At 36.6% G+C, this 144,179-nt stretch overlaps 1 protein-coding gene across 1 annotated transcript; it reads right to left on the minus strand.

Moving 5' to 3' along the window:
• Positions 1-1,431: 1,431 nt before the first annotated feature.
• On the minus strand, positions 1,432-60,391 carry LOC129743060 (endophilin-A-like). The gene is made up of 6 exons (XM_055735001.1): positions 59,601-60,391; positions 5,648-5,716; positions 5,347-5,449; positions 5,233-5,295; positions 3,581-3,714; positions 1,432-1,551 (listed from the first exon to the last, which is right to left on the minus strand). Exons 1-6 carry the CDS (start codon positions 59,643-59,645, stop codon positions 1,432-1,434), a joined length of 534 nt encoding a protein of 177 aa, XP_055590976.1. The 5' UTR covers positions 59,646-60,391.
• Positions 60,392-144,179: the final 83,788 nt, after the last annotated feature.

Genomic DNA, 144,179 nt, shown 5'->3' on the forward strand with positions numbered 1-144,179 from the left:
ATCTACAAGTCAAAACCTTTCATTAGAGGGGTCGCAAGTCTAAATCGGAGCTTAACTAATTTCTCGCGGTACTAATCCTAGTAGCTTGTACTAGCAAAGTCGCGACACTATTTTTCGTCATCTACAAGTCAAAACCTTTCATTAGAGGGGTCGCATGTAGAAATCGGAGCTAAACTTGTTTCTCGCGGTACTAATTCTAGTAGCTTGTCTCTGGTCTCAGGTCCAAAGTCTCATGTCTCAGGTCTCAGGTCTCATGTTTCATGGCCCTTGTCTCTTGCCTCAGGTCTCATGTCTTATGTCTCATGCCTCATGTCTCATGTCCCATGTCTCAGGTCTAAAGTCTCATGTTTCATGGCTCTTGTCTCATGCCTCAGGTCTCAGGTCTCAGGTCTCTTGTCTCATGCTGAGGTCTCAAGTCTAATATCCCTTGTTTCAGCTTCCAGGTCTCAGGTCTCATGTCTAATTTCTAATGTTTCATGTCTCAGGTCTCATGTCTCATGTCTCATGTCTCAGGTCTCAGGTCTCAGGTCTCAGGTCTCAGGTCTCAGGTCTCAAGTCTCAGGTTTCAGGTCTCAGGTCCCAGGTCTTTGGTCTCATGTATCATGTTCTTAGTCTAAGAGATCAGATTTTCTCAACTTCAAAAAGATTCTAAGTGTTTTCCTTTGAAAAGGACTTAGAATATTTTCTCTCAAAAACCGTGTTAATTCGCGAAAACCGTGTAAAAAAAACCGTGATAATTCCCGAAAACCGTGTAAAAAAAGCCGTGTAAAAAAAAACCGCGTAAAAAAAACCGTGTAAAAAAAAACCTAGGTGTATTCCGATCGCTCGCCGTGGTTCATAGCCAAACATTTTGCTCGATTGGAGCGAAAAATTCGCATCAACTGGTCTGCCTTCAAAGGGGCCATAATTAAGATAACATCTTCGAATGCCACGTGGCCATCCACCCACACAGCTTTCAAACACCAACGCTCCGGTGAAAAGGACGATGTCTATCGGAATTTGCTTCCAGTTTTTGTTTTTTTTTTCTTGTTTCGAAAACAAAATGGAAGCAATTGCCAAAAATGGAATGGAATGGTAGCTGGGCTGCTGTACGTCTTAAAGCATTCGACCGAAAAATACGAGGATACTTCAATCGACACCTAATCTCAAAATATGGATCAGGGATATCAGTCAGGGATATTTTTCCATCAGTTTTACTGTTGAAGTTAAAAAAATAATTTGAAACTTCGAAGCATTAAACAGTACAATAAAACATTTTTTTAAAACATTATTCAAAGCAACACTTTTATTAAAAAATTAAAAAAAAGAAAAGAAAGGAAAACAGTCAAAATTTTGAAGGAATGGCTAAAGAGCATTTTTCCTATTCTTGGGAAAAAGGAAAGCTAAAGATCAGATGGAGGAATAGGCAGGGAATAAGGTGCTTTTGAATATTTAAACGAACCATCTTTCTATGCAACCCGAAAGGAAGAAAAACTGCTGCTTACCTTTTGCCTGGCGTCGTTTTTTGCAGTCAAAATCAAGACGTCGTCCTTGCAATTTTTTACGATGATGCTATATTTTCACACCGGGGTTGTGAAAATGGGTTGAAGTTTTTTCGTTTTTACATGGAATCGAGAAGAAAAAGGGTAAAAGAGAAAAATTCAATTAAATTTACTGGCAATCTATTTTTTTGCTGGAAACGATGAGGGAACAAAATCCCCAAAATGAGAGTTCAATTTTATTCAACTTTCAACTTTCTGTGGTTTCTTGCCTTTCAGTCATTTCTCGTCTTGAGATTGTTTCTCATTTTCGGATCATTTCGTATTTCGATAATGTCAAATGAATTTATCGTCTTTCGTCTGTCGTCTGTCGTCTGTCGTCTGTCGTCTGTCGTCTGTCGTCTGTCGTCTGTCGTCTGTCGTCTGTTGTCTGTCGTCTGTCGTCTGTCGTCTGTCGTCTGTCGTCTGTCGTCTGTCGTCTGTCGTCTGTCGTCTGTCGTCTGTCGTCTGTCGTCTGTCGTCTGTCGTCTGTCGTCTGACGTGTGACGTCTGACGTCTGACGTCTGTCGTCTGTCGTCTATCGTCTGTCGTCTATCGTCTGTCGTCTGTCGTCTGTCGTCTGTCGTCTGTCGTCTGTCGTCTGTCGTCTGTCGTCTGTCGTCTGTCGTCTGTCGTCTGTCGTCTGTCGTCTGTCGTCTGTCGTCTGTCGTCTGTCGTCTGTCGTCTGTCGTCTGACGTCTGACGTCTGACGTCTGACGTCTGACGTCTGTCGTCTGTCGTCTATCGTCTGTCGTCTGTCGTCTGTCGTCTGTCGTCTGTCGTCTGTCGTCTGTCGTCTGTCGTCTGGCGTCTGGCGTCTGTCGTCTGTCGTCTGTCGTCTGTCGTCTGTCGTCTGTCGTCTGTCGTCTGTCGTCTGTCGTCCTGTCGTCCTGTCGTCTGTCGTCCTGTCGTCTGTCGTCCTGTCGTCTGTCGTCTGTCGTCTGTCGTCTGTCGTCTGTCGTCTGTCGTCTGTCGTCTGTCGTCTGTCGTCTGTCGTCTGTCGTCTGTCGTCTGTCGTCTGTCGTCTGTCGTCTGTCGTCTGTCGTCTGTCGTCTGTCGTCTGTCGTCTGTCGTCTGTCGTCTGTCGTCTGTCGTCTGTCGTCTGTCGTCTGTCGTCTGTCGTCTGTCGTCTGTCGTCTGTCGTCTGTCGTCTGTCGTCTGTCGTCTGTCGTCTGTCGTCTGTCGTCTGTCGTCTGTCGTCTGTCGTCTGTCGTCTGTCGTCTGTCGTCTGTCGTCTGTCGTCTGTCGTCTGTCGTCTGTCGTCTTTCGTCTTTCGTCTTTCGTCTGTCGTCTGTCGTCTGTCGTCTGTCGTCTTTCGTCTTTCGTCTTTCGTCTTTCGTCTTTCGTCTTTCGTCTTTCGTCTTTCGTCTTTCGTCTTTCGTCTTTCGTCTTTCGTCTTTCGTCTTTCGTCTTTCGTCTTTCGTCTTTCGTCTTTCGTCTTTCGTCTTTCGTCTTTCGTCTTTCGTCTTTCGTCTTTCGTCTTTCGTCTTTCGTCTTTCGTCTTTCGTCTTTCGTCTTTCGTCTTTCGTCTTTCGTCTTTCGTCTTTCGTCTTTCGTCTTTCGTCTTTCGTCTTTCGTCTTTCGTCTTTCGTCTTTCGTCTTTCGTCTTTCGTCTTTCGTCTTTCGTCTTTCGTCTTTCGTCTTTCGTCTTTCGTCTTTCGTCTTTCGTCTTTCGTCTTTCGTCTTTCGTCTTTCGTCTTTCGTCTTTCGTCTTTCGTCTTTCGTCTTTCGTCTTTCGTCTTTCGTCTTTCGTCTTTCGTCTTTCGTCTTTCGTCTTTCGTCTTTCGTCTTTCGTCTTTCGTCTTTCGTCTTTCGTCTTTCGTCTTTCGTCTTTCGTCTTTCGTCTTTCGTTTTTCGTCTTTCGTCTTTCGTCTTTCGTCTTTCGTCTTTCGTCTTTCGTCTTTCGTCTTTCGTCTTTCGTCTTTCGTCTTTCGTCTTTCGTCTTTCGTCTTTCGTCTTTCGTCTTTCGTCTTTCGTCTTTCGTCTTTCGTCTTTCGTCTTTTGTCTTTCGTCTTTCGTCTTTTAATTTATTCTAAATCAAATTAAAAAATAAGTATACTCACCATAACCTCCTTCAGGTCCTTGGTCTGCAGCTGATGCAGTGGCTCCAGGACGTTCTGCTTGATGTTATCATCGAGCGAGTACTTGACGTCTGCCATCTGCTTGAGCGAATCGCCCATCTCTACGAGAGACAAGGCTGCATAGGTTGGAAGACGGAGCGGTTTAAATGGAGGGTTGCCAGTTTGTGAAGGTTTTCCGACAAGTTTAATTTTGCATAATACGTAATTTAGGGTTCCACGTTTTGTTTTTGGTGATTGTTTGTTGTTGGTTATGAAAAAGAGAAAGTGTGATTAGTTATTTGTGACATTGAGAGCAGATATCCTTCAGCAAGGATGAGATATGAAACAAATATGTTCACGACCGTTTAGTGAGTTGATATACATCGAACATTATTGAAAGAAATAAATAGAAATTAAAGAAAACCAGAACGTTCGTGAAAAACCAAATTAAAAAGCTACATATGATGCAATGAGTTTTGAGGATTGATTGCGATTGTTTAGGGGTTAGGCAGAAAGCATAATTGTGAAAAAGAAGCACACGAGAACTTAATACACTAATAGATGATACCGATTGACTTGCTAGGTGTTGGCTATATGGAATGTTTTTGAATTGAAAACAAATCTCCTAAGATTGAATTTTCTGCGCAAAGTTTCAAATTTTGGAAGGATTTTTTTTTAATATCAAGTTCTAATGATCAGTTAAAACAAAAAAAAAGAATAATTGTTAACAAAAGCAGAATCTAAAAATAGAAAGCAATACAAGCAAACATGTTCGAGATTGAATGAATTTTGATAAAAAATAATCAAACTGCAACAAAATGAAACACATTATCAATAGGGAAAATTAATAAAAGAAATATATTCATCAGTAGAGGATATTGTAACAAATTGAAAATGAGCAAAAAAAAATTAAAAATAGACTGAATCCAATCATCTCAAAGCACCGAGAGGGTAGAGAGCGAAATGTTGAGAGCATTGAATATAGATGAAATCTAAAGCCAAAATAAGTATAAGAAAGTAAGGAAACCAAGAACATTTACTCGTTTTGTCAATACTTTTGACAACCTGTCAATACGCCCTGCAGGGAAGTAAATAGAACAATTGGTTTATGATTATATTAATCTTCCACTGATTCAATTGAGATTGAGAACCTGTACGAAAAAAGCTAACGCGAAAAATTGAGATCAGGATAAAATTTGAAAACAAACCCCTAAATTTAAAATTAAAAAAAATTGAAATTAATAAAAATTAAAATGGGATTGAAAATGAATGCCCTCCCCGTGGAAAAAATGAAATAAATCAAAAATAGATATTTCAAGAAATAAACAAAAAGTAAAAAAACACGAACATTTGTTGAACAATAATCAATCAAAAAACACCTACATCGCAACAACTTAAGAACATTTTAGCCCGGAACTTTGTACATTCGGTTTGCTAATTAGTAGCAATAATGGTGAACGGTTAGTTTTCTGTTAATATTTATATCCTCTTCTTTTTTTTTGGATTATTTTACAATACAGAGAGACCATTCATATCGGATAAGTATGTACGCACAAAAGTGTAAAAGCTAGTCACGATTACAAAATTGGCACAGAGGAGAGTAATATGCGGCTATATATATTGACAAATGCTTTCCAAATTAGAAAAAAACTTACCGAAAATACTGTCTTCGCCGAGCTTTTTACCGTACGTCAGCATGCAGTCGGCCAATATACCTTCTGGTTGTGGATAAGTATTACTTTTAGCTTGACCTGATAATTTAGAAATACCTTTGACCGCTGCCATCTTGGCTCTGGCCGTCGGGTTCGGTTGCAAGTATTCTTTCGTTTTTGCTTGCAACTCTTCGACCAGCTCCACGGTGACGTCTGTTTTCTATAATGGAGAACAATTTGGGGTGATACAGTTCCAGGGGCATGATTTCCGTTTGTTTTTTTTTTTTTTCATTGTGTTATTGCAGTTTAAATGGATTGAAAATAAATTTTCGGAGGAGACAACGCCGTTTTTGGAGCGTGATCAAAAACAGAATAAAATCGATACTACTAGAGAAAAACATTACGCTAACAAACTCACTCTTTCCATTTCCATGAAGTCCAGGTCCAGTTTGGTGCCTTCCGCACCGCCCATTTTCTCTGTGACATACTGAAATGAGAAAAAGAGAGAAATATTCGTAAGTAAAAGTTTTGTGTTTTTTGGCAAAAATTATCTATCTTGTATTTAGTAAGGTATCTTGCTGATTTCATTTTACATTCAAAGCGCGGTATGAATTTATATTTTTTAAGGCTCACAGCTTAGTTCAGCTTGATTGATTCTCACATCCACCTTCAATCGTAAAATCGAAAATCCTTTTCTAAGATAAAGATATTTGTATAATATTTTGTTTTTAAGATTTCTCGAACTTTGGTGTTTTAGTTGTGTATAACAATGAGGGCTTAAAGGATTTTTCAAGGAACAAAAATTAAAGCATTTCTTATTCCACATTGCTATTGATTGATAGGTACTCTATCAATTTTGTGCAAAGCTCAAAAGAGTTATGCTTGGGAATAGAAATTCCTATTTTTAAAGCTAATATTAAAATCTAGATTAAAAAGTTCACTTAGGTATGTCATGGTGGCCAGCGAGTTTTCATTCTCAAATTCCGGGTTTCCCTATTGAAATTTTGTAATATTTTCGCTCTAAAAATTCACGAGAAAATTTGTTTTTAGGTTTTTTTTTTGCAAAATAGTTGGTATTTTTTATTAGAACTAAACTTGTTGTTTTCTTTTTTCACGGATTTCCATCCTCGTAGATGATTCTGAACGAACTGAACGCAAAAAAGTGATGACATGACATTTTTAGTAATCCACCTTGAAGTTCAAATAACTTTCAGATTTAAATGATGTTAGTTGGGAATTCTTAGGATGAAATTTTCTTTCAAACTTCTAATTCTTAATTTATGTGACTCCGAAATTTTAAACGTAATGCTGAAACTCTTACACTTATGTTCTGATTTTATTTTACAATTTCTATCTAATGAATAATGCGCTGAATTAATAACAGACTTGCACAAAAAGTTTTTTTCACATTCCGTGCATTACCCAATGAACCATAATATGGTGGCTACTCAATTTTCCCACATGATCTAATGAATTCCCGGTTCTCTAAGGTTAAAAATTAAGATTCATTACTAAAAATAAGTTTCTCGATTGGCTTGGCAACGGTTTTCGAAATCTAGAAAAATCTGGGCCTTTGATTTTGTTTTTTTTTACACAAAATCAGAACAAATCAGGCAGAATCTATGTATTAAGCTAAAAAAAATCAATTAAAAAGTGACCAACACCAAACACCTAAAATTTTCATTTTTTTTTTCGAAATTTGTCAAAAACGTTCGAATCGTTTTTAAAACTACCAATAAAACAGTTTAGATAAAGATAGTTAAAGAAAATTTGGACCAATTTGAGTTTTCTGTTTACTATACTTGCCCAATTTGTCTAAATTGTAAATAATCTGTTTTTTTTTTTTTAATTTAAAACGCATTGCACGAAAACATTTTTCATTTGTTTTTTAAAGATATGAAATAGAAATAAAAAACATTTTGATTTATATTATGAATTTTTCAATTCCAGCTTTGACTTTGATTGCATCTTTGTTTCTGAACTTTGAATTAGAAATTCATTTGTTATCTGTTTCTCAAATCTTGATTCGAAATTATGAATTAAATTTGAGAAAATGAATTGTGATTCTGTATGAAATGCGATTTAAGATTTCGAATTTTACTCTTGAACTCTTACATCTGTATCTCTATGGAATTTGAATTTATTTCTATTTTTTTTTTAAATTCTAAGTCTAAGTGATTTCCAAGTCGTCATAATGGAATTATTTATTTTGCTTACGTTCTTTATCGAGAATTTTGTACTCAATCAGAGTTTCAAGAAAGATAAAGTTTTATGCAACATTTGCACGTGATTTATTAACAATTATTGTTTGAAGACGCCAGACATAATTGTTATTTCAATGCAATATACAGGGTGGCAACTCAATTTAAATTTTTGATTTTCCCGCATTTTCCCGACTTTTTCCCATATGTTCTCACAACTTTCCCGATGCTCAAAAACAGAACAATCAGTCACAAAAGTTGTATTTAAAGATTGTGCCGTTTGATGAGTAATTTAATTGTAATTTTTTAAATTAAACTAAAAAATAATAACATATTTAAGAAGGTTTCAGTTTTTAAAAACTTCATTATCATACCTCGCTAGCAAGAAAACCAACTGGAAAATCAGAAACAACATTTGAAAAAGCCAAATCAAAATAGAAAAAATGCCCGAATTGCCCTAACTAAACAGAAATGGTACCGTTTTGGGTAATTTATGGAAATATTTTAAGGTAGTGATTAGAGAAAATTTCCCTAAACATTTCTTGAGTTTTTTTTATACTGGTGTACAAATGGATGGAATTCGACCAGACCGTATATAATTATTTATTAACTTCGTTCGAGGACCAGAATCAGTAGTTTTCAATCGCAGAATCGACCCGGTTGCCCGGTTGCCCGGATTTCATTGAAAAAAGCCCAGATTTTTTCACTTTTTTGGCAAATCAAACAAAAAAAAATTGTATTGTAATTTTTTTATATTTATGCCTCCAAAACTATTTTTATAAAAACTATCATGAAACTATTTTTGAAAGCGTTAAAGATGTTCTAAAGTCTTCGATGAGTTTTGATGAAAAACAGTTTTTATCCTGATTTTTGTAGAGTTATTCCTGGGTTTTGACTAAATTTGGCCGGATGTTGCCCGGATTTTTTTGGTCGTTAATTTTGAAATCAAATGCCCGGATTTGGCCAGGATTTGATTTAAAATTGCTCGGATACGTGCTGAAAAAATTCTGACAACCTTTATTTAAAAGTGTTTAAAAATTGCACTCTTTGATTTCTAGTGCTTTCAATAATTTCATAATATTCTTGTCAAGGTTATATAAATCATACTCATTAGCTATGTAAAGCAGTTTTTTGTGATTTTTTGTTTTCATCTTACAGTTAAATAGCTTTCCAATTAGCAGTCAAAAAAACTAAAATTTAAAAAAAATTAATTTTCGAAAACTTTTTTTTTTTTTTGTATACTATCGAATATCTTTTCTAGGGTACATTATAGGTTTGTGGGTTGATTACATGAAGTGTTATGCAAGAATCATGAAATATTAATCATCCAAAGTTGTATTTTTACAAACTTCCAGTACACCTCTGGTGATTTTTGAATGAAAAATTTAAATTTTATTTTCAATACAAAATTCAAACTCGTTGCGCTTATCCAGGACTCAATGAATCGCTTTTAAAATTTTATGGCTGATTTTTTTCAATAATCAAAGCAACCAAAAAAAGTCATAAGAGGTGCAAAAATGTAAACATTTAAAATTCCATAACAAAGCTTACAGCGGTCTAATGTGCAAATATGTACATATGCACTAAGCAGCTGAGCGAAAAATTCTCGATTTGTGCTCGCTTTTTCCCGATGGATTTTAAATCTTGACTTTTTCTCGCATTTCCCGACTTCCCCGAATGAGTAGTCACCCTGAATATACTAAGGAGTGTATTCGAAAAAAATGCAACACTTTGTTTTGTGAATAACTTTTGTATGCATGAATGAAAATTGATGGCATTTTCAGTGAAGCTACCTAGTAGTGTTATGTATACGTGTTGAAAATTTGGTGACAATCGGTCAAGTGGTTTTTGAACTACAGAGACTTGCATAGTGAGTTAGTTGTATATTCGGCCATAACTTCTCGAGACCAGTCTATCCTAACCCTTCGGATATCGTAAGTTACTCTACTTACGAATCCATTCCCTTGAACGTCTCATTCAGCTGGTTTCAACTGGATATATGTATGGTGACATACGATGATTTGTTGATGAAGCCTTAGCCACAACTGCGGAACGACCGTGCACCCAAGGTTGCTACCATACATACATACATACATACATACATACATACATACATACATACATACATACATACATACATACATACATACATACACGACGTAGTTCCACCTCCCCGTGGTGCAGAGTGGAAACGTGTCTGCTTTATGCAGATGTACGGCCGAGAGAACTACACCCCCCCCCCCCTTATGAAGACCCTCGCTAACGAATTTGGATTACGACAATGGAATTTCTATCGGAAACCGACTCCATTGGTGAAGGTGTGAAGCTAACCGTGCCGATGTACCTGGAAGGCTGGCGGGTCGTTAAGTCACGCCAGTCTCTAACGGTTGCCTGTGGGGCACCGGGACACACCCCACAGTATCCCAGTCCTTGCTGCGCTAAGCAGGTCACTGGCGCAGTGGACCGTCTGTTACCTAGCTACTCGTGGGATTCAAAATGAGCAAAAATCCAAATAAAACAAAAAGGGACGGAACGGATAAAGGCGAAAGCCCGAATCCGTTCGGCGGGAGTGGCCTTAGGCGTTCACCGGTTAGGCAATCTGCCAACCCGGTGGACCCGACGGCAACGTCGGTGGAAACACCGAGCGATGTGCGAGCGGACCCGTACGATCAAGTACAGGAAGCGCTGGAAGACCTACTGAGCTCCCCGGAACTCCAAGATCCGGGAGCTCCAGTAGAGTTGGTCACGGCCATGGCTGGCATCGCTGACCTTGTGGAATGTGTGAAGGGGAAGTCCAACATCCACAAGGAAATACGCGAGAAGCTAGCCAGGGTGATGCAGCTCTTCATCGCAGCCAACAAAGCTGTGGTGGAACGGCTTGCGGAGCCCGAGGCCGCCAGACCAAAAGAGCGAGGGCCGGCAGAGACCCCTCTAAGGGCGGACACCACCCGCCCAAAGAAGGTCAATGCCTTTGCCCAAACAGAGGGTAGCCTTGCGTTTGCTGGCAACAGCAAGCGTAAGAGAGGGTCTCCCGGGGAACTCAGACCCGGGGACCCTAAGAAAAGAGCGGAGGATCCGTCTGTCCGGCAGGATCCTGCGGCCAGCGCTTCCAAGCGGGCGGAAGGCCCTGCCGAAAAGGCAGATGAGCCGACGAGCGCAAATACCGGATGGCGGACGGTATCGCGTAAAAGGGGAAGGCCCAAAGGTACGGAGACGGGAAAAGCCAAACCCCAACCCCAACGACGCAAACGTCGCGTCAGGGAGAGGGGCGAGGCGATTGTCGTCAAAGCACCTGAGGGCACGTACGCAGATGTCTTGCGACAGATGCGTACGAACGAAGATCTCGCCGATTTAGGCGAGAAAGTTCGGAGGATCCGTCGGACACGCACCGGCGAGATGATCCTCGAACTGAAGCGTGGTGCTGGAAACTCCAGCGGGACCCTTACGGCTAAGGCCGCCGAAGCCCTTGGTGACAAGGCTGAGGTGCGTGCCCTCTGTAAGGAAGTGACCATCCGGGTTAAAAACCTGGATGAAGTCACGACGGAAGACGAACTGCGGGTGGCACTGGTCGAGCAGTGCAAAATCTGCTCTGACCAGATGACGGTTCGTCTGCGGAATGGCCCTCCCAAATCTGGTATGCAGATTGGGCTGGTCAAACTTCCGGTTGCAGCAGCAAACGCCGCACTTAAGTGTGGGCGGCTAAAGGTGGGATGGTCTATCTGTCAGATATCCATCCCCCAGCAACCGGACCGGTGCTTCAAGTGCCTGTTGAACGGTCACAAGTCGTTCGACTGCACTGGGCCAGACAGAAGTGGCATATGCTGGCGCTGCAGCGAAACCGGCCACAAGTCGGCTAACTGCAAAAAGCCTGCTAAATGCCCTGTCTGCGCTGGAGACCACGCTGTTGGCAACCCTAGGTGCCCCGCCTACACAAAGGCGCAGGCGGTACCACCCCGGGCGCCAAGAGCATAGAGGTCGTCCAACTTAACCTCAACCACTGCTACACAGCACACCAGCTGTTGCGGCAGATGACAGTTGAGGAAAAGTTGGACATCGCGCTAGTGGCAGACCCATATCGCAGAGCTGCGAATGGCATTAATTGGGCGACTGATGATGCCAAACTGGCTGCGATATGGGTTACAGGTAGTTTCCCCATACAAGAAGTTGTGGCGACGGAATACGAAGGCATGGTGGTGGCCAAAGTTAACGGGATCTACTTCTGTAGCTGCTATGCTCCCCCAAGGTGGTCCTTGGAGAGGTTTGGCACTATGGTTGACAAGATGGTGGATGTGCTAATGGGGAAAAGCCCCATCGTTATTGCTGGCGACTTTAACGCGTGGGCCGTTGAATGGGGTAGCCGCCTCACAAACCCCAGAGGTCAAACTCTTTTAGAAGCCCTGGCGAGGCTTAATGTGGATCTGGCCAACGTAGGGAATACCAGTACCTACCAAAGTTGGAACGGGAGCGAGTCAACCATAGATGTCACCTTCGGTAGCCCGGGGTTGGTAAGCGATTGGATGGTGAGCGAGGCCTACACGAATAGCGATCACTTCGCGATTCGCTATCGGCTAGGCTCAAGTACGCGGACAGGTAGACGCGAGTCTCGTACAGGAGAACGCCTCTGGAAGACAACGCAGTTCGACCAGAACGTCTTTGTCGAAGCGTTGCACTGGGAGAGGAACCTGGACAACCTGTCCGCGGAAGAACTGACGAGGGTTCTAGCTCGCGCTTGCGATGCTGCGATGCCGAGAAGGGCCAAGCATAAAAGCACTAGGCCACCCGTCTACTGGTGGACGGAGGAAATTGCGGGTCTGCGCGCCGACTGCCATAGGGCAAGGCGCAGGATGCAGAACGCAAGGACCCAAGAAGAGCGAACGGAGCGTAGGCCACTCTTCACAAGCGCGAGATCGGCCCTCCGCAGGGCCATCAACGCAAGCAAGAGGGCACGTTTCAAACAGTTATGCCGTGACGCCAACGACTGTCCATGGGGTGATGCCTATCGGATAGTCATGGGCAGAACTAAAAGTGGGGGCGCACCACCTGAAACGTGCCCCGATAAACTGAGAGTCATCATCAATGAGCTGTTCCCACAGCACGATGTTACCCGCTGGCCAACAGTCCCGTATGACTGGGACACCAGCGCCGAAGAGAGGATAACGGTGGAAGAACTTCGCGAGATCGCCAAGTCTCTCCAACCGAGGAAGGCCCCCGGACCGGACGGCATTCCGAACGTCGCGGTGAAGGCCGCGATTAGGGAATTCCCCGATATGTTCCGAACATCGTTGCAACGATACGTGACGGAACGGGTGTTTCCTGACACGTGGAAACGGCAGAAACTTGTTCTTCTGCCAAAGCCGGGTAAGCGTCCAGGAGACCCATCGGCATATCGGCCGATCTGTCTACTGGATACAGCGGGTAAGGTCCTGGAGAAGGTGATTCAGAACCGACTTCAGAGATACACGGAAAGTGAGGGCGGACTCTCGGGGAAACAGTTTGGTTTCCGTCGAGGTCGCAGCACCGTAGATGCCATCCGCTCGGTCATCGAGGTAGCGGACAGAGCCAGGCTGACCAAGAGGAGAGGGCTCCGCTTTTGTGCGGTTGTCACTCTGGATGTGAAGAACGCCTTCAACAGTGTCAGTTGGACAGCGATTGCGTCGTCGCTCATCCAAATGAGGATCCCGGCATATCTGTATAGGCTTGTGGAAAGTTACTTCCACAATCGCCAACTGCAGTATATGACCGGCGAGGGTTTGCGAACACAAGAGGTTTCGGCGGGTGTTCCACAGGGGTCAATTCTCGGCCCGGTTCTGTGGAACATTACCTACGACGAACTCCTACGAACGAGCCTCCCATCGGGAGCCGAACTCGTAGGATTTGCAGATGATGTAGTCCTCTTGGCGAGGGGCTCCTCAACAGCGGAGGTTGAGCTACTGGCCACGGTAGCTATCCAGGAAGTGGAACGCTGGATGCACTCCAAGTGCCTGCGTCTAGCCCACCACAAAACCGAGATGGTGCTTATCACCAACCTGAAATCACCCCAAACAGGTACCATTGCCGTTGGACCGTGCAACATCGTGTCTAAACGCGCAATTAAGTACCTAGGGGTGATGATTGACGACAGGCTCAGCTTCACGAGCCATGTCGAACACGTGTGCAAGAGAGCGGCAATGGCCACGGCCGCACTCACACGAATGATGCCGAACTCCTCGGCTATCCAAAGCAGCAAAAGGCGGATCATTGCAAGTGTGACCACTTCGATCTTGCGGTACGGAGCAGCGGCCTGGAGGCAGGCCCTGGGAGGAAGCTGTAACCTGCAGCGACTTAGCAGCGTTCAGCGGCTGATGAACCTGCGGGTTATCAGCGGATACCGGACCATGTCGTCCGAAGCCGCCTGTGTTGTAGCGGGTGTTATGCCCATCTCGGTTTTGCTAGAGGAGGATGTCTATTGCTACGACAACAGAGACACGCCCAACGTTCGAGATCTCGCCAATGAGGACTCGATGTCCAACTGGCAGCAGCTGTGGGACAGCTCAACGAGAGGAAGGTGGACCCATCGTCTGATCCCGCACATCGGGAGCTGGATCGGAAGAAGGCACGGTGAAGTGGACTTCTATATGACGCAATTCCTGACTGGTCATGGATGCTTCATGAAGTACCACTACCGGTTTGGACATGTGGCTTCGCCATATTGCCCAGATTGTGGTGACGTAGAGGAAACACCCGAACATGTGGTGTTTGTCTGTCCGAGGTTTGCGGCGGTACGTACTTCCATATTTGCCGCCTGCGGGCCTGACACGACAGCAGACAACGTTGTACAGAGGATGTGTGCGGATTCCAACACTTGGCACGCGGTCAGCGATGGGTTCACCCGGATCATGACTGCCCTGCAGAGGAGCTGGAACCAACGGCAGTCCGCGAACGGTGTAGGATGACTCCATCGGCGGGGAGCATCTGAGTAGTGTGCGTCCGATCCCTTGATCGAAGCTACAAAGATAAGGCATCATCTTCTGCGTAGCGGAGGTCAGGGGTGCGCCGCGAACGTGTGTAGGATACCCCAATGTCGGGGGGTATCCGAGTAGTTCCGCTTCCTAAGAGGGAAACTGCGGGGATAAGACTTTACCTTCCTCGTAGCGGATCTCGAAGGAAGAGGGTTAACCACTGTCGGGGGATACCCACGGGTAGAGAGGCTCTCGACGCCGGGCGAGCCTCTCGAGTCGGTGTAGGATGTCGTCACCGTCGGGAAACATCCGAGTCGTAGCGTTCCAAGTCCCGAATGTGTGCCGTGACAGGCGCGAGTCTAGGATAAGCTGCTCTCGATTTGGCACACAACGGGCAGGAAAATCCGCGGGCCAAAAATCCTAGGGTTGCCAACCAAGGGGGATAAAGAAGACCGGACAACGGTCGGAGTAGACTGACCCCATCGACGGGGGGCTGTCGAGTAGAGTGCGTCCGACCCCACGGTTTGAAGTTACAAAGATAAGACAATACCTTCTGCGTAGCGGATGCCGTGGGTGCGCCGCGTTCGTGTGTAGGATGCTCCACCTTCGGGGAGTATCCGAGTAGAGCGGTTCTCAACGACAGAAGCTGCGGGGATAAGACTTGACCTTCTTCGCAGTGGAAATCGTTGGGAAAGGGTTATTCCACGTTCGGGGAATACCCACGGGTAGAGTGGCTCTCGACGCCGGGCGAGCCATTCGAGTCGGTGTAGGATGACGTCTTCGTCGGGAATCATCCGAGTAGTTGCGTTAAGTCCCGCGCGTGTGCCGTGACAGGCGCGAGTCCAGGATAAGCTGCTCTCGATCTGGCACACGACGGGCAAGGTGGCAAACTTCGAACCCTGAAGATAAGAGGTCGGGCTTCGAGTCGTTAGAGGAGAGGTCAGGCCTCAAACCTTCAGGCGGAGAGGTTTGTGTGGTCAACCCCGAGTCTTTATGATAGGAGGTCGGGTCCCGAGTCGTAAGAGGAGGGATCTGGCCCCTTACCAACAAGAGGAGGGGTACAAGTGGTCACCTCGAGTCATTACGAGGAGAGGTCAGATTTCAAGTCGTTAGAGGAGAGATCGGGCCTTGAATCGTGCAGAGGAGAGGTAAACCTCGAGTCGATGCGAGGAGGGGTCGGATCTCAAGTCGTCAGAGGAGAGATCAGGCCTCAAGTCGCGAAGAGGAGAGGTTTGTGTGGGAATCTCGAGTCATTGCGAGGAGATGTCGGTTCTCAAGTCGTTAGAGGAGAGTTCAGGCGTCGAGTCGTAAGGATGAGAGGTTTTGCTGAAAGTGGTCTCGTTAATGAGTATTGCCTTTGAGCGCATTAGCGCGAATAGACCTCCCACTATTGAAGCATAGTGTACTAAACAGTTCGAGGTGGGAACCAGGTCTGCGGCCCCAGGTGGAGTTTAGGGAGTAGGGGGTATACACGGAGTATATCATGAGTCTGCCCATTGTACCCATGGACCCAGAGTAGCAAACTGGGGGGACGCGGTGGCTCGCCGTGCCTTGGAATACAATCCGTAAACCGGGATTTACCACCTGTGGTTACCAACTAAAAAAAAAAAAAAAAAAACATACATACATACATACATACATACATACATACATACATACATACATACATACATACATACATACATACATACATACATACATACATACATACATACATACATACAACCAACTAAAAAAAAAAAAAAACATAGATACATACATTGCGGAAGTGACATGGCCGAGGGTCCCATACGACTGGGATACGAGCGACGAGGAGAGGATTTCACTGGAGGAACTGCGCGACATCGCTAAGTCCCTTCAGCTGAACAAAGCTCCGGGTCCGGATGGCATCCCTAACGTTGCAGTGAAGGCCGCGCTTATGGAACATCCCGAAATGTTCCGGTCTTCACTGCAACAGTACGTGGATGATAGGGTCTTCCCAGATGAGTGGAAGCGGCAGCGATTGGTGCTCCTGCCAAAACCGGGCAAGCCACCTGGTGAACCTTCAGCGTATCGACCGATATGTCTGCTGGACACCGCTGGTAAGGTTCTAGAAAAGGTGTTGCAGAGTAGGATCCAGCTCTACACCGAAGGAGCGAACGGCCTATCCGACGAACAGTTCGGTTTCCGGAAAGGTCGTAGCACGGTGGATGCCATTCGACTGGTCATCGAAAGGGCAGATGAAGCCAGGTTGAGGAAACGGAGAGGAGATCGGTTTTGCGCAGTGGTTACTCTCGACGTTAAGAACGCGTTTAACAGCGTCAGTTGGGCAGCGATTGCGTCGTCGCTCATCAACATGAGGATTCCGGCATATATGTATCTGTAGGATGGTGGAGTGTTACTTCCGTGACCGCCAACTACAGTATATGACCAGCGAGGGACTGGAAACAGTGAGAGTCTCGGCAGGGGTTCCACAAGGATCGATACTTGGCCCGGTATTGTGGAACATCGTCTACAACGAACTGCTGAGACTGCGTCTCCCCACTGGAGTGAGACTCGTGGGATTCGCCGACGACGTAGTTCTCCTGGCAACGGGCCCGTCCACGGAGGAAGTACAGCTACTTGCCACAGTAGCTATCGAGAAGGTGGAAAACTGGATGCGCTCTAAGAGCCTACGCCTAGCACACCACAAGACCGAGATGGTGCTGATCACTAACTTGATTTCGGCACAATCCGGGACGATCGCAGTTGGACCGTGTGCAATCGAGTCCAAACGTGCGGTGAAATACCTGGGGGTGATGATCGACGACCGGCTGAGCTTTACGGCCCACGTCGACTATGCCTGCAAAAGAGCGGCAATGGCGACAGCAGCCCTCTCACGGGCCATGTCGAACAACTCGGCGATCCGCTGCAGCAGAAGGAGGGTCCTGGCGAGCGTGACCTCGTCCATTCTGCGTTATGGAGTGGCAGCCTGGAAGGCAGCCTTGAGTAGGCAGTGTAATCTGCAACAGCTCTGCAGGGTGCAGCGGCTGATGAACCTGCGTGTAATCAGCGCATACCGAACGGTGTCCTCGGTAGCTGCTGATGTTGTGGCGGGGGTCATGCCCATCTCGGTCTTGCTAGAGGAAGATGCCTTCTGCTACGAGAACAGGCACGTGCCCGACGTGCGGAAACATGCCAGAGAGAACTCGCTGTCCAACTGGCAGCACCAGTGGGACAGCTCGGAACGTGGCCGGTGGACCCATCGCTTGATCCCTAATATCGGATCCTGGATGGATCGAAGACATGGTGAGGTGGACTTTTGCATGACACAGTTCCTGACTGGCCATGGATGTTTCATGCAGTACCACCATCGGTTTGGACACGTGGATTCGCCATCCTGTCTAACCTGCGGAGACATAACTGAGACGCCAGAACACGTAGTGTTCAGCTGTCCAAGGTTCGAGGAGGTACGTGCTAACATGCTTGCCGCCTGCGGACCAGACACGACAGTCGACAACATAGTGCAGAGGATGTGCGAAGACGCCAACACTTGGCGCGTGGTCAGCGATGGGTTCACCCGGATCATGACTGCCCTGCAGAGGAGTTGGAACCAGCACCAGTCCGCGATCGGTGTAGGGTGACTCCTTCGTCGGGGAGCACCTGAGTAGTGTGCGTCCGACCCTGGCAGTAAAGCATACAAAGATAAGACTTCACCTTCTGCGTATGCCGAGCTGCCAGGTACGTCGCGCGTCTGTGTGTAGGATACCTCCATCGTTATCGTCGCGGAGTATCCGAGTCGAACGCGCCCTCTGCGACGGAGGCTGTGGGGATAAGACAAGACCTTCTCCGCAGTCGAACTCGTAGGGGGAAGAGTATTCACGTCGCGGAGTACTCTCGGGTAGAGTGGTCTCACGTCGCCGCCGGATGAGCCACTCGAGTCGGGTAGGATGACATCACCGTCGGGATTCATCTGAGTCGCAAGCGTCTAAGACCCGTACGTGTGCTGTGACAGGCGCGAGTCCAGGATAAGCTGCTCTCGATTCGGCACACGGCGGGCAAAAACCCTAGGGTTGCCAGCCAATAAGGGAGGAGGAAGACCGGACCACGGTCGGAGTAGAATGTCCTTTCGGCGGGGGGCATTCGAGTAGTGTGCGTCCGATCCTAGCAGCAAAGCATACAAAGATAAGACTCTACCTTCTGCGTATGCCGAGCTGTTTAGGTACGTCGCGATCGTTGTGTAGGATACCTCCACCGCCGCGGAGTATCTGAGTAGAACGCGCTCTCTACGAGGGAGGCTGCGGGGATAAGACTAGACCTTCTTCGTAGTCGAACTCGTAGGGGGAAGAGTATTTACGCCGCGAAATACTCTCGGGTAGGGTGACTTCACGTCGTCGGCGGGTGAGTCATCTGAGTCGGTGTAGGATGAATTCTTCGCCGGGAATCATCCGAGTAGTCTTTCGTAAAGCCCCGGACGTGTGCTGTGACAGGCGCGTGTCCAGGATAAGCTGCTCTCGATTCGGCACACGGACGGGCAAAGAGGAGAGGGCCTCGAGCCAAGCCAGGCGGAGCCAAGACCTCAAGTCGTTAGAGGCGAGGTCATTGGTCTCTTGCAGTGGTCTCGAATAGAGGCGGAGCGCACGTTTTTCGTGGGAACCAAGCTAGTCTCGATTTGCGAGTAAAGGCCGGATCTCAAGTCGTTAGAGGCGAGGTCCTTAGTCTTGAATCGTAACAAGAGGCAGGGTATATATGCTGGAGTTTGACTCGAACTGGAGTTTGCCGAAGAGCGCTTAAGCGCGGACTTGGTCTCCCATCTTGGGTACAGCCTTCGTTGCAGGTCCGGATGGGAATTATGGCCAGAGGCCCCAGGTGGACTTTATGGCGTAGGGGTACATAGTATCATGAGTCGTCCAATTGCACCCATGGACCCAGAGTAGCATACTGGGGGGACTCGGTCGCTCGCCGTGCCTTGGAATGCAATCCGTAAAAAGGATTTACCACCTGGGTGATCAACTAATAAAAAAAAACATACATACATACATACATACATACATACATACATACATACATACAGAGAGTATATCATGAGTCTGCCCATTGTACCCATGGACCCAGAGTAGCAAACTGGGGGGACGCGGTGGCTCGCCGTGCCTTGGAATACAATCCGTAAACCGGGATTTACCACCTGTGGTTACCAACTAAAATAAAAAAAAAAAAAAACATACATACAGAGAGGGTCTCCCGGGGAACTCAGACCCGGGGACCCTAAGAAAAGAGCGGAGGATCCGTCTGTCCGGCAGGATCCTGCGGCCAGCGCTTCCAAGCGGGCGGAAGGCCCTGCCGAAAAGGCAGATGAGCCGACGAGCGCAAATACCGGATGGCGGACGGTATCGCGCAAAAGGGGAAGGCCCAAAGGTACGGAGACGGGAAAAGCCAAACCCCAACCCCAACGACGCAAACGTCGCGTCAGGGAGAGGGGCGAGGCGATTGTCGTCAAAGCACCTGAGGGCACGTACGCAGATGTCTTGCGACAGATGCGTACGAACGAAGATCTCGCCGATTTAGGCGAGAAAGTTTGGAGGATCCGTCGGACACGCACCGGCGAGATGATCCTCGAACTGAAGCGTGGTGCTGGAAACTCCAGCGGGACCCTTACGGTTAAGGCAGCCGAAGCTCTTGGCGACAAGGCTGAGGTGCGTGCCCTCTGTAAGGAGGTGACCATCCGGGTTAAAAACCTGGATGAAGTCACAACGGAAGACGAACTGCGGGTGGCACTGGTCGAGCAGTGCAAAATCTGCTCTGACCAGATGACGGTTCGTCTGCGGAATGGCCCTCCCAAATCTGGTATGCAGATTGGGCTGGTCAAACTTCCGGTTGCAGCAGCAAACGCCGCACTTAGGTGTGGGCGGCTAAAGGTGGGATGGTCTATCTGTCAGATATCCATCCCCCAGCAACCGGACCGGTGCTTCAAGTGCCTGTTGAACGGTCACAAGTCGTTCGACTGCACTGGGCCAGACAGAAGTGGCATATGTTGGCGCTGCAGCGAAACCGGCCACAAGTCGGCTAACTGCAAAAAGCCTGCTAAATGCCCTGTCTGCGCTGGAGACCACGCTGTTGGCAACCCTAGGTGCCCCGCCTACACAAAGGCGCAGGCGGTACCACCCCGGGCGCCAAGAGCATAGAGGTCGTCCAACTTAACCTCAACCACTGCTACACAGCACATCAGCTGTTGCGGCAGATGACAGTTGAGGAAAAGTTGGACATCGCGCTAGTGGCAGACCCATATCGCAGAGCTGCGAATGGCATTAATTGGGCGACTGATGATGCCAAACTGGCCGCGATATGGGTTACAGGTAGTTTCCCCATACAAGAAGTTGTGGCGACGGAAAACGAAGGCATGGTGGTGGCCAAAGTTAACGGGATCTACTTCTGTAGCTGCTATGCTCCCCCAAGGTGGTCCTTGGAGAGGTTTGGCACTATGGTTGACAAGATGGTGGATGTGCTAATGGGGAAAAGCCCCATCGTTATTGCTGGCGACTTTAACGCGTGGGCCGTTGAATGGGGTAGCCGCCTCACAAACCCCAGAGGTCAAACTCTTTTAGAAGCCCTGGCGAGGCTTAATGTGGATCTGGCCAACGTAGGGAATACCAGTACCTACCAAAGTTGGAACGGGAGCGAGTCAACCATAGATGTCACCTTCGGTAGCCCGGGGTTGGTAAGCGATTGGATGGTGAGCGGGGCCTACACGAATAGCGATCACTTCGCAATTCGCTATCGGCTAGGCTCAAGTACGCGGACAGGTAGACGCGAGTCTCGTACAGGAGAACGCCTCTGGAAGACAACGCAGTTCGACCAGAACGTCTTTGTCGAAGCGTTGCACTGGGAGAGGAACCTGGACAACCAGTCCGCGGGAGAACTGACGAGGGTTCTAGCTCGCGCTTGCGATGCTGCGATGCCGAGAAGGGCCAAGCATAAAAGCACTAGGCCACCCGTCTACTGGTGGACGGAGGAAATTGCGGATCTGCGTGCCGATTGCCATAGGGCAAGGCGCAGGATGCAGAACGCAAGGACCCAAGAAGAGCGAACGGAGCGTAGGCCACTCTTCACAAGCGCGAGATCGGCCCTCCGCAGGGCCATCAACGCAAGCAAGAGGGCACGTTTCAAACAGTTATGCCGTGACGCCAACGACTGTCCATGGGGTGATGCCTATCGGATAGTCATGGGCAGAACTAAAAGTGGGGGCGCACCACCTGAAACGTGCCCCGATAAACTGAGAGTCATCATCAATGAGCTGTTCCCACAGCACGATGTTACCCGCTGGCCAACAGTCCCGTATGACTGGGACACCAGCGCCGAAGAGAGGATAACGGTGAAAGAACTTCGCGAGATCGCCAAGTCTCTCCAACCGAGGAAGGCCCCCGGACCGGACGGCATTCCGAACGTCGCGGTGAAGGCCGCGATCAGGGAATTCCCCGATATGTTCCGAACATCGTTGCAACGATACGTGACGGAACGGGTGTTTCCTGACACGTGGAAACGGCAGAAACTTGTTCTTCTGCCAAAGCCGGGTAAGCGTCCAGGAGACCCATCGGCATATCGGCCGATCTGTCTACTGGATACAGCGGGTAAGGTCCTGGAGAAGGTGATTCAGAACCGACTTCAGAGATACACGGAAAGTGAGGGCGGACTCTCGGGGAAACAGTTTGGTTTCCGTCGAGGTCGCAGCACCGTAGATGCCATCCGCTCGGTCATCGAGGTAGCGGACAGAGCCAGGCTGACCAAGAGGAGAGGGCTCCGCTTTTGCGCGGTTGTCACTCTGGATGTGAAGAACGCCTTCAACAGTGTCAGTTGGACAGCGATTGCGTCGTCGCTCATCCAAATGAGGATCCCGGCATATCTGTATAGGCTTGTGGAAAGTTACTTCCACAATCGCCAACTGCAGTATATGACCGGCGAGGGTTTGCGAACACAAGAGGTTTCGGCGGGTGTTCCACAGGGGTCAATTCTCGGCCCGGTTCTGTGGAACATCACTTACGACGAACTCCTACGAACGAGCCTCCCATCGGGAGCCGAACTCGTAGGATTTGCAGATGATGTAGTCCTCTTGGCGAGGGGCTCCTCAACAGCGGAGGTTGAGCTACTGGCCACGGTAGCTATCCAGGAAGTGGAACGCTGGATGCACTCCAAGTGCCTGCGTCTAGCCCACCACAAAACCGAGATGGTGCTTATCACCAACCTGAAATCACCTCAAACAGGTACCATTGCCATTGGACCGTGCAACATCGTGTCTAAACGCGCAATTAAGTACCTAGGGGTGATGATTGACGACAGGCTCAGCTTCACGAGCCATGTCGAACACGTGTGCAAGAGAGCGGCAATGGCCTCGGCCGCACTCACACGAATGATGCCGAACTCCTCGGCTATCCAAAGCAGCAAAAGGCGGATCATTGCAAGTGTGACCACTTCGATCTTGCGGTACGGAGCAGCGGCCTGGAGGCAGGCCCTGGGAGGAAGCTGTAACCTGCAGCGACTTAGCAGCGTTCAGCGGCTGATGAACCTGCGGGTTATCAGCGGATACCGGACCATGTCGTCCGAAGCCACCTGTGTAGTAGCGGGTGTTATGCCCATCTCGGTTTTGCTAGAGGAGGATGTCTATTGCTACGACAACAGAGACACGCCCAACGTTCGAGATCTCGCCAATGAGGACTCGATGTCCAACTGGCAGCAGCTGTGGGACAGCTCAACGAGAGGAAGGTGGACCCATCGTCTGATCCCGCACATCGGGAGCTGGATCGGAAGAAGGCACGGTGAAGTGGACTTCTATATGACGCAATTCCTGACTGGTCATGGATGCTTCATGAAGTACCACTACCGGTTTGGACATGTGGCTTCGCCATATTGCCCAGATTGTGGTGACGTAGAGGAAACACCCGAACATGTGGTGTTTGTCTGTCCGAGGTTTGCGGCGGTACGTACTTCCATATTTGCCGCCTGTGGGCCTGACACGTCAGCAGATAACGTTGTACAGAGGATGTGTGCGGATTCCAACACTTGGCACGCGGTCAGCGATGGGTTCACCCGGATCATGACTGCCCTGCAGAGGAGCTGGAACCAACGGCAGTCCGCGAACGGTGTAGGATGACTCCATCGGCGGGGAGCATCTGAGTAGTGTGCGTCCGATCCCTTGATCGAAGCTACAAAGATAAGGCAACATCTTCTGCGTAGCGGAGGTCAGGGGTGCGCCGCGAACGTGTGTAGGATACCCCAATGTCGGGGGGTATCCGAGTAGTTCCGCTTCCTAAGAGGGAAACTGCGGGGATAAGACTTTACCTTCCTCGTAGCGGATCTCGAGGGAAGAGGGTTAACCACTGTCGGGGGATACCCACGGGTAGAGAGGCTCTCGACGCCGGGCGAGCCTCTCGAGTCGGTGTAGGATGTCGTCACCGTCGGGAAACATCCGAGTCGTAGCGTTCCAAGTCCCGAATGTGTGCCGTGACAGGCGCGAGTCTAGGATAAGCTGCTCTCGATTTGGCACACAACGGGCAGGAAAATCCGCGGGCCAAAAATCCTAGGGTTGCCAACCAAGGGGGATAAAGAAGACCGGACAACGGTCGGAGTAGACTGACCCCATCGACGGGGGGCTGTCGAGTAGAGTGCGTCCGACCCCACGGTTTGAAGTTACAAAGATAAGACAATACCTTCTGCGTAGCGGATGCCGTGGGTGCGCCGCGTTCGTGTGTAGGATGCTCCACCTTCGGGGAGTATCCGAGTAGAGCGGTTCTCAACGACAGAAGCTGCGGGGATAAGACTTGACCTTCTTCGCAGTGGAAATCGTTGGGAAAGGGTTATTCCACGTTCGGGGAATACCCACGGGTAGAGTGGCTCTCGACGCCGGGCGAGCCATTCGAGTCGGTGTAGGATGACGTCTTCGTCGGGAATCATCCGAGTCGTTGCGTTAAGTCCCGCACGTGTGCCGTGACAGGCGCGAGTCCAGGATAAGCTGCTCTCGATCTGGCACACGACGGGCAAGGTGGCAAACTTCGAACCCTGAAGATAAGAGGTCGGGCTTCGAGTCGTTAGAGGAGAGGTCAGGCCTCAAACCTTCAGGCGGAGAGGTTTGTGTGGTCAATCCCGAGTCTTTATGATAGGAGGTCGGGTCCCGAGTCGTAAGAGGAGGGATCAGGCCCCTTACCAACAAGAGGAGGGGTACAAGTGGTCACCTCGAGTCATTACGAGGAGAGGTCAGATTTCAAGTCGTTAGAGGAGAGATCGGGCCTTGAATCGTGCAGAGGAGAGGTAAACCTCGAGTCGATGCGAGGAGGGGTCGGATCTCAAGTCGTTAGAGGAGAGATCAGGCCTCAAGTCGCGAAGAGGAGAGGTTTGTGTGGGAATCTCGAGTCATTGCGAGGAGATGTCGGTTCTCAAGTCGTTAGAGGAGAGTTCAGGCGTCGAGTCGTAAGGATGAGAGGTTTTGCTGAAAGTGGTCTCGTTAATGAGTATTGCCTTTGAGCGCATTAGCGCGAATAGACCTCCCACTATTGAAGCATAGTGTACTAAACAGTTCGAGGTGGGAACCAGGTCTGCGGCTCCAGGTGGAGTTTAGGGAGTAGGGGGTATACACGGAGTATATCATGAGTCTGCCCATTATACCCATGGACCCAGAGTAGCAAACTGGGGGGACGCGGTGGCTCGCCGTGCCTTGGAATACAATCCGTAAACCGGGATTTACCACCTGTGGTTACCAACTAAAAAAAAAAAAAACATACATACATACATACATACATACATTCATACATACATACATACATACATACATACAGCTCTGCGACGTAGTTCCACCTCCCCGTGGTGCAGAGTGGAAACGTGTCTGCAAGTCCGGCGTATTGCAGATGTACGGCCAAGAGAACTACACCAAACCCACTAGAGGCCGTCGACGGGTCCGCCAAACCCGCGCGGAAGAAGTGGTGCACCCGGGTACTTAGGTACCAGTACTTGGGTGTGTGCGTGATGGTCCAACACGCTTTCGGGGGGTCATGACCCTGATATGCGGATGCGACCGGAGGGAGAGCGATCGCCAACTTGTTTTGCGCTTCGGTGGGTATAGACCCGTCTCGCAAAATGAGTAGATGCGCAAAGTGGTGGCCAATGGTGGGCCGATCACTTAGGGACGTGTTTACACGTCAGTGTCTGAGAGGCACATTTTGCCGGAGGTGTCAGGGTTCGACACGCGTTTCGGGAATTGATGCGCCTGAACCGCGAGTGTGACCTGATGAGGGCGTTCTATAGCTCGATCTGCGCTTCGGGTGGTCAAGCGCCCGACTTGAAGATCGAGTAGTTGCGCTGAGTGGTGACTTAAGTCAACACTATTTAGGAGTTCGGAGGAGTCTGAGTCCTACACGTGGCTTAGGGGGCTTACCCCTCCTACCCGCGTGTTTGAACAGAGAAAATGTCGTCGACAACTCGCTTTGTGTCTCTGGATCTTGGACTGGATTCACAAAGTTAGTAGTTGCGCTGTGTGGGGACCTCATTCACACGATGAGATGTCGGGTCCTAACTCGTCAGAGGAGGGGCCGCGCATCGAGTTGTGTTAGAATGAGGTTATGCTGACAGAGGATTCGGAAACGAGTATTGCCTTGGAGCGCACTAGCGCGAAATGACCTCCCACTATTGAAGCAAAGTGTGTCAAACAGTTCGAGGTGGGAACAAAGGTCAGTGGCCCGGGCGTAGGGGGTACAGTGTTCCTTAGCATTGTATCATGAGTCGTCCAATTGCACCCATGGACCCAGAGTAGCAAACTGGGGGGACGCGGTGGCTCGCCGTGCCTTGGAATGCAATCCGTAAAATGGATTTACCACCTGGGTTAACAACTAATAAAAAAAAAAACATACATACATACATACATACATACATACATACATACATACATACATACATACGAGGAGGGATCAGGCCCCTTACCAACAAGAGGAGGGGTACAAGTGGTCACCTCGAGTCATTACGAGGAGAGGTCAGATTTCAAGTCGTTAGAGGAGAGATCGGGCCTTGAATCGTGCAGAGGAGAGGTAAACCTCGAGTCGATGCGAGGAGGGGTCGGATCTCAAGTCGTTAGAGGAGAGATCAGGCCTCAAGTCGCGAAGAGGAGAGGTTTGTGTGGGAATCTCGAGTCATTGCGAGGAGATGTCGGTTCTCAAGTCGTTAGAGGAGAGTTCAGGCGTTGAGTCGTAAGGATAAGAGGTTTTGCTGAAAGTGGTCTCGTTAATGAGTATTGCCTTTGAGCGCGTTAGCGCGAATAGACCTCCTACTATTGAAGCATAGTGTACTGAACAGTTCGAGGTGGGAACCAGGTCTGCGGCCCCAGGTGGAGTTTAGGGAGTAGGGGGTATACACGGAGTATATCATGAGTCTTCCCATTGTACCCATGGACCCAGAGTAGCAAACTGGGGGGACGCGGTGGCTCGCCGTGCCTTGGAATACAATCCGTAAACCGGGATTTACCACCTGTGGTTACCAACTAAAAAAAAAAAAAAAACATACATACATACATACAGATATACATACATACATACAATTCAATTCCATATACTTATCACCCAACTGCTAAATCAAAAAATATCCTGGCCTTAATATTTTAACTATTTTAACGATCAATTCAAGTCCACACTGGGCTTTTCTAGATGCAGCGGCAAATTTAGTTTGTTTTACATACCTACAATATTTTAGGAACATCGATAAGGATTTTTTTTTTAATTTCCATGATGAAATATGGTGATTTATTCAATTTCCAGCTATCGATTTGGACGTCGCCTGAAATATTCACCTCAGCATCGGATTCTTTTATTTTCAGATATTCATGGAATTTACAGTTTCAGTTATTAGTATACTTAAAAATTGTGCAGATCCTCTTTCCTCGAATCTCACTGTTTACTATTTATTTATATCGCAATTAACGTCTGAATTCCATGTAATTTACATACATACATACATACATACAATCGGTCAAGTGGTTTTTGAGATAGTGTCCAATACTGAAGTTCATTGACAAAAATTTTTGGGCAGAATCGAGAAAAAATCAGGAAAGTCCCAGGTCAATCGTTTAAGGAGTCTAAGTGGACTTTACAGTAAGCTTAAATTTTAATAAAAGTGAATATAGTTGATTCCATGAAGTAAAGTACCTAATATGGGAGGTTTTATCAAACGCATTCACCGAAAATTAGGAAAGTGATCAAAAAGATAAATTTTTCTGACTGGTTCGTCTATCTGACTAACAAACAGGCCTGAGTTAACTTCTGAAAGATAAAAAAAAAGCTGCCCACCGGTGAAATAAACAAAATACGGTGGTCAAATCGAACGCAAAATATTTGGACTGCTAGTGGGGAGAGATTTTGAAAAATTTCGTAATGTATAACAAAATGAGCTTTCTAGCGAGCACCTGGCAGGTTTCCAGCCAAAAACTTTAAGTTGACAAGAGTCTTACCTGGATGTTCCGGAGGTAAACATGGAAAAAAAAAATGAAAAATTTTATGTCTAGCACTTCAGGAGGCTGATGATCTGTCGAAGCTGCAATTCAGTCGGTGTTTCATAACGTTTGACACGATGAATTGCTAGATATACAAAAAAGAATGCTTTAAAATGCGTCAGTTTTTCCTACATAGCACTGAAATAAATTTATACTTTAATTTTGGTGTATCTGAAATCGTGTCATTACGCAAAATAAGTAGTGGAGTCAAAGTCAAATAGGTTTTTTTTTTGCCGAAAGAGAACGAATGGCTAAATTTGTCATAACTTCTACAAAACTCAAAGAATTAAATTATTTTGAAAGTGAAGCTTTAGGAAACAAAAAAGTTATAAAAAATAGCCTTGTTGTGGAAAAAGGGAGGTTCGTAGTATAGATTAAAGATGGCGTACGTAGTGCCCGAAAATCTTTTTCACTAAACGCTATTTCGGAAACCGCTAGACAGAACGTCACAAAAATTTCCACATGTCAACATTACACTACTAAGTAACTTCGCTGAAAATTTCACCAATCTCCATCATTGCATTCAAAAAAAATTTTTTTTTTAAACTGTGACCCAGAGATGACTCTTTACTCAAACATTCAGTCAGCGAAACTTTTTTTTTGTAGGGAAATGAATATTTCCCTACAAAAAAAAAGTTATTTCCAACTTCTTTACATTATACGTAAGAGATGCTTGAGAACTATTCAAATCTGATACTTCGCTTTTGGGGGTCTCATTCTAAACTTTTAATTCTTTGAAGTCGTTTTGAATTTCTTCAAACTTCGAGGAAAGAAAGAATTGAGAAGCCACAATTGCAACAGTAACCGATTTGAATTCGTTCCTAATCACCTGCATTTCCTTTGCAACAGCGTTTTGCATAGTTACTTTCTCGCTTATGGCTGATATTACAGTTAAGCTGGATGACAATTCCATTAATTTTGGCATACATTTCTGAACAGTTTGGACTACAATTTGATTGGATTTATTTTTTTTTTGTCGTTGATCCGACATCTTCGATGGGACTGCGTCCGAACAACCATGATGACCCACATACATTTTCATCGTTCATCAACCATGCCATATTATGGTGTCGTATCCCGTCGAGAGCATAAATTACAACCTATTGCTTCTAGTCTCCACACATCGTCTGCACGCTCGAATCATTAAAATTCATTCAACAAAGGGAAACACACCCACACCAATGTGAATGAATGGCGCAAGTGTGTCTGTCGGATAATGAATTGCAATCAGAACAGTGTTTCTCATCGCTTGCAAAGAGATTCAACGAAAGAATCAACGATTTTTTTCCGCACACCTACTCAAAAGGATAATGGTACAATTTGAGACACAAATTGATTCATCGTTTTTTTTCCCGGGTTCAACAATTGAACAGCCGGAAAGTATAACGTCTAATCCTTTGGACTTGTGTAGCCAATTTTTCACGCCATACGATATCAGATTTGGGTTTTTCTTAAATATGAAATATTCAGCAGCCTACGGCCTTTGAGAGAGAGAGAGACAGTGCTGGAAGACTGATACTGGCACCACTTGAGCACATAATTTTCAGCATTCTTCGCACGTCCTAATCCTTCGCTATATGGGATGTGATATATCCAACTTATACTGTTTCGGAGTCGAAGTTTTTATTTTTTCTTGGAGGGGGTCACGACTTCCGAGATACTAACAGCCGGCGAAGAAAGAAAAATGGGACTCCCCAAAAGAACATAAATAAAGTGAATCTGAGCGTTGTTTATTTGTATGGCGATTTATTTGTCGAATGCGGAGCTGGAATGCTGGTGCTTGCTGCTAGTGGGACATGATGACGCTGGAGAAAATGTTCCCTGCTTGCAATCATCCAGCATCAGCAGATTTGGTTTTTTTTATTTTAGTTGGGGAGTAAGTCCCTTAAGGGAAAAATCTGAAATCAAATCTCGTGTCAAAATGTTTCAGTGTCAGAATGATAAAAGCTGTCATATTCAACACCCACATAAGCTTTTGAAGCTGTCGAAAGATGTGATAAATAATAGGCACTATATGAGAAGAAAAAAAAAACATTTGAATAAGAAAAAGATTTTTTTTTATTGACATTTCGGATAACTTTCTAAGATAAAATTCAGCAGAACAACAGCAGAGAAACAAAATTTATAAAAACAAAAGAAAAATCCAGGGAAAAACATTGTTAACTGAGAAATGTACTTATTTTTTTTAATCCAAAGTCTTTGATGTGTTTGTGCCTAACATGTAGTACATATGTAGTTAAAAATATCTTGAGTCTTATACTCTATATTTGGTACCAGATGTATGATTTAAGGTTTTCATATTTATATTTCCGCCCTGTAATTTTGGTTTCATGAGTAATGAGTTTCCTAAATTTTGCTCCATCTAAATAAAAAGCGATTGTAATTATTTAGGCTTAATACCTGAGTAAAATTTATAAATGAAGTTAAAACATGACCTTATTGAACATTAGCATAGCTTAGCTTAGCTTCGCTTAATTAACTACTCGTATCCACCTTAAATCTTTGCATTCGAAATGATTGCTGGTGTGGCTCAGTAGAACAAATTCCACATCGCCAATGATTGCTACTCTGTGATTGCCGAGGCCATCAATTTTGGACAAACGTCAAATGAATGGTGCCTAGGATTGACATCACATTCACATTGCCCAAAACTGATGCTCTCTCTTTGGCGCCGGCCACGTACTAACAGACAATTGATAGAAGTAAATGAGAAAAGAGGGATTGAAAGAAAAATAATTTACACTTCAGAACCGAGGTTCAGGTATCAGGTATCAGAAAAGGGGTAGGCTTGATAGCGGCACGTTATCCAAACAAACGGGAAAATTGTGCCTAGCCTTTTTTTTACAGATTTCATCATATACCTGAGAAACCTAAAAACCATAAAAGGATTAGAAAATAAATAAATATTTAGGGCATAAAGCCGATCCACGTAGGGATTTTGAAGCATTGAAGCTTATAACCACATTGGGTGAAAAATGACAGATTGTTATTTTAGTTTAAATTCTTAGAATTAGATACACTTATAGCAGGATATGCGAGAGTACATAAAAGCTTTCTAGCAAACGAAAAACAGGCAAATGAATCACACATTATTGATTCACAACTACAAAATTCAGGAGATTTGAATTTACAATGATCAGAAAATGTTCTAACCAGGATGCTACAATGAGGGCAAATAAACGATTTCATAATGGCAAAGTTGGCATTTAGCCTATCCACATAGGGATAGCAATTAAGCTTTTTTTTAATCATTATATTGGAAATTAGGACTTTTTTTAGCTTTCTTTGTTAAATTCTGACATACATTAAAAAAAAAAATGAAGTCGGGCAAAAGAGGGACCTGTACACACTAAGTGGAAGGTAAATATAGGTACAATAGTACCTCTGAATCATAGCTTAACCATACAGGAGATTCAGAGCACAAAGTCTTGATTTTATATATTTTTATTTAACTGACCAGTTAGCGCTCTGGTTAGACGACTACAATGAGCTTCTGTGACGCCAAATTTGAAACTAGCGATATTATCACTGCACGAAGCTATAGCAGTGGATTCCAGAACCAGGATTGACGTATGATACGAAATATCAGAGTACGATACTTAAGGAGCTTTGACTCTTCTTAACACTATAACCATTCTAAAGCTAAGAGAACATGTGTCAATACAAGAGAAGTGACATATATTAGGTGAAACAGATATGACTGTCGACATGCGATACAAGTTTTGATCAAAATCTTGATGTAATAGGGAATATTGAAACCTTTTAGCAACCTAAAAAAAAAAATATTTTTTTGAAAATTTTTTCCACGGAAACGATATTTGTACGGCTTCAATGATTGAATAACCATGACGCAATTTTAATAAAATATCTTTATATGAACGGACATTTACCTTCACAAAATTCTGTTAGCAATCCAAAGATAGAAGGGACTGAATACTTGTCCATTATAAGGAAAATGCACTAATTTTGCGCTTGACGTAACAGATATAACTGATGTAATTTAGATCATATTCTTCAATGATTCCAAATCGGTTAATATTAACAGATAGCCAAAAGCAATGGAACCGTAAGCGATGCGTTTGCGATTCACATTTGAACACTTGTGAAGAGTTTATTGAACAGAGTTACTAGGAGAGCAGAGAGATTAGTTAGATGAAAAATCATATTCCAAATTGGTAAAACAAGAAAATATAGAAGAATACAGCTTGTGCAAATGCATGTACTACATATGCACTATTGGCATACCCTTCTCGAGAGAAAATACGTACTAAGGTTAAAAAAAATACTAGCAAGAATTTAAAACTGATGCAGATTCAAAACATTTACTTCCAATGTTTTAAACTTGAAAAACTTCTGAACTCTGCATGCAATAGTTGACCTTGACCTATTTTCTCTCCCGCCCAGATACAGCCTCATTGATTTCCAATAGACAGAAATATGAGATGAACGTATCTGGGAAGTACTGGATAAGTCGCCTCGTACGACATGGACCAGTATCCCAGTGGCAGTATTCTTTAGGCCGCTGCCACACAGCCACCTTAAATCTTTGCATTCGAAATGATTGCTGGTGTGGCTCAGTAGAACAAATTCCACATCGCCAATGATTGCTACTCCGTGATTGCCGAGGCCATCAATTTTGGACAAACGTCAAATGAATGGTGCCTAGGATTGACATCACATTCACATTGCCCAAAACTGATGCTCTCTCTTTGGCGCCGGCCACGTGCTAACAGACAATTGATAGAAGTAAATGAGAAAAGAGGGATTGAAAGAAAAATAATTTACACTTCAGAACCGAGGTTACCTTTGCATCTTAGCAAATCAATTGTGGTTGGATGTGGGGGTGTAAGAATTTGATCAGGAGACACTTTTGACTTGTGTGATCATAAGTTCTACTTCCTACATGAGGCCCTTGGAGCCAAAGGGGTGCATGAAAGCTTATTTCGAGAAACACGCTTTAAAGTTGTTGTTTTTGGCCATTTTCCATATATTTTTCGAAAATTTGTATTTTGCTCTCGAACGTAAAAGTTTTGTAAATAAAATTCGAAAAACCTGAAAAAAATTATTTGAAATACGAAGAAACGTTTGGCATCATTAACTTAAAATCGACCATATTGTCACTTATACCCACTTTGTCTCTGAGGGCCAAGGCTGCCGAAATCACAGAAAGATCTGTTTTATCACAGAACTTTGAGCAAAATTTCGTAACAAATCACAGAATTTTGTCACTTTCGACTTTTTGTTTCCCACTTCAATTCAAGAAAATATGAAAATAAGGTAATGCAAATTAATTTTTGCTGTTAAAACTGTAAGTAGATTCCAATTAGTTAATGTTGGACATAATTTCTCAATGAATTTTATAAATATAGCGTCACAGAAAACCGTCACAGAATTTTAGGTTCAAATCACAGAATTCGAGATTTTTTTTTTTTTTGGCAAAAACACAGAATTTTTCTTTTGGTAACCTTGCTGAGGGCCTCATATCTACTTGTATGTTCCTTATATTTTCTAGTGAATTTTCATAAATAAATATAACGCAATGTTCTGGTTTATTTAATATTTTAGTCGCTCTATGTGTTTTTGCAAGAAATTTTGCACAAAGGTTATTTTTTCCCAAGATCCTTTTCTTAATAAAACAAAATAATAAAATTGAAACCTGCAAATTGTTCAAATAATTTTGGTCCTACCCTTGGCAAAGTAATATAAATTGTTTTATTTTCTTTTTGACTAAATACAATGACGAAACCAATCTATTAATTCAAGGTGAATGGAGAATTTTTCTTGAAGATATATGCCAATACCAATTACCACTACTTCGATACTCAACCATCATATTCCATGATATTCTTATGGCTTATATTAAATTCTCACAGCTCACAACTTATAGCTTAAATTCTTATAGCTTACGATATCCTCCTTTGAATCTTGTGTAAGCCCTTTTCCTTACTGTATTTAGATAACTTCAAGCGTGGTTAACCAGTAAAATGAAAATAGTTAAGTGAAAAGCTCATTTGAATCATTTTGTATAATCTATTTTTTCATTTATCTACAAAACTGAAATAAGGTGTCAACAAATTGTGTAGCAAGAATTTTAATGGAATATTTTGGTATAAGTTTTTTTGACAAACATAATTAAAACGCAGAAATTTATTCAGTATTAAATAATTATCATTCTTAGACATGAAACCATTGATTTAATGAGTTGACCCCCTTGTTATTCAACTTATTTTTTTTTAAATAGCAGTTTATTTTTCCAGTATCTACTATTGTATTGACGCCGAATTTAATTTAAGTTTAATTTATCTTAACTATAACATTATGATCAGTACATATTTTTAAAAGCAGTTAAACAATTATCTGAAGAAACCTTTAAATTGAATACATTTGACCGACAGAAACTTTTTAAAATTAGAGTTTGATTGTAACATCGAATATTTTACATTTACATATTAAGGAGTGTATTCGAAAAAAAGGAACGCTTTGGTTTGCTAATAACTTTTGAATGTCTCGATGGAAATTGAAAATTTTCAGTGAAGCTGAAATGTTTACGTGTTCAAAATTTGGTGACAACCGGTCAAGTGGTTTATGAGATAGCGTCCGATACTAAAGTTCATTGACAAAAGTTTTTGGGCAGAATCGAGGAAAATTCAGAAAAGTCCCAGTGGGAAACTCAAAAACAGCTGAAAATCAACTGTTTGTTTAAAGTTCACATGACAAATCGTTCAATAAGTCCTAGGGGACCCAATAGTGAGTTTAAATTTGAATAAAAGTGAATATAAATGATTCCATGAAGTGAGAGGAATGTGAAAGGTTTTTTGAAGCTCAATCCGAAAAAGTGAAAAAATTAAATAATAAAAAAAAAATCATTTTTTATGACGTCTAGCTGATGCATAAATACGCCTGACTTCATTTCTACAAGGTAGAAAAGCTGCTTACCGGTGAAATAAACAAAATACGGAGGTCAAATCGTGCGCAAACTATTTGAACTGCTTGTGGGGAGATATTTTGAAAAATTTCTTAATGGACAGCTAAACGAACTCTTTAGCGGTCACCTCTCAGGTTTCCAACAAGAAACTCATTATTGACAAGTCTCGCCCGTATCTCCCGAAGATTAACAAGGATAAAAAATTGAAAAATTGGATGTCTAGTACTTGAGGAGGCTGACGATCTGTGGAAACTGCAAATTATTCAGTCTTTCATAACGATTGACACGATGAATGGCTAAAATACAAAGAAGACTGCTTCCAAATGCGATCGTTTTCTCTGCAAAGCACTTCAATAGATCCCACAAAGTTTCTACTCTGTTTAAGTTGGACCTGGAATCGTGCTATTTCGCAAAAACTACGGTGGGGTGATAAAAAGTCAAATATGTTGTTTTTGTGCTGAAGGATTAAAGTCGGCTAAATTTGTTATAATTTCGACCAAATTCAAAATTTTGAGTTATTTTGAAGGTCAAGCTTTGGGAAACAGCAAACGTAATCGAAAGTAGCCTTGACCTGAAAAAGGTGGTTCACAGTATGCATTGAAGATGGTGCACGTGTTGCTCAGGAATGAAAGTCGGATAATTTCATCATTAGACGCTATCTCAAAAACCAGTTGACAAAACATAACAAAAATTTACACATGTGAACATTACATCACCAGATAAAGTAGCTGAAAATTTCATCAATTTACATTCATGCATTCAAAAGTTATTCCCAAAGTGTTACATTTTTCTTCGAATACACTCCTTATAATTTAAGTGCTTCAAAACAATAAAATTTAACTAAATTAACTGACTGTTCAAACAGATGTAAAAAAGCTGAAATTAAAAAATATGCAGCTATTTGATGTTTAGGATAAATATTTTTATTTTCTAAAGATTGTAGTGGCTCCAGAGAGTAAACGAACACAAACACATACAGGATCTCAATGAAACTTGATGTTTCCTCGAAGAGATTCCTTTTTCTTAACTCTAAGCGTAAATCTTTCGATGATATGATGGCGAGCATCTTACAAATGCTAAAACCACCAACCCACAGAAAATGTACTATGTATGCCGTGACCGGGATTCGATCTCATGCCCACTGGCTTAGAGGACTTGAAGGCTATCCTCTACGTCACGGGCTGCGGCAATATTATTTAACAGTTGAGACGCTTAGGATGACAGAGGTTAGTGCACAAATAATAGTTTTGAGGGAATAAGTTGTCATGGTACTTGGTTTTTCGTATGTTTTCTAATTCGAGCAGTTTGAATTCATTCGAAAAACATGTTACAAAAAGTATGTATCAAGAGACTGAGATTTTCACTCGATGTAGATAGGGATAAGAAGGATCGATGAGCCTCTCGCCTCGCGCTGCTGGCATCATTTTTCAGAGAGTATGCTGGAAAATGTTTTCTTCGAAAATATATTTTCCGAATCAATATTTTGAATGAATTTTATCCATGATTGACATCAAATAAAAAAAAACAGTTTTAAAAAATTATCATTGAAAATTATCATATTCAAAGTAAAAAAAAACCTCCTCTTTACATGTGTTTCAACGGCATATTTATGGCTTCTAATCATGAATATATTTAAAGGAAAACATTAAAATTACAAATGAATGCAAATGAGTTTGCAGTTTCATCTCCTTCTTTTATTTATAAAAGAAAAGTCAGAAACTAGACAAAACTAAGGCATTTTGATGAACTCGTTAATTTAAACTGAAGCTCCAAAGGGTGTGGTAAAATCACTTATTTAAATTATTTAAACGTCGTTATCCCATCGTTATCAAATTAGTCTACAGTGATGCTAGAAATGTTTATCCCCAGTATTTTCTCAATATTTAAAACTGCATTTCTACCATTGGCAATGTGGAACATGATCTACTGAGCCACACCAGCGATTGTTTTCGAACAAATAGATAATGCATACATTTCCTTTAACCATACATTTCGGGTTCACGGTTTAAAGTGGATGTGAGTAGTTAATCAAACTAAGCTAAGCTAAGCTAATGTTAAATAAAGGGTGATACGTTCAAAATTTGGTCAATATCAACTTGACGTATTTCTTTCAATTTTGAATTTAAAAAACCTGAACACCCCTCAATTTGAAGGTGTGTGTGTAGAATGTTGCTCCTATTTTGATTTTGGAATTCACTCTTCAGTTGTCAAAATGCCGTCCAAGGAAGAAGAGCAGCGTATCAAAATTTTTCTCGCGCATCGCGAAAATCTGAGCTACTCGCATGCAAAGCTGGCGAAATCGCATAAAGTTGCCAAATCAACCGTTACAAATGTAATTAAAGTGTTTGGGGAACGTTTGTCAACAGCCAGGAAGTCTGGATCGGGGGGAAATCGAAAACCGGAAGCCGCTGAGACGACAAAGAGAGTTGCCGGTAGTTTCAAGCGAAACCCTAACCTCTCTCTCCGAGATGCCGCAAATAAGCTGGGTGTATCGTCTACAACCGTGCATCGAGCCAAAAATCGACCCGGACTATCGACTTACAAGAAGGTAGTGACTCCAAATCGCGATTATAAACAAAATACGACGGCCAAAGCGCGATCCCGGAGGCTGTACACGACGATGCTGACGAAGTTTGACTTCGTGGTAATGGACGACGAAACCTACGTCAAAGCCGACTACAAGCAGCTTCCGGAACAGGAGTTTTATACGGCAAAAGGAAGGGGAAAGGTAGCAGATATTTTTAAGCACATGAAACTGTCAAAGTTCGCGAAGAAATACCTGGTTTGGCAAGCCATCTGTACCTGTGGCTTGAAAAGCAGCATTTTCATAGTTTCCGGGACTGTCAACCAAGAAATTTACGTGAAAGAATGTTTGAATGAACGTCTGCTGCATTTCCTGAAGAAACACGGTTGTTCCGTACTGTTTTGGCCGGATTTGGCATCTTGCCATTACGGTAAAAAGGCCATGGAGTGGTACGCCGCTAACAACGTGCAGGTGGTTCCCAAGGACAAAAACCCTCCCAACACGCCAGAGCTCCGCCCAATTGAGAAATACTGGGCTATTGTCAAGCGGAACCTAAAGAACCGCAAAAAAACTGCTAAGGACAAACAGCAGTTCAAGGCAAACTGGCTTTCTGCGGCGAAGAAGGTGGACAAGAAGGCTGTACAAAATCTGATGGCAGGGGTTAAGCGTAAGGCCCGGCAATTCGGATTTGGAAAAGCGGAAGCCTAATTGAATATTTTTCCTGAATTTTATACTAATTAAACTTGAAAAAGAAATATAATTTGATTTTTTAAATAAACGATTTCACCGATTTACACGCGTTTTCCCTTGACCAAATTTTGCCCGTATCACCCTTTATAACATTTATCTAAAAATACAAATTTGTAAAATAAAGCTGAAACCAGCGTTTTTTTTTTAGAAAAACAACTGAATTTTCAAGATTTTGAATTTTAGATAGGAATTAATGTAAAACCAGATTAAAATTCAAAACAACCAAATCAAACAATCGAGTTAATCAACTGAATCTTTAAAAAATGTTACTATTTTAAATGTAAATTTTCCCATTAACAGATTATTATGTTGTTAATTTTATCGCCACAGGAAATCCACCCTTTCTTCTTCCAAAATGCGCAGCCAAATAATATCGCATAAAGAATTGAAATTCCATTCAATCAAACTCTTAATTTAATTTACCAAGCAGTATTAATCCTCTTTGCAGACCGACCGTCGTCAACAATATAAGTAAGGGTCCGCAGCAGCATATTTCGGCTGAAGAAAGCCAAGGGAGCTACAGTCTTCTTCTATTGGTACTCAGCAGAAGAGAAAAGTAATGAAGGAAGAAAAAAAATACACAACAACAACCTACTTCCCCGGAAACGGAAAGCCTTCATTGACAGAAACGTTGCTGCTGCAGCAGGCAAGATAGCCCAGCAAATTCATGTCCGGAACGTGAACGGCCCCAGTTCCTAGCATTTTCTGGCGAACCCCCAAGGCCGTTTATGAAGTAACGAGAGCTTTGATTGGTGGGAGTGGGTGGGTGTTTGGATCAGTTGGCTGACTGGGAAAATAAGCAGGTTTGCCTGCTGCTGAAAAGGTCAATTTTCTCCGGAAAGTTGGGTTCATGATCACGTTTTTGGAATAAATTTTAATAGCGTTAAAAAATTAACGATTGTTTTTGTTGGGTTTGATGAGCAAACCGGGTGAATAATGTGGCCCGGTTAAATTATGCTTGAGATAAAAACCTGGCAACGCTGCCATTTAGTGAAATTTTAGAATCTTCAGGTGTTTGATTTTATGACATGATTCAGACAGTTGAGACGAAGCTTATACGAAAAATAAAAACACAATTCAGAAGATATTTGCAATTGTAATAACGCTAAGATGTTGCACGGATTCAGCTTGACCGAAATTGAGTCTAGATTGTAAAATATTATCATGAAAATGGTAACACCAAACGCAAAATAAGTTTCCACAACAATCAAATTAGGGTGGCCGCACTTTTTTCATTATGAAACTCCCGGGTTTTCCCGGTTTTCCAGGTCATAAATTCATGGTTTGTACAAGACTTTGATTGTCTGTCTAATTCCATCAAAACAATCACAATTTGATTTAGATCCTACATCAAATAGTTATGAGTACAAAAAAGCTGGGGATGCTCACAAAACATTGAAAAAATGGTGTACAAAACAAAACTTTTGAACTTATCAGTTATCATTATGGCCGTGGTAGGAAATAATAAAAAATTAAAATGTGATATTTTATCATTTTTTTAATATGTTACACTTATCAACTGGCTTTTTTCCTATACCAAATGTGTTAAAACTGTTGTTTACCAAAGCCAATTTAAAAAATAAACTCAAGTTAATTATTCAGATATGTTGTTAAAGTAGTTTTTTTAACCCATTATTCAAATATTGATTATACATCCTTGCAGTTCTTATTGCAGGTTTTGGAAACCACGATCTCAATTTTAGATTCTAATCTCTAAAGTTAAACAAAATATGGGCAACGAGCTCCATAGTCTATAATTTACAGTTCTGTGGATTATTTCACAGCATATCAAAGTTTAAGATATTAAAAAAAGGGAAGAAATTCAAAGATTTGTAATGCAAAAAATTGTCGATATCAAATCAGTTAAAATGATACAGTTATTTGTTCAAAAATATACTTATAATATTTCCCTCAATATATTTTTAAAAGTCAGGTTCTCAGGAAGACAAATTTAATAGGTTTCTGCAGAATCAAGCAAGACTAAAAATTCCTTCGAGGGGCAAAAACTTAGTTGGAAAGTGGTCAACAATGTGTCAAATTCAAAGGAACTCAAAAGTTTACATACGTTTTTTCAAAGCTATGAAAGCCATGTTAGAAAACCTCTAGGTTGGGGATATTGCGTTTTAAATATTTCGTGGGGATATTGCGTTCTATAAATTACTAAGTTTTGGCTTTGTGTTATTGAGCAAGAGAAAAAAAGTAAAAACAATAAATTCTAATGCAATTTTTTTACAATTTGGTTTGGTAAGACATTAAGGACCGCGATGAAATTCTAGCCGAAAATGCCGAAGTTTGGCATGCTGTATCTCAGAAACTACTGAATCAAATTCTACAAATTTCGTTTTTTTTTGTGTTACCTAAAATGTTGTTTAATGTTGTAGGACATAATTTCAGTCTTGAATTTTTCACAATCGAGTTATGCTTCCAAATAGAGCACACTCGCGGCAATCAAGAAAATGAGAATTCTCGTATTTGGTCCGCAATGTGTTAACATAACACTATGAAACATTAAAACTGAACATTTGTGATGTTTAAAAAATAAAATATTTTTTTATTTGGCTCATAGATCGTGAACCTTTCGAAATTTTTCTACAGTTTCTTCAGCGAAGTTTAAAGATAAGAATGAGAACAATTATCACCACTAAAATGTTGAATTACTTTAGTTAAAAAAAAAACTTCATCCGGGGTCTCGAAATTACAAAACAGCGTTAAAATTAATTTTTTTTTGTCATTTCTTTGACATTTAAGAATGTTGAAACCAACCGATGAATTTCATATGACTTTGTTTTTTCAAACACTTGTGTATTTTATCTAGATTCATAAGTTTACCAAAGACACGAATACAATTTTTTAAATTTCTTTAGAAAAACAACTTTCACAAAAATTATTCTATTTCGCAAATATCTAGAAAAGGCTTTCGTTTTTGTCATTTCATTAATTAAGAGCTATGCCTGAAATTTTTGTAGATCCGTTTGTTTTCAAATAACTATTCTCTAACCTTATCTAAATCTTATTTGAAGAAAGTATAACAAAATAATAAACTATTCACGATATCAAACTCTATAAATAAGATTTTTTTTTAATGAAAATCAATGATTTGTAGAAATTTTTACCAAATTTATTCCCATTCGATGCTTCGTAGGTTACTTTTAAATAATATTTTAGGTTCTAGTTTATGTTTGGAAATATTTCGGTTGTTTTATTTATTGTTTACACTTCTGAAAGCCATGCCTACCATTTTAAACAAATTTCCATTAATAAATGAAAATATATTTTTAAGAATAATAGTTTAAATAACATAATTACTCTAAAAAAAGGATAATATTGACAGTTTTTGTAAGAGTCGCTGTATGGCATTATGAGTATTTGCTTGCTCATTAATTGTTTTACTTCTGCTCTCGTTTGTAAATTTGTAAAGATTTACATAAAAAAAATGTAAATAAAAAATTTAAAAAAATGTAGTGTTTGAAGATAACTTTGATGTTTTAAAACTTTAATAAAATTCCTACATTTATAATATTACAAAAAAAATCGATTGTTTAAAGTTTTGCGGTTTCATTATTTTTATTTTCAAATTCACGAATTTGATCAAAATACAAACATTTGAACATCACAGAAATATGTCGGTACTTCATATTTCAGGAACTAGATCCAATTCTCCATATTTTCATCTATTTTTTTCCTTTCTTGATGATGTCTGCAGCTTAGAGCCATAAAAACAAAGTCAGATAGGTTCACTTTTATGAAAATGGTCAATAAGACTTTCAATAGATATTTTTTACAAAAATTTAAATTCAGAGCCATAAAATGAATTAATCGGAAAAAGTAACACCTTGTTCAAGAAATTTAGGGAAAATAATGATTTTGGTGAAATCCAAATTTCAAAAGCATTGAAAAATTGTGTATTCATGACTTCAGCAAACTTGTCAATCACACATGTTTTTGAACAAAAGAAATCAAATGAACTTCATCTTTAAGTTCAAACATTCAAAAACGTCAAAGAAATTACCAAAAACCTGTGAATTTTCGAGCTTTTTATGATTTTGAGAACCTGGCTTAAGTTTTTTTTTTCAATTTTCAGCATAAATGAATTAGTGGTCTTAATTTATGCTGAAAATTCCAAATTACAAGCTTTGAATATAAAAAAGTTAATTTCGAAAGCTCAATTTAAAAAAAAATCCAGACTCTCTGATAAATGTTTTTCACAAACAGTTCGTTTGATTACAGAAGGTTTCCTATTTGTTGTTTTGAAGCTACAAAAAAGACACAGTGTCGTAGGTAAAAATGAATTTTAGATTTATTTTTAATTGTTTCATTGTCATGTGTTCAACTCTTGAACTAAACAAAAAAAAACAAAAAAAAGTAAAATTATAATGGAAGCTTTTTTTTATATTTCCAAGTTTGCAACAAAGAATTCTGAATTCAAAATTTAACTTTGATTTACTTGTTTTCAAATAAAAGATTGATTTTTTTTTAATAATAGTGATGACATGCAGTATATGAATAAATTTAAGTGGGTTTTTGAATTTTAATTTAATTTTAAGAGACAGTTTTGAACTCTAATTTCCGGAAAAAAAGATTTTTTTCAATATAGAGGTGATTGAAAAGAAGGAATAGTTTCAAATTTTAAAACTAATGATCTTTTTTAATTTTTTGTTATCTCTTGGATTCTGACTCGGTAAAATAAATTACAATTATAAATCCCGAAATTTGGTTTCAATTCCTGATCTTGGAATAAAAAATTAATTTTGACTTCCTTGTGTATTTTTTCCGGTTTTTTATTTGAATTTTCGGTTTTTCTCGGTTTTCTCAGTACGATTTTCAATTCTCGGATTTTTTTTTAGGTTTTCTTATACTATGTATCAAAGTTAAGGTATATGACTCAAAAAAAAATTCATAAAACTATCGTAACAACTAGGCTAACTAGTTTAACTAAGATACTGGGAACATGGATGATTTAAAAAAAAACTCTAGCTTCTGGGATAGCGCTGATTTTTAATATTTCTTCAAGATAAGAATCAACCGCTACTCAGATTTTTGCAAATTTTAAATCGGAGCATACTCAATAATATTTGGAATACAAAACATGAATATACCTTAATTTACGCAGTTCTGATGAATGTTTTATGTATAGATATTAGCTTTTTTGTACAAACAAATGCATCTTTGGAAAGCACTCTTTTTGTGGTAGAAAAGAAGCTTACACAATTACTTAAAATTTTGCTACAGAAGTTAAAATTGAAAAACAAATTAAATTACATCATTTCAAAGTAGTGGCTCCAGAGAGTGAGTCAATTAGAGGATGCTCAATAAATATATGTGGAATGCATTTACGAATATGCCTAAATTAACGCAATTCTAATGTTGTTATGAAAGCTTCATATACATCAGTTTTTTTTATCTAAAACACTTTTTGTGGTTAAAAAAAGATGCTTACAAGATGCTAAATTACAATCATTGAAAATAGTGGCTCCAAAGAGCGAATAAAATTGTTTTAATTTAATAACGACGTAGTGCTGATGATAATCGTTAATACTGTCCTGAGTCAATCACGACTTAAATCATTGATTGCAAATATCACTGCTTCATTTGTTCATTCGTCCTGTAGTCGTGATCAAATAATATACCATTTTGCATATCCTAATACAGATTTTCACTGATTATAGTCATTCTTAACAGAATGAATTAATTAACAGAAAAAAAACAAAAATATTTTGAATAGATAACGTTTTTTAAAAGATAGCCGAAAAAATATTTGCCCAAACGGTGGCTCCAGAGAGTGTTGTTATTTATTTTATTCAAGTAAATTTCTTTTCAAATATGTACACACAAAAACACTTGAACGAAAGTGGCGATGTTAAAATTTTGGTTAGAAATTCATTTTACATAGCTGGAAAATCGCAGAGAAAAAATTTAAATTCAAAAATAAAGTTTTGATGGATAAAAGGATTTATTTACAATTTTCAATGAAGGAATATCAAATGTTGATACCCGTGGATATCTCAATGCAGAATTCACAAATATATTTATTAATCAAGATTTGTAATCAAAAAAGAAAAACCACAAGGAAACTCGTTTATGGAATAAAGCGTACAAAAATACTCTATCTGAATACTCAAAGATACTCCCCTTCAGTATCTAAATTTAGATTTCAGATTGAAAATAAACATCTAAATCTAAGATATAATTACCAGAACAAAGATTTAAGTTTCAAATTTAGGTTTTTAACATTTAGAATTTTGATTTGAGGTATCCAAAAAATAAAAAATAAAAAAAAAAACAAAAAAAAAATAAAATAAATAAATTAAAAAAAAATAAAAAAAAATTGAGGTATCCAACATTTAGATACAAAAATCAGAATCACTGAATCATACTTATTAATTTTGTTCTCTTCTTAACCCGTAAAATGGCTTCCTTTTGAAAACATTACAATGTGTCTTATTTATTGTTTAATATTATGGATCATCAAATAAAAAACTATATTTTGTTTTCAATGTTGTTGTATTACCAATTTTTTTTTAATAACATACCAGATTTTCTATCGTTATTTGATCATTGCTGCTAAATTTGATTAAAATAGTCCTATAGGCACCTGATGACTCACAGTTTCTGCCAAAATTTGAAAAAAAATATTTTAAAAAAGGATAAAAGTCACTGCCCAACATTCCTGAAGACCACAAGTTATATTCTCTCTGTAAAATACTGGATTTTTTACGAAAGGAACTTTAAAACAGCATGAATTTTTAACAAGGTTTTAAAGTGGTCTATAAAATTCTATGAAAAATTGTTCTTGTTAATTTTCTTAAAGCGTTGTATCTATGAAACTAGAGCATCTAGGCAAAATTTGTAGGCAAACAGAAAACTAGCAGTGAGGTGACAAACAATTCGAGTTCGGAAGTTATTAAAAAATGACACCAAAAATGCTGTTTTCGTGAGTTAAAACTCACAAAATCTAAATTTTGTCAGGAAGTTTTAAGGCAGTCTTCATTTTTTTTAAAATAAAAAATCTTAGACTCATAGATTTATAATATTGTAAATAGATTTCACACGAATTGTAAGCCATAGAAAAATTAAATTCACAAATAAGAAAATTAAAAACTAGACAAAAAAGGGATCCATTAATTATTCATCACAAGCTCTCTCCGGATATGAGACAATCAGGTCTATCCCAACCACGTGGTATGTGAGAATATGCAACAGAAACAGATTGCCCTTGTCGTTCGAACAAACACCAGCAAGCAAACTCCCACACACAGACACCAAGACATTCATCCCGCGCTCCTCCATCCGTGCTTAAGGCAACAAAATATCCAGACAAGTTGAACGAACACCCGACCCGACCCAATAAAAAAAATTCTAACAACATTTTTCATTCGGGGAAAGCAGCACTGCTGCATGCCCTCGTCGATGGATAGGCACATTCGATGCTTGGGTAGGTCCGTGAGTAGATTTTTTTGAGTGTTCATTCATTCCTTTTTCCTTCCACAATCCCGAACTTCGAGTGAGTGGGTGGTTGTGAGCTAGTCGGTTTTCCACCAGCAGCGACATGGTGAAACCTGTTCGTTTAAGTGTGTTGGTGTAAGGATAAATTCACTGGCTGGTGGAGCTAATGGGGATATGTATGTAGGCTAGCGAATTCTCCGGAAATTGAATGGATGAAGGAGGGAAGCTGAATTCATATTGGTGGGTGGGTGGCAAAACGACGATGCCTCTCGATATGGGTCACGGTCACTTTGCAGCGATAAATCAGTTCTTTCACCCAGAACAAGTGCGATAATTTTTGTTTGAGCATGTAATGCTCGGGCATGGATGCTAGAATACGGTCAGTTGTTATTGTATCTTGGCTGAAAGGCTAAATCTGGTGTGCGAGAAGGTTGAACGAGTAGAAATGATCCTTGATTTTTGTACGTATTACATACGTATGTCCTCTTACAGAAGGTACTTTCGCACGTTTAGGCCAAAATCAAGGTGAACATTAACTTGATTTAATTTTCTACGTCTTGGAAAATATTAACCAATCAATTTGTGAAAAAGTCTTATTCTTCCGATTTTTTAAAAATTTTCTCGTACACTGTTCTCCTTTTGCACTCTCTGGAGCCACCATTCAGTGTTTAATTTTTTTTTTTGCTAGGCTCCTTCAACAGAAAACGGCATTTTTTGTGACTTTTTGTTAGAACTGCTTCAAACACATTTGATGTCCTAAATTCAAATACAGCGTATTGTTTCGTAGACCAGTTTACCAAAACACCTTTTAACAAGAACACATTCCACCGCGACGTAAAATCGCTTTTCCGGACTTTTCTTAACTGTTTTCATTATAGAAGACAACCAATTGACTTCAAAATGAAAAAAAAAATTGTAGCAAACGGCTGCAAACTGAATTTCCTTCAAAATGAATATAATTTGATAATTAAAAAAATTAAGTATGTTTGTTTTGATCACTTACTTCTATGACGTCAGACGTGAATTCACGCTAGAATTGACCATTTTTGACTTCAGTTACCCACAATTTGATGTGCGTAGCTTCTCGATTGAACAACAACGAACAAAGTTATGTTTCTTTAAGTTGTGACGTGAATTCACTCGATTTAAACTGAACAGGGTAAAGGACTGAATTCACGTGACGAAATTTCTAGTTATTCTGAACCAATCTTTAGAGCCTTCAAAATTATGTAAACTTTCATTCAAAAGTGATATTTTGTTATTCCGACTTATATAATCAAAATTTTTTCGTATGCTTTCCTAACTTTTTCCGTATTTTGACTGGCACGAATAGCAACATATTGAGGAATTATACGTTAAAATTACTACTGTTTCTCATAGTTTTTATTTGAAGATTCCGCCAAGAAAAGTTCTTATTTTTTATTCAATATTTTGAATTGACTAACGAACTCATCAAAAAATCAACTAAATTATGTTCGATTCAAAAAAAAAGCCGACCCCCTGGAGAATCAAATAAGTTTTCAGAGCATATTTCCTTTATAAAATTTTACAAAAAATTACATTTTGTGACAAGAATTCGTTGTAAATTTTTCGTTTTTTTTAATCCCGTTGGATATTAACAAATTCTTTTTTTTTTTATTAGAATATGCAATATTTGTTAGCATCAAATTATATTATGCATTTTTGGAAAAAAAATAAATCAGTCCATATATTTTATACTTATTCTGTAAGTTGTCAACATTTACACTTTTTCCAATGAAAAAAATATTTTCAACATTAGATATATAAAACATGTTAATTTTTTTTTACTTTTTCCGTTGGTTTTTTGTGATTTTAATTATCAAAACTATTGACAAGTTTGAGATTTTTTGATACGTGATCAGATAAAAATCAATTGTTAGCTATACAAGCGCGTGAAATGTGTCCAGATGTGTTTTTGTAAAATGACTTTTAAAAGACTGAAAACTGAGCAATTTAAAGTAAAATAATTAGATAACTATTGTGAGTCAAAAATATATCAAAACTCAAAACTGAATTTAAATAAATAAACATTATTAAGTTCGTAGAATTTCTACAAAATTCAACAATAGAATTCATACCTTTATCTGGCATCATCTAAATTTGTTTTTTCAAAGAATTCGCAGTTAATGCAGAAGAGGGTCAAAAGTAATCTGGTAAACTTTAAAAAAAAATAGATTCTTTTGAGGAAACCCTGTTCGCAAATTTCAATTAGGCGTCACTGAAATAATTAAAAATTTGCTCTGAAATGTTTGGTACCACGGAAACACGTTGAAACTGAAATTTAAAAAAAATACTAAAGTAACAGTTTCATTGCAAGGATTGTCAGGAAAAATAGATGTAAATCCACGCTCTGGAGTCACTATAAGTATTTTTTAAATGCAAATATTTTCTCGAATATTTAAACGAGTTCGAGAAATAAGAGAAAATGATTTAAATTCTCAATCATTTAGTTTAAATTTATCAAATTTGACAGAAGAAAATAATTTTGACAATTGTTTTTTTAACAACTGCTCAGTGTGGTGAATTGCAATTGAACTAATCCTGTTATTTTTATAACGGGAATTTTTGATGACATTGCAGTTGCTGAGTATTTATAATGAGTGAAGCTTAGTTCATTTAGATACGGGACAGTTATGGATGCGTGTATCTTAAAAACTTTCCGAGAAGAAAATGAAGGTAATCTTATGATTATCCGTGTAAAAATATTTTTAAAAAATTTATCAATTTTTGTAAGAAATTATACACTTTGTTCTTCATATCTCGCATCGATCGGCGCACACTTTTTCCAGTTATTATATCGATCAGTTTTTTCTTGTAATACTTCCTTTAATCGGTATCCCGGAAGAATCTTCATTGTAAAAATGGAAGTACGCAGCTAATTTTTCTTTGATTTTCAATTCCTTGAAGTCCAAAATTCATGTAATCGACACAAATATTTTCTGATTGCGGTACAAAAACAACTTTTTAAAGGTAAGTGGGCAACTTTTACGTCTATTGATCGGAAATGACGTTTTTATTAAGTTCCATACTGATTTCCAAATTATTTTTTTTTTTGTTTCGATTATAGTCGTTTTACCATCTTTATGGCATTCGCGACTTTGATTTCCAAATGATTTTATTTATTTAAAAACAAATGTTTATATCTATTTTTAACGAAATATACAATCAATCAATGTTTATAAGTATTTCATAAGCGTAAAAGTCGGCCAGAATATGAATTTTGCTTGAATTTCAATCTTTACAAGATCATAAATAATAAAATTCAACAGTATAAAAATATGTTGAAAAATTCGAACATAACAAAAGTTCGTCAATCACAACAAATGAATGTAAAAAAAAAATCAAATATGATAAAAGAAGTTATAGTACTCGATTTTTGAAAAGTTGTAATTTGAAGGGTAAATAATAGATTAAATGTATCAATTGCATCAAAATCATTTAATTTTCCTATTTTATCTAAATAATTTAGGTCACTACTTTAACACTTTACATGATAGAATCATTGAACAAAAATTTTGCATCTTTTGAGTTTCATAAGAAAAAACAGGAGTGTTTGATATTACAATTTAGTTTCAAGGCTGTTGAAAAAAATCTGTGTTTTGAGAAAAAAAATCTGAATTTTTGTGATTTCACCATAAATAAATCTGTGATCGTTCTCTGTGATGCTATTTTCTTTGAGCAAAAAAATTAAAATTTTGTAAATCCATTCAAAATACAAGAATTCTGTGAAATTTATGAATATTTCTAGATTCTGTGTTCTGTGACACAGATTCTGTGATGTAAATTTACTCAAAACTCTGTAAAATTACAGATTTTTCTGTGATTTCGGCCACCTTGTTTAGTTTACACTTGTCAAAAGTGTATCCCAATCGAATGCTTTTCCTCCATTATGCCACTGACCATTTTTTTTGCTAGGATGCAGATGTAACCTCGGTCTTAAAGCACAACATTACTCTTTCATCCCTTTCTCCCTATACAAATCTATCAATTGACAACTAGGACGTGGCCGGCGCCGTTATTGATGTTTGAACAAAATTGATGGCCCCGGAATTTGAAATGCTTGCAATTTCAATCTTGGAACCAATCATAAATAAGGAGATTAATTTTGATTATGAAAATTTGTAATGCATTGTCATTGAATCCGACACCAAGTGGATGTGAGAAGTCAATCGATCTAAGCTAGAATGGTGATAAATTGCAAAACAAAGTTCGTAGCACATTTATCCACACTTGAACAAGATGAAGGAATTTTCAATTTTAGTTGATTGAAATTAGAAAGTTTTAGATTTTTCCAAAATAAATTATATCGAATTTGTTAAAAATGGATATTTTCGAACAGCAATGTCACTCATGGTTTTAAAAGACCCCTTCCACCTCGGAAAAAAATATGACAAAAATTCTTCATAAATAATCGATTTGTGTTATATTCTGCGTCAATTTGTTTTGGAAGCCTCCTCCTCACCGTAGTGCGAGGGTCTTCTTATAGAAAATCATGTTTACCAAATCTCATATACAAAAATGGAAGCGTTTTCTTTGTAACACCATCACGTAGAAACGGTCGGAATAAAGTGAAATTTGGTTTCCGAGGGTTTTTCGGGTCAGAGATAGTTTGTTTAATAGTTTCGAGAATCTCACTTTTTATGGAAAGGGGATCTTTATCAAAATCAACTTGAAATGGAACACAACTCGAATTATTTTTCAAAGATTTATTAAGTAAAAGGTAAAAGGAAGTTTACCGGGTCAGCTAGTTTGATATAAATCACGTGGAAAACGATCGATTTGTGTCATATTTTACGTCCAGATTATATCGACCCCTTGCTGAGGTGGGAAGGGTTTGTAACTTATCAGAAATAATTTCCTGAACGTTATACAAACCAACCAATGACACGAAAACACTTCTGCATATGGGAAAACACGCCAGCTAGATTCTAACGTATAATGGCTCTTACACACATTCAGAGCAGGGGTGCCATTTGAAAAAATGTAAAAAAAATCAAATAAATTATTCAATTTTTAAATCATCATAACTTTTGAATGACGTACCTTAGAGGTTCTTGGGCAAAATTGTTCTTTGAATTTTCAGCAATGAGATATAGCTTGATGAATTGAATTGAAGTTCAGTACAAAAGTGATGCTATAGGATTTTTTTTAACAAAAGAAGTCACTTATTCCATACTAATTTCCATACAAATTTGGAATTTATGGCTACAGCTCATTTAAAATCCTAGAGCCACAAAAGTTTTGGACAGTTGTTATTGGACCCAAAAGGAACCAAAAACCGTTTGATACTTTTTATTGGCCTGATTCTGACCAGTCTGATGAACATGCATGCCAGAAGACGGCATTTTCCTCCAGTGGCCTCCGAGCTGCAGTAAAATTCACGGGTTGCGAAAATTGGCAAAAAAAGTGAAAATAAAGTAAAAAAAAACTCTAAAAAATGCCTTCACGCATATTCATTGCCCTTCATGGAAAATGTTACAGTTAAATAAATGAATATTTTGTTGCGAAAATCGAAGATGAATTGATAGAGAAAACGAAAGAAATACTCAAAAACATGTCCACACGAAAGTTTTTGGTTGCCATTTTTAATGTTTCGATAAAACGCTAGAACATTGCTTGTAGGGTTATTAAATATTTTTTCATATAAGAACCTTTCATTGAATATTAACAAAACTCATTTATCTGTCTTCGTTTATTTTTCATCATCATCCGAAAAAAGTACATTTTTTAATGCAAACGTTAGTTGAAAAATCATTAAAATATTCATAAGGATTAAAAATACAAATACAAATTGAATTTTGAATTCCATGAATCCCCATACAATACAACGCATATTTTTCTGAATATAAACATTCTGAAAAAAAAATTAAAAAAACATCCTCTCTTTCAACAGAAACAGCAAAAATGCAATCTATTATTCCATTTTCTCATTTGTTGCAACCGCTCATTTGCGTCAAACGAGAAATGTGTTGACCCCATCAGTACGAATTCCTCAAAAAAAAATCTACCCAAACTCAATGATAGCGGATACTCCATGCCATGTACGTACGACACGTATTCGCACAAACACATCACGTGGGCGGATGTTGCCGGAAATGAAAGAGCATTGCAGTCATCCGGTCATCCCGGGAACATTCAGCATTGCTGCTGCTGCTGCTGTTGTGTTCTTCTTTCGGGCCGAAGCAAACATGATTACGCTAAAAATATAACATCCTTTCGCAAATGGACCTCCCCAACGACGACGACGATATCAGCAATTCATCAGTTCTCTCTCTCGCGCTCAAGCGGGGGCGTTTTTGAATGTGTGAATCGTGTGTGGAGCGAAATGTTCCTGTGATAATGACCTTCAACCTTTTTGTGTGTGGAATGGAGTACGACTACTGTCGATGTTGGAACCCGTTATTTGCTTGACATTCAAACAATTTATGTAAAACAATTATGCGAAAACAGAAAGCTCGCATTCTGGGTGTTGGTACAAACGTTTTGGTTTTAAATAGCCCACCACAATGCTTGTTATTGTTTCCGCGGAATGCATTTTCGGAAGCTGTTTGGGCGGATTTCCGCCCCGAAAATCGGTGTAGGTCAGTCTGCAAAAATGAGTGTTTTTTTTTTCTTTGCTCAGTAATAATAATGATTATGACATGGACTTGTGACTTTAATTTGTGTTTCCAATGATTTGAAGTTCCCTTAACTTCAGTTTACTGCCACTGAGTGAGTATTCATGAAATCCGACAAGAATCTTCTTAATTTGAACCATTGGCCGGTAATCAAACATCGACGGTTGGATTGTTAGAAATATTTCACACAGTTTTTATAACTGCAAAAAATACCTTAGCAATCAAATGTAAAATCAAAATTGTTTGTTAGAAAAAATATTTATTAGAAAACTAATAGAGTGAAATATACTTAAACAAAAAAACTGTGGAAAAACACAGTGGTCCGAAGGGGCTAAAATGGAACTTTTTCCCTAGAGCCTCTGTCTTTCATCTTATCGCTTATGTATGTGCCTTCAGAACATTCTCTCTTTCAAACATGCTTCATAACTTGAAAGCCACAAAAATTAGTTAAAGTCTACTTTGAAAAGATTGTAAATTTTTACCTATTTTTCAATAGATAGAGCTTTACTTTGTACTACAAAGTTGTAGAGTACGTGAAAATATGGAACTTTGATGAATACATCAAAACTCTATATCTCTTCAGGGCAGAGTTATAGAGGTTTTGTTTTGAAAGTAGTTAAAAGTTTCTTAAAAGTTGTTTGTTGAACTTAACTATAGTTAGATGAGGATTTACATGAATGAGATGTTCTAAAAATTGGTTCGGGCATTTAAATTACGACGTTTCCTAGCAAACTTATTGCAACTTCAAATTTATTTTTTTCTGAACATCACGAGCGTTTATTGCAAACACGTGCACGTGGGTTTTCAGAATTAATAGATCTCAATGAAGTTTTAACAAAGTTGAACAAATTTGTGTTGGCGCCATTTATCTCCACGCGCTCATATTTGAATTCAACAATTATGTATTTAAAGTGTTTTGCGTGTTTCCATACAAAACATATATTTAAAACTGCCTTCTGCTTAGTACGGGAATCAATTTTTTGTCATTTAGAAATCTCACTGATAACAGGGAACCAAAAGTTGAAAAAGGATTTCAGACCCAATTTCGATATGTCAAATTCAGGTCAGAGCGTGACTTCAGAATTCAATCAAAAAATCTACTTTAAATTCTAAATTAAAAATTAAGCTCGATTTCATTCTAAATTAAAAATCACAAGGCAAAAGTCAGTAAAGAATTTTCAGTCAGAAATGTTATTATTTGATTTTAACAAACAAAAAACTTAAAATCTCAATTTTTATTGAAAATTCTGTTTTCAAATTATGGCACATGATTGGTTCTTTAGATTTAACTACTTCCTCTCCATAAGGATCCAGAAATGCCAAGCGAAATGTTTTTTTTTGGAAATTATCAAATTTGCCAGATTGTCCTGGTTTTGACCAGATTTTTTCACTTTATTTGCTAAATCAAACAAAAATTTAAATTGAGTCCTTAAAATTATTTAGCATGCGTCCAACATATTTTTTTAAACAAATTTTGTTAAAATAAGCATGCAAGATTTTTTGGTAGCCTTAAATACGATTCTGAATCGGCTGATGTGTTTCGATTAAACATAAACAGTTCCCCAAGTGTTTTTTCTTCTTGATTTTAATGGAATAATATGCATGCTCTAATTGGCCGATTTTTGGGAACATTTTGAAACAATATGCCTAGGAATCGCAAGCTTTTAGGATAAATTTGCCCAGATTTACCCAGCCCGGATACTTGCGGAAAAAAATATCTATTAAAAACATCATGGACCGCGACGAAATCTTGGCCGGAAAACACAGAAATTCGACATTCTATTTCTCAAAAACCAATGGACCAAATTTTGATAATTAAGTATAACAAAGAAGTCCAACAAGGTTTCATTATTAAATTTATAACATTTTAGTTATGTCTCAAAGTGTAGTACGCTCGAGGCGAGCGAAAAAATATCCAGGTTTTTGTTCATGATTTTCCGGGGAACTGAAATGAAGGGTAAAAATTCGTCAATGATCACACAAATTGTGCAGCCAATGATTGAATTTGTGGTAATTTGTGGCAATTTGTTAGAGAGAATTAGAAGGTTGGAGTTCAAATGAGAGAAACCAGTGCTCAGAGAGAGTGAAAATGTGCTAATTGTTGCAAATTGTTGCAATTTGTGAAGCAGTTGTGGAATTTTGATAATTACCACTCCAAATGCGAAAAATTCTCTCTTGATTTCAATCCCTTGTGATTTTCAGTTTGGATCATTATTGGTATCAAGGCCGTGCGAACGGGGGGAGGTTTTAGGGGTTTAACTCATCCACCCCCCCTCCATGGAGATTTTTTTAAAGTAAAATTTTCTGATCAAGAAATGAATTTAGAGTAGAAATGTGAAATTACTTGATACCAAAAGGTGTTTGAAAATTAGAGTTAATAAACATGTTAGAAAATTGGCTCGCCTATGGCGATATTTAATCCTATTTTATATTTTTTAACAACAAAAAATATACATTTATTTCAACTAGAATATTATTTTTTTACAAAACAAAAATATTTAACAAAGCAGGGAGATATTCCTCATGAAGATTATGAAAGAATCTCGCAAATTGTCTGAAAAAATGGGAATTTTCCATAAACTACTTTTATTTACTAAAAATGTGTTTTTCATAATTTTTTACTCAACTTTTGTGTGTGAATGACTCAAGCGTTTCTGAGATAACCATAAATTAAAGATGTATAAAAATTAGTTAAAGTTTGAAAGTGATGCCAATAATATCAACAAGATTACTTGCTATATTCGTTATAATAAGGTTGCCAGATTGCCCGATTTTATCCGGGTTGGCCCGGATATCTATTATATAAAATTCTCTTGTAATGGTGTTTGTAGTACTACTCTTCCGAAATTACCCAAACGATTTAAATGAAATTATTTTTAGAATATTTTGTAGGCATGCGAATCGGTTTATATCGAATAAAAAAAACATTAAGTCGCATCAATTGTCCGTAATAATTAAATTTGTATTTTTTTGAATGAAATAAAAATCATGGCTTCCATTTTTTCGAGATTTTCTTTCCTTTGGGCGGTTTGTTTTTCGTCTCCAAGGTCGAGGCGTCGCAAGCAAACGTCGTGAAAGGATAGTAACTATGTCATAGCATACTGATTAATGGGAACATTCGGGCTCCTATTTCTCAACCAAGCTTACTTTCAATGCACGTGGTGGCGATATGCAGCCTAGATGTGTTTTTTTCTTCTTGATTCCTAGCTCATTTGTACAGCCCATAAAATAAATGAAGCCTAGATGTGATCCAGATTGATATTTTGTCGATCGAATCAAAACCATTTAAACGATTTAAAAAAATTTAAACTATTTTTATTTCACATTAATTGAATCAGCTATTGTTGTTTAAAAACATGAAAAAAATAGAATAACTCTTTGCGGACGTTTGAAAAAAAGAAAGTGGGAAGATTTAATGATTGTCAAGACCATGTAAACTAGAAATAGCGGAAGCCGAGCTAAGATCTCTGACAACCTGATTTCATAATCAGTTTTGCAGATCAAAACTAGACAGTGATAAAAACCGTAAGTGCATGATGGTTGATAGGCAAGAATATTTCATCTAGCGCGAATAAATAATTAATTTTTAAGCATATGTAAAAGTTATCAATAACAATCCTGACAAAAGGGGAGGATACGCATTTTCCGGAAGAATTTTCTGTTAAGAAAGCACACTAAATCAAGGGCAAAAGTTCAACAAAAAATGTATAAATCATTTCTTCAACTATAAATTAATGGGCTCAAATAAACAATCTTTCTAAAAAAAACTAAACTTTTAGTTAAAATCATTCACCAAAAAACAGTTATTAGTTTGCAGTGTTTGCATACAATTCAAATACGTACTTAACATGAATGGTATGTTTTGATTTACATATTTTGGCTACTAGAAGAGGCTTTTGTTGAAAATAATGTTTGGATTGATATTCCAGTTAAAGCAGACTTTTACTAAATACATGTTGATGATCTGAAAGTGTTGAAAATAATATTAAGTCCTGTCAATTCACATGGAGGAAAAAGTTCAAAAGCGGCTTTTTCCATGAAACATCTACCTTTCAAATATTTACTCTCCAAAATGATTCAGCATTAGGTGAGAAAGGTGTGTTGAATCTGAAGAGGATTTTCAAAATCATCAAATGTCTTTGTAAATAAAGGTCTTTTGATTAAAACAGCATTCAGTAAAAGTGGAGTATCAAAACTTAACATCTACTGCAAAAAATGCAGATATATGAAATTTGATAATACAAACTGGAACACGAATTAAATTCATTTCAAAGCCTTTACTCTATACTTCGCATTTATGAAAAAGTTCAGAAAAAGCATTGTGCTTTCCTTTACCTCATTAAACGGGATAAATGTTAACTTAGAAATATCTTTTTGTCAAATTTTTTGAATATTTTACTTTCAACAAGAGTTTGTTGAGAACTGATTCAGTTATATAACAAACGAAAATTGATTTGTTTTAAAGGTTTACATATTTTTCTAAGATTTATAAAAGTTCAACTATGGTAAAATCCGTTTTCATTTACCCCGGTGTATCTGAATTGAAGTCAAGATTGAAATTTAAAAACAGAAGCCAAAGAAACTTTGATAAATGTTACGCTTCTGCCCGCAAAAATCATCATTTTCAGGTTTTGTGTGATGTTTACATAAAAAAGTTAAGAAATTATGCATACCACTGTCAAAGCATGAACATATTTTTTTCGATCCATTCATATTTTGAAAATCTGCTTTTCTATCGTATGAACAGATAAGTTCAGTTAGTTTATATCTTGAAAAGTCTTAAAAAGGACCCTCAGCATAAAAAAGGGAAAATTTTCGAGATTCAGTCGAATAATAAAATTTAAAAATATTTTTTCTCCTTTAAAAACCATTCTTTTTCTTGATTCCTTGGGTTACGCCTGATCCAAATAAATTTTATTTGCACGTTTTGATTAAACAAAAAAATATAATAATTTGCAGTGTAAATAGTCGCCAGATTCCATACCATGACAAGTGCTGTTTGCCATCACTTCAAGTTATACAAGTTTGGTATTTGGCGAAAAAAATTTATCAACATGATTTTAACGTGAGATGGTATTTGGGTACTAGATATGTTTCTATGATTTTAAAAAACCTTTCTGCATTGCAGTGTGAAGTAGGGAGGGACAAAAATTGCGTTGTATACCTTGAAAACTTATTAACCAATCACGGCTTCTATTCAAGTTTGTTGCCATAAACCGAGAGCTTAACAAGCAAAAGGAAGAGAGATTGTTTGCGTACGAATAATTTGAGACCCTCATTTTTGGGTGGAGTCAGAAAGAAAAAGGCAAGCCTTTATTCATGTTATATTTGGCATAATTTGAAACCTTATGAGACAAATAAAGCGAAACATTACGTCATTTACATACTAAAAATGATTTTATAGTAGTTCGTGAGCACTTCTTGCATTGGAATAGGAAAAGGGCAGGAAGTCAATATCATTAAATCATCTTTGTATTGAAATTCGAAACTCAAGTTGTAGCAAAAGCTATCCTAAATTATGTGGAAATTTTGATGGAATGCTATCTAGGAAATAAAGCTAAATTTCAATTATTTTAACAAATAGAATTTATTTTTGGAAGGTGTAGCAAAGCGCACCGGGTCAGCTAGTCTTATATATAAAAATGGAGGCATTTTCTTTGTAACACCATCACGTATAAACGAACGGTCGTAATGAAGTGAAATTTGGTATCCGAGGGTTTTTCAGGCCATAGATGGTTTGTATAATAGTTTCAAGAATCTCACTTTTTATGGAAGGGAGGCTCTCTTACAAAATCATCTTGAAATAGGACACAACTCGAACAACTTTAAGACGATTTTCATGAAAACTTATTCACGAGCACGAATTAGTCGAAGATTTTTATATAAAGTTAAATATTTCCTAATGATTTAAGTAAAAAGTAAAACGAAGTTTACCGGGTCAGCTAGTTCGATACAAAATTTAGGGACAGTCCGGCCCGGGCTCGGTTGCCCGAATTTCATTGAAAAATGCCCAGTTTTTGCATGGATTTATTCACTTATTTAGCAAACAAAACAAAAAAAAACTAATTTTGTTGTATTTTTTTTTTTTTAATTTATGCCTCAAAAACAAAATTCTATGAGCAAGTTTTATAAAAACTATCTTAAAGTTTTTTTGGAAACCTTAAATAAGATATAAAATTCGATTTGTATTAATGAGAAACATTTTTTTATTTCTTTTTCTTAATTTTTGTTAAGTAATTTCTTGGTTTTAACCTAATTTGCCCGGATATTGCCCGGATCTTTGGTAGTCAATTTTGAAATAAAATGCTCGCATGTTATCGGATTTTAGTATAAAATTGCTCGGATTTGTCTAGCCAGCATACGAGCTGAAAAAATTCTGGCAACCTTATGTTATATGGAATTGTTATATAGAATTTGTTATAGGAATTTTGACACCAGAATTTCAAATGCATAATTCGAATGAATAAAACTGAGTTTCCTAGCTGGCTAAATGCACCTACAGCTGTTTTACGATATGGCTGACAACACAAAATAACTAATAAATGCAATTTGAGGGTGATACGAAATATCTGAAAATTCATACAGGGTCTTGATACATTTTGATGTAAAATTTTGAAGTGATTTTGTATGCCCCCATCATGTTCGTAAAATACCTCTATCCCAAAAAACAGGTTAAAAAATAAATTTGTGATTTTTTAATATAAAATTCGAATCTTTTAAGTTCTAATCAACATCTGCAGAGATAATTGAACACAGATTTGATAAAGTTTGTCTTATGGAAGAACTGATTTCATCGTATGGCAACCCTAGCTTTTGTTTTATTACATAAAATTATAAAAGACCTAATTAGATGTTTATAAAATAACAAATTTGTCGTATGAAGGTTATGGGTTTCTAGCATTTTCAATGAATTTTCACGATAAACAGAAATTTCGCTAAAAACATAAAAATGTGAATTTAGCCCGCAGGTTCGACAATTTAGACAACTTTTATTTTTAAATTATTTTCTCGAAAAGTGAGGAGAATTTAACATAAAAATAAATCTAATGTATAGAAAACAGATCTCTTCCAATATTTATATAGTTTTTACACACATCTTCGATGTAATATTCGATAAAATCAGTATTCTGCTTAGTAAGCGCATGGAGTTGCTTCTCCCCTTCTCCTGAATTCTTATTTTCATTTCATGTTTTAATACTCAAAGCTCTGAAAACGTTTAGTTTTTGGTTTTTATTCTAACCTTTCATCGATTTTCAAAATACACATCAAGAGATGGTTGGTGAAAAATGGTTTGGCAAGCCCAATTTTTAATTCATCAGCTACCAAGAGCCAATGGATTACGAATTCATGAACCGTTTTCTCGACAACAGAGCGAGCTTGTCGAGTTGTCGAGTTGAGCCGGGCAATAAATTCTAATAAGCCACCGCTCAAAATTAACGCTAAACCAAATCTGCGAAACGTGCAGCACGATGACTCACCTGATTTGCTTTGTTGAACTGCTTTTTGAAGCCAGCAAACGCCATGATGCCGCCGCTAATTTTGAAGCCTTTTTTGTGAAGGGGGGCGCGCCTGCGAAAATTTATCTGTACGGGAGTGAGAGCTTCCTTCGGCACTCACTCGGTGAAAAAATCGGATAACTTTTGCTGCTGTGCTGCTTCACAACAATTCTTGGTAGCACCTTTGCTGATTTATAAGACTTTTTGCTACTTTTGCTTCGGGTTGCAGGTCAACGTATCCACAACTTTAACACGACACTCTGGTGCTGTCGAGTAGAAACTTCTTTATGAGTTGACCCTTTTGCCAGTTGGTTGTTTGCTTTTCGATACTCTAGATCGCTTCACTTGCTTTCAACCCACGAAGGAGAAAATCGGTTCTTCACTATATCTTCTACAAAAAGGACAATTTAAAGCACCACCCACTTTTTACTTCTGAGATGGGGAGGATGAGATGCACTTTGACTTTTCTACTCTTTTTCACCCCGAATACCAACGACTCGGTTAAAAGCTTATCACCACAAGGCAATCAGAGAAAGAACCACTTGCACTTCTACACTCAAAATCATGGAATCGACCGAAAGAGACTTGGAACACTCTTACTTCAGCACTTACTTCCGGTGCTGGAGATTCAATTTCACTTTGACACTACTATGGCACTGTGCGCGAGCTAGGGAGAGAGATCCCGATAACTGATATTATTTTTCAATCAAACCTACTTCTGGGCCAGGCAACTGTGTCGCGCGGTTACTTTAGCACTTCTTCCGGCACTGGTTCTTCTGATGGGAATCAGTAATAGATCCCGGGTCAGGCGAAGGATCCCACGAACGAAACCGAGCCCAGGAGAGAAGTCAAATGTCAGCAGGAACAAGATAAATACCGGCGCCAAATCGAAATGGGTTGCAATCCATCACAATCAGCAGGAGTGGGACACCAGGCAGCAACAGCGAGTCAGCATCCAACATCCAACATCAGATCCAGAAGATTGTTCATGAAAAGAGAGAAAAGAAAAATCGAGAAAAAAATGTTAATTTAAGGGCCAGTAAAATTGCCGCCACTACTCTAGAGCTATAAATCTTGTGGTTGGTTGGATATCATGATTATTATTATTTTTATTTTTTTGCTTTCTCCTCTGCAAATATGCAAAACTATTGTCGGTTTTGGTTTGTCGAGAGCGTTGAACAGCAATTACCGTGGTTATTGCAGGGAGTGACTAATGGAGAAAATTTATTTATGTTTATCGTACCTCGAATCGTCGTCTTTGAATATGAAAATGAAACTGTATGGTCGATTTTAAAAATAGGCAAGGATACATAGATTACTTATTAGAACACTTAAAAGGTGTAGGGTCAAGTGGGGTAATTATGAACACGGAGTAATTCCGAACAAGTGCCATACGCGCTGGTGTGGGGGATGAATGAACATAAAAAGTTCCAAAAGTGGTAGTTCAACATCCGATTGATAGATTTAAGCTGTTTCCGATCTGTTTTGAAATCCTAATGATATCATTTCAGATGTTTTAAAAAACTATTACCTCGTGAAACGGAAATCGTTTCGGACAATGTTTATTGTTTTTAATATCTGATCATTGGAAATCCAGCTGGAATGTTGTTATCACATGTTTTACATCCTGTTTATGATGCTCTGTCTAGATTTTGAAGAAATTTTGAAAAAAATTATTCGCACTGATTCACAGATGAGTGTTCATATTTACCCCATAGTTTTCGTCCTATGGGGTAGTTATGAACACACATTTCCTGACATTTCTTTTTCTTTTTGATGGTCGAATGTTTTGTTCATCTACTTAGGGGACCATCAATTTATTACCCAAGCATTTCCAGACCCCCTTCCCCCTCCTCCCCTTGTAAGAAATTTCTCACAAAACTACCCCCTCCCCCCCTTCTGTATGATCTTCACAGGACCGTGAAGAAATTATAGCCATGAAACATCAACACTCGGCATTCTATATTCAAGGAACTTACTGGACCAATTTTTATAAATTTCATAATTAAATTAAGTCCGCAATGTGTTAAGTTTTGAATTTTTGAGCAATTGATTGTTTTTTTTCCAAAAATAAGATTCGGATTTGGAAAAAAAAAGCTATGCCAGTTCTTTCCAGTCTTTGAAAAAAAGTTTTGAACACAATTTTATCTAAACTTAATAAAACTTCAAGAGTGAAAAAAATTTATAAAACAGAAATTTTGAAAAAAGTTAAATCAGCATTCAAACGAGTCTTAATTTAGTACAAAAAAAATGTGATAAGAACTTGCTTTTTGTTGATAGAAAAAAATGCAGTCTTATATTTTCTCAGGTTTAGTGAGTGGTGCGTACGTAACATTATTATAAACCTTAAATTTCTATGGTCAACAGTAAAATATATGAAAAACCATAATAAATTTAATAGATGAGTAAGTCCACAAAACAAAGATAAAAAAAAAAATTTTTCTTGTATGTTTGGACAACGTGCTGCTATTGAGAGCATTAGAATTACAGCAAAGAATAATTGTTTATGAGTTACATTCGGATAACAAAGATCCAAAATCTATTTTCTTGCAGTCTTATTTTTATACTTAGTTGCTTTTTTCAATCTTTATTCGTTCAAATACATTTTTTAAAATTTAGTATAAAATGAAAACCATTTGATTGAAGATTTTCTCTTTCAGTTTAGTGATGAAAACTTCTGCAGTAATAATTTTTTTTGAGAAAATAGAGCTACTAATGTGAAATTTCGTACTGGATATAAAAAAATTAATTAGTGTAAATATTTTTCAAAACAGTCGATCATACAGAATTGACAAGCTTTGCAAAATATGGCTGTTCACTAATCCAAGGAGATTTTAATGGGTGTTTTTGTGAAACAACCATCTTTAAAAAACAATTAAGAATTTTCTGTATACGTATAGGCTTCAATTTCATGATATCTCGCATGTACGTGAAAAGCCTAACTTACGACATTTAGGTGAAAGCTTGATGTTTGCTGAGCAGGACATTTAAAACGGATGTAAAAACTATCGAGTAGCCTAACTCGCCTAAAATTTCAAACGTATGGAGAGGTCTTATCAAATAAAAATGATCTACAACGACATAAAGATACGAAAGAAAAAGAAACCAACCAAAACTTAGATGAAACAAAAAATTTAACTACCGAAACAAAATATAGAAAAATCAATACAAAATAACACTAAATAGCTATTTTTTGCGTTGTTTTACATTTAAATTTTGATTACATTTGTTTATTTTATAAGTTTTATACATGAATTGAATTGAGTTTTTATTAAACAACCCATTTTCTTATGACTGAATATTATTTTCATTATTTGATGTTGAATTGAGATTTTCTGACACCATATAAATCATATAGGACAAGTCTCGGGGTAATTATGAACAGAGTTTGGGGTAATTATGAACATAATTTTTAAGTAAAAAATCACCATACACTGTTTACTATGGGTAAATGTAACGTATAAATACTGTTACTTTTCAAAAATTTTATACCAAGTCCGTAATCGGTGTTCATAATTATCCCCTAGACAGGGGGGTAAATATGAACAGACGGGGTAATTATGAACAGACATCTCAAGGACGTGGGTTGCGACCAAGAAAAAAAAGTTGCTCTACAGAATGATGAAGAGCACAGAAACATTCAATATTGGCAAGTTTTCAGAATTTATTATAAGAAATAAACGTATGGTGGCTGTTAGTGTGCCAAATGAAGAAATTTTGTTCATAATTACCCCACCTAGCCCTACATAGTTGAATTCGCTACAGCCAAGAAAATGAATAGTTTTTCTACATGTTTTGGTAATTTTTGATTAGATAAAAAAAAAGATGACACATAATATTCTTTAAATTGAAATTTTGATAAGTAAATTCGCTTATCGGTTGTTAAGGTTTATCCTAAGAAACATATAGTCTATCCGGCAATACCTGACGATAGTGTTTTGTTTGAAAAATATTCACAGGGTTGCTAACGTTTTGAAATTCCAAAGTTTTTCCCGGTTTTTTCCTGAATTTTTCCAGGTTTAAAAAATTATTTTCCCGATATTTATAATACCCGTTTTTAATGTGAAATCGTGGTGAATAAAAAATCAGTTTAAAGCCCTCAAATTTCTAACAATTGTTTCCAAAAATTGTTAACTGGTTAAAAATCAAGATAAATACTTCGATCTCTTTTAACCCAAAGACACAGAACACAACAACAATTTCAACAATTTTTCAAAAACAATTCCGATTAACTTGATTTTTAAATTATTATGTGGTCCTTCTGAGCCACTGTGAAAATTTCAGTTTTACTTAAATTTATACAAAGTTGAAGAAACAAAATTGTATAGTTTGTATAGAAATATGTAGAAAATGTTTCGAAACATACACCCAAAATTCAGCCTCTATGCCAATCGCGTGTAATCAATTACATAGCATCGTTGGCACAAGAAAATAACGCCAGGAAGTCACCGTTGTGCGTTTTTTGTGATAGATCGGTGGCTTATGACAAATATCCCTCATCCTGCATGAAGCTTAAGTGGAACACTGGTTAACATGTCGGATTGACAAGAGGATATAAACGGTGATGTGAGTTCGATGCTCACTACTTCCCAACGGCAGTTTTTTTTTTCTTGTTTCTGGGAAGAATTTTTTTTTTTGTTTCGATTATAGTCGTTTTACCATCTTTTATGGCATTCGCGACTTTATATCAACGTTGCAGTTGGCGGACAGTTATTGAAAAACTTATCTGGTACAACTGTGTTCGATGTTTACTCTTGGGCTCGAACTCGCGGACATCGGCTCAGAAGGCAACTGACTTGCCAATTGAGCTATATCACAAGCCAGGGATGAATAATCCAATAGGAAAAAATCCCATAAAATGTTTTTCTTGTTTCGCTTGAATGTAGTGGTCATGCATCTTTTTGGTTGGGAGCTCGAGTCCATATGCCAGTAGTGCTTTTTCAAACATATCATCTTTGGCACAGTGCACGTTTCAGCGCATTTTCTGCACAGAGATTTGTTAAATTGGCATTGGAATTTTGCAACCTCTTCTATGGATTCAGACATGTTTTCATTTTAAAATATGAACTTTGAATTAAATTGATAACGAGATGGACTGAGAATAGTTGGCATAAGATTATTTTTCATCTATACATTTTCGGGAACTCGAGAAAATTTAAAAAAAAAAGCTTAAGAAGAGTCTCCCGACAAAAAAACATCTTTTAACACATTTTTTTATAAATTAGTTTAGCTTACATAGCTCGTTTGACTATTGACATCCACCTGAATCAATGAACAATGCATAAGGTATACTTTTAAATGTTAATTGATGATAACTGTTGTTTTTATTGTTTTAAAATAAATGCATTTCGAACACCATGATCTCAGTCTTTACTGCCTAGTTTTACTACTAGTTCCACATCGCCAATGCAATGGTTGCTACTCCGTGATTGACCGAGAATATCAATTTTGAGCAAACTTACTTTAAATGCACAAAACTGATACTCTCTCTTAGACCCTCAATAACGGCGCCGGCAACGTCCTAATAGTAAATCGATTGGTAGGAAAAATAAAGAAAGGGATGATAGAAATAAATTTGTGCTTTAAGACCGAGGTCACCTGTGCCTTAGGGCGTTCCAAAATTGCATGATGTCTGAGAATCTGAGAGCTTAACCTCAAAATGATAGATTTGAGTGTGGAGAACAAACTATTGTATGGGGTAAACTAAAATAAAATATGTTTAGAGGTTCTGCAAATGCGATTTTGAAAAAAGTCTTCTTTTGAAAGAATCGATTTAAAAAAAATCTGGGTTCCAAAATTTTCACAAAACTTATAACACTACAAGTGAAAAATATAAAATGAACCAAATTTGCAAAACTCAAAATTAGCAAGCTATTTTAGAAAAAATTGTACTGTCCAAAATTTTTTTTTCATCTGACCAAAATGTGTACCCAGCGTAGATTTTTTTTCTGCTGATGCTATCAAAGGATGCGGATTTTTATGCATTCAAATATTGCTGAACAAAGTGTTTTGTTTGTATCAACCTCTGAAAAGCTATTAACGATTAAAACCATATGAAAAATCTCAATGTATGATATTTTTTACTTAATTTATCAAATTCGACTTAATAAATACCTACTTGAAAATCGAAACACTTGCAAACAAAGATGGTTAAAGGATATCATCAGAAGGTCATATGCCAAATTTGAGCTAAGCCAGACAACAGGAAGGGATTGCACTGCATCTCAAGTGTGAAAGGGATTCTGAGACATTGTGTTCTGAAGAAGCATAAAATACTGGCTTTTCATAAATTATTATTATCTTAACCAATTAATTGCTTATTTATGTTATTTTATTAAAATTTAAATCAATACTAATATTTCACCTGAAGATCGCATCATTATTAGAATTATAACAAAAGAGTTATTGCGGTTCAAAGATGGTGTTTTGGCCGCAAAATGTCGCCTAACACGCAACGAGTACATTTTACTCATTGCGCATACATAACAATTTGAGGCTATAATACAATCTTTGGACCACAATAACTTTTTTGTTTTAAGTCCAATCTTGTTGCAGTCTTCAGGTGAAATGTTTGCTTTCATTTAAATTTAAGTAAAATTAACATGATAAGGCAATATTTTGATCAAGAAAAAATAATTTATGAAAACCAGTTTTTAAGCTTCTTCAGAACACAATGTCTCAGAATCCCTTTCACACTTGAGATGCAGTGCAATCCCTTCCTGTTGTCAGATTAAGCTAAGGCCTTCTAATGATTGCCTTAAATCATCAAGTCTTAGTTTGCTAGTATTTTGATTTTCAAATAGGTATTTATTAAGTTGAATTTGATATATTAAATTAAAAACATCTCAAATAATGATTTTTATTAAGGATTGAATCGAAAATAACTCTTCTCTTTTGATGGAATCAGAATTTCAAAAAAAAATTCAAGATGAGTACACATTTTGGTCAGGTGGTTAAAAATGTATAGACAATGATTTTGTTTTTTAAATAGCTTGCTAATTTAGATTTTTGATACAAATTTTGTTAATTTTATATTTTTAACTCGTAGTCTTTAATCTAAATAAGATAAAAAAATACAAAATATATAAATTTTGTGAAAATTTCAGGACTCATTTTTCCCAAATCGAATCTTTGAAAAGTTGACTTTTTTCAAAGATAGTGTTTGTGGAACCTCTAAAAATGATAATTTTTAGTTAGCCCCATACAAAAGTTTGTTCTCCACACTCAAATGTATCATTTGGAGGCTGAGCCCCCAGATTTCCAGACGTTATACAATTTTGGGACACCCTACTGTGAATCCTAGAAAAAAAAATTAGTTTTGGGAGTGTAAGTTAAAGGATACGATCAGGAAACACTTTTGACTAGAGGGATCTAGTAAGTTGCTAAAATTGCAAACCTTATTAATTCTCATTACTTTTTTTTCTCCGTTTGTAGGCTCCTGTGGCGTCAGAATCTATACCCAATCGATTTTCTGGACAATTTCACTAAACAAAAATATTTTTTCAAAGATTTGGTTCGTATAGGAAGGAAGATATTGAATTTCATCGCGGTTTATTTACTTTTTTCTCCCTTTTTAGCATTGGGAAGATAGGAAGGGAGAATCCATAATTTTGATATAACTCGAGAAATATTCGAGAAAATGGAACCGAATTTGGCATGGACGGGTTTCGGAGTACGAAAAAGGTTTTATTGATGTTTAGAATCACTCCTCCTTACTATGGGGAGATTGAAAAAGGGTGGGGGCTTTCTTATAATATTTTTCATCACTTGAAAACTTTGCAAGCAGATGGAGCATTATTTGGCATGGGAGAGCATGTGGAACGAGAAATGGTTATATGATTTTTTGACACCCCTCCATCCGTCCATTGGGGATTCAGGAAGGGACAAGGAGGATGCCATACAATTTTGTGCACAACCCGAAAACTTATCTAAATATAATTTGGTTGTATGACTTATAGACCAATGCTGTCAAATTAGCTATGAGAGGGTTTTTGGGTTCCAGGAATGCCTAATTACCTCCTTCAAGCAGTGAGGGATGGATAGGCTAAGGGGGCTCCAATAAAAACATTTTTTGACATAAATCGAGTATTTATCAAGCAAAAGGGACTTAATTTTTAAGAGAGGTGCCTAATGGGGCATGTGACGTCAGGGCTGTAAAAAGAACCGGCTCATGGGAGAGGGAAGGTGGATTGGTGACAAAGTTTTTCATATAACATTTTTGCTATAATAATGCACACATACGAAAAAATTAAGAAAAATGTGTAGCTTCTATAAAATTATTCAGGTTTGAGCTATTTTACATTAAAAGTTGAAAACCTGTTGAAAGTCCTAGAAGTTGTCAGTTTTTTTTTTCTATGAGGTGTCAAAAAATAGATAAGATATTATAAAGCTTTCATTTAAAAAAAAACTTGAAATAAAAACTCTTTGTACTTACCTCAATTGACAAGTAATGAGTTTATTTTTTTTATCCACAAGCATACGGATTTTAAAAACTGGTGAAAAATCATCATATATTTGGAAATAAAGGTTAAAAAATAAATTTGCGGTTGAAGTAGATTTATTTTCTACTCTTGTAAATTCCATAAAAATTTAAAATTTAAATTTGAAATATTGTTTATGACGAATCTGCAATGAAAATAATGTTAAAAAACAAACCAATAAAATATAATTCCTACTGAATTTTTGCTTTAAGACAAGAATTTGTCATGAATAATTTATTTCATAATTAAAATCCTGTGAATATTTTTCTGAATTTAAAATGATGTTTTTTTTTCAAAAACGAAATCCTTAAAATGAGTCCAAATTTTATTTTACATTTGTGATTTCTTCTTGTATGTGTTTCCAGACTTACTCTGTTAGAATATAAAATATATTTGGAATCCAAAATTCAAATTTTCAAACAGGAATCTCCTGCTATTTGAATTCTTACTTAAATTCTCTAACTGAAACTTAAGGTCGAGCTAAATTTCAATCTGTATTATTATTTCAATTCCGAATCTGAATCCTGCATTTCGAATTTGAATTTGAGATTCGAACACCGAATTTAAAAACGAGTTTTGAATGTACATAAGTTACAGATTATAATTTCTAATAATCAACCAAAAATCGAAATTCGTATCGAAACCTTCAACCAGAAATCTCTTATTTGAATTCTGAATTTTTAGCTTTCAATATGAATTCTATTCTCAGTTATTTATTCAAAAGTCAACTTGTGAATCTAAATGAACATTGCGCATGATGCAACTAATTCAGATTTCTTAATTCTTCACCACCACTGTGAAAATTTTTAATGTTCCAATTCTGCATAAGAAAGAAATAAAAGTAACAATTAAAAATCCAAATCTAAATTTTGTTTTGTAATTTTAAATATTATCTTTTCATTTACCGAAATGATGAGTTTCGAATATGGAAAAAAAACATCTAGATCAAGTTTGAAATGCAAAACCAAGATTCGTTTCAGGATGTTGTCCCAATGATGATCCAAACTGAAGTTCAAGAGTGGTTCAAGAAGAATAAACTGGATCCAGGATCCGAAAATAATCACAGACATCGAATATTAATGTTTACATTCAAATTTGGAACCATGAAACCCAGAATGATTCTAACCTAGCCCATGGCGTAGACAATAGCCTTCAAGTTTTCTAAGCCAACGGTCATGAGATCGAATCCTGATCACGGTATACATTGTACACTTTCTGTGGGTTGGGGGTTTTAGCATTTGTAAGATGCTTGCCAGCATATCTTCGAAAGATGTATGTACGTTTGTTTAAAGTTAAATAACATCAAGTTTTATTGAGATCCTGTATGTGTATGTGATTGTTTTTCAAAACTTAAGCTCCCAGATATTTTTCGGAAAGTATCCGAACCATGAAAATTTATGCAATTTTCCCCGATATCCGCCAATATTCGATTATTCAATTAGAATCATGGAGGAAAACACTTGAAAATAGTTTTTTTTTATAAAAACACATCAGTCAATTTTAAATCATATTAAATATTGATAAATTAGCTTAAAAAATTTTGGGCGGAAAATACATAATTCTCGTGACTCAATTTATTTTTTTTTATATTTGGTTTTCCAAATAAGGTGAAAACATTTGGGCAAAATCTGGGCAATCTGAAGAACCTTATCTTATTAAAATTCGATATTTAGGACTAAATGTTTATGTACTAACAAGAGTTGTTTTTTAACTGTAGTAGAATTGTTGACTTGGAATAAGTTTTCGTCGTTTTGGCAAAATTTCTGAGTTGTATTGTTACTCTTGAAGCATTTTGGATTCCTTGAATTAAATTAAATAATGCGATAATTCAAAATTTATTTTTCATAGGTGAATAAAATAGTGTGCAATATTTATTTAAATCTTATCAACATTTCACATCTGCTAACGCTCATGAACATTAAACAGCAAGTTTATTTATACCACGAATCACTTGTTTATGAGAGAAATACTGGAAAAATGTTGCAAAATGATCCAAAATATGTTAATACTTTCTCCAATATAAAACTGTTCCGCTAGATGATCATGACGGTCTCCGAAGCATTGAAAACTGTAAAACTAACCAACTGGCTATATTCAATATTGTTTAAATGCTCCATATCACAGATCGAACATGTTATCATAATCTGTAAGCTGCATCAACGTTTCACTGGAAGCCAAACTCGACGCTGATGACAGAGACTGTAGAATGGAATACAGCTAAGTCGTTAAGTTGGCCAAAAGTTGGACTGCCTCAAATTCCTTCCATGGAAAAGCTTCCGACTGGCTAAGGATACTGACTTCTGCTGCGACTATCTACAGTGAAATAAAGCAAAACTCAGTTCAACGCAAATTCCAACAACCGTGGAGGAAGCCGATCTTTCTGCTGAAGGAAAAACTTTTTCCTTCTGTGTCTCGATGTCTCTTAAACGGTAAGCACCATATCATGACGTTCAGTATTTACATTCTATTCCTGTGTCGTACCTGTTGTTGGCATCCCTATTACCAAAATTTTTCCTCGCCCCCAAAACTACCACACACCCACACACTTTAGAGAAACACATTTTTCATTGACATTCTTCCGGGACGCCAACGCCAACAAACGAGGACGTCGAGAACGAGGAAGACAGGACTATACTGGAAGCTCGTTCGGGTCACATGGCGCACACAATGGAGAAAATGAACACATCACAAAGCTTTCCGGATTATCGCTTGGTTGGGGATTTGAACCTCTGCCCTCAGTACTCTCTGAGATGCTGCCTTGGGTCTAACAGACGCGTTGTGGGTTTTTAGAAAATGTTTCCAAGTGTCGTTGCCACAACTTAAGAAAGCTTCCAACTTGTGACCGGCGATGATGATGAGAAAATCAATTTCTCCTTTTCCGTCATTGTTCCAGCAAATTTTCTCTGCCAGTGTCCGTTCATGTGCAAACGGAACGGCAGCCAAGTTTAGAACCGGGCTTCCGGGAACAGATGCCAGAAGGATTTGCAGAGAAAATCGATCCGCAGGCAGCTAAAAATAACAGGTAATCAAGTGCATGACACCACTTGCAGAAACCACTTATTGAGAGAGAGAGCTTGAAAGTTGACCTTTTCAAAATTCGAAATCAAATCGAAACACTGACATGATTTTTGAACCTCAATTCTCGATTATTTATACTGCATTTTCAGCCTCTAAATTTTTATTTTGAAATTTTCAATTTTGAACTATCAGTTTTAAATTTTTGAACCTCAATTTCCAAAGCGAAATCGATTTTTTCAAAAGAAGTTTACGCAAAATGTAAACAAATCGAGTTACTGAATGAGTCACATAATACGTTCGAAAACCTACATTTTAATTCCACACAGTAATAAGAATGATATTTTATATTCGAGATAACAAAGTTTTGTTTTTGCTGAAGGCTTATGGAACTGTCAAACTGTAAACATTGGCACATTAACCTTTTACTAAAATCGAGACAGAATTTAAAATCTTCAGTTTTCAATTCTCAATTCTCATCTTTAAATTCTAAATTCACATTTCCACAGTTTAAGTTCCCAATGCTTATTTAAAAAGTTTATTTTCGTTATTTTTTAGTATTTTCATCACCATATCGTTTTCTAAAAAAGTCGATCGATAGTGAACAACAATATGGCTTCTGGCCAAAAGTTTCATATTGAAATTTCCTTTCCATCATTTCAAACACCTGCGTTCTTTTCCACCATCTAAACGTCTTTTTTTTCAATAGATAAAATATTTTTGGAACTTATGCTTCATTCTCAGTTCTCAACTCAAAATTCTCAACTCTCAATCCTCAACCCTCAATTCTCAAATCTCAAATCTCAAATCTCAAATCTCAATCCTCAATCCTCAATCCTCAACCCTCAATCCTCAATCCTGAATCCTCAATCTTCAATCCTCAATCCTCAATCCTCAATCCTCAATCCTCAATCCTCAATCCTCAATCCTCAATCCTCAATCCTCAATCCTCAATCCTCAATCCCCAATCCCCAATCCCCAATCCTCAATCCTCAATCCTCAATCCTCAATCCTCAATCCTCAATCCTCAATCCTCAATCCTCAATCCTCAATCCTCAATCCTCAATCCTCAATCCTCAATCCTCAATCCTCAATCCTCAATCCTCAATCCTCAATCCTCAATCCTCAATCCTCAATCCTCAATCCTCAATCCTCAATCCTCAATCCTCAATCCTCAATCCTCAATCCTCAATCCTCAATCCTCAATCCTCAATCCTCAATCCTCAATCCTTAATCCTCAATCTTCAATCCTCAATCCTCAATCCTGAATCCTCAATCCTCAATCCTCAATCCTCAATCCTCAATCCTCAATCCTTAATCCTCAATCCTCAATCCTTAATCCTCAATCCCAAATTTTCAGTTTTCAATTTTCAATCCTCAATCCCAAATTTTCAGTTTTCAATTTTCAATCCTCAATCCCAAATTTTCAGTTTTCAATTTTCAATCCTCAATTTGGTATTCAAAATTCAATATTTTCATATTTCCTGTCAGATTTTAAATTGAAAATTAAACCATCAATTTTCATTTTCAAAAACCTAAGTTGAATAATATTCCGGCTTTGAATTTTTAGATTTCAAATTTCAAGCCTGAGCTAAAACTTAAATTTCAAATTTTCCTTTGAAAATTCTTGCATTTTCTTATTTCAAAATATTTCCTAAGATGTAATAAAATTTTAAGAGCTCGGAATTTTAAGTATCCAAAACAATTACTGATTAACCCTCATCCGTCCCTGAAATTTTTACTCGTTACAGTCCCTGGAGTGTCAATTTGACACTCTTGACTAAAACCAATATATCTCTCTTGTTTCCCAACCGATATTTACAAAACTTTTAGGTTTGAAAACCTCGTGATGTATCTCAAATATGATTCTCAGATATTATCCACCTACAACACTCTAGTTTTCCGGTATTCAAAGTCTAAGAAAAAAAAATCCGAAAAAAATGCTTCGGAAAAAGACTGTAGATTAGCTACGGCATGCTCAAAAAAAAGTTTCACTTAGATTCCGAGAAAGCTGAAGTTAGGCCACAAAAAATGTAAAAAAGTGGTGTAAAATCCACACTTTTCAATCAATGAATCGTCAAAATGTTCAAGTCACACCAGATAAATTTTGAAAAGAGTATTGAAAAGTTGACGATTTTTTTTTAATTTTTGGCTTTTACCGGTCTAGGATTTTAATCCAACAACTTTTTATTTGAAATACCCAACGTTTCGACCATTTTTTGTGGACTTTCTCAAGGGAACTGGAAGTTTGTTTGAGTATAATTAATCTTGACTAATCTTGAGCATTGTTAGTGGACTATTTTACAATGTGTAAATTTACTTATCTGTCTGCTGTGATAGTCAATATCGTTTTTTCCAACGGATGTGTCCAGTATTTGAAGATCTGTGGGGAGTATTGTTGTTTTTTACATTTTCAATCATATTTTTAAATATATAATCTTACAATTTCAACCGGAAAGAAAATATTGTTTTTTATCCGATTTAAAGTGCAACCGTCGGGTATTTCAAATAAAAAAATTTGATTAAAATCTCAGACCTTAAAAACCAAAAACATAAATCTTAGTTGACGAAATTTGGAACATTTTTGCATTTTTAGATTTTCAATATACGAAGCACAGAATTGTTGACGAATTTTCAAAGGTAGCTGTTTTTCGAACTTTTTGTCAATTTGCAATTTGCAATTTGCATTCAACTTTGCACGGGATTTTGAGCGAGATTTCCGTAATATATTTATAATTTGATTAAAATCTCAGACCTTAAAAACCAAAAACATAAATCTTAGTTGACGAAATTTGGAACATTTTTGCATTTTTAGATTTTCAATATACGAAGCACAGAATTGTTGACGAATTTTCAAAGGTAGCTGTTTTTCGAACTTTTTGTCAATTTGCAATTTGCAATTTGCATTCAACTTTGCACGGGATTTTGAGCGAGATTTCCGTAATAAATTTATAATAACCCGAAAGGTAATTTTATACCGATTCTAGTGGTGTAATTACATTAGCGCTGCGAACTTTACAAAAATATGATAAATTTTCTTTTCAGTTGACAAACAAGAGAGGTATAGCGATTTTAAGCGAGGAGTGTCAAATTGACACTCAAGGTCTGATCAGAATGTTTTTTCCTGGGTTTTCAGGGTGCATCCATAAAAAAGTAATGATGTAAAATTAATTATTTCAAGAATAAATTGAGGGTCCCCGAAGATTATTTTTATTTGGATACACCCGAAGAAAGTCACAAGCCGCCAAACTTTGAATAGTGTTAAAATTAAAAGTTTAGTTTTTTTCATACATTTTGCTTTAAATTAAAAAAAAATATTAGTCAAATTCTACATTCTACAAATTTTACAAATTCTACAAATTTAAATTTGTTACTTTCAGCAATAAATTTTTATTAATTAAAATTTAACTTTCAACTCTAAATTTTCAGCAAAGTAGAGTGTTTCCAAATTCTTAGCTTCAATTGTTCATAAAATTTTTTGTACTTCCAAATTTTTGCTTCCACAGCGGAAATTAAAATTTTCAGCTTTCAGGCTTTCTTTTTCTTCTAACTTCAATTTTAGTTCAGTTTGTTAGTTTTGAAATATTGAGTACTAACTTTTGAAAAGACGTCCTAAAATATGACTTACTGTCATTGTTGGTTCAAATCTTTGAATTTGTTCAAGACTCTGGAAGATTTAAGTTATTGGAAAAAACTTAGTTTTTGCTTAAATCAAGTAAGATAAATCTACCCAACTCTTGGGCAAATTTAACGATTTTTTCCATCGAAGAAAATTATACAGATTTTCAAAAGTAAAAGAGATTTTTATTATACGAAGCATATTTGATTCCTGCAACTCGATCCAAATTTATGATTCTGGTTTGAAATTTGGCTCTTGGAAACAATGCAATATTAAAAAGTGAGTTACTTTTTAATGTTGCATTGTTGCAATTTGTAGATTAATTTAAAACAATAAAAACCGTTTTTTCATTAATCAAAACTTACAAATGAACTCAAGTTTATTTGTGATTCTCGGCTGAATTGTCCTTATTTATGTTTATGACATATCGGCATACTATAAGTTTAATTTTAGAGTAATTTAGGCAGAAATGAAAACCGATACAATTTGCATTTCTTTCTAAAATACTCTTTAATTAGAATTATAATTTGTCGATATGCCATAAACATAGATAAGAATATATCCCAGCGGCGATCAAATTAAGATAACAAAATCAGCTGAATTTTGTAAACAAACTGACTGTGATGCAAAATTTTAAATTTTGCATTAAAAATGATAGCTCAAATCGTTAACAATATTAATGCGAATCGCAATTCCTACCAAATAAGTAAATGATCCTTAAAAAATGGTTATTATTAGTCGGTACCGATTACGGCCCCCCTTTTACTAACCCAAAGTTAGGAAAAATCCCGGCACATAAAAACTTTATAAGTAAAATGACTTAATAAAACCATTCGTAAATTAAAAAAATAAAATCGGTAATAATCGGATATGATATAAAGTCCGCCATGTTAGAAAATTTGTTCTCTCGCGCTGGATTAGAGTGCGAAAACAACCTTGTTGTTATCTCTGAGATAAGCAGTACAATCAGATTGCTAAAAATCAGGTGGTTCATTTTGAAAAATAATCCAATGAGAGAAGCAGCAAATATTGTCGCTTGAATCAATATGCAGGCATTGAGAGCAAAACTAGCGCAAACTTTCAGAATGTACGAATAAAGTGCTAAATATCCAATTTGGATAATTCGTATCGCTTAAGCCAGAAGTTAAAAATATGTATGTATATTGCCTCCACTTTGGTAGGTAAATGCTGTTTTTTTCGAGTTTCATGCGATGGTTCTATAATGTATATCAAACGTTTAACAAAGTTTGTTGATAAAATTACCTACAAAAATGTTTGCTGGGTACGATCTCCTGCTATTTGAATTCCTTAACGAAATAGTCATCATAGTTTTTTTTTTTCAAAACTAAACTCATTTCTGAGCTGAATTTGAATCTGAATAATAATTCTGCATCTGAAAAGTTGAACCTGAATTCAAAAGAATTTTGATTCTGTTTGCGAATTTTAAAACGATCTCTGAGAAGTACAAAGAACGGTTTCTGATTCAGAATTGCAGGCCAGAATTTTGAAATATGAGCCAAGAAGTGTAATTTGGGCCCTCAATCATGAATCTTTAATTTAAATTCTTATGTTTTTGGTTTGGGACGCACGATAAACGCGATTTTCCGGTACAAATATCGACAAATTCGCCCTGTGGAAAAGATACACAGATGCTCGTGCTTTGTTTTTTGTTTTGGTGTATGAAGGTGATGTGAGCATGTAGGTGATTATTTTCAAATTCAACATAGGTTCTCATTAATTTACTTGTTTGTAACAGTGAATGATTTTGCATTCGTTTGGAAGCTAGAAACAACTCTGTTTTAATCTACCAAGAAGTACATGAAAATATATTTTAGATGTTTTAAATTCACCTTGAAAATTAATTAGCAAAAGATGGCTTATTTTCATCCATTTAGGGACGCCTCGTAATGAGTTCAAACGTTTAGCTGCTATAGTTAAAAAAATATATCAATTTAGAAATATTATAATTAGTTTAAAACAAGCAAATACTGATTTTAGTAACACACCTAGCATCACTGGTGAGGTCGTCAGCAAATCAAAATTTGAGGTTATGGCTGTGGCCAATTTTTCGCCAATACTATCGTCCGTATATACTCTTATAGCCTTACTCAATCATTCAAATTTGATTGGAAATGAAAATTTTTGATTGTGAATTAGAATACTTCACATGTTTTTTCTGAGTTTAACCCCTAAACAAGGCCGGATTAAAGGGGGGGCAAAAGGGGCAATTGCCCCGGGCCCCCCGGCTCAGGGGGGCCCCCCGAGGGAAAAAAGTTTTCACATTACTTTAATCATACTACTTCTATTTCTACAAATTTATGAAGAGAAATCAAAACTAGAAGATCGAAATTAAAAATTTGAAATAAAACAACTAAAGGGACCCCCGTGAAATAATATCTAGAAAAAAATTTCTCTTACATAAGTTAAGAGGGCCCCCTAGAGTAAGCAGTGAAAAATTTCTCCCGCATTTTGTGGGCTGAGAATATCAGAATCTTGGTATTGAATTTCAAAATTTTCGACCCAAAAATGATGTCAACCGATTTCGAAAAAAAGGCGAAACACCTCGAAATTTCTTTTTTTTATCTAATCACGTCAGTCAGGATATTCTGTACAGAACAGGAAAAATAAAAAAAAGCATCTCCTCAGTTTCATAACATACAAACGTCTTGCACAATAATATTGTTTATTATTACGTTAACTTTCAAAGTAATGGTTACTGCACTAAAAAAGTAGCTAAATTCGCCAAAACTGGCTCACAGTGTCAAGAGTCTTTTAGGGAAGTTTTATGTTAAACATTTCAGAATTTTATCCGAGCAGTATCCGGGTTAATATCGGGTATTTTTATAACATTTCACTTTTCGAGCATTATTATTGAAATTTCCGGTGGTTTATAATATCTAAACTCTTTCTCTCTCTATATTGATAATAAAATCTTTAAAAAAAAATGGAAGTAGTTTAAATTGGACCAGTCGACAGTTCGAGTTTTTTTTATTGAATTTACATCCCAATTTCTGTCTAACACTTGAAATTCGTATTGAAACATTTTCAACTGAGTTAACCAAACTTTCATCATCTACATAATTAAATATCCTGAATACAGCATTGAATTTTCCAAATGATCATTTTCAAATTATCATAAAAAGCATTGAGTGATTCTCTTAACATGAATATTTCTTTGTTTTTAATCTTATCTTTATCCAGATTCAATTCATTGAGATTTTCAAGTCTTGTGTTGTTTCTCTAGTTAATGAAGTTCAGTTTCATGGTTTTTCTGAATTTTTAGAATTCAGGATTTTTGTTAAAGGTACTAAACTCATTTGGATTCATTATTTGACTTTTTCTATCATAACTGATTCTGTGTTTTAAACATTTAATCTCTATTCTGAATATTTTTCATTGATCATTTTTGACTTTGAAGGCAATGAAACTTTTTTCATATTTAGAATAACAATTTGATAGGTTTGTTTTATTTGATGAGAATCATATTTATAAACTTCTTATGAAACCGTTTTTCTCGTTCATAGATATTAAATTGAAATTCACATTAGGGGCAATTTCTACTTTGGCTTTGACTGTAAGTTTGATTCTTTTTTTTTATTGAATTCATATTTTGTTTCTCAAAACTTGATTTGAAATTATGATTTAGATTTGAGACACTAAATTGTGGTTCTGGATATAACCTGATTTAAGTCTGGAATTTTGAAACTCTTTCATCTATATCTCTATTGAATTTGAATTTAATTATTTTGTTTATTTTTTTGAAGTTTGTATTCTCTGTTTAAAATTTTCATGATAATTCCCAAATTCCATTAGTTGAATATTTCTCGATGGAGCACAAATCAGACGATCAATGATGAAATGAAAAATATTTAAAATAACTATCCGATCATTATTCTAAATCAGTGAATGATAAGAGCATTAAAATAGATTGAGAATTTATTTCGGCATTTTGCAGCTCATATCAGAGCTTTCATTTTTGATAAAATCCCAAACTGATTAATTAACAATCTTTATTTGAAGATACCACAATTCATCTTCTACGCAGACAACACGGTTCTTTGAAGACAGTATACTGAACTCATCTTTAGTTCTTCTACACGTTTAAAATGTTTTGTATTCTCTGGGATAATATTTTTTTAAATTGAATCAGAGGGGCCCCACGAGAAAAATTGCCCCGGGCCCCCCGATGGCTTAATCCGGCCCTGCCCCTAAACCACAGCTATGCCAACTTTTGGTGTTATTGAAAGTTGAATGATGATTCGTTTTGCCAGCTTTTTGTATCATTATGCCCCCAAAACTCGTTTTGAAATGCTGGCTAAACAAGGCATCATTAATGTTTCATTGAAACCTACACTTGGCAGAATCGAGGTATCTTTACATGGAAAGTGAGACCCAAATTTCAAGTGATTCCATATTTTACTATCAAGGCGTGATAGCAAACTTAGGTATTATTTTGTCATAAAATTCTGGCCGGGATAGCTTTCAACGTTAATGAGCTCTGAACCTACCTGAGCTTTGCACTTTTAATTTTCTACTCTCTGCTGCTAATTCTATTAACAAAAAAATATTACCTCAGTAGAATTTAATGTTCATTGCTTGTCATTTTGTACTTTCTTATTTCATCTTAGATAGTTCAACTTTCATTTTATAGACTTCATTTATGTTTTATAAATTTTTTAATATGATTTTTCTAGAGAGCTACCTCAGCTAAGTCAATAACTGTTTACTTTTCAAAATCGTTGCAGCACTTTCAATAATTACTCAATAATTGTGATCAGGTTTGCAGTGTAAAAAATTAAACTTTGAATTCAAATGCTTCGACCTGGGATAGAGTCTCAAACTATCAGCATTCAACGTCCAACACTCAACTTTCAACGTTGGAGTAAGAATTTTCAATTCTCTATTTCCGTTATTAAACTATAGAGTTTCTAACATAGAAATTTAGATTTTAAGACATTTACATACTAATTTTCAACGTCTGAATTGCAATTTGAAGAAAAACGAACTTTTAAAAATGGCTTTCAACTTTGAGCTTTCAGGACGCAAAACTGGACATCGAATTTTGCAATTTGAAAATAATGTTTCACTATTTTGATAACGGATTTCAAAGAGTTAGAGTTTTTATTGAACTAAGATATTGAAAACGGCAAAAATTAGCTCTGTCTAAAGAAGGCAATTAATTTTTTTGTCTAAAAGCTATAGGAGACATTCTAGCACCGTTATTTTTGAAACAAATAGTGTATCATTACAATTTTAAATTTTGTAGAAGACAGAGTTACATACGTTTCCAAAAAATATTGGAATTAAAATTACATGAAAAAGTAATTCTTGGTTTGTTAACAAAGCAACAAAATTAACATTTTTCTGCAAAGCTAATTTTGATTCATTTTGTGCTACTGATTCGATAATTCACTTCGAATTTTCCTATTATCTATCTTGTTTTTAAGATAACTTCTGATAATAAGTTAAAATTTATGAAATAAATTTGTACACGTTTTTGGCAAAGCAATAGAACATTAAGAATATTTTGGAAATAAATAATCAATTTTCCCGAAGACCTCGAGTAATTTTGACTTCTTCTGTAAAAAAAGTTCTTGAATTTTCCTTTTATTATTTTTTTTTCCAAATCTGCAAAAACGGAAATTTTGACGTTTTTAAATGAAAACTAAAACTAAATTGAACTATTGATATTTATATACCCGAGTAGACTTTGATGCCTGGATCGATAGCAAAATGCTATCAAAATGACGTATCGACACCAAATTGAAAGCGTTTTTCTGTGTTGACTTTCAGGCGATATCGAGACAAGGCATAATTAAGGTATAAAAATTTGTTTTTTGGGTAGCAAAGTGTAACGAAAAGAAGGTGTATAAACAGAAAAATGATAGCAGATTTTTCCATGACAAGAAATTAAGGTATCAACAAGACTCATTGATTTTCATTTTACAGCAAAATAAAACAACCAACAACAGCTTAGTGTAAAAGTTTATGTAGAGTTTAGTCTGAGAGCAGAAGCGGCCATCATTATGGTATCCTAAATTTTATTTACATAGTACATCCTAAATTTTATGAAACTCAAAGCAAAGGCCAAAAATGAGAATATCAAACACATTTTGGTAAAAAATTTAATCAATAGCCAAACAAGGCACCAAAGTGGTTAACTTAATTTTTATTTTTCAAAAATAGAACGTTTTCCCAAACATTTTCCAACAAACACAAAATCAGGAATCGGAATTGACAATCTCTTCTAAAAAGAGTCATTTTTTAATGAAAATAAACCTATAATGGCAATGCAACATATTATTTCCCTTTTCTCAAAAAATAAATAAATATACAAGTTGCTGATAAACAAAATTAGTTGTCAATTAAGAAAACATTGATATTTTGTACTTTTACAATTCACAAAAAAAACTAATTTTTTAGTTTGAATTAGTTATTAAATGCCATCGAATCTATAATAGATGAACGCAGCTTTATGTAAATTGTTATGCATTTCCTATACCTCATTATAAATTGAAAATGGTCCATTTTTTATACAAAATGATTAAATAATTAGTTTTTAAACAATGCTTTTCATTCGAATTTCAGTCAATTGGACATAATCAACGAAAATATAGTTTACATAAATATATAAAAACGCATACATTTTTTTTTATATATTTTGAGCAAACCATCATGTTTTGCTATCATGCCTTTTTAGCGAAATTAGGTGAAATTTAGCCCGCAGAAAGATCCCTGTCAATGTCAATATTTGGCTTTCATTTTCTTCATGCGGATAGCACAATTCTACCAAATTTAGATTTCACTGAAAGTATTTTGAAACCTCGTTTAGCCAGCCTTTTTTTTAAAGAATTTTGAAAGCATAACGATGCCAAACTTGAACTCATTCGAAACCAAAAAATTGCATTGATTCAAAATAAGCTCTTCATGTAATTTTATTAGCTTAAAAGTTATCAAAGATAGATTTTACCCAAAACTGATAAATTTGGAAATTTTCACACCAATATCACTAAAACAAGAGGTGATAAGACAAATTGTTTTGAATTCAGGACGTCAAAATCTTCCAAAATCAGTCATCAAAACATAAGCAAAAAAATGCTGTTTTCCAGTATATAAATTTAATAAATAAAATATAATTTAAAAAAAATACAAACAAAATTAAAAAACAAAACAAAAAGCAAGAAAAATACAAAAAATATATATACAAAATATACAACTAAGATGTGAAACAATCAACTTCGGGATGAATAAGTCATTGATGCTCAAATGCCCCGAAAAAAAAGAAAAAAAAATGGTATAATTTTTTTAAAACATGTTAGATCCTCTTCTGATTTTAAAATAACTTTTTTATCAACTTGGCACTATCACATTTGATTGGGATTGGAAAAAAATCTTTAAACAGATCTTCAGTTTTTTTTATTGGATTTGAAAAAAAAACTTGCAGTTAGTTTAGATGAAATGGAAAAATATTTCTGTAATTAAGTAGATGTTCAATACCCCAGGCACATGAAAACTTTATAAGTTAAATGCTTTAATAAAACCATTTGTGAATGAAAATAAAAAAGTAGATGTTGAAGTTTCCTTGTCAATTTGGTTTACTATGAAAATAAGACTCGAAGCATTGGAAGATGATTTTTACCTGAAGCGCATCGAATCTCTGTTTTTACAAATTGCATCACACATTTATGAATTTATCCAGTAAAAAAAGAACATGGATTGAAATCTTTTTTTAAACCCTGTGTTTTTTATAAGTAGTTTTAATGAAAAAAATGCAGTTAAGTGTACATTACGGACATAACAAGATACGTAACGAAAAACTCGAATTGCAGTTTCCCCTGCTATTTGCAGTTTCCGACAATCTTGTTCTTTATACGACCACATACAGACATCCGTCAAATCCATAATGACGATTGATTTGTTCATAATGAAAAAAAAGCAAGAAATCCTTCTAGTAAAATGTACACTTTTCGGAAATCATAAAATTTTAGATGCTTGGTTTGCAGTTGAACTTGAATTTTTTTATTTGATTTTTTTTATTGCAACTAAAATTAATAAAGGTTTTCAGAGAATACGTAAAGTTTTTAAGAAAATGTCACAAAAACCTGTTTGAAAATCATAATTTGAAAATCAAAATCCAAGTCTGAGTAACATTTTCCACAATTACACAGAGCTTTCATTTGAAAGCATCCACTGGGAATCGTCGAAGTGAAAAATCTCTTGGCAGCGCTGTCCCCGTGACAAAGATATAAACTCCACCAAAAAAAAAACCAACGCGAAGAAATGCACAGCCAGCACACGTGGGGTGTGGGTTGGGTCCAAAATTCTCCATCAGTTTTCTTCTACGACTTGGACCAACATTTTCGACCAACCCCGAGTAACGAAACGTAGAGCTTTGGGAGGTCATATTAACTGGTACACTTTATCCGATGACAGGACAGTCGCACATAAGTATTTTCACCTCGAAAGACAAACCCCAAAGCATGGAAAAACCACACGGATAAGTGCTTTTGCATGCTCACGCCATGCCATTTTCGTTGTCTGAAGGGGCAGCAGCGAGAAAGAAAAGAAAATTCGTCACCGAACAGCGCGCCCTTGACAGGAAGCAGCAAACCAGCAAAAGGAGCTTCTTCTCCTTTAAAATTCACCTTTAATCCGAACTGACGAAGGGTCAAGCCAAGCTTCTTCTCTAGAGGGGCTCTGTCACACACACTTCACAGACTAGCAGGAAGCAGCAAGAAAAAAATTCACACTCTAAAGAGATCCGAGGAGGACAGAAAACGACGGATTTTCGACCGATCTGGAGCGGAACTACTTCGACGTACGACGACCAAATTACTACTGAGGATGGCAGGCCAGCCAGGCATCGAACGGAAGTCCTGCTACTAACTACTGCATGGGGAAAACCGCGTGGATTTTCACTCCCATGCCACAGTTACATGAGATGCTAGTGAAGCTCACGCACACACACAGAGAGAGAAAAAGTTGAGAGAATCATCGTCATCGCCATCTAGGCAAAGCAGCAGCATCCCTTTTCGAAATCTTGACGATGGCTGTCCTCCGATTTTTTCTCTGTTTGATTGAGACTGTGGAAAAAATCTCAAATCCATATCCCTAATTGAACGTTTGCTATCACGATGGAATAAAATTTAAAAAAAAAGAGTCCCATCGAATTGAAAAAAAAACAATCGAAATAAAACGATTCTAGGAAAGCATTTTTTCGAGAAGGGAGCTCAGTATGAATGAAAAGTTTCGGTAATGTAACACAGACACGTGATGGTGTTGGTGAGATTTACTTCACCAACACACCCAAATCATGTGAAAATATCGGAATAATGGAAAAGCTTTCCCCCAAAACTGAAGCTTCCGTTCCCCTCGGTGGTGGCTCCAGAGAGTGAGAGACCAAAAAAGCAAAAAAAGGCAAAACGAAAGCGAATCAAAAGTAAAGCGAGCGAGAAAAAAAGGAATAGGTAATATATTAGGTCAATGAATAAAGTGGCAAATAAATAACCAAGAAAAAAAAACCCAAATCGGATGTTATCGTCAACATTTTGGAGTGAAGCATTTCCTGAGTACTGGCCTGACTGACTTTGGGTTTCTACTGACTTCCGGTTTTTCGTTAAATTCAAACGTTCTATATTTGTCAACGCTGGTCTGGCAGCTGGGTTCATGTTGTTTGATTTTTGGTTGATGATTCCTGCTTTGGATCACTTCGTTTGGCAGAACTCGTATCCAAAGGGAAAACATAACGGTGTTTTGAACTTCAGACCGGTTGTAAAAAAAAAATGTTTAGCACGCGTCAGACTGGTTTTTAAATATCGAAATTTTAAAGGTTACAGCGTGCGTACTTCACTAGATCAAAATATTCCTGAACAAAGTTAACTAGTAAAGTAGCTTTTCTGAAAAGTTTAAAGATTTTGAACTCATCTATGTATTCGAATTTTAACTTAAAAAAATATCTATTTCAGAAAATCTGATTACCATTTAGAAAAGGACTGAGTTTAAATTCCACTCTAAAATAAAGTTGACGTTACAGCACTTACAGTACCACAGACATATTCAAATTTGAGTGCTTTTCCAACTTCGAAATTGATTTTTAAGTTTCTAGAAAAAAAAATGTAACTATAGAGAACAAAAATACTCTAAAATTTGCTGACAGTTTGCACTCACCGCATCATAAAACTCGAATTGAGAAATTGCATCTCGAAAGTTGAAGTTCTTGGGCTCGAATCAAGAAATAGAATTCGATATCTTATCCCTTACATTAACATGGAGGCGTTTTCTTTGTGACACCATTACGTATAAACTAAGGTTGCCAGATTGCCCGGTTTTATCCGGGTTTGCCCGGATATTTATTACAAAATTTTACAAAAGTTCACTCCGTCCTAGTGGCTCGGATTCTATTAGAAAAAGTCCGTATTCCGTCCGGATTTACTCACTTTATTTGACAAAGCAAACAAAAAAAAATACAAATTGAATTGGAGAAATTTAATTTATGCGCACAATACAAAATTTTTTGAGCAAGTTTTATAAAAATAATCATATTTAAGGTTTTTTGAAAGCCTGAATTTTTTTTTTCTGTATTTGTGTTGAGCAATTTCTGGATTTCGACCAAATTTGCCCAGATGTTGCCCGGATTTTAAGTCGTCATTTTTGAAAACCAAAGAAAAACTTTTAAAACATAGGAATATTTTGACAGTTTAAAAAAAAGAAAAAAATCCCTGAATCAAACCATTTTTATCTTACTTTTTTATCACTGATTGAATAACAGAATAAAAAAAATATATTTAAAATTCGAAAACTTCAACTCTCAATAAGATTTTCGAATTCCAAATTCAAGATTTTTCTTTCTGAATTTCAGCTCTTCATGACGTATCCGATAATTTACTACAAAAAAAAGCTGATCGCAATGTGAATTCGAAACTTAAGATTAGATGATATTCGAAGAGATTCGGAATTGGTACAGACCCCGTTCGTTTTTGGCAACATTCAATTTTGGTAACATTCGATTTTAGCAACATCCGATTTTGGCACGGTTTTTAGAAACAGCATCACCTTTTAGGTTTCGCTATAACTGCACCTTTAGAATTTAGACAAACACCGAAAATACGTTTTTACGTTCTGAAATGGTGGTTAATATACAACGAAAAATTAATTTTTTTTTTTAATTATAAAGTACTAAAAATGACAAACAGATAAAAAACTTAAAAAAAAAAATACAAACAAAAGACAAAAAATGACACAAACAACTGAAAAATGATGAAGAATGTAAAAAACAATGAATAAGACAAATAACAAAAAGATTATAAAAAAATAAAAAAAGAGCAAAATGCATAAAAAACATGAGAAAAAAATAATGAAAAATTACTATAAATGGTCGAAAACTGACTTAAAATAATGTTTATGATAATAAAAACAGTTATTTTGTAAAAAAAAAACGAAAAAAAAAATTTAGAAAAAAAAACCGTTTGATTTTGACAACATTCGCTTTTGGCAACACAAAATGTACGGGCATGTTGCCAAAATCAAACGGAGTCTGTATTTGAAATCTGAGGATCTTGAATTCTCAACACAAAGTTGAAATATGTGGAAAAGGAAAAAATTATGGAATAAAACCGACTAGAAATATAATGACTTTCAAGTTAGCTGATGGACATGAAGGACAAGAATTTCTTTAAATGATAATGGCAAATCTAGAATCTGAAATAAACAATACAAAATCAAGACACTAGAATATAGTACCTAAAATATGAAATCTAGAATCTATAATCTACAGTCCAAAATCAAGCATCTAGAATCTTAAATCTAGAATCTAGAACCTAAAATACAAATTTAGAATTTGAAATCTAGAATCTAGAATCTAGAATCTAGAATAAAAAATCTAGAATCTCGAATCTAGAAACTAGAGTCTACAATCTAGAATCTAGAATCTAGAATCTAAAATATAGAATCTAAAATCTGTAATCTAGAATCTGGAATCTTAAATCTAGAATGTGGGATCTAGAATCTGGAATCTAGAATCTAGAATAAAAAATCTGGAATCTAGAATCTAGAATCTGATCTAGAATTTAGAATGTAGAATCTAGACTCGAGAATCTAGAGAATCGAGAAACAAGAATCAAGAATCTAAAACCTAGAATCTAGAATCTAGAATTTAGAATCTGAAATCTAGAATCTCGAATCTGGAATCCAGAATCTAGGATCTAGAGTCGGGAAACTAGAATCTAGAATCTGGAAACTAGAATCTAGAATATAGAATCTAGAATATAGAATCTAGAATATAAAATCTAGAATATAGAATCAAGAATCTAGAATCTAGAATCTAGCATTTAGAATCTAGCATCTAGAGTCTAGAATCTAGAATGTGGAATCTAGAATCTAGAATCCAGAATCAAGAATCTAGAATCAATAATCTAAAATCTATAATCAAGAATCTAGAATCTATAATGTGGAATCTAGAATCTAGAATATAGAATCTAGAATCTAGATTCTTAAACCTAGAATCAAGAATCAAGAATCTAGAATATAATATCTAGAATCTAGAATCTAGAATCTCAAATCTAGAATCTAGAATCCAGAATCTAGAATCTAAAAAATAGAATCTGAAATCAAGAATCTAGAATCTGAAAAATAGAATCGAGAATCTAGAATCTAGAATCTAGAATCTAGAATCTGATATCTAGAATCCAGAATTCAGATTCTAGAATCTAGAATCTGAAATCTAGAATCTAGAGCTAAAAAAAATTTAGAATCTAGATTCCACAATCTGAAATATAGAATCTACAATCTAGAATGTAGAATTTAGAATGTAGAATCTAGAATCAAGAATCTAGAATCAAGAATCGAGAATCAAGAATCGAGAATCTAGAATATGGAACCTAGAATCTGGAATCCAGAAACTAGGATCTAAAGTTTAGAAACTAGATTCTAGAATCTGGAATCTGGAATCTGGAATCTAGAATCAAGAATCTAGAATCTAGAATCTAGAATCGGAAATCTAGAATCTCGTAAATGGAATCTAGAAACTAGATTCTAGATTCTTGAATATAAACTATAAAATCTAGAATCTAGAATCTGGCAGCTAGAATCTAGAATCTAGAGACAAGAATCAAGATACTAGAATCAAGAATCTAGAATTTAGAATCTAGAATCTGGAATCTTGAATCATAAAACTAGAATCTAAAATCTAGAATCCAGAATCTGGAATCGAGAATCTAGAATCTAAAATTAAGAATCTTGAAAAAAGAATGTAGAATCAAGCACTTAGAATCTAGAATCAAGAATCTATAATCAAGAATCTGGAATCTAGAATCAAGAATCAAGAATGAATAATCTAGAATATATTATCTAGAACCTAGAATCTAGAATCTAGAATCTAGAATCGAGAATCTAGAATCGAGAATCTAAAAAATGGAATCTTGATTCTAAAATCTAGAATCTAGATTCCAGAATCTGGAATCAAGAATCATGAACAAAGAATCTAGAATCTAGAATGTAAAATCTAGAATCTAGAATCGAGAATCGAGAATCTAGAATCTAATATCTTGAATTTAGAATCTAGAATCAAGCATCTAGAATCTGAAATCTTAAATCTGTAATCCGGAATCTAGAATCTAAAATTTAAAATCCAGAAACTAGATTCTAGATTCTAAAATCTGGAACCAAGAATCTAAATCTTAAATCTAGAATCTAGAATCCAGAATCTGGAATTTGGTCCAAAAAACTCTAATCTAGAATCTGGAATCTAGAATCTGTAATCTATAATCTAGAATCTAGAATCGAGAATCAATAATCTAGAATCTAAAATCTAGAAACAAGAATTTGAATCTAAAATTTGAAATTTAGAATTTAGAATCAAGAATCTAGAATCTGGAAACTAGAATCTAGAATCTATAATCTAGAATATTGAATCAGAATCTAGCATCTAGAATCTGTTATCTAGAATCTAGAATCTAGAATCTAGAATCTGGAATCTGGAATCTGGAATCTTGAATCAAGAATCTAGAATCTGGAATCTAGAATCTAGAATCTAAAATCCAGAATCTAGAATCGAGAATGGAGAATCTAGAATCTAGAATTAAGAATCTAGAATCTTGAATATACAGTACCGTTCATGATTGTATAGAAATTGGAAGCACGTGCACTGTCACTTCGACTTGAACTTTCATAACTTTTTACTCTGATGGTAATTTTTGATCAATTTTTTTGCGTTAGATAGATCAACTACCACACTATTATATCACAAAATTTGAGCTTGCTGGAGTTTGTGTGGCCTGAGATACAGTAATTCTATGAAAATCGGACTTTTTGGACTTTTCTCATTCAAACTGCAATATCTATGAAAATACGCTACATTTTTTATTGAAATTTTGCACAGTGATTGTTGAAATATGAAGCTAGCATGTCTGAAGTTTTCAAAAAGTTCTATCGATGAGATCAAAAGTTACGCGAGGTGCAATATTTCAGGCATGAACCTAGAAATGCGATTTCTATAGAATTTTGGACGATTCATGAGAACAATATCGTTTCCATCCACCAATCAGACAAAAAATGTCTGACAAAAGCAATGAAGAAAAGATAAAATGGAATAAATGATCCATTTGTGTTTTGAAATCAGAATCTCGCGATATTGTTTTGATTTTTTGGTTGAAATAGATTTACTGGTTGTTAAACAGAGAATATGATTTTCCTATGGAAACATTCGTCCAAAATTCTATAGAAATCGCATTTCTAGGTTCATGCCTGAAATATTGCACCTCGCGTAACCTTTGATCTCATCGATAGAACTTTTTGAAAACTTCAGATATGCTAGCTTCATATTTCAACAATCACTCTGCAAAATTTCAAGAAAAAATGTAGCGTAGTTTCAGAGGTATTGCAGTTTGAATGGTAAAAGTCCAAAAAGTCCAATTTTCGTAGATTTACTGTATCTCAGGCCACACAAACTCCAGAAAGCTCAAATTTTGTGATATAATAGTGTGATGGTTGATCTATCTAACGCAAAAAATTTGATCAAAAAATATCATCAGAGTAAAAAGTTATTGAAGTTCAAAGTAGAAGTGACAGTGCGCGTGCTGTCAATTTCTATACAATTATGAACGGTACTGTAAATTTTTGAATCTAAAATCAAGAATCTTGAAAAAATAATCAGGAATCTAGAATCTTGAATCTGCAATCAAGAATCTAGAATCTAAAATTTAGAATCTAGAATCTAGAATCTAGAATCTAGAATCTAGAATCTGAAATCCAAAATCTAGAATCTAGAATCTGGAATCTAAAATCTAGAATGAACAATCTAGAATCTAGAATCTAGAATCTAGAATCTAAAATCCAGAATCCAGAATCTAGAATCTAGAATCTGGAATCTAGAATCTAAAATCTAGAATTCTAAATTCAAAGATCCACAATCCAGAATTAAGAATCTTAGTTTTTAATCTAGAATCTAGTAAATAGAATCTTAAATCTAAAATCTGCAATCCGTTATCAAGAAACAAGAATTTAAAATCTAGAATCTTGAATCTAGATTCTAGTATCTAGAATCTGTAATCTAGAATCTAAAATCCAGATTCTGAATTCTTAATTCAAAGACCCAAAATCTAGAATGTAAAATCTAGAATCTCGAATCTAGAATCTAGGACCCAGAATTTAAAATTTAGAGTCAACATACCCGAATCTAGAATAAAGAATCTTGAAACTAGAATAATGAATCGATAATCATGAATCAAGAATCTAGAATAAAAAACTTGAAATCAATCATCTTAAATCTAGAATTTAGAATTAGGAATCTAGAATCTATTATCAAGAATCTAGAATCTAGAATCTAGAATCTAGAATCTAGAAACTATAATCTAGAATCTATAATCTAGAATTCAGAATCTATAATCTAGAATTTTGAATCTAGAATCCAGATTCTAGAATATAAAATCTAAAACCTAGAATCTTTAATCTTGAATCTAGAATCTAGAATATAAATTCTTGAATATAAAATCAAGAATCTAGAATCTAGAATTTAGAATCTAGAATTGATACTCTTGAATCAAGAATCTTGAATCTTGTGTCTAGAATCTAGAATTAAGAATCTAGAATCTAGGGTCTAGAATCTAGAATCCAAATTCTAGATTCTAGATTCTAGAATTTAGAATCTAAAATCAAGAATTTAGAACCTAGAATCTAGAATCTATAATGTAGCTTCTAGAATCTAGAATCTAAAATCTAGAATTCAGAATCTAGAATCCTGAATCTAGAATCTTAAACCTAGATTCTAAAATCTAGATTCGAGATTTTGCACTGTAGAATCTAGAATATAGAATCTTGATTCTAGAATCTAGAATCTGGAATCCAGAATCAAAAAGTTTGAATTAATTCAACAATCATTTCAAAGTGTAACGACATCCGTTCGTTTCATCATATCATTAGAAATTCAACTATCGCGATCATAATGTTTCACAAATTATCGCGTCGCGACCACCATCAGCTCCCGTCGTGTTAGCTAGTCAGTTGATTAGATTGCATTTTGGTAGCTGGTGACCAACGTTCACACAAAGGTGATTTTCGCCCTGCCGCTGCTGCCCTGCTCTCTTAAACGAGAGAAAACCCAACGCATGCGCCTTTAGGTCCTTTGAGGCCGCGAACGAAAAAGCTCCGCGTGACTACCCATCCACTAGTATTCATGCAAGTAATAAATTCGTTGTCTGATGTAAGCTTTTCCATTCATCCCTGCGTCCATTCGTCGATTCGCATCTCATCCCTCGCGAATCGCTTTTCCTAAAATCCTTTCTTCTTTTCGAAGGAGTTTGGCTCAGTCTCTTTGGGGTATTTTACTTGGAGACAGTTTTTCTACTCGGAAAAACGGAATCTAATTTATGTTGGTATCGAATGATTCGATATTGACTGCAAATGGTTGGTTGACAGATAAACTTTCTCGGTATCGAATCGAGTAAACGGACTGGTTTGAAGGAAATGGGGTTACTTTTGATTGAAATACCCCAGGATTAGGCTTCAGGATCCCGCATCAAACTAACTGATCATCAAACAAATCCCCGAAAAAACCATTCGTCTCGGGAGATTTGGAAGGGTTTAACATATGTTGAATCGAAAAAGGTTCAGAATATAGACTTTTGGAACAATGATGTAGAGTTTTTTAAGGAGTTGATTTTAAGTTGAAAAATGTTAAAAAAATTTAGATGAAAAGCGGCTCCAGAGAGTTGTCATCGTTTATCCATAAAGATTTATTAAATTTGGTATTTTTAATAAAATAAAAAATAACTGTCTAAAGAGAGTATTTAAAAGTTAAATAAAATTTATTTATTTTCCTGGGGCTACTCTCTGGAGCCACAAACAAAAAATCGATTTTTTTAAGACACAAGTCCAGATTCAGAACAAAAAATAAAAATGCACTTTCCAGGAAACATTATCGCGTCGTACAACATTATGAATGATTGATTCGCCCAAATTCACGCCAATTGCCCATTAGGCGAAGCTGAATGAGCCACGACACAAAACAAAGAGAAAAAAATTGCCATAAAAACAGCATACGTAAAAAATCGAGCAACGAACCGAATCGTACACATAAATTGAATTTGATAGAACAAATGAAGGAATCATATAATCACAAGTAACATATACGAAACGTAAGGGTTATTTGGGTAGCCGACGATGATGATGGCGAAAAGTAATCATCACGAACGACGACCCAGAATCAGAAGAGGAAAAAAAAGGCACACATATTGTGCCGATTCCGAGAAATGTTAAGCGAAAATAAGAGAAACACACATCTCGGGGGCACAAATGTGTGTTGAAGGTACCTTAGATATGGGATTGAGTCGAGCCGGCACAAATGTATCAAATCTAGCGTGAGAAGCTTCCGAAAGTGAATGGTGTCTCACTCGAGAAATGTGATTCCGGAATGAAATTCTTCCAAGAAGAGGAACAATATTCTTAAACGTTAATAAAGATCTCAACAATTTTAGAAGATATTGATCAATAAAAAGCTAAATCTTCCATCAATTTTGAAACGAAAGCAAAGCCCTATGACGAAAACTTGAGACTCACTGTAGTGTGTAAGAAAACAAGAACAGCCTGCCTTTTAGAAATCGCATTACAGACGGGCGCTGCCGAAAAGTTCAGCCCGAAAATCCGCAGTCATTTGAGTCAGTCTGTGGTGTTCGTCTGGCAGAAGAGAAAGATACGCTTGCTGGGTGATGAAGAAAAAAAAACACCATTTCTGATATGGATTTTGCCCGGTTGCGCCAGTTGACGATGGAAATGGTCGACTGGCGAGATTTCATCTAATCTTAAGGTTAATCTCGAAAAAACGAAAGAAGCCTAGTTCGAGCTTTGATCCTTTTTTATTCTAAAGAACACAAAGATGATTGATAAGAATATCTGAATATGAATTGAAAATGAGGTTTTCAAAATATCTACTTCTGAAATTTGAATTCCAAGAAACGGAGAAAAAACAAAAAGATAAGAGCTCACAATTCCGAATTCAAAACCCAAACATTGGAACCTTGTACCAAACTTCCTAATTAAAAATTCTCTTAATCCCAGAAAAAATTTCCTCTTGTTTTAAATATCCATATCTTTTAGAATTCCCTTATGAACATTTCCCTTATTCTAAATTATCTTATTTCAAATTACCTTGACACTAAATACCATATTTTCATTTTCTAAATTCAATTGTTTCAATTTTCATCATTCAAAGTTAGCTTACTCAAAATTCCCTCATTCCAAATTTCATTATTTCAAATTCTTTTTTTTTTTTCAAGTTCCTTTATCCATGTAAAAAGAGATTTCTTATGAAATATGTTTGAAAACCCGTTCCATCAAATTGTTAGAAATCTGAAAAAATACATGTGTTTTTAAGTCGCAAAAATGAACCAAATTTTCAATTTTGGGGAAAATCTGAAGACCCCCGGCGCAAATTGTCAGATAATAAAAAAAAATCCCCTTATGCTTGTAGGTGTAGCACACTTGCGGAGACCGAAAAAATTAGATAACTCGTATTTCTCCGCAATTAGTCAAAAAAGTGATAACATAAACGCTTATTTTACTAATGAACGAAAATAAGCGATTATGAGATAAATCTATATCGAGACTCCCAAAATACTCTTAAATATTGAAATAATTTTAAAAATATTTTTGAAATCCAAAAATGTCAATTTTTCCGGTGAGATGCCGAAATTCCCGTTTTTTCCCGGTTTCCCGGTGACGTGATCAAATGCCAAAGTTTTTCCCGGATTTCCCGGTTCGCTAGTAACCCTGTAACAGTCGAAACTCCCTCTAGCATCGCTTGAGCTAGCTCGACTTCTGCCATATTACGGGTTTCGATGGCCTTTTTTAGTCGTGTGTTTGCTTCCAAAAAAAATTTAAAGAATATAAAAATATCAAAGTTATTCTGTTTGGGAACAATTTTCCCACAACGATGCTTTCAGGTGAAAGAAGGTTCTCAACGTTATCAAAAATATCCTGTGGTAGTATCGCATCGGCAGGCCAAATATCCTCTTTGCACACTCTGGTTACTATAGTACGGACTAACCTCTCGAGTTCTGAATACAGGGTGGCCACTAGACCGCTGCAAAAAATGACTTTTTGCTCCCATATGTTTTTTCGATGCCTTTTGGGTCACCAAGCATCAGTGTAAAATTTGAGATGATTTGGTTGATTCCTGAGTTAGCGCAACGCGTTTCAATTTTGTATGGAAATTTGTATGGAAGAAGAAATTTTTGCACATTAAATCATCCAGAAAATTCAAATAAGCTTGAAATGAAGTCGGTCTTTAATTTTCGGTTTTGACTATTCTTAAGCTTCATTTTTTGCTTGCCTGACAAGCAGCGAAGAATTTCATGAAAAAAGTTATAACCATTTCAAAATAAAAAATCTGAATCCATTGAAAAGTATTCAAAAATGGCAGATTTTGCTTGCTAGAGCTGTTAATAATTGCATGAAATGTTTTTGCAAAGGCTTTATAAGTCAATAAATTCTCTGGCAATGTAAAGCAGTTTTTTGAGATTTTTTATTTCCATCCTACTATTACACAGCTTTCAAACAAGCAGTCAAAAACGATATAATTAAAAAAATGAATTTTGTAAAAAAAAAAATTTTTAAACATTGAATATTGTACCCCAGGAAAGTACAATTTAGGTTTTTGCTTTGTTCACATGAAATGTACTGCAAGAATCAAGGAACATTTTTTATCCAAAGTTATATTTTTTGGAACTTTCAGAACATATCTGGCGATTTTTGAATGGAAAATTTTGTTTTCCCATACAAATTCCCATACAAAATGAAAACACGCTGCGATAATTCAGGACTGGATGGATCGCTTCCAAAATTTTTATTGCTATTTCTAGCAGCAAAAACAACCAAAAAAAGTTATGGGAGGTGTAAAAATTTAAGAATTTGAAATTTCCATACAAAGCTTGCAGCGGTCTAGTGGCCACCCAAAATCAATTTTTGATTTCCCGCATTTTTCCCGTTTTTTCCCGCATGGTCTCACGAAATTCCCGGTTTTATACAACATAAAAGCAAACAAAATTCCCAATATTCATTTTTGAAACCATATAAACGAAAATCGATTAAGCTGTCTTCTAGTGTTAAATGATCTATAAATAGTTTTTGTTCCAGTTATGTTTACCAATTAACCTCTAAGTCATTAGATTGATAAGCAGAGTTTTTTGAATTTTTGAAACTATGCCACTCAATTCGAAAATGTTAAACAAAAGAAAAAGAGTTTATTAATTAAAATATGTTTGATTATCATTTTCCAATTTTATTTGTATCTCATATAAATATTTTTAAGCAGCTTGCCTCTCTCTGAGCGTCGGAAAGCACCTTCATTTTTTTTGCTTCCAGCTCCTTAGCCTCCTTTTCTGCTTCTCGCTTCCGTTTCGCTATAGTTTTTTTTTCAGATTTTCCTCCAGTTTTTTTTTGCTTTAAGGGCTCGACATATCTCGAGTGAGAATTGCGGCCATACTGCATTAACGATTTCGATACCGTTATAGCTGTGACTCCCCCTGACATGTCGATTCCGTCGTATACGATACGTTGGGCTGTCAGACTATCCTCGGTTTGGATTTCAACTATGGCATTTCACGTTAACGGAAAAGCCTCTTTCCATAGTCGCGTTGTCATGAGACAAAATTAGAATTTTCTTCAATGAAGTCGTTAAATTGAAGAACTCCTTTTTTGATTTGCCAGTAAGTTCCATCCAAAAAATGTCCAATCGTTGTGTTTTTCTTCGATATCCCGAAATGATGTTTTTATTGAAGGTATTGCACATAATTGTCCGAATTCGTCCTTAATTTTATCGGCACAAGCGCTACTTAAGTGTTGCTTGTCAACAAGTACTTCTAGACACAGGTCTTAACGTTTTCTGGCAATATCTGGATAGTGTGCAATCATATTGGTATTGACTCACGATAAATACCGAGTGATGGGATAAGGCAAGGGAGATCCTATAGCCATAGCAATTTTATTCAAAATTCCACAGTACAACGAACGACAGCTATGTCTGAATACAAGGAAATCCTTGTCGGAAACATGACCAGACTCTTAGCTTTCTTGATTGCCGATTTAGAAGATTTCTGAGAGTTTAATTCCAATAAGTGTTTTTGATTTTACGTTTAGACGTTCAGGTTTTACAACTTTCTCCATCAATGCACTTACAAGCCCAGTTAAATCATCGAAGAAAAACGGAACCATCGGTGCTTCTGCTGATACTCGCGTAAAAAGGACTAAACAGTCGAAGCGGCCGTAACAAAAAAACTTAATTTTGGTCCCAGCAAACTATCATCTACAGCTTTAGCAACAATGTCGAATACCTTTAACTGGGAAATCGATGGAAAACTCCGCTTAAAATTTGGAGGGTTTTCCTTAATCTTTTTTCCTCTTCCTCCTAGCGAACGTCACAAAATTTTAACGGAAATATAGTTGAACCCGTTACTGCAGTAAATTCCGCCCTTCTAAGTGGAATGTTCAAAAACATTCCAACGGCTATACAACGCCCTCAAAAATTCATCCAAATTCCATTCACTTTTCCTCAGTCCTTCCTTGAACGAGTTATGTACAGTGTGAAGTCCACAGCTCCCAATGGTGAAAATCTCGTACGCCGGATTCGGAACAAGTTCTTGAACCTCGCTAGTTAGTTCCTTGAGCATTTTCCTATTTACTGCTGGACCATCCATGGAACACTGGATCACTCGTTTCAGTAGATCAGGATTTTTCGAAAAACATAGTTTCATGCCATCCAGAAGGTCATTTTTGTTCTTCCCATTTCCATTTGATTAGCAATCTGGCTGTCCGGGAACATCCTTTTGTTGTTCAATGAAGCAAGTTCAAACTAATCGAAACCGATCCAGCTCGGAAGAAGGATTCGTTTCGACTTGGTAGAAATCGGTCGAAGTCAATTGGAAAGAGACTGGTGATCAACTGTCGATCCATTTCCACTTGTTTCGACTTATTTCGACTAAACGTCATTGAACAGATTTTCATTGAGCCAAAAATTCCCGACTTTTCGAAAAAATTCCCGGCTTTTCCCCGCTTTTTTCCCGTTGGATTTCAAATCCCGTCTTTTTCCCGCTTTTCCCGCTTTTCCCGAATGGGTGGCCACCCTGTGAATACATTAGGTGAATGAGTGGTTCTTCTTTCTGGAAGAAACCTATATAAAAACATCCATTTATTAGAACCGACCCAAACATAGGGGAATTAAATGCGGATTTTCAAATCAATTTTCGCCTCATGTCAATATTAACACGCGCAATTCAAATTACTTTTTCATTGGTTTATTTTCGGTGAAAAAAGTGACTTTTGGAGATAAAAGTGACAATTTTTCGGAAAATAGTGACTTTAGTGACCAAATGATGAAAAAAGTGACTTTTTAGTTGAATCAAAGCAGTCGAAAGATTCCTTTTAATTCAACCACGGTAAATGAAAAGTTCATATACCAGTATTTCGATAGCAACTTACTACCTTCTTCAGTGAACGTTTTCGATTGTAAAGTAAGGTGAAGAAGGTAGTAAGTTGCTATCGAAATACTGGTATATGAACTTTTCATTTACCGTGGTTGAATTAAAAGGAATCTTTCGATTGCTTTGATTAAGTTGAATCATTCAACCAAGTAGGCTCATACCACAACAGAGACTTTTTAGTGACTGACCCAAAAAAAGTGACCAAGTCACTAAAAAGTGACTCGCTACCAGCCCTGATAATCCATTATTGAAAATTTCCATTTTTGAAATTTGCCCTTTTAACATTCAATTTTTCATATTCCAAACCCCTTTCTCCAAATTCCCTTATTCCTCCATCCGTTACTCTAAACTCTCTAATCTCAAATTAATTATTCTGAGTTCCCTTATTCTCATATGCAAGATTAAAACGAATTTTCTGGCTACAAATTCCCTTTTTTTTTATTAAAATTAAAAATCACTTTTTCAACCCAAAGGTTGTCCAAAGGTTAAATTATCGATATTTTATTGTGGGTTAGTTCGGGATTGATTGTTTTCAATAGCCTAATGAAGAAGATTTAATTTTTTACGCAGAATAAAGAACTGATAACGTTGAAGTGTTAGAAAAAATTACGTCGAATTATTGCCACCAATTTCTGTATTTATTAGATGACATCAGATCAGATCAGAAATCCTAAATTACCGACAATAACTGATAATGATGGTCAATTTTCAGAAAAAAAAACTTTATTCAAATATAGGTGAAACTCGGAGCAACGTGTCCTAGACTCAATCAATCATGCTTGAACGATACTGGATAACAGTTCTGCTACTTTCTGGGATTCTGGGCAGAGTGAAGGCAGAAGTAGTAGTTCAGGATGATTTTCGAGCAAACGAATCTATCGATTGGCTGAAGAACGCCATCCAGTACATTGCAACAAGTACCGAAGGTACAGTGGATGTTGTAATGCACGCGGAGTTTAAGCATAGTTCGATCATTGAAAACATTGTTGAATCACTTCGTCGTTGGCTAGCGGACGTTCCACTGAGTACTGCTGACACGATGATACCTCTACATGGTAAAACTAAATCGATTCACATTGTGACCTGTAAAGACGTTGCGGAGCTCAATTTTATGATGAGCAAAAAGGGACCTGGACTTCTTTCCAGTAGCAGACAATATGAATATCATCTACTATTGGTCGAAGGAGAAGTTTCGAGTCAGTTCAAGTTCATAGCTAGGCGTCTTTCTCCATCCCATGTTTTGGTTCTGGAAGTCAATAAACATCCTATTGTAATTCATCGAATTTCAAATACCGGACAACAATCACTTTTGTTCTTTGGAAATCATTCGAACGATATTGTTTTCGACGATCTGCAAGACTATTTGTATTACGAAGTTAAACTGTGGATAACATTACATCCTTTGCTTACATATAAAGGCCGAAATGGACAACTTCGCGGTGTAGATATCAACACACTGGAGGCAATATTTGATTCATTACGAATAAACTACCGATTGGATTCCTTGCCTAAGTATATAAGCATTTCTAATAGAGTCAAACTTGTTGAAAAAATGCTGAGAAACCGTGAGATTGATATTGTTGCACGGGATCCCTCGATTCCTTACGGGGACCATTTGTTCATCCGTGACACCTATACGTTCTGCCTGATGGTCCCGAAGCGATTGGAGAGAGATTTCTTCTATCATCTGTTGCATCCTTTTGAAGTGAGCATTTGGATTGCAATTATTGTAGTTTTCGTACTGGATATGTGTTTGGTGGTCATTTTTCCGAGGGCATTTCCGCACAACTTGGTTCTTATACTTTTGTTCGGAGACACTACGGCAGACTATCGACAAACGCGCTGGACACGATTCTATTGCTTCGCTTGTGGCGTTTTTCTCTTTCTACTGTCAGAGGCCTATCTGACCAAAATAATTTTCAACATGACGGCTCAAAAATATGTTCCAGAGGTCAAATCGATCAAAGAGTTCATCGATAGCAAAATAGAGCTGGGGTGTTCCTCGGATTATCGAGATATTATGAAAGGGTTCGATGAGCTGGCTCAAGCAAACATTGTTTGGATAAAAGGGTCTGAGTTTTCCTACAATCTGCGTAGCTCTCAGTATGCTTATTTGCAAGACTGCAAAAATGCAAAAGCTATTATCGATCGAGAGGTAGCTATTTGTTTTAGAATGTATGGATCTAAAGCACGTCGTACGTATTATTTGTTGGAACTGAACAGGGGGCTGAGCTGGCAAGCGTATAATGCGAGGCTCGAGTTCGGACTGATCGGCAGAGTTATCTACAAACTGATGCAAGTGACTGAAGCCGGATTATGGGATAGATGGACGAAGGAGAATGATCGGGCAGCCCATCACAAGGTGAACTACGAACTATGGGATGAGAACGGGATCATAACCTGGGCTGATATTGGAGCCGTTTGGATTATGGCAGGCATAGGGTATGCTATTTCTATTTTGGTATTTGTGATGGAAAAAGTGATACCTTGGGGCCCGTTGGAGAGAAGGTATCGAATAAAATTGCGAATTATGAAAATGTACAACTTAAAATTAAATCTTTTGACACGTTTTTCGCAAACAAAAAAAAATGGCGAAAAAGTTTTTTTGCAGAATTGAATGCCAAACAACCACAAGGTTAATATCAATTTCATAGAATTTTTCCCCACAAATATCCGTTGAAATAAAGTCTATTATGAAAATTAATGGTTTTTTGATTTTTTAAAACTCGAGATCAACTGATCAACTGATCTAGTATAAAATCATACCTTCATTATAATTATTTTAAAATTATTTAGTGTTTTTCGACGAGCGGTGGACGAAATCCGGGGCACAATTTTCAACAGATCCTGTCAACTTACCTGCTTTGCCGATGTCATTGACATAGTCGGCAGATCATTTGCGGCGGTAGAGGAAATCTACCGCAAACTTAAACGCAAAGCAGGAAGGATTGGGTTAATGATTAATACGTTCAAGACGAAGTATATGCTGCCCTGCGGATCCGTGACCGAAAGAAGCCGCTTGTCTAGTAATAACAAGATCACGATCGACGGCGACGAGCTAGAGATAGTAGCACGGGTGACCGCAGGCAATGACAGAAAGTCGTGAGATCCGGCGGCGAAATCTTGCCTACTATGGACTTCACAAGCAATTGCGGTCGAGAAGACGCACGAAGTGTAACTTGTATATGACGCTCATTAGACCGGTTGTTCTCTACGGGCACGAGACATGGATATTGCTCGAGGAGGACCTGCGTACACTCAGAGTATTCGAGCGACGAGTGTTAAGAACCATCTTTGGCGGCGTACAGGAGAACGGAGTGTGGAGGCGAAGGATGAACCACGAGCTCGCGCCAATCCGGTAGGAACGATACGAGCAGGGGCGCAACAAGCGAGGTGGTTAGACCAAGTGGAGCGTGATCCGGAGAAAGTGGGATGCCCAAGAAGTTGGTGAACGGTACACTCGGTATTTAAATAAAATAAAATAAATAAATAATGTTCATCAGGTAATGTCGTGGGACTTGCTAGTGAGTAGCTAGTGAAATACTAATATTTGGGTCTTTCAAATACTGTGGCTGAATTCAAAGCAATCATCAACTACTTTGAAATCATAGTTACATTCAGCTAAGAGGCTCTTTAAACCTTCTCTTTGAGTATAACTTATAATCTTCAATTACTTGAAAAGTTTTAGCTTAGCTTAGTTGACTACTCATATCCACCTTAAATCATTGAACTTGAAGTGCTTAGCTTCAGATAACATACAGTGAGCGAAATAAGAATAGCACCACTATGTGTTTTGCTTGTTAAAAAATGAATGATTGAAAATTACGAAAAATTTCTTCCACAGTTTGTTCTGAATAGCTTAACGGATAAATCATGCATAAGTTTACTTTTTTTATACGTAGCAATTGGCGTTGAGGACCAAAAATGTGAAAAAAGGGTGCGAAATAAGAATAGCACCACTTGAGTTTTTCAACAAAAACAAGATTAATTTTAAAAATTTATTGTGTAAAAGTGAATAATAATGCTTCTACGAATTATTTGAATAGATAACTGCTTTTTAGGAGTTTTCCAGAATTCCAAAGGTTGTCAAAGGTATTAAAAAGGGGTTTTAAGAGATGCTCCTCTAGCGTTAAGAAATTTGTAATTCTTTACCAAACTACTTTTTTTCTTCATCAAAATGACGTGAAATGATGAAACAAACATTCGGGATTAATTTTGAATTAGAAAAAAATAGGTTGGATATCAAAAACTTTGATTTTGTTCAGTAAACCACACTTTTTCCAGTTTCAAGTCGTAGATGGCAGCACTATCTTGCAGTCAAAACCAAATTTAGTCTCAATATTGGTTTTCCAGGTTTATTTAGGACCATATTCATCATTTTGAGGTATTTTCCCATCACAGTTTTGTGGAAGTTCAAGCTGCAGAAAGCTTTTCCAGATTTGAAAAAGAATCACCAGCACAAAAATGTACAACCGCCAAAACTCCTGCTCATCTCAACTTCCGATTCAATTGCAAATCATTCCAATAATACTGCAAGCCGTCTGGTCCATCAAGCTCCATCGCAAAGTATAACTTTATTCTGATAATCGGTCCAAAAAAATCACTTCAATGACCTTGATGCAATTCTACATTTTTTGGGTTTAGTGATCTTAGAATTTCCAAAGCGTTCACGCGGTACATGTATTTATTTCTTGACCAAAATCATTCAGCACTCCTTAATGAATCCCGGATATTCGAAAATGGACATGAATTTGGTTAAATGGCAAGGAAGTGCTGCCATCTATTACTTAAAACTAGAGAAATAGTGTTCGACTATTAAAAAACATTAGTATTTTTGAATTCCAACCTGCTTTTTGGATTCAAACTTCAAACCTCAAATCTATGATTCATCATTTTGAATCATACTTATGAATGTTAATGAAGAAATCAAGCAGTTTGATAAAGTTTTATAGCTCAAATATCAAATTCCTTAACGGTAGAGGAGCATCTCTTAAAACCCCCTTTTAATACCTTTGAAAATCTTTGGAATTCTGGAAAACTCCTAAAATGCAGTTATTTGTCAGTTTGTACATTAATGTAGGAAATACGGGCCCGTAAGTAGGATAAAATAATGTAAGCTAGCCTAGGTTCTGAATATGTCCTATTAGTGAATTTTTTGTGTAAGTAAATTGTGATAATGCTACAAGTTTTGGGTGCTCAGTGTTTGTGTTTTGGGTAAAAGTTAGCCGTGCAGCACACACTGATAGTCAGAGGTGCTCAACCAGTTATTTTTTTTTTTAACAAGATGAACAACATCCATGTCACAGTTGGTTCGGCACAGGAATATCACAGCTGAATATCACGGAATTTCTGGCAACCCTGCCTGCTTGAACTGCTCCACGGGCACGCACCACTGCCCGGAGCACCTCCGCTGTCTGCTTCCGATCAGTGATGTCAACCTTCCAGATTTTGTCTGGATCTTCCAGACTTTTTGGACTTCTGTCAGACATTTTTTCAGGTTTCCAGACTTCCAGACTTTTGTCATATCTTCCAGACAATTCCAGACTTTTGGGTTATGACATAAATTGTTCAAAGAAACTATGAAAATTCAAAATGGTCATGGTATAATATGGCAGGAAATGATTAGAATTTATAAATTCTGAATTCAGAAGTGGTTGAAAGCTATTAATAATGGCAAATGCTTCGAAGTGTTAAATTGAAAGTCAAACAACAGAACATCCCAAGTAACACAGATCAAGCTAACTAGCATTTCGATGTTTTATTATGGTTTTATTATGTCTTTTTTTGTGCAGCTCATTTTATGACGGTTTTATTATGGTCATGCAAAATGCTTGTATTCTTGAATCGACCATCTGTTTTCAGATAGTTTTGAAAACGCTCATAAATCTTCCATTAAACATACTGTTTTAGTTATTTAGAAAGAGTTAGGAATGCTATGTTTAAACTATAATAAAACACAAACTTAGAAGTTTGCTCCAAGCTATAATAGCACTCAGTGCCTGATTATTAAACCGCCATAAAACTTAGTGACAGTTCTCGATCAAAATGTCAAAACAGGACACGCTCAGATTAGATAGCACATATTTGAATTGGAATTCCCATTTTTACATATTTTTGATAAGTTCTGTGTGTTGATTTTGAGTTAAAATAATAAAAAATTAAAAAAATCTATGAAAATTTCGAATTACCGGAAGTGGAATGAATAACTCTACAATATGAGTATTGAGTGAAAGGGTTCAAATAAGAGGAACAAAATTTGTTGCTTGACGCGATCATTAATACAAGATGGCGGCTTCCGCTTTTATTTTCAAAGCTGTAAATAACTGAAAATATCATGAAACCTTCTTAATATTGTAATTAGGTGAAAGTAATAAACGAGTAGAAGTCGAATTTCGTTGTCCGTCACCATCTTAAATTCCAAGATGGTGGCTACCACCAGGCTTCGGACTCTTTTCAGAGCCCAACAAGAGCGGTGTAACAATCAGCTCCGCTCTTTAAATTTTGTTGTGAGCGGAGCAAAAGTGGTCGATTGGAGCGGAGTGACTATACACACAGAGAGCGTTTTTCGTCACTCACATAACACTCAAAATTGAAATGAGCACTCTATAAGAGCGTCACCTAAAGAGTCCTCCTAAGGTGTACACAATGTGCGCCCAAGTAATTAATTGATGGTGCTGTTCGCTTTGGTTCATAGCTGCTGTTTTTCGAAAATGAATCAAAAAGATAATAACATCAAGCCGGAATTAATGAAAATAATATAATAGGTATAATACACTTTGGTAAAATATAAGTCTCTATCAAACAACAAACCAAACGAGTCACGCCTAGAACCTATCTGAATGTTCTTCACCGGGTGAAACTAAATTGCTCCCCCACGGTGGGAAAGGTAGCATAAGTGATCTGCAGTATAGTGGTGCTGATTGAACATTGAAAGTTAGTTTTTCAGTCCGCTATCTAGTGTCGAGCGAGGGTGTTATTAACAAGATTTGTTTTGGATTCATGAAATAAAATCAATACGAATACCAACACTAGCATATACTAGTAATGCCCAAAATGTTTTCCAGAAACAAGTTGATGACGGTTTTAACGAGTTTTCTTGATCATAAAGGATAAAAAAATATCATTTATAATATTAACAAATGCTTGTTTATAAATTTTACCTTGCTTTTAAACATTTTTAATCAAAAATAGAACTATTATGGTGCATACATTTAGGGGCAAAAATTAAAATAATTGCTAAATAGTTTGAGCTACAAAATACAAACGAAATTTTACCTTCACACATTCCTCTAGGCCCTCCCACTATTTCCATTTTCATTCAAAGTTAACCATGTGATAGGGTTCCTATCCATTTGTCCAATACTCTTCGAAAAGTCCTTTTTTTAAATCATAAATTTATCACCAAATTACTATAAAAATAGTACTATAACTATACATATACAAAGTGAAAAAATAGCTCTTTTACATTCAACAACCCGTTTGCTTGGAAATGCTTTTTGGTTTTATCATGAGAGCTGTTTGTTTGCAAGCCTTGGAAAAAACAGATATTTTGGGATTTTTAAATTACATTTTTACTAATAGAAAAATTTTTTAAATACAAACCAAATTACGTGATTTTTTAAATTATGAAGTAAATTTTTTTCAAGATTTTTAAGTCTTTTGGCATCAAAATTAAAATTTCGATTTTTTCTGTTTTCTCTGGTCCCCCCCTAGGAGATTTTTGAGGGCAGCAAACCATAAATTTGAGCGCTGTGAGGCACCCCAAAATAAGACCGAATGAGTTGAAATTTCGCAAGGTTAGTTTTTTGGGCCAATCCACAAAATGTTTATGAGCAGTTTTCGAAATTCGACTTGACCCATTTGGCTGCCATCCTAACGCAAATACATATGCTAGATTTGTGAAGCAACTAACATTATAGATTTAATCTTGAGTAGAAAAAATGAAAATCGGAAAAAAGATAAGATGGCTCGGCTGAAGAGAGAAATATATTTCTTATTTTGAACAAAATTTAAATTTTTTTCATACAAACCTGCATATATAACTTTACTCTTGTAATCGTTACTTTAAAATTCTGCAACGAATTTGTTGAGACCTACGGGTTTTAGTAATTCGAAAATGACTTCTTATGAACTCAGTGCAACGTAGATGCCTACCAATTTTATTAAAACTTTCTCAAAAATTACCCAAGTTTTTATCAATTTTATCCTGAATTTTTCATTAATTCAACAAGATGGATAGATAACACAAAGATTAAAACCAAAATGCAAAACTTTATTTATGATTATAAGGTAAAAACTACCAACTTAAGGTATTGCGTAATGTTTATAAGTCTTTTTTGTTTTCAAAATTTTGCTTATTTTGTTATTCGAAAGATTTTTATTTTTATCTTTGAGATCAAATTTTCATTTTGCTTGAAACTCGATGTTATTTTTCGTTGTGTTGAATTTTATATATAGATTCAAATATTTTCGAAGAACCCTTATGGAAAAAAAGAATTTTGTGATTTTCAGCGAGTTGTGAAATTCTTAAACATTCCATATGATTCCCCCAGAGATATGAAAAAATAGCAGTGCAGTGTTTTATGCAATTTCTAAGTCATATGGCATCAAATAATCATCAAAATGAACGTACAAGTTTTTTTTTATTTGATAATGAAATTTTCCCCATTCATCTATTGTCATAATAATGTAGATATATGAAATTGAGTAAATTTACATTACATAAATTCATGAAACCATTGAAATTTGAACCTCGGCACCAACCACTTGCACGCTTTGCTTTCAAAGCGCTGCCTAAAGTATTCCATTAATGAACGTCTTTTTTTGGTACGCACATGATTGGAAGGACGGTTTCCTAAAACACACTTCATTTCACTAAGAGCGCGCTCTAAGAGCTACACTGACGGAGCACACATCACTCATGCAAGTGAGTGTCGAAGATTTATTTTTCGGGAAGCTGAGCAGAGTGTGTGCGGTTTAGCGCTCACAAGAGTGTGGGTTCCACTCCTCTTTGTGAAGCTTTGCTCTTGCACTTATGAGTGACACCTCAGGAGCCGTCCGAAGCCTGGCTACCACTCAACTTGAAAATACTGTAAATGACTGAAAATCGCCTCAAACCCTTTCAATATGGGTATTAGTTGAAAGAGATGAACCAGTAAAAGTCGAAGTTCCTTATTTGACGCCATCCAAATTCAAGATGGTGGTTTCCGCTGAATTTTAAAATGTTGTATATGACTTATAATCGTATGAAACCCCAACAATATTGGTATTGGGTAAAAGGGCTAAAAAATTGACTTCTTCTAGGTTAGCCCTTTAGCCAATACCCATATTGTAGGGGTTTTCATGCGATTTTTAGTTATTTACAGCATTTTAAGGTTCAGCGAAAGTCACCCTCTTGGATTTCAAGATGATCTGATAGAGAAATTCCACTTAAACCATTTTACCAAATGACCATATTGTGGGAATTTCAAGTGACTTTCAATGATTTCAATCATTTTATAGTTCAGTGGAAGCCGCAATCTTGGATTTCAAGATGACGCCTGATAGCGAAATTTGTATTCTACTCGTTGATCCTTTTCAACTTATACCCATATTGTGGGAGTTTCATGCGATTTTCAGTGATTAACAGTATTTTAAAGTTCAGTGGATGCAACCATCTTGGATTTCAAGTTGACGTCCGATAGCGAAATTCGACTTCTTCTAGTTTAGCCCTTTCACCAAATACCAATATTGTGGGCCTTTCATGCGATTCTCATTAACTAACAGCATTTTAAAGTTCAGCGGAAGACGCCATCTTGGATTTCAAGATGGCGTCGAAATGAAAAAAAAATCGGCTTCTTCTAGTTTAGCCCTTTCAACCAATACACATATAGTGGTTGTTTAATGCGACTTTTTGTCATTTACAGCATTAATAGTTCAGCGGATGCCACCATATTGGATTTCAAGATGGCGTCTGATAGCGAAATTCGACTTCTACTCGTTTAGACCTTTCACCCAATACCAATATTGATGGGGTTTCATGCGATTTTAAGTCAATTACAACATTTGAAAGATCAGCGGAAGCCGCCATCTTGGATTTCAAGATGGCGTCAGACAACAAAATTTGACTTCAACTCATGATTTATTCCACGGGTGATTAACAACCAATCCGTTTTTATTTAATATGTTTATCCTCATTTACTGTACTAAGGTTTAACAATTCAGAAATGAGGAACTCGTCCTAAGCGTGTAATTGGTTGGCTTGCGAGAGAAACGTCAAATCGTAGCCATGCAAAATCGAAGAGCTCAAAATGACGCCATGTTGATTGATCCACAATGCAAGCATTGGAAAATATTTTTTCAGGCCTATTTTCCATCAATTCCATCATGATTTGACGAGGCGCATTTATTTTAAGATACTATTTCATACACATTTTACCTAAAATCTTGACTGGCAGTACAAAAGAGGCTCATAATATGGGTTAAAACATTGGTATTTTGGCTATTAATTTTACCAGATCATATCTCAATAATGCAATCATCATTCATCCACCATTATGGTTGCTGAAAAAAATAAAAATAAAACTCCGAGAACTCACAGAATCGAAAAAAAAACAAAAATTCCTAACATGTTTAATAATAGCTTTTTAAAAGCTTTGGAGACCAACATTGATGACCAACAATGATATGTCATGATGACGTTTCTAGGGTAGGGCCAAATAGCCTAGGTAGGGCTTTATTAGAGTCCAGGTGATGTTATAAAATGCGCTTTAGCTTTTTATGAAGATTAATGCTATAGTCCAAACGAAATTTTGCTGACCATAATAAAGCTAAAATTGTTACTTGGGATGTAACTGATAGTGACAGAAACAAACGATTAGTGGCTATCTGCAACGTTAAGATCTGGCGAAAAAAAAAGGTCACCACCTTCAAAAGTACGCTATCCAGACATTTCGAGGCATTTTCAGACATTTTTGAAAAATCTTCCAGACTTTTTCGAAAAACAGTTGGCAACCCTGCTTCCGACTGGTTTTGTTCCGGCTTGGCCAAAAGAATGAGCTGGGCCCAATAGTGCGTTGAGCTACCGAACAACGACACTCGGCTCTCCAACAACGGCCCTGTAGAAAACAACATTGTTTCTCCTTTTCTCAAAGGTTTCCTTTGCTATTTTGTCACTCACCCTGTTGGGGCCGATGGAATTGATACTTCCAGCACAGTCTGCCATCTTCGACTCAGCATGGTTTGACGTGTTCATCGTCGGGGCTGGATGTTGTAGCGAGATGCCTGGGAGTTGAAAAGAATGGATCCAATCCGTTTGTTCCGAATTGTTTTCGCTCTCCTCTCGCCGTTGAGAAACGACCAGGTCCTTTATAGTTTACGGCTTCGGGATGCAACGGACTGCGCGACACAAACAGAAACGGTGAATTGTTTTGCTGTTCTATGTTGTTTTCTTCTCTTTTTTTTTATGTTTACACATGTGTTTTCGTTTGACGGATTACACTCTTAATTATAAACATTGAATGTTGGCTTGAATTAACACAATCACTGCACGCTCAGAACTAAATAGCCATCAAAAATGAATTACAATGGTACAAACTCTTGAAGGAGTTGTTGGCCCACTTTGGTGTCTTGAGCTGAAAATTGCATCATGAATTGGACTACACAAAGGTATTTTTTGCAGAATATTCGGTGATGCAGACGGTACTTTTAGACACTTTTTAAAGCTTATTTACAATTTTTCACGTTCAAGGTCATTACTTAAATTTTGTAAAACATTTTATTTGGAAAGCTGAGAAAATTTCAATGCATTTTGATGTAATATTCAGCTTTGAAATATGGTTTTATTTTATTTACGAAAAAAATCTAACCGAATCTAACTCAATTTTTTTTTTTTTTTTTTTTTTGAAAAAATACATCTGTTTTTAAGTCGTAATAATGAATAAAATTTATAATTTTGGGAAGATCAGAAGACCCCCGGCGCAAATTGTCAGATAATAAAAAAAATCCTATCAGTATTCTGATTAAAATCGGGATATTTAAGAACTTAAAATCAAAACCTAAGTTCATATTTCAGTCTTAAGAAAAAAAAAGAATGTGAAAATCTAAATTTTCAATCTGGGAATGCAAACTCGGAACCAGTATTGCAAAAAATAATTCTAGGAAATTTTTATCCCAAATGCAGTTATCTAAATCAGTTTTTAGAACAATTCTCAAAGTATCCACTAACAATTATGGGAGAATGGGGATACTTGATCTATTTTTTTTATTTTCATCATATCTTTTTCGGGGCTTGTGATATAGCTCAGTTGGCAAGTCTGTTGCCTCCTGAGCCGATGTCCGCGAGTTCGAGCCCAAGAGTAAACATCGAACACAGTTGTACCGGATAAGTTTTTCAATAACGATCCGCCAACTGTAACGTTAATAAAGTCGCGAATGCCATAAAGATGGTAAAACGACTATAATCGAAACAAAAAAAAAATATCTTTTTCGGAATATTTTGCGCTTTCTGACAGCGTATAATTTCAAGCTGATATGCTCCATGAACTCATAGATGAACTAGAATAGAAGCCTTTTCGTGAGACTATTTTTTAAGTTACAGGTTACAAAGTTCAATAACATGAAAAATTAAATTTTTAAAATTTGTTGAGATAACACCATTGTTGTTTTGTTCTATGTGGCACATTTTTCTAGAACATTTGATATTTTTTTAAGACATTCCTGTTTTGAGAAATAGCTCCCCTACAATAAGAATCCCGAGATAAAAAAAAATAGAATCAACAACCGAAATCAAAAATTCAAAATTTGCGCAATGTATTAAATAATGAAATTTTTAAGATTTTTAGAGTAAAATCGATAACTATTCTGTAACTTCATCCCATCTGAATTTTCCTCCATTTCTACAGCTCAAATCCAAAAATCAAATCATACGATGCTGCGTCAGCTTATTAAAAGCTAACTGTTATATCGTCTCGTGAGACTTGTCCCATCACAGGTGTCCGGTCCGCAAAATAACTGACGATAAAAATTGAATTTGATCCATGAAAATTCATTACTTTAAAAGCTTCTGTCCGGCGAAAACGACCGCCTAAAAGCGCACGTCCGTTTTCCCTTCTCAAATGGTTTAGATTTTTTTTTCAAAATTTGGTTATAACCACCACTGGGTACCTTTTTATCTATAGAGATACCCCACAGTGCCTGTTACTCGTAATAATTTCGGGCTAGAAACGACATCCGGAAGGTATTTGTAATTGAATTAATCAGTTAGCACTACTCCCCATTGAACAGTTCGTTTGGTTGGATTAGCTGCTGGACTGTTCCTCATTCACAAGGTTGGCAAAATTGTTGTACCCCAACGTGGATGGACAAGACACCTGAAGGAAATCTCTTGTTTGTGTTGTGCTTTTGGCCAGTCGGTTGTCCGTCTGATGATTTGGGAAAAATTTCCTTTCTGGCTGTAGCTCGGCCGACTGAACATAAAATCGATTCCGGCGGGCTTCCTCCTAGGAGGAGAATTTCCATAAAACAAAAAGGAAGAAAAAAACCGAACGCCCACCGTTGAAAAAAGTTGAGCTTGCATACCTACTACATTGGAGCATAGGAAACATACAAACATATATCTATGTGAGTAAGACTTTCCTTCAACGATTTACAACCCTCGTCATCGTCATATATGGTATAGAACACGTGTGGGAGTAGAACGACTTTTTCATTCACACTTTTGCAGCATTGCACGATATTTTGGAACGCCGCAGTGGATTTGGTGGGGTGGAAAAGAGGGAAACAAAACTATGACATAATGTCTACAGGTCAATATCTCAATGTTTCGTCCAGGCGTGGGTTTCCTTCTTTGTGTGACATTTTGCAACAGCTTGCGTGGTCATGATGGATAGAATAAACAATTCTGAAGTTTTGTTTTCGTACGAGTTCTGTGCCTTCGCAGAATTTTTATTGATGTATTCTGAAATTATTCAAAACAATATCATTTATTTGTACCGGTACAAAGACACATCCTTCAGAAACACACATCGTGTTTTTTTTTTTCAGAGATAACACCTGATTTTGAAGTTTTATGCATTTTTAAGTGATTTGGAAGTTCTGAGATCTCACTTCTTTTCAAAATTCAATTTTGAAAACTGAAAATTTCTATCATTTTTTTTCTCTTGCAAAACTTAGATAACTTTTACGAAAAACCTGAAGTAAACAGTCGATTCCCACTGACGGGCTAGATTCCGTCAGAACGACGAAGCTAAAACTGCCAACTCATCTACCACCCCATTGCGAGCTAGGCTGTTACGCATAATGGTCCCTTGATTAAAGGCACCGATCGACCAGCAGCCAGAAGCCGCTGCACCATGGAAGGAAACGTGAGTGCCAAAGTTGAGGCGGAAGATGGTTACGCGAGACCACTTTATTCGTCCCCATAGGGCGTCTACCAGTCTAAACGGTTGCGTTCTGGTGGAGTTTTTTTTACTTCTGTTGTTTCTACACAGAACAATCAGGAAAAAAAGTTATGTTGGTTTTTCCAGTCGGCTCGTGGAAAGCTTACACCAAACCAAGGCAAGTTGGTAGGGACGTTGGAAAAAGTACTAAAATCTCTTCCATAAACCTCGATACCGAAGCAAATTGCTTCAGTTGTATGCTTGCTTACAATTTTAGGTTTTTTTTTCTCACGGGGTCGTTTTCCAGTCCATATAACTTGGGATGGGAGCTGAAAAGTGCTGGTTTTATGCTACACTTTCAGGTAAATGTTTCGGTAGATAACAGATTTAATCAGAGTTTTCGGTTTCTGATCGACATGTCTGGAAAAAGCATTAATACCAAAAAAGTCTTTAAAATTAAAGCTGTCGTCTATCGTCTGTCGTCTGTCGTCTGTCGTCTGTCGTCTGTCGTCTGTCGTCCGTCGTCTGTCGTCTGTCGTCTGTCGTCTGTCGTCTGTCGTTTGTCGTTTGTCGTCTGTCGTCTGTCGTCTGTCGTCTGTCGTCTGTCGTCTGTCGTCTGTCGTCTGTCGTCTGTCGTCTGTCGTCTGTCGTCTGTCGTCTGTCGTCTGTCGTCTGTCGTCTGTCGTCTGTCGTCTGTCGTCTGTCGTCTGTCGTCTGTCGTCTGTCGTCTGTCGTCTGTCGTCTGTCGTCTGTCGTCTGTCGTCTGTCGTCTGTCGTCTGTCGTCTGTCGTCTGTCGTCTGTCGTCTGTCGTCTGTCGTCTGTCGTCTGTCGTCTGTCGTCTGTCGTCTGTCGTCTGTCGTCTGTCGTCTGTCGTCTGTCGTCTGTCGTCTGTCGTCTGTCGTCTGTCGTCTGTCGTCTGTCGTCTGTCGTCTGTCGTCTGTCGTCTGTCGTCTGTCGTCTGTCGTCTGTCGTCTGTCGTCTGTCGTCTGTCGTCTGTCGTCTGTCGTCTGTCGTCTGTCGTCTGTCGTCTGTCGTCTGTCGTCTGTCGTCTGTCGTCTGTCGTCTGTCGTCTGTCGTCTGTCGTCTGTCGTCTGTCGTCTGTCGTCTGTCGTCTGTCGTCTGTCGTCTGTCGTCTGTCGTCTTTCGTCTTTCGTCTTTCGTCTTTCGTCTTTCTCTTTCGTCTTTCGTCTTTCGTCTTTCGTCTTTCGTCTTTCGTCTTTCGTCTTTCGTCTTTCGTCTTTCGTCTTTCGTCTTTCGTCTTTCGTCTTTCGTCTTTCGTCTTTCGTCTTTCGTCTTTCGTCTTTCGTCTTTCGTCTTTCGTCTTTCGTCTTTCGTCTTTCGTCTTTCGTCTTTCGTCTTTCGTCTTTCGTCTTTCGTCTTTCGTCTTTCGTCTTTCGTCTTTCGTCTTTCGTCTTTCGTCTTTCGTCTTTCGTCTTTCGTCTTTCGTCTTTCGTCTTTCGTCTTTCGTCTTTCGTCTTTCGTCTTTCGTCTTTCGTCTTTCGTCTTTCGTCTTTCGTCTTTCGTCTTTCGTCTTTCGTCTTTCGTCTTTCGTCTTTCGTCTTTCGTCTTTCGTCTTTCGTCTTTCGTCTTTCGTCTTTCGTCTTTCGTCTTTCGTCTTTCGTCTTTCGTCTTTCGTCTTTCGTCTTTCGTCTTTCGTCTTTCGTCTTTCGTCTTTCGTCTTTCGTCTTTCGTCTTTCGTCTTTCGTCTTTCGTCTGTCGTCTTTCGTCTTTCGTCTTTCGTCTTTCGTCTTTCGTCTTTCGTCTTTCGTCTTTCGTCTTTCGTCTTTCGTCTTTCGTCTGTCGTCTTTCGTCTTTCGTCTTTCGTCTTTCGTCTTTCGTCTTTCGTCTTTCGTCTTTCGTCTTTCGTCTTTCGTCTTTCGTCTTTCGTCTTTCGTCTTTCGTCTTTCGTCTTTCGTCTTTCGTCTTTCGTCTTTCGTCTTTCGTCTTTCGTCTTTCGTCTTTCGTCTTTCGTCTTTCGTCTTTCGTCTTTCGTCTTTCGTCTTTCGTCTTTCGTCTTTCGTCTTTCGTCTTTCGTCTTTCGTCTTTCGTCTTTCGTCTTTCGTCTTTCGTCTTTCGTCTTTCGTCTTTCGTCTTTCGTCTTTCGTCTTTCGTCTTTCGTCTTTCGTCTTTCGTCTTTCGTCTTTCGTCTTTTGTCTTTCGTCTTTCGTCTTTCGTCTTTCGTCTTTCGTCTTTCGTCTTTCGTCTTTCGTCTTTCGTCTTTCGTCTTTCGTCTTTCGTCTTTCGTCTTTCGTCTTTCGTCTTTCGTCTTTCGTCTTTCGTCTTTCGTCTTTCGTCTTTCGTCTTTCGTATTTCGTATTTCGTCTTTCGTATTTCGTCTTTCGTCTTTCGTCTTTCGTCTTTCGTCTTTCGTCTTTCGTCTTTCGTCTTTCGTCTTTCGTCTTTCGTCTTTCGTCTTTCGTCTTTCGTCTTTCGTCTTTCGTCTTTCGTCTTTCGTCTTTCGTCTTTCGTCTTTCGTCTTTCGTCTTTCGTCTTTCGTCTTTCGTCTTTCGTCTTTCGTCTTTCGTCTTTCGTCTTTCGTCTTTCGTCTTTCGTCTTTCGTCTTTCGTCTTTCGTCTTTCGTCTTTCGTCTTTCGTCTTTCGTCTTTCGTCTTTCGTCTTTCGTCTTTCGTCTTTCGTCTTTCGTCTTTCGTCTTTCGTCTTTCGTCTTTCGTCTTTCGTCTTTCGTCTTTCGTCTTTCGTCTTTCGTCTTTCGTCTTTCGTCTTTCGTCTTTCGTCTCTCGTCTTTCGTCTTTCGTCTTTCGTCTTTCGTCTTTCGTCTTTCGTCTTTCGTCTTTCGTCTTTCGTCTTTCGTCTTTCGTCTTTCGCCTTTCGTCTTTCGTCTTTCGTCTTTCGTCTTTCGTCTTTCGTCTTTCGTCTTTCATCTTTCGTCTTTCGTCTTTCGTCTTTCGTCTTTCACCAGCCGTCTGTTTTCTCCCTACTATCTTCTGTTTTGTGTCTTATGACTCGGTTACCGTTTTCACTTTCTGGTTACCTTTTTTAAGTCGAACACAACTTACGGATTATCTGTAAACTGTGTAGTGAAATTACCTGATGATTCTGTAATGAGAAGAAAGAAATAAAAAGATCATTAGATTTTATTCAAAAAGCCATACTAGACAAAAAAAAAATAAAAACGGCCGTAACAAATTATGCTGGCACTTTATTCTTCTCTGGAAATCTACCGACTGTGGATAACATAAATGGGCGGAAAACAAAAAGATCTGAAGATTACCAGATAAAGAATGTGGGAAGAAAATTTCAACCACGCGCATTCGACAACGATGATCATCGGAAAACACCCACGGATTCCAGTCGATTTTTTCAGATGAAGAACCCAAACGTCGTCGTCGTCGTCGGCAGCTAATTTTCTTTTCCTCTGTCAGATTTAACCCACAAAAGAAAATAGCAATGATTTTGTGGTGCTCGAATTGCTTGTGCTTTTTTATATTCTATTTCATTTCCAGCGAGCATAGAGAAAAAGAAAACCGATAATACTAATTATTTCGGACATTTCTTTTCCCAGGGGGGAGAAAACTGATACTAGGAGTTTTTTTTACCCCCGGTAATCTTGGCTGTCCACTTAAAATAGATGTAATTAGAATGAAACTAGATAGTCGATAATAAACCTCATTTCATCTATGTTTATTTTAATGAGACACTATAAAAATAATTGAGTAGTTTCAACAAAATTCAAATTATGCTTAGTGGTTTTTTTCGCAAACAACTTTCCTGATAAAATTAACTTGAAAAGCAGAGGCTGAACCTCTATTTTGGGACATATTCTAAACATAATACCCTGCAGCCAAGTAAGTGGGATTGTCAGCATCATGTGCCGCCGGCATCGTGTGATGTGTTTTGCCATGAATGACTGAAGCGATGAATGAATGAACGAACGAAGTAAGTGCTCCCACAGGAATCGGAAACGCGAACTTTGACCTTCGACAAAACATCAGCCCAGACTCCCAACGCATTTAGTGAACGATTGATATTTATAGAGGGCCATCTCTGTCGGAGGAAAATCACGTTAAATGTTGCCTTCCTGATAGCTTTGATAGCGCTTGCCGCTACACATTTGTTTGTTTGTTAAACAAATCTGTACCGAGGGTATTTTAGTTTGAATGACGTTAATTTATTGATTTTTTTTTTACTTCACTCAAGTAATTGAAAAGTTTAAACGCTCCTTGGTCAAGCAACCAAACTTCACAGTAAATAAACACATCTTGAATTTGAGGTCCCTTGACCCAAAATACCCTGCTTCCGGTGAAATGGCAAAAAAAAATCATCCCAGCGGCACAAGCTTCCGAATTGTTTGGAATCGTAACAGTACAGAAAAATACTGTGGGATCTCTGGAATCTGAAAATGGCAAACGACTGAAGGCGTTCCATTTTTTTTTCAGAAGTCCTTTTTTCCGGGAGTTATTTTGAACAAAAGAAAACTGTGAAACCTACGGTTTCTGTCGTTCTCGATGATGAAAACTCCTACTGGAAACGATAAAATTGGTGATTGGGAGTTTTCAATAGAATCAATACAGCAATGTCCAGTACCAAGGGGGATGGGGATAAGATAAAAACAATTTTTTTCAATGTAATAAGGCCCGAACAAATATCAAATTCTTCTTTTGTCAACGAAAATTTATAAAGCAAACATTCTTAATGTTGGTCCTCCCGATCCAACGAAAATTCATAAAGTGAACCTTTAGAACACTCTTTATGTTGGTCCTCCCGATTCAACGCAAATTCATAAAGTAAACATTCAGAATATTCATCATGTTGGTCTTTCCGATCCAACGCAAATTCATAAAGTGGCCGTTCAGAGCACTCTTCAAGTCAGTCCTCCCGATCCAACGAAAACTCAAATAGTGAACCTTTTGAACACTCTTCATGTTGGTCCTCCCAATCCAACGCAAATTCATAAAGTGAAGCTTCAGAACACTTTTCAAGTTGGTCCTCCCGATCCAACGTAAATTCATAATGTGAACCTTCAAAATACTCTACATGTTGGTCCTCCCGATCCAACGTAAATTCATAAAGTGAACCTTTAGAACACTCTTCATGTTGGTCCTCCCAATCCAACGCAAATTCATAAAGTGAAGCTTCAGAACACTTTTCAAGTTGGTCCTCCCGATCCAACGTAAATTCATAATGTGAACCTTCAAAATACTCTACATGTTGGTCCTCCCGATCCAACGTAAATTCATAAAGTGAACCTTCAGAACTCTCTTCATGTTGGTCTTCCCGATCCAACGACAAGCAAGCATATATTGCAAGCAAGCCAACGATCTAACGAAAATTTATATAGTGAACCTTCAAAACACACATAAAATGAACCTCCAGAACATTTTTCATTTTGGTCCTCTCGATCCAACGTAAATTCTTGAAGTGAACCTTCTGAACTCCCTTCATGTTGGTCCTCCCGATCCAACGTAAATTTATAAAGTGAACATTCAGAACATTCTTCATTTTGGTCCTCCCGATCCAACGAAAATTCATAGAGTGAACCTTCAGGACACTTCATATTGGTCCTCCCGATCCAACGCAAATTCATAAAGTGAACCTTCAGAACACTCTTCAAGTTGGTCCTCTCGACCCAACGAAAATTCATAAACTGAACATTCAGAAGACTCTTCATTTTGGTCCTTCCGATCCAATGCAAATTCATGAAGTGAACCTCCAGAACACTCTTTATGTTGGTCCTCTCGATCCAACGAAAATTCATAAACTGAACATTCAGAACACTCTTCATGTTGGTCCTCCCGATCCAACGAAAATATAAAGTGAACCTCCAGAACACTCTTCAAGTTGGTCCTTCCGATCCAACGAAAATTCATAAAGTGAACCTTCAGAACACTCTTCATGTTGGTCCTTCCGTTCCAACGCAAATTCATAAAGTGAACATCCAGAACATTCTTTATGTTGGTCCTCCCGATCCAACGCACATACATAAAGAGAACCTTCTGAACACTCTTCATTTGGTCCTTCCGTTTAACGTTAATTAATAAAGTGAACCTTCAGAACTCTCTTCATGTTGGTCCTCCCGGTCCAACGACAAATTCATAAAGAGATTCTCCAGAACATTCTTCATTTTGGTCCTCCCGATCCAACGAAAATTTAAAGTGAACCTACAGAACACTCTTCATATTGGTCCTTCTGATCCAACGAAAATTCAAAGAGTGAACATTCAGAACACTCTTCATATTGGTTCTCCCGATCCAACATAAATTCATAAAGTGAACCTCCAGAACACTCTTCAAGTTGGTTCTCTCGATCCAACGTAAATTCATAAAGTGAACATTCAGAACACTCTGCATTTTAGTCTTTCCGATCCAATGCAAATTAATAAAGTGAACCTCCAAAACACTCTTCAAGTTGACCTCTCGATCCAACGAAAATTCATAAACTGAACATTCAGAACACTCTTCATGTTGGTTCTCCCAATCTAACGTAGATTCATAAAATGAACCTCCAGAACATTCTTCATTTTGGTCTTCTCGATCCAACGTAAATTCATAAAGTGAACCTTCTGAACTCTCTTCATGTTGGTCCTCCCAATCCAACGTAAATTCATAAAGTGAACATTCAGAACATTCTTCATTTTGGTCCTCCCTATCCAACGTAAATTCGTAAAGTGAACATTCAGAACACTCTTCATGTTGGTCCTCTCGATGCAACTTAAGCTTTGAACTGCAATACTAAAAATATTAATTCTAATAATGCTCAAATGTTTTTTTTTTTACTTGTATGGAGTTCCCCTTCTCTTCCCCGTGAAATGCAGAGCAGGTTTCGAATTAACATTTATTTGCTTCATTAGTTTTCAAGTTATGCGGAAAAATATATAAAAAAAAATCTCCCTCTTTCTCCCGTCTCCCCACGAAAGGAGGTATAGATGCCTTGTATGAGTATAAAACAACTTGTATGAGAGCCTTTTTATTCCTTTCTATCTCATCTCTGTATGGATAGAGAGGTCTCTAACCATCACAGAGAAGATTCTTGTAAAAATTATATTTCCTCTATGGAAGAAAGGGGGCGGGGGGAACAAACAATCATAGAATCATTTATGCCCGAAAAAAAACAGCCAAAACGATTGAGGCCAACGAGAATTCTCTTCCGGCTGAGTAAAGATATAAAAAAATACTCTCGGAACGCTCTTGAACTTAACCCGTTAGCAGAACCGCACTTGAGTTGATGATAAAACACCCAGAATTGCAAACGTACCAACAATTACGATCAGCACTCACTATCTCGAATTTGACAGACAAATATGATTGACAACATTTAGACCTTTGCCATAACATGTATTGGCTTTTATTTTAAAAATTTTGAAAAGATATTTTGAGCTGATTAACAAAAACTAATTTTCTTTTTGAATTGAACAAATCAAGAGAGTTCACTGTACGTAAATACCAACATACCAAAGGATAGATATCAGAAGGCAGGCACGCGCTTTTTATAAACCGGTAGAACGAAAAAAAATAACAGAATAGCAAATCAAACGACTTTGAGTCATTGCCAACCACCATGCCTTCAATTATGTATGTATGTATGTTGGTACTTATCAATGGCTCTAACACAGACGGAACCAAAGTCATTGAAGCGAAACGGAACTGTTCAACTATATAATTCCACCGCAGTTCCAGAATGATAAAATCCACCTTGAAAAGTTTGAAATGACGATTTCGTATCTATAAGATTTAACTTTTCATCTACCGGAAACAAAACCCCAAAATGTTGTAAGAAAAAAAATCTTCAAGTTCTTGGCTCCGCAAAATTTTGCATACTTTCCTAAACTCTTGTTTCAACTTTTACAGGAACGAACCAGTTGAACCAGAAAAATTCAAATCAACGACGGACAAATAGGGTGAGTGCTCCTACTTTGGACCTAGAGCCTACTTTAGTCCTAAAATGCCGAAAATTGTAAATAATCCATTTTGCAGGCATATAATAGAGATATTCCTATGCACACAATGAACTCTTATTCTTCCTGAATCCTACCATACCGTTTTTTGACATTTAAAGTCTTTCTGATAAAATTTTCAACGTTTTTAAAAATGTATATCCTCATCAGTGGTAAATCAGACAGCTCAATTAGTGGGGTTCGCCTTGAGAAATTAGAGTGTTTAAGGAAAAATCACGACTTTTTACTGTCCAAGCCAAAGTTTAAAGAAAAATTACTTCCACTATGAAGAATATGAACCATACAACCTATTTTTCCTAAAACTTGTGAAAATCAATAGAAAAGTTGGAAAATTTGCAAGGGGTCCAAATATAGGAAACTTTCGACTTTGATGTTCCATGTTTAGACCTGACATCACCAAAACTTTGTATCAATACCAACAAATCAACAAAGGTGCGGATTTATAATTGGGTCATAATTCAGAGCCAATATTGAATATTTCTAACATTTTTAGCCATCTTTACGCAAATAAACTACAAGTAAGTAAACACAAACAAGTTTCAGCTATTGTTCTTCTGATAGAGCTGTCGGGGAATAAAAGTTTTTGTGATATTAATAACAGAAATTTAAGTCAATGATAAAAAGCTGTAATTCTTTTTTATGATAATAATGATTACATCTTTAATGAATTTGTTTATTTATTTTCGAAAAATCATACTTTTTTTTGGAATTTTAGTTCTAGGTCCAATGAAAGGAACTGGTCCAGTACCAAAATAGGAACGGTAGGTTCAAAGTTGGAAATTTTGATCACACATATCTTTGCAAATCTCTCAATAACGGCGAAACCTATGTTGAAAATTTTCATTGAAGCTTGCAGATAAGATCATGGCTTATGCATCAATTTCCCGAAGGATATAAATTTCCCTTCCATTTATGAGAAAAACATGATTATTTAAAAACCACCGCTTAAAGGGTCCAAAGTAGGGCAACTAACCCTATTTATGGAACGCGCGCCCGCGCGACAACTGAGGCGTCTTCTTTCGATCTTGAGCTTGAAACATCAGAGACAGAGTATGGTCTGGTTTGAATGTTGCTCGAAAATATCCGCAGCAATAGGAAGACAAGAAGGAATTTTGCAAGCTGAATTGTGTGCTGTGGATGATGAGGAACAACGAAAGGAAAAGGTAGTCAATCGCTTTCTGTTTGGAGAAAAAATTCTATCTTGACTGAGGTTTGAATCAACAAATCGCTCCGTTTTGTGTAGAACATTTTTCAAGAACTTCGTTCTAAAAAACCTCACATTTTTCTTTAACTTTAATCGCTTTAAAAAAAACATTAACATTCCAAAAAGCATTTTAAATCGTTTTAAATAAATCACATTGCGAAGGGTAGTTTCCCTAACGTGTGCCTTATCAAAACTTTATCCAAACACCTAGATTAGTCCGCCACTTTACAAGAAAGCAAAACATTCCGACTACTTGTTCACTGATAACGAATGTTCTTTCCTTATCTTTCAAATATCGCGACGAAAAAATAACAACATTCCCAGCCAACTGCTAATTTAATATTTTAAATTTCAATCCAAATGACATAAAATGACTCTACCTTTTCATACCCTTTGATTTAACGGCTCATTGAATGAAACATCTGCTCAGCTGCTTCCTCCCCCTTCAGCTCAACTCAATTCACGATCGATTCGGCTCAATGAAAGCTGTATGGCGGAGCGTTCAATTGGCGTCATATAGTGGGATAAATCTATCGACGGAGGCACCAATCGATGTATCTGGATTGAGGGGCGTGCCTGACTATGAAATAACATCTGGTATGGCCTTCAGCTTAGAAAATTACTCCATTTCAATGGTTTGTTTTGATCACTTTTGCTAAAACTGTATGTTCAACATCATAGGAGTTTAGGTAAAAATAAAAACAAGTGTTTCAAATGGAGTAAGCCATGACTTTTGGGCGATGCAAACGTTTTTGTTGTCGTCTATCAAAAATTTTAGTAAAATTCAAGTTAAACTAAAAATTTTGGAACCAACTTGTAAAAAATAATTGAATTAGAGACCGACGGAAGTTCTCGGAATGCAGAAGGAATCTAAACGACAGCAGATCCGGACTAGAGGAATAGGGTTCTAGTTGAAAACAACAAAGACTTATTTGGTAAGATACAATCTTTTCAACTATTTTAAACGTTTATATTGTATAATTTCCTTAATACACAATGAAGTATGTATTGAGTGTAGAAATTTAAAAATGTTGTTGTTTGGTTGACCTGGCCGTAGTAAAAATCTGCAATGCATGTTTTATGTTACAGAGATTACGTTGTCGTTCGACTTTTGGAGTACACCGAAAACAACAAAGATAGGCTTATTCGAATTGCCCAAAAGCCGCTAAAACTACCTACACAAAAAGTTTGATATTCATGGGGTCATTTTAGAATTTCTCAAACCATGAGGTCTGAAAAGTTTCGTTTTGGTTCAAAACTCATTAATGGTTTTTTGCAGAATTTTTCAATAACGTTTACTTGAGTGAATTTAAATGTTTAGGTTGATATGTAAAAATTGAAAATTTTATACCGAAAAATCAACAAAATTTTTGTTCCTTCTGTGAAACCGATCCTGCTAATGATTTTCGTGCCAATTTATAAATTTTCTGAAAAAAATATTCCGCTAAACAACTTTGTCGAAGATCGTAGCTTCGTATCTTAAAAGGCAAAAAAAGTAATTAGCGGTTTAACACGTTGTTTTGGCCTTAAAAACAATAAATTCAATTGACACCACTGCTAATGCCTAGCGAAGTATTTTATGAAAATTAGTCATGAAATACTTCGCTAGGCACCTAGCAGTGATGTCAAATGTATTTATTTATTTTTCAATGCTAAAAGACATACCCCCAATCAACCTAATAATTTTTTTGTCTAATAAGATACGAAGTTATGGTCTTCGACAAAGCTATTCAGCGGAAAATTTCTTCAAGATAGTTTAGAAAATGGCACAAAAATGATTTCATGGCTCGGATCCACAGAAGAAACAAAAATGATGTTGATTTTCCAGTACAAAATATTCAATTTTCTCAACGTTACTGAAAAATTCTGCAAAAAAATCATTGATGAGTTTTGAACCAAAACGAAGCTTTTCAGATCTCACGGTTTGAGAAATTCAAAAATGACCCCAAATCGACTAAGTCTAATAGGTCACTTTCTTTTGATGATAGCTTGACAGTTCCTCGTGATCGAACATGCAAAATTTAGATAGGTTCATTATGAAACGTAGCTTATATCTTGCCTATTGTTTCAGAGTTTAAAATTAACGCGTTTCTAAAATATTAACCGATGGGAGAGAACAAGCATAAAACAATTGTCCACCATTGGAACCATTGGAAAAAATCGAACAACATTAGGCTCGACATAAAATTTGCCTGTACAACTATTGGGTACAAACAAGCTGATTTAAATCATTTTTTAAAATTTTTACGTCACTCTTTTCGAACACTTGAACTTGAGGATCTTGTTGAGCAGTTCTGTATGAGTGCAATCGACAAAAAAATCGACTGAATTCGGTTGAAATGACTCAAATACAGCATAAAAACCAAAATCATGTGCTTAGCTGTGCGACGATTGGCAAATCACCTATTGGTGGAAAACACTGTCCAAAACCATGACTAACCAGACATTCTTGACTGTTCCATTTCTAATCAAACGACGCTTTAGGAATGCAATTTTATGTTCTACTTTCAACTTATCAATAGAATACAAAAATTTCAAGAGAAATTAAGAGATTACTAGGGCTAAAAATCAAATTTCACTGGCCTTAAAATTGGGGAATATTTTTAGTGAACAGTGCCTTCTATTGTGCAATCACGAAGAAAATCTCACATTTGCATTGATAAATATTCGAGGAAATATACAATTAATCTCTCTATGCACAAAAGGTAAGTGTTTGGAAAGGGCTGAAATGATTTGCTTTAAAGTTATCGACTAGTAACATTTTCAGAGAAGTTAAAGAAACAAAAAAATTTATCTGGAAAATGAAAAAAAAAAATTAAACCGAAATCACAAGAAATCACCGACTTTGCTATGAAAGTCTTAAGGGGAGGGTAGGGTCTAACGGGTAAAAAAAAAAAGCTATCGTTCAAACAAATGTTTTCAAATTTTTTGCATTATACAAAGCATTGTTAAAAGAACATTTAGTATTTTTTTCGTTGAAAAATATTGAAAACTGAGCCGGTGACGGAGCACTTTCGAGGATGCCTTTTAGAAAACACGATTTGCGGTGGACACTGTATCTCAGCACAGAATCATCTGAAGTCAAAAAATCAGAGCAAAATATTTTTAATAGATGTTTTTCTGGACCTCAACGTTTTTATTTAACTTAAAAAAAATTTTATGAAATTTTTGTGGCTGTTCGAAGTAAAAACTACGATTTTTCACGAAAAAATCCGCCATTTTTTATCTGTAAAATCTCCCCAAAGTAAAAAAAAAAACGTTGGGGTCTGGTATTTTATATGTAGAAAATATGTTCCAAATTTTAAAAGAATCGGATAAGTCGTTTTCAAATGACGATGTCCACGGACTTTGAAAATGTGCTTTCGAGAAAAACGCGTTTGAAGTTTCTGCTCTTGCTTTCTTGCAGTATTAGATAGGAGGAGATAAAGGCATATAATTTCTACAGTTTTGCTTCAATTGACTTGAAAATTTGACACAACGTTCTTGAAATGTTTTACAATAAGAAAATAAAATAATAAAAAAATCGATTTTTTGAAGGTGTTAGACACTACCACCCCCTTAACACATTAAGGGCCACGAAAAATTGTATTCTTAGAAACGTCGTAATTAGGCATTTTTTATCTTAAAATTCGCTGGACCAAATTTTAAAAATTTAGTCACTCTATTGTGTTGTGAGCCTACTTGGTTGAATGATTCAACTGAATCAAAGCAATCGAAAGATTCCACGGTACCGTGGTTGAATTAAAAGGAATCTTTCGATTGCTTTGATTCAAAAATTTAGAGTTACCGAAAGTGTTGTGTTCAATTTTGTAGAATAGAGTATCATTATTAAATTTATGACATTTGAGTTATGCTTCTAAGAGTAGCAAATTTTTTGCAAGCGAAAAAACGAAAATTCTCGTATGTAGGCCGCAATGTGTTAAGTATATTCAGTGAATTTGGGCCAGTATCATTTTTTTAGTTATATAAACCCTAATCAAACTACAAAAACGAACCCTGGTTTCATCAATTATTAATAATCCGATGTGTAGTTTGTGTTCCCGGCAGAAACATCAAGTGCCAAATATTGAACGGAATCTGACACCGAACGAAGAAGGCAATTTGAGCCCATACCCCATTCGAGTTCAGAAGCCAGATGATTCGAATGTCGACAAGATGCTTTCCTTACAACACAAACATTTAAGGTATCGAACCTGAATGAATCTATCTAGAGCTTGTGGTACACATATGTCAAACACATACGACGAGGCTGGGATGGGAATTATAAAACGCAATCATACCTGTTCGACTATCTCGGTGGCGAAGAGGACGGAGTCAAACAATTCGAATCCAGGTGAAAAGGTCAAGGTGATGACAATTATTTATAGAGCGTACCAGCCAGCAGCGAATGTATGTTTGTAGGCATGTAGCTGTTCCATGGTCTGTAATTCCGGAATCGAATTATCCTGTAACTAGCAGGAGGACACATCAACAAGTTGGATGATAGAAAATCCCATTAGTCAAAACCGCAAACCATCCCTGTGTAGAAATTTCACATCATAGAACGTCTGAATTGCAATCGTATGTTTATCGAGCATCCGCCCAGTAATGGGCATCATCAGCACTCCCAGTAAGTTACCGATTGCCCAGCAGGATCTATCGGGTAGGAATCAGTTCCAGAATATCGCTTTGAAGGTAAATTTGTTCACAACCTTCTACCTGTGATAACCGATGACGATGCCCATCACATCTCTCTCATCTCTATCAGCAAAGCAACCAGAAGCACATAAAACGCATCCGGCCTGGACGTTTGTTATTCCCAAAAGCTCCAGATCATCTACAGCAGCCGTTCCGTGTACGGTGGTGATGATGATGATGATAGTCATCCTGTAGGTGGGTGGGTGGATGGTATCGGGATTGAAGTGAGTGGGAGTTCAATCTCGGTAAAGTTACTACCCTGAACAGTGAGTGAGTGGATGAATGATATTGAATGAGTAGATGAGTTTCCGCTTTTCACCCACGACATGGTGACTGAGTAGGGGGTGGTGATGGCTGGCATGGGCTCTATCCACACCACCCCATCATTGTCATTGTCAACCCTGGAGAAGGCCGCGTGGAGGCTGAAATTAGTACGCATGTGTCATCCGATGTACGCCTAGAGTGTTTCTCTAGTAAATATAGGACACAATCTGAAACCTACAACCTACAAAATACCCACGTTCCAAGGTTAAACACGATAGAGAGTGGCTTACCGGTTTTTGCAACATCTCTGTCAGTGTGGCACTTTCTCGAACAAAACAGGACAATCATTTGGAACAAATTAATCAATTGCCCGAGTTTTATCATTTGGATGGCATATCTATCACCGGAATTGGTCGAACACTTCATGCACTTGTACCATGACGCTTAGGGAAATTTGTCCTAGTCATGCTTTCCGAACGAATCAATCACATCAAATTTAGAAATAAACGCTTTTTTTTGTTCAATTTTAACTTCAGATGTGTGATTTGCGTTTAATTGTTTTCGATTTTCCCCCCATTTTTTTTAACTATTCAATACAGTTTAGTCCAAAATAAACTTTCTCTGGCTTTCATTACAAGCTTCACAAGAGCGACTGATCGTAGACTACAGCTTAAAGCATTACAGTATTGTTCCGATTTTGTCAGTTCCCGATTTTGTCTACCCCCGATTTTGTATATCCCCGATTTTGTCTATCCCCGATTTTGTCAGCATTTTATCCCGATTTTGTCAGCCTTTAAATTTATTTGAAATTTTCTGCTTTTGAACTAAAATTCCCAGTCATTTAACATTGTATGTTTATTTGGGGGTTGTCCTGACCAGGGATGGAAAAAAATCTCTTCTAGCGACTTTTGAGCAGGGAGCGACCAACCGTAGGACACATTCAAATCGCCCTAGCAAGCGATACTCTCTGCTCTGTTACTGTTATGTAGGGAGATCTCCGAGAGTGACGAGTTACCACAATCTTAAAAAAGCAAGATAAAAAGAAAGTCCTTGATGAGCGCACTCGCTATGCCTTCCAATATCGTACATACGGATTGTTGTGAGTGGTTGCAACAAAATGCGAATCTCTAAACGTACAGATCCTGACTTAGCCCAGATCGCGATATGTACAACATGCGATCGGATCCCATCATAGCGTTAAGATTGTGATTTTTCGGAAGATTCAAAGAGTAGCTCTTGCTCGCAACAACATTTGTGTGTTGCTTGGTCGTTTGTTTGGAAAAGTACGCAACGGCAATTAATTAGATAAGCCTTGGAATGTAATATAGTAAAAGATGGAAAACAATTCAAACGATGAGGGGGGGTTGGCGGAAGGTTGTGGGTGGAAAACTGGGGGAAAACTGTTGCAAGAAGTAAAAAAATCCACAAAAATGAAAGAAATTTCGAAAAAAATTGAAATAGTTTAAAAAAAAATTACATTCAGAATCTATTGACTTTATTGACTTTTTTGATATTATGTGTTGAAACGGTGTGCTAAATTTCAGCACTGTTTTTAGACTTCCTTTCTGTTTGATGCCCGATGGTTACCGACGAAATTGCAAGAATAAAATTGCATACAACTCGTTGCAAAAATCGAATTTTTCACCACACGGTAACCCTCGTTAGATAAATCCTCGACTTGTGCTGGAAAATCTACTTTTCGCAACTTGTAGCATAAATAAAAAAAGATATATCTATTTGAAAAAATCATTGAGTTTTCAATTTCTGAACTACACATTTACGTTGGCTTAGGTGCAGAATGTTAGTTACATCATTCTGTTTAAAGATTTCAGAGGCATTTTTTAATTAGTAAAATTTAGCTAAAAACAGTGTTTAAAAGTGCTTCTTTTCAACACTGCTTTTTCCATATCTAATCATTAGTATTGACTGGTTATATGTTATACGCTCCAGGATATTTTTAGTAATTGTAAAAAACTGTTGTTTGTAAATCTTTAAAATTGCAGTTTTTAATTTAACACTTCGATGCTTGATTTTTTTGTAAATGTTTTAAATTCTGTTCCATTTAAATAATACATGGGAACAACATTATCAGTGTCTATGTGAAAACCCTGATAACCTGATTCTATTTAGATAGAATTTTGCATCCTGAATCCAAATCATGTGTGGGATATTGATGAAATCAATCAATCATAACTTATGAAACAACAATCTTTAAAAAAACATGAAGTAAATTCAAACTAAGTAGTTGTACTTAATTTAAAAAAGAATTTAAATTCTGCATAACTTTTTTAATTTTCAGAACAAGTAAAGAACTACGAATATTTTGATTTATGCCTTAAAATAAGCCTGGTTGAACATTTTTTCAACATTAACATATAAACCAAACTAAGGAAAATCATGCAAGAGAGACCCTTTCCAACTTTTTCTAAGAAGTCAAAACTACCCGCGTTCTTAGAGAAATTTTATAATTCAATTAAAACCTTTTATTTGAGCTTCTTCGAATTATTCTATAGTTTTACCAAAAAGTCCAAATGAAATTTAAATAATTTTACTTGTTTTTTTTTTCAAGTGTTGAACTTTGAATTCCAGTTTCCAGATCTAGTAGAAAATAACTAATTGTCCATTCAGCGCTTTTTAATTATTCTTGACACTTCGAAGGAAGGAGAATTTGGTAGCGTTGGGTATCTCATTTAATCTATATAATAACATATCAGGTTTGAGCTGATTTTTGGGTTTTATCAGTTAAAGGTAATTTCGATTGAATATCGTAAAATAAACGGAGATATTTCCACAAAAAAGAGTTAGGAACCAATCAAGCAATTAAAATTGTGCCCTTATTTGTGTGAGGATTAAAAATCAATATGAAATATCTCAATTTAATTTTATAATTCATAATCTGACAAGATTTTGAATCTTTTATGCTAGAATAATGAATTAAAAATGCATATTAAAAAGAAATGAATAATAACTTAAAGGATTCTTCGAAATTGATGTGTTTGTATTCAAACAAAAAAAGTCTAATAAAAATTTTTATTTGATAATTTTGGTTTTTGCAGATCTAGATTATTCATTTTTTCGAACTTTTGTTTATCAATTTTGTAAGACGAGTTCTCATACTCGAATATCCACTTTCATTATGAACTTCTGGATGTCATTGGAATGAAATTGTTTAAATTGAATCAAAATTTAACCTTTTATTGAACAGAATAAACGACTTTTTTTTGGCAGTTTCAGATTATTTATAAAAAAAATCTTATTTTTTATGTGGACATAGGTCCGTATTGGACCTTTCTTTAAAATCATATATCGGAGAATCTTGAAAATCACGAAGTCTTGGCGAATGCACTAAGAAAGAAAATCAGATACAGGCATGTAGACATGATTGTAGCCCAAAAATCACTTTAATGTTAACTTTCAATATTGAAAATTTAAACATTTATTTGAATTTTAACTAATTTAAAATTTTGATGGACCAAAAACTTAAATTCTACATTAAAAGTAATTTGTTTCAGAAGAAAAATTGTCGTGGTCGTAGGAAATTCGAAATGAAAATTAAAAAGAACATGCCATACTGAAAATATCAAAGTCAAACAGTTTTTTGCAAAATATTCACACATTCATATATTTGTAAAAAAATCCATGTTCAGAATACAATGAACAATATACAATTTAAGATTTTAATTCATATTCGCATTAACATTACAAAAGTAAGCAGCAGCTTTCATTTTCAAAAGTGTGCTTCTGATTGATCATGTTATAAGAAGATGCAAATTTATTAAATCAAAAATATTTTTAAAAAAATTTAATTATTCCAAGAAAGTGTAGCAAAGCGCATCGGGTGTGCTAGTATACAATAAACAAAAAACACAAAACATTCAACAAAAAAAACATTTTCATAAGTATGTATTTTAATTGATAAGGGTTTCACGCCTCGAAAAAAAAATCTGTGAAGTTTGGCGGTAGATTTTAATAAATATGGGAGTTTCATGAAAATGGTTTATGAAATCTAAACAGACTTGACATTTAAAATAATAGTATAGTAAAAAGGTATATTTGAGGTATCAAATCAAGGTTTTGATAAAGAAAAACTAAAAATATCAAACACAAACTGCGTTTAGAAAAAAACGAATATGTTCTTCAAGTTTAGACGTTTAATATCACTTCCTATCACGGAATCTTTAAATCATCCTTATTTAACTCAGAAAAATTTAATTGAGTTTTCAAACTGTTAACAGTTTACAACAAAATGAGCAAAACTTTATCTTTATGTTCATATGTAGCGAACTGGTGGTGATACCTGTTCAAAGATTTAATGAAATATCATTAAATATCAATTAAATGAACATTAAAAAAAAAGAACACTTTCCCGGTGATTTGTGGAATCTTCCAGCTTCCTGGCAAAGCTTTGAAATTCCAGAAATTTTCCGGATTTTTCCTTATTCCCAATCACCTCATTTTAGCCAACTTGATTTAATTCCAGTTTTATCAGCTTCTGCTTGGAGCTTCCAATACAAAAGTTAAAAAAAATCATATTAATACCAATTCAAACTAATTATAAGCGCTATGGTGATCTAAAACAAAGTAATAAATTTTGAATCAATCAGTTAAAAACTCCCATGCCCGTGCGCTAAGCCAAAAAAAATTCTTCAACATGTGCCGGCCGACAGTTGAACTTCCATCCACGTCGTCTGTCATATGTTGTTGCTTCGTTTGCGCCATCCGATTCGGATCCGCATGGATCTATGTATGTAAGACACTCACTCTCAGCGAGCCAAGCGTACGTTGCGATTGGTTAAAGTTCGCTAGCAAAAAGGGTAGCTCTTCTCCCCGAGCTACACACAGTCTCAAAATGTGTTTGTCGGTATTCAACCATCATCGTTTCAATAAAGATCTTCTATCGAGGGGATATGATTTTGCTCTCGGTTTGTACAGATCGCGACTTGTACACTTGACGACTAAACGTTTGTCGGATCAAAATCCTTTCGTTTCCATCCCTGGTCCTGACCCACGTAGAGGACCACCCATTAACCACTTGGTATTTTAAGGGTTGGTATTTTAAAAGTTGGGGATGATTAAAGGTTCATAAGAGTTTTCATGCATGACGAATGGAAGGAGGTTGAAACTTGACCACATTTTGATCACATGGTTTATGGATAGCCCTAAGGGATCATCCATAAACCACATAGACTTCAGGGGGAAAGGGGGGGGGGGGGGGGGTTGGTAATTCAGAAATATAAAGGACGGTTCAAAATAAAACATTTATTTTTGTAAATCCATAAAAAAGTACTACCATTACATACTTCAAATTAAAACGCTCCATTGCTTGTGGTTAAACATCAATTTCCCAGAGATTATACCATTGCTACCTGACGATTACGACGCAGACACATGATGTCATCAGTCGAAAGGGATGATTCTTCTGCCCAATCGATGATTTTATCGAACATTCACACCGCTTCTGCATTGTTGGTTGTCCCTTCATACGATGATTCATCCATTTCAGTGATGTGACATGCACTCTGGTCTGGTTCCTCAGGATGCTCTGCTTCTTCATTTGTCGCCGATTGGTCGTCCAGAACAAGGTTTAGGATTTCTGCATCGGTGAAAAACAAAACATCCTCCAAATTTCTATACGTACCTGTGGAAACGTACCGTAAACTGGGGGAACTTTGATCACTTTTTTCATTCATTTTTGAATATTTTGGAAGGGGTTGCTTTTTCGTAATACCTAACAGCTTTAAAACCCTTACTGAGGTGAGGAGTATTAAACATGATCATTGATTGCAGTTAATTCAAACGACATTGTTGGTTATAATTAAATGTTTGTTACAAAACCAGATTTCGAGTTTCAGGATAACTTTGATCACTATGGTTTTTACGTATCTCAACATCTTCAAATTTATTGTTTTGATGCCATTAAGCACAGAAGTCTCAAAACATCGATAACAGTAATTTTTTGTTTGGACTCAACTGAATTTTTCAACGTTTTCTTCCAAAAACAAATTCTCGAAAGATGAACAATGATACTGCATACATTTAGGGGCAAAATTTTTAAACATTCCTCAATATTTTTTTGCCTCAAAAACAAGTAAAATTTTACCTTCACGCAATTCCCTAAGTTCTCGTACTGTTCCCATGTTCTTTTTTTCTTCAAACTTAACCATTTGATAGGCATTATAGCCATTTTTTCTAAACGGGCTTTTTCATGGAAAATGACGGTTTATTTTGCTATATACAGAAATTATCATCAAATGACCATAAAAATAACACTTATACATATCCTCAACCAAAAAAAAAGTTGAACTTTCACATTAAACAACCCATTTGCTCCTAAATGCTTAAATTTGATCAGGAGAGATGTTTGTTTAGGAGCCTTCAAAAAACCAGATATTTAAGATTTTAAAATTATATTTTAAGTAATATAAAAAATCTCCCAAATAAAAATCAAATTAAACATATTTGTAACTCAATTTACAGGCTTTCAAACGTAGTAAACAGTTTTCAGAAATTTTAATTTCATACTTAGTTAATCATGATAATCTGCCAAAATTTCATGTTGAAATTGTTAATTTCTTTTGCTGAATTGTGATTTATTGAGAAAAGTGGGCAATTATGTGAATCAAGATTAACCAACTTTCATAGGATGCCTCAAGGATGTTCAGCTAAGTATTCTTTTTATATTTTTGAATGATGATTATTTGAAAACTTTAGCTTGACTGCAGTATCAACTCAGGGTTAATTTCTAATTATGGGTATTAAAAAAGTTTTTCCGTAGAAGTGGTTTATTACCAGTGATTTAGTTTAAACCTAGCGGTGTTAGGGTTAATGATTTCTCCCTAGATTTACGAGATTTTTACTTTTCGAAGCTGTTTCAGGAATGCAGTTTTTTAGGAGAATTCTTCTGAAACTCAAATAATGTGAATTTTTGTTTAGGGTTGGTACCTTCGAAAGCAATAAAAAAGAGCGACGAAAGAATACATTTATTAAAGGTCTTTTTTCTGTTATGCAGAGATAGCTATATTCAAGTATTCTGAACAAAACTTCAAACTTCGTTTTTCTTGGAAGCATAACTAAATTGTTTTGAATATCTTACATGTACGTATTGAGAATTTCACTCATTAAAAGTTTTATTATGTTAAAGAACTGATGAAATAACTGGTTCGATAGAAAGATTCAAATTTGTATGTGCTTCTAGCTCTTGGCGCCGCGTACAATGATTTTATTACGTTTGTTTATCCAATCAAACAACTTTAATTTCAAATGAGTAAACTAACAAAAGGCCAAAATTAGAGAATCATTGAGAAGTTGTTAGAATGACTATGATGTTAATTCTTCTTATATCAGGTTTTAAATTTGTCCTTTTCTTGTTCTTTTATTTTTTAACATTCTAACTGATTCTGGAACTTTAATATAAAGTCGTTGTAGAAATTTATTATTGTTTTATGAAGCAATTAGAAAAGCTAGCTAGTTTGGTCAGAGGAGTTAATGTATTAAAATTAAGCACCGCATAATCTTTATATGTATATATGGATGGAAATACGAGATAGTTCTAGGAAATCTAATTAAAAAAAAATTTTTTCGATATTTTACTTTAAAAAAGAGCCGTGTTAGAAAATGAAAAAAATTAAAAATAATGACAACCAGTAAGGCTTTCAGTTTGAGCAGGTAATAAATATACTACATCGCACTTGTCAAAAGTGTTTCCTGATCATATCCTTTATCCCACACTCCCAAAACAATTTCTTTTGCTAGGATGCAGAGGTGACCTCGGTCCTAAAGCACAAATTTGATTCTTTCATCCCTTTCTATATTTTTCCTACCTATCAATTGACTACTAGGACGTGGCCGGCGCCGTTATTGATGGTTAAAGAGAGAGTATCAGTTTTGTGTATTGAGAGTGAGTCGCTAATCCCAAGCATCGTTCTTTTGACCTTTGCGCAAAATTGATAGCCTCTGTCAATCACGGAGTAGCAACCATTGGCGATGTGGAATTCTTTCTACTGAGCCACGCCTGCGATCATGATGCTCGAAATGCATTTATTTAAAAAAAAAAAACAATTAACAAAGTTCATATCATCAAATAACAATCAGAATCAGGAAAAACCATTTTAATAAATTCCATTTTGTAAAAAAAATTAACAGAGCATTTCGGGTACAATGATTCAGGTGGATGTGAGTAGTCAATCAAGCTAAGCTAAGCTAAGCTAATCTGCCAAAATTTCATGTTGATCAAAGTTACCCCGCTGATCAAAGTTCCCCCAGTTTACGGTATTTGAAAGTCTTACCAAGACGACACGAGGTGTTGGATGCCGCACGAAGTATGGAGTCAGCATTCTTTTGAATTTTTCTGACGGTTGTTGGATGGATATTGTACTTCTTCGCGATGTCTGCTTTCTATCACGTCTGCGCAGCCCTGTCCTCAAGATTCCGAAGGATTTTGACTTTTTCCTTAAGGCTGAGCGAGTTTCGTTTTTTTTTTTTCTCAATAGTCACTATTTTTGGAGACATCTGTAAATTGTTAAAAAAGCCATCTATTTTGAAAACCATACAATTTGAAGCACTTAGGATAGTACAAACCTTGCTCTACACAGTGCTTAGCTATTAATGGTGACGCTTTTTTAAGTAAGTTATAACGAAGGTTCTTGATGGTGTTTCCGATATTACTGCGGAAAAATTGGTGAACGTATGTATTAGGAAACAGTATTTTCAGATTTTATTTGTCGTTTAGAACTTTCCTCACCGGCGGTTGGAAGCAGAAAAAGGTTGTTGAATATTGACACCTAATCATGAAGCATTTCTGTAATGTTGGCAGCAGTGAGCTGTCAACACGTGCTGATAGGTTCAAAATGTATTAAGTTTAAAGTGATCTAACTTATGTGATCAACAAATTCAGCTGTTTTGCAATTGTATATCAATCCTGCAGCTACGCACCAAAGGTTTTTCAAATGGCATGTACACAATCCATTGTATGAAGGGTGTTTATAAACAATCACTTAGAGTTGAGTTCTTGAACAGGTCCGCCATTTTGCTATTCGCAAGACCTTTCATTTGACGCCTCAAGAACTCAAATCGGTCAAGAGGTCATCGAGAAACGTGTGTGACATTATTTTGTAACATACACACACATACACAAATACATACACACACATACACACATACAAACATGTTCTGACATGTTCAGGGCTGACAAAATCGGAACAATACTGTATAGCATTAGCATTATAGTTTTGGAATCCTCGTGATGAAACTCAAATATGTTTTTTAGACATTATTCACATACCACTTTTTCGTTTTTTAAGTCTTAGAAAAAAAAATCCGAAAGATCAGCAATGGTATGCTAAAAAAAATTCACTTAAAGTCAGCTTCATTTAATATTGGAACAAATTCTTTTGCTCATTGTGGCGCTCCTAGTGGACGGATTTGGAAACTTTTTTCACCCACGTGTCGGGAAATTCATTACCTTTACATGTATTTATGTCATAACACCAAACGATAGCATTTTGTAAACAACCGCCATGGAAGCCAAACGAGTCCCCCGAAGGGCAAATCTGGGACAGCCTCTACCCACATTTTCCACGGAAAACCTCCAATGGTTAATTTTCAACTGCGTGATGCAGTTTGTCGTGGGACATCCTTTATTATTTTAAGTGGAGGACTCCATAAGCAGCCCAAAGGTTAAAGTATCGATACTTCATTGGGTGGTAGTGTCGCATTGATTGTTTTTAATAGCTTTATGAAGAATTTTTTTACGCAGTAAAAAGAATTGTTAACGTTGAATGATAAAAAAAACGTCGCATGATTGCCATCAATTTATGTATTTATCAGATGAAATATAAAATGAGTCCTAAACAACCGACAATTACTGATAACTGATAATGAAGGTCAATTTTTAGAAAAAGCTCAATTCAAATATAGGTGAAACGCAGAGCAACGTGTCCTCGACTCAATCAATCATGCTTGAACGATACTGGATAACAGTTCTGCTACTTCTTTTCCTGGGCAAAGTGGAGGCCAAAATAGAAGTCCAGGATGATTTTCAAGCAAACGAATCCATCGATTGGCTGAAGAACGCCATCCAGTACATTGCAACAAGTATCGAAGGTACAACGGACGTTGTGTTGCACGCGGAGTTTAAGCATAGTACGATCATTGAAAACATTGTTGAATCACTTCGTCGTTGGCTAGCGGATGTTCCACTGAGTAATGCTGAAACGATGATACCGCTACATGGTAATACTAAAGCAATTCACATTCTGACCTGTAAAGACGTTGCAGAGCTCAATTTCATGATGAGCGAAAAAGGACCCGCAATTTCTACCAGCAGCAGACAACATGAATATCACCTGCTATTGGTCGAGGGAGAAGTTTCGAATCAATTCAGGTTCATAGCAAGGCGTCTCTCTCCTGCCCATGTTTTGGTTCTAGAAGTCGGTATACACTCGATTGTAATTCATCGAATTTCAAATACCGGGCAACAATCGCGTTTGTTCTTCGGAAACATTTCGATGGATATTGTTTTCGACGACCTGCAAGACTATTCGGATTACCAAGTTAAACTGTGGATATCAATACATCCTTTGCTTACATATGAAGACCGAAATGGACAACTTCGTGGTGTAGATATCAACTCACTTGAGGCGATATTTGATTCCTTACAAATACGCTATCGATTGAATTACTTGCCCAAGTATATAAGCATTTCCAACAGAACCAAACTTGTCAATGGAATGTTGAAAGGCGGTGAGATTGATATTGTTACACGCGATACCTCGAGTTCTTATGGCGAACATTTGTTCATTCGTGACACCCATACGTTCTGCCTGATGGTCCCAAAGAGATTGGAAAGAGATTTCTTTTACCATCTGTTGCATCCTTTTGAAGTGAGCACCTGGATTGCGATTATTGTAGTTCTCGTTCTGGATATGTGTTTGATGGTCATTTTTCCGAGCGAATTTCCTCACAACTTAATTCTTATACTTTTGTTCGGAGACACCACGGCAGACTATCGACAAACGCGCTGGACACGCTTCTATTGCTTCGTTTGTGGCGTTTTTCTCTTTCTACTGTCAGAGGCTTATCTGACCAAAATAATTATCAACATGACGGCTCAAAAATATGTTCCAGAGGTCAGAACGGTCGAAGAGTTCATCGATAGCAAAATAGAGCTGGGATTCTCTTCAGATTATCGAGGTATCATGAAGCGCTTTGATGAGCTTGCCCGATCAAATATTGTCTGGATAAAGGGGTCTGAGTTTTCCTACAATCTGCGTAGCTGTCAGTATGCCTATTTACAAGGCTGCAGAAGTGCAAAAGCTCTCATCGATCGAGAGGTAGCTATTTGTTTTAGAATGTATGGATCTAAAGCACGGCGTACGTATTATTTGCTAAACCTGAACCGGGATCTAAAATGGCAAAAATACCATGCGAAGTATGATTTCGGACTGATCGGTAGAGTTATCTACAAACTGATGCAAGTGAATGAAGCCGGATTGTGGGATAGATGGACGAAAGAGAATGATCGGGCAGTCCATCACAACGTGAACTACGAACTATGGGATGAGAACGGGATCATAACGTGGGCTGATATAGGAGCGCTTTGGATTATGGCAGGCATAGGATATGCCATTTCTATTCTGGTATTTGTGATGGAAAAAATAATACCACGGGGTCCGTTGAAGAAAAGTTATCGGATCAAACTGCGACATTTGAAGATGCCCAAAATCAAATTGAATTTTTTGACACGTTTCCGGCACAACAAGAATTCAAAGTAAATATTTCACGAGATTTAAGTGTTTAAATTCCAGGCAACCACATGTTTGATATTAATTAGTTTATTTTAACAGCACAAACATTTGTTGAAATATATTTAACCAACGTTGAAATAAATGATAATTTCAATTGTTTCTGAAGTGAGTTCTTGTAAAATTTCAAAATAACAGTTCACATTTGATGAATAAGAAAGAAATAGATGTAATAGTTTTCTTCAAGAAAAACACGCTGCGACGAACACTTTTATCTTAACTTGGTTATAATGAAGTTTCTGTTCTTTCAAAAAAAGCTTTTTTACTTAAGAAGAAGACCATAGTTGCTCAAATCGAAATAAATAATTTGTAATATTCTATGAAACCTAGCAATAAAATGAAATATTAAAAAAAATACAACAATTGTTAAAAGCTCCTTCCTTCAACCTCAAAACATTCTTTATGTTGGCTGCAAATGACGATTGTTAGCCTTATAACCGTAATGTAGTTCCAGATTCATATCAGTACCATTTTTGGGATACGTCTCCGGTACCGCAACGTAAAGTTTTTCCTTAAAGAGTTATATTATAAAAACGTATGACACGGTATGACACATTCACGGAAGTTTTTTAAATGCTATTTTATTGAGGGTAGCATTAGCAACCTTTGTTGTTAACATTATTGCACGTAAATTTGACCAATCATTGTATCTGTGGCTATAAATGAACGAAACAAATTTTACCGCATTCACATATGGCTTAACACAGCATAACCTTCTTTTCAAATTTTCCATAGTAAATGGCTTACAGTGATGCAGGAACATCCTTACCCTTTGGTGAGGTATAAAATTGTGGGCCAGGCATCATCCGTGAAAACACAACCCGATTTCTTAGACAGAAGTTTGTCGTAAATTTTCCGAAACCTCGGTTTCACGGTTTCAGCCTGTTTTGCACTTTTTTTTTTGGCTGCTTCTGATTCCGATGGGTCTGACTTAAATCAAATTCTCTCTTTGGCTCGCCTAATGTTAGTCGATGAGGAATTTAAGGATATTGAGGAAACTAATCATTTTCTCCCATATTCCAACTGATAGGAGTGCGAAAATTTTATACACATGAGCGGACATCTGTTTTATATACGGTTTGCAGTTCGAACGCTCTGCACAGATTACCATGGTTAGGCTGTCTGTCGCGGGGTTTATAAAACTCATCGGAGAAAGTGAAATTCTAGTTGGATCATGATGACGTGATTTAATGTTGATTTGTTGAGTGGAATTATGTTGTCGGGTTTTTTTTTTGCTGAAAATGGCAGTGATAGAAATTCGGATTTTTTGCCGAAAAATTTTCGAGTTCGGAATTTTTCGATCGCTGTGTAAAAATTGATAATTTTGGGTGAAAAACACCGAATTTCGTTTATTTAAACAGTGATTCGTTGGTGTACTAAGTTATTGTGTTTGGTAAAAGTGGAATCTATAATGAAACGTAGTGAATCCTTCAGTAATTTAAAGATTTTTTCATTGTTGGTGCCTAAAAGAAGAAAATCGAGAAAACCAAACAAAGAAAATAAGTGGTGTTCTTGTGTTAAAAGCTTTCGTTTTAAAAGCTGATGTAACCAGTGTCTATATCTACTAAATTAATGTGTAACGGATGTAACGGTGTGGTCATTCCGATGACAAATAGTGTTTCCAATCGGATTTTGGACCAGGAAATGACCAGCAAGCGAACGGCCCCAGCCGGCAACTAGATGAAGAATGCCGGTGAGAGAATTCCATTTCATTCCTCTTTCCTGTTACTTCTACTACCTCTACCTTTTAGTTTTCGTTACTTGTTTTTTTCTCTTTCCCACCGCGTTTTGAACAAAACGAAAGAATATGGTATGCTTAGTAGGCTCGATGAAATGTTTCGTTTACGTGAAGCTTTCGATAATTGTGTTTCCGCTATTAGCCGCTGCTATGCTTTATGTCGCTAAAAGTCTGCAATTCTAGAATTAATTACGTTTTTTTATTTTTTTTTTTTTCAAAATTACAAACAGGTTCGATCTATCGGAATCCTTTCATAGACCCATTTATTAACATTTGTTTTTCTTCAAATTCAGATGCCTCTTTTTTTATTTCGGTTTTTGTAAGCATGTTCGATATTTTTTGAGTTCATTGTTTCTATCTTAAGTTATTTTTCAACGTTTTTATTTTGTAATTTGTTTTAATTGTCTTAATTGTTGTACTCCTACTTCAATTGCTATTATTCGTAATAACATATTTTAAAATTTAGAAAAATGGTCTTAACTATTAGAATTAATCATTCAAATTTGTTAAACTGAACTTTTTTTGGAGTAGACTTTCGTAGTTGAACATAAAATAAAATCTTACATAAAACATTAAAATTGTATGACATCATAATTTCTTCATATCTTTTGTAGAAAATTTCCCTGTGAGTGTTATAAAACTACATCTTTTTGAGAGTTATTTATTCTTCTAGATATTTTTAGACGGCTTGTTTCATTACAAATTTCAAATTCACGTACCAAAACCACAAAAAGATTCAATTTGTTTGTATTTCAAAGTTATCAAAGATAATTGGTTTCTTTTATAAAAATAATTGAGAGGCTAGCTAGAAATTGTACAACAATTTTTCAAAACAGCAATCTTAATCCGAAGTCATTTTTCAATGATTTAAGCAAAAGTTCATTAAGTGTCGCTTATAGAATAACATTTGAACCTAACGAGCTATGTATAGCTTAGCTAGATAAACTTAATGCAGGGTTATTTGAGCATAACAAACTATGTATCTTTATCTATAAAACAACTATCGGATCATTATCGTTTTGAAAATTTGTTGGTATCTAAGGAATCAATGCTAGGATTTCGAATTGAACTTTCTTGTACGTTATTGTATGATTCTGTTTCCGGAGGACACTTATATTCTCTTGATCTTGACATTAAAAAGTGATATTTTTACAATTATTCGTAAATAATTCTTGTTTATTGATATTAAAATATTAACATGACTGCAAATTTTTCCTCAAGCCTCATGGTCAGTGCAAGGAGTTTCAGTAGGAAACTTTAGGAGCGTAGGAGGTGTAGGACAAAATCATCACCCGCAATGCTGGCCTAGCATCTCCCAGGGTTAACCTTTTCCAACTTTATACTAACAATGCTCCAAAACCTCCTCACGTTTATGGATGGGTCGTAGAGATCTCTGCATCTATCTGTAAGTAAACGTTGACTAACATACCTTTCCCTTTCCCCACACAGTCCGCAGGGTTCGGCCAGGGCACCTTCAACATTCTGTGGGGGCTGGTTTTTCATTTTAAGAGATTTATCAATCTGAGGCAACGAATTGGAAGACCTAGCTTCTTTTGAAATTATAAGTCAGGAAATGCAATACTTTTTCGGAAGGAAAGTTGCAATTCTGAGCGACTGTAATTTCATAAAACGGAGAGTTGATGAGTAGCGCCAACCGAAGTTTTAGGTGACTGTTCATGCGAATGCGAATGCGAATGCGAATGCGAACCGCCATGGAAGCCGAACGGAGAGATCAAATTGTGCACAGTTTTCTTGAAAATCCATTGTTGTCGGCATCGAAGCAAGCTAAACAGCTTAAAATGCCCAGAAATACCGTATGGCGTGTTATCAAGCAGTACAAGGAAACATTGACGACGGCTCGGAAGCCGCATTCGAAGCGTCGGAGTGGAACTGTCGACCGGAAACTGCGTGGGAAAGTCATCAAGGCCGTCAAGAGGAATCCCAATCTTTCAGACCGCGATTTGGCCAATAAGTTCCAGGCCGCTCACAGTACGGTGCGACGAATTCGTCTCCGGGAAGGAATAAGGTCATTCCGAGCCAGCAAACAGCCAAATCGGACGCTGAAGCAGAACAATGTGGCCAGAATCCGTGCTCGAAAGCTGTACGACCTAGTGCTGACCAAGTTCGACGGATGTAGAGTCTGCTTCATTTAATATTGGAACACAAACAATTGCGTGTAGTTCAGTCATTTATTAACGAATTCATAATTTGTTTTTCATACAAATGTAGCATTTTCTTTACACTTTCATAAAAAAAAAATTAAAAAAATTATTCATTGCTGTTTCGAAGAAATTCTTGTACTCGTACTCGTAAGAAAACTGTGCACAATTTGATCTCTCCGTTCGGCTTCCATGGCGGTTGTTTACAAAATGCTATCGTTTGGTGTTATGACATAAATACATGGTGAAAGGTAATGAATTTCCCGACACGTGGGTGAAAAAAGTTTCCAAATCCATCCACTAGGAGCGCCACAATGAGCAAAAGAATTTGTTCCAATATTAAATGAAGCAGACTTTAGTGTCCAAAAAAGCTGAAGATAAAACTATAGGTTGGACATAAGGATATATCTAGCGTGAGCTTTCATTACGTCGTATGGATCATCTTAAAAATTCACAGAAAACTGTTTCCAAATTTATCAAAACAACTTTAAAGTTTATATTTCTCATTAAGAATATGTTGTCCAGGCTAGGGATATTCTAAATGGAAAGAATTTGCGGATAGTTTAAGTCAGTTTTTGTATTTTTTTTTTCGTAATAAAACTGTTTGTTTGCATTTTGTTTCACACGAAGTAAGAGCAAGTTCACTGGTGTTGGGAAAAAGTGGTAGAAATTTTGTCACTTTTTGTTTATTATGAAAATTTTGCCATGCAAAAACATTTTCAAGATCTATGGCCTTCAAGTTTTTCGACAACACGTGTTGTATTTTCGCATGCTGTGATGTAAAAATATCAATATTTCTATCACATACGGCTGAAATAGGAACAGTGCTGTAAAAAAAAATACAACGCCCAAAGATCTTGAAAACATTTTTGCATGGTAAAATTTTCAAAATGTTAAAATTTCTACCACTTTTTCCCAACAGCAGTGCACTTGCTCTTATGAAAGCTCACGAGAGATATATATATTTTTTAAATGTTTAACATCATGACCACAAAAATGTAAAGAAAGTGTTGTGAAAACCGTACTTTTCAATCAATGAACCGTTCAAATTTGTTAAGTCACACCAGATAAATTTTGAAAAGAGGATTGAAAAGTTCATGAAATTTGGCACATTTTGGCATTTTTAGATTGTCGAAATACGAAACACAGAATTTTTGATGAATTTTGAAAATTAGCTGTTTTTTAAACTTTTTGTAAATTTGCAATTAATTTAGATTTTCTTGCACTTTAAATTCAACATTGAATTTGAAATATATCAACGCAAGATTTCCGCAATAAATTTATATTCAGCAGAAAGCCAATTTGATACCGATTTTAGTGGTGTGATTACATAAGCACTGCCATAATTGACAGTAGGCTCGATTCCACAAAAGAAACAAAAATGATGTTGATTTTTCTGAACAATATACTTAATTTCCACATGCAAACATAAAAATTCAAATTTACACATGTAAACATTTCTTTAAAATTCTGGAAAAAATTATGGATAGATTTAAAAAAAAAAAGTAATAATTTTGGATAAATCATTACAAGGTACATAGTAATTAAAACTACTTTAAATCAGCGATGAATTCAAATATTGACACATTTCAACAACCCTTATCATGGGGTGAGATGAGTTTCCAGTATCTTCTCCAACCAAAGTGAGTAAAAATAAACTTAAAAAATATGCCTTAAACTAAAGTCTGTATGGCATAGTTTTCGATGGTTTATCATAAAAAAGTCTTAATGTTTGTTATAAATTTTACCCCTTCATGCATCTGTTACTTTTTTCGAAAATACCTTCTAATCCAAAAAGTGACCTAAGATTGACAGGAATATTAAATAAAAAGTTCGCTATATGACATTAGAGGAAGAATAGCCCAAACCTATCAAATTCTTATAAGAACAAAACAAAAAGTAAATACATATGTCAATAATATGAGGTTTGATCAAACAATCTACAGGCTTGCAGACGATTAACTCAGGACAATTTACAAATGCATACAAAAACTTAATAAAACGGGTTGTAGGCCTTACAATTTCAGGGGACATGGTTTCTAGAACAAGGAATCATAATATATCGCATTGATGGATGTGGCATTCAACACTAATTTCATACTAGTAAAGAATGCTCATAAATTGAAAACCGAACATTTAAACGCTCTTAATTTGAATTCAGTTCATATTTTTTATTTTTCAAAATTCAAAATTCAAAAAAATGCCATTAGAACAAAAGTCTGCTGAGCCCTCCGTTGTAAACTTTTGAAGTTTAAAAGTAAACATTCGCCTACTTTTAAAGATTGTTCATGACACTATCTTAATTTTTTTTAATCGATATTTGGCTGACAAAGAACTGTATACCTAATCATTTTTTCAGGAAATTTTTGT

The sequence above is a fragment of the Uranotaenia lowii genome, chromosome 2, assembly GCF_029784155.1.
Source record: "Uranotaenia lowii strain MFRU-FL chromosome 2, ASM2978415v1, whole genome shotgun sequence".
Taxonomy (NCBI): Eukaryota; Metazoa; Arthropoda; class Insecta; order Diptera; family Culicidae; genus Uranotaenia; species Uranotaenia lowii.

Excerpts from the sequence above, each read along its gene's own strand:
- LOC129743060 (XM_055735001.1), bottom strand. The coding sequence starts at position 59,645 with ATGGCGTTTGCTGGCTTCAAAAAGCAGTTCAACAAAGCAAATCAG. Across the intron at positions 3,715-5,232 it reads CGGCGAAGACAGTATTTTCG|CCTTGTCTCTCGTAGAGATG; the intron begins GTAAGTTTTTTT and ends CAACCTATGCAG. Across the intron at positions 1,552-3,580 it reads AGGACCTGAAGGAGGTTATG|CATCATCGTAAAAAATTGCA; the intron begins GTGAGTATACTT and ends GTGAAAATATAG.